Below are 143,790 nucleotides of genomic sequence, written 5' to 3' on the forward strand. Positions count from 1 at the left end.
CAGTGCCGTGTAATCATATTGTTCCTTGTTTAAAAAAAAAAAGAATGTAAGGGCATAAAGTCAGCCACGAACATCACAGGGCTGCATTCATATTTCTGGACATCAAGTGACCTTGGGTGTGTCCACCGTGGGGACAAATTTTCATGGGCTTCCTCTGAGAGACTTTTCCTCTGTATAGATGAGTGCTAGAAATTAAGATGTGTAGCTCTCGGGTGGTTTCAGGGGCAGATCTGAGAAGATGGGGAAAAAAAACGTCTAATTGTATCAGCTTTTTAAAAGTACATGACTAGAAAATTAAACAGCAGTATTTTTTAACATGTGTGACTATCTCATGCTTGTGCGGCTGGAACTTAAAGATCAAATTGAATAAGCCACCTCTTCCTCCCGAAGTCGGGGAAGGATCAGCTAGAGAGCCTTCATTACACAACTAGAATGTGTCATTAGAACCTCAGAGACACCGTCGATGATGAACATCCCAGGTCATAAATATGTGGCAACCGTCTCAGAGAACACGGGAAGACCACGATGACAGAGGCTGTGCAGGACGTGTCCAAAACCTTCTGCCTCGAAGCACGCCATACCTCACACGGTTCCTTCACGTGGGCGGCTTAGCTTCATTCATGGCCTACCACACACACCTTAGCTCCTAGAGCAAGACCTGGTATTGGCAGCCTTAGACAGGAAAGGAACACTGCTCCTTCCCACCTTTCAGAGTAAAGAGGGCCATGCCTTTGAGTTTGCCGACGAAAAAAAAAAAAAAAGATTTCCCCAACACAGGTTTCTTTCTTATTGCTAGTCGCTCAGCTGACAAATATAATTCGAAGGGCATGGTACCTGGGAGAGTCACATGTCAAGGACCATGAAAAGACCAGGCGTGACCTTCTCCATGTTGGGTGATATGTGTAGACAAATATAATCTATAACAACAGGGGCATAAAGCCGTTTTTAAATGCTAAGAAGTGAGTTGGGGAAGCTCAAAGCAGTCTTTCTGCACTAACAGTATTCCCAGGTCAGAGGCCTCTTTGCTTTTTTGAGGGTCCTATGCCAGGTCATTCTAAAACATGAAGGTGTCATGTGCTCTGTTCCACTCAGAGCTTGGCGGCACCGGGCATCAGATGCCCAAGAAGTGAGCGGAAAGAACCAGGCGAGGCTTGCTCCAGGAAAGTCATGATAGGGCTGGACCTGTCGGCCATGAGGCTCAGGGGCGTGTTGAGAGGTTTGCACGTCGGCCAGAACCCCTCACTTGATTGGGATTCTTCCATCTGGGCATGGGAGTGGGAGCCAGGCATGGTCCCTTGCTGCCTGTGTTGGGTCTGTCTTCTTCCAAAGGTCTTCTTGTTTTGTGTCTGTTTCATGGGTCAGCTCGAGCAGGTGGCTTTGCTTTGGAAATGTCCATGGATGGTTGATACCTTCAGAAAGAATATCTTTTAGTGTTGTTTAGGGTATATCGGGTGGGGCCAAGGAAAGCTTTGGTATGGTATCAAATGCACTTTTTCATTCTTTGAGTCCTACCAATAAATAACTTTGGGAGGTGCAGAGGGCAGGGCCCCAAGAGGAGGGAGGCCCAGGGAGGGGCTCCACCGTAGCCCAGCTCCATCAGGTTAAAAGTTCTCCAAACCCCAGGGCACGTCCCAACCAGGGTCCAGCTCTGTGGTCCTCACAGGAAGCCTTTTCTGGATCTCTCTCAGGGTTCAGAGAGTCATTATATTTCCCAAGTATGACAGAAGTTCTTCAATGATAGCTTAGAGTAAGAAGTGAAAAAAACTCAACAGCTCCCTACCCTAATTCTTCCCCATTTGGGGTCTTTTCTTATGGGAAGGAAGGGGGGAGGGGAGGAGGAGAGTAACTTTTTTTTTTTTTGTACTCTTGGTTTCTAGAAACAAAACAATTTAAAGACTCAGTAGTTCTCTGACCAGAGTGTTTTTCCTTAATTCAGACTAAAGTGGGAGAGCCCAAGAGGCTGTGTTGCAAGAGAAAAAGTATTTATAATCTTATAATTCAGTGGCATGACCTTGAGAAATATGTTCTTGTATTTAAAAATCTTTCTACTTCCCTGAATCTCTAGGCAGACCAGTGCCCAGGACAGCATGCGCTGTTGTGTTCCAACCAGTCCTGGCTTCTGGCCTCTTCTTTTTCAGGTGAGCTGACCCCTAAACATAGGATGAAGTTTTCAAACAAAGTGAGGCACGGCCCAGTAAAAGGGGCCTTCTGTGTTCTAAGTCCCACCCCTTTTTTATCGCTGGGCGGGGCTTCAGAAGACAGGGCCCTTTGTAGCGCTGAGACCTCTGTGGTCCACGTGCAGCCAATTCCGTGAAACCCGTGGCTCCCTCGGCGGCCCCCCGACTTCCATAGACAGCCACCCTGCCCCAGCTCTTTCATAAAAAGCATGTGAACCATAGAAAAGCGTGTTTTTGAGCAACGTGTTTGGTAAACATTGGAGAGGCTCCTCCGTGTGGTTATTTTGAGTCTATTTCTGTCATTTGAAGCAGCAAAACATCACATGATTCATCAGCTGATCTAACCACACATAAAACAGGCTGTAGAAGAAATCTGAAGACGAATGTACCAAAAGACCCTGTTGCCTGCCCTTTTAAAGGCTAAACGTCTAAAATTATCTGTGCTAATGTTTAAAGTGAGAGAAATTTTATTATGTAATCAAAATAACCCAAACCCCACTCAGAAGTCAGAAAAGGGGGCTGTGTGTGTGTGTGTGTGTGTGTGTGTGTGTGTGTGTGTGTGTGTGTAGCTTATTATCTGATCTCAAAAGGGAAAAACCGTGGAGAGGAGATGTTCTGAGCTGACTTTCTTCCCAAGCGGGGAGGTTGGAACGATCAGCAGCCTCTGCTAAGCCGAGCACCCAAGGTGGGCCTCCTTAGTCACTACATTGTTTTTTTAATCATTCTTTGCCAAGTCCAGGTGATTCCAAAAGATTTCTTTCCCTCTGTTTCACGTATAATCAGCCAGGGTACCTAAGTCTGTGTCAGATCATGCCAGAAACGTGGATAGATGGCAGTCTACCACACGCAGTTGGGGCATGTTTTTACACGATACCTCTTTCTAAGGTTATGAAACTTAAGTGCACTTCGCTAACAAGACTTACCACAGTCCGTGCGTGTACACAGAAACGCACAAGAGCTAGGAACCCTTTCTGTGTCCACAAGTAGAAGTGGTCTCCTTAGGGTGAAGAGAGCTGGAGACAGACCAGCCTGTCTGGCTTCGTGGAAATTCAGCGGCATATGGAGATTGGTTGGCCCCAGAAGATTTAGAGGCCGACATTCTCCAGCTATGCACCAGGGACGAGAAATGGTTGCCTTTGGTGTTGGGAAACATCATGGCCAGGTGGACTCTGGTTCCCTGAAGCGTGGGGCCGTGAACACAGGGGACCCACAGTTTGGATGAACCAGCTATCAAGGTGAAGTTCAGACCAGCTTGGTGGAACAAAGGGGGTATAAGGTATCCATCAGCACCAGTCCCCCAGCACCTGCAGCGTGGACCAGTCTCCACAAAGCAGGCAAGTTCCCCCGCAGTGCCGCATCCATGAGGCTCATGGAGGCAAATACACAGCTCCTTGGAGCCAGGCTGTAGTTGGTTTGCTTGGTGATGTATTGAGAGGACAAATAGCTAAAGCTGGGATGACCAAGGAGCTGGTCGTAGCACTTCGAAATCTTGACGGAGCCACCCATGAGATTCTGGGCGACACAGACAAGCCTGTGCTCAGTCATTTAAGGAGAGCTTAAATGGCTGTGGGTCTACAGCCGTGACCTTCAGATCTCTCGCTCCTTTCCCGCCGCACACTGTCACCTGCACGGTGAGAGGCTCAGGCCATTACTGCTAAGGCTCCTTCCGGGGCCAACATTCTGTGTACCATCTAGGATTTAGAACACACTACAGGATCCTGTGGTGGAAAGATAAAATTACCTCGTTCTTCATCTCAGATCTGAATGTTAGCGGTGTTCCAGAATGTTTTTTTCTAACAAAATAAAGTCTACTGGGAGTCACCCTACACGTGCCAATGATGTCCATTCACCAGCTCTTCAGTTTCACACCAAAACTGTGGGTTTCATGGAAGCCAGTCACGTTAAAACATTTGTGCAGCCTTGGAGGAGAATTGACTGCAGAGGTCAGTATAAATTCCGTACAGCACTTCAACAAGTGCTGCATACGTATTTAATAGATGTAACTTTTGGCATTGTTAAGACCATTTCTATATGCTTTCCTTTTTTGGCTTCTGGGGGGGTGGAGTTCACACTCATATATTCTCAAATAGTTTTCACACTCTAATTTTACTTTAAGTAAAGCTTAAAGTTGGCATACGATTGAGATTGCTCTTAGTTTCTTGATTTTCTAAACTCTAACCGTCAGTCTATTTATGCATCCCAAATTGCACGGTTTCCTAATTCTAACTACATTTCCCTTTTCTGTCAAACATACAGGAGGCATTAAAATCTTGCCTTTGCCTTAGTAGCTAAAACCTCTAACCACTGGGTTATTTCTCTAAACTCCCTTATTAAAATATGACCTATTGCTTCAAACTGTATTCTATATGAAAATGAATTTTTACTTCCCATCATTGCAGTAATATTGAAAGTACTTCTCTGAGGCTCAGCTTCTCCCCCCCACCCCCGCTTCTTGAATGGTGATACCCAACTTAGACAGGCGTCAGGAAAGTAAGAAGGCCAGAACCCAAAACCCCCTCCTGCCCACATCTAAGAGATTCTTGTTCTGATCGATCACTGTGTGAAAAGCACTACTCTTCTTTAAAAGTGTAATGTCTTAACCTCAAAGAGTGATGGCTCTCATTCTTTGAACCTCCCATGAGAGATTACAGAGAGAAAGGGTTTTTTGTTGTTTGTGTGTGTGTGTGTGTGTGTGTGTGTGTGGCTGCCTAGTGGCCTTTATTTTTTTTGTCTTTAAATTTTTTGTTATGTTAATCACCATACATTACATCATTAGTTTTTGATGTAGTGTTCCATGATTCATTGTTTGTGCATAACACCCAGTGCTCCACGCAGAACATGCCCTCTTTAATACCCATCACCAGGCTAACCCATCCCCCCACCCCCCTCCCCTCAGTTTGTTTTTCAGAGTCCATCGTCTCTCATGATTCGTCTACCCCTCCAACTTACTCCCCTTCAGTCTTCCCCTCCAGCTATCTTCTTTTTTTTTCTTAAAATATAATGTATTATTTGTTTCAGAGGTACACAACTGTGATTCAACAGTCTTGCACAATTCACAGCGCTCACCATAGCACATACCCTCCCCAATGTCTATCACCCAGCCACCCCATCCCTCCCACCCCCCAACCACTCCAGCAACCCTCAGTTTGTTTCCTGAGATTAAGAATTCCTCATATCAGTGAGGTCATATGATACATGTCTTTCTCTGATTGACTTATTTCACTCAGCATAACACCCTCCAGTTCCATCCACGTCGTTGCAAATGGCAAGATCTCATTCCTTTTGATGGCTGCACGATATTCCATTGTGTATATATACCACCTCTTCTTGATCCGTTCATCTGTCGATGGACATCTTGGCTCTTTCCACAGTTTGGCTATTGTGGACATTGCTGCTATAAACATCGGGGTGCACGTACCCCTTCGGATCCCTACATTTGTATCTTTGGGGTAAATACCCAGTAGTACAATTGCTGGATCGTATGGTAGCTCTATTTTCAACTGTTTGAGGAACCTCCATACTGTTTTCCAGAGCGGTTGCACCAGCTTGCATTCCCACCAACAGTGGAGGAGAGTTCCCCTTTCTCCGCATCCCCGCCAACATCTGTTGTTTCCTGACTTGTTCATTTTAGCCATTCTGACGGGTGTGAGGTGGTATCTCATCGAGGTTTTGATTTGGATTTCCCTGATGCCAAGCGATGTGGAGCACTTTTTCATGTGTCTGTTGGCCATTTGGATGTCTTCTTTGGAAAAATGTCTGGTCATGTCTTCTGCCCATTTCTTGATTGGATTATTTGTTCTTTGGGTGTTGAGTTTGATACGTTCTTTATAGATTTTGGATACTAGCTCTTTATCTGATATGTCATTTGCAAATATCTTCTCCCATTCTGTCGGTTGTCTTTGGGTTTTGTTGACTGTTTCTTTTGCTGTGCAAAAGCTTTTTATCTTGATGAGGTCCCAATAGTTCATTTTGCCCTTGCTTCCCTTGCCTTTGGCGATGTTTCTAGGAAGAAGCTGCTGCGGCTGAGGTTGAAGAGTCTGCTGCCTGTGTTCTCCTTTAGGATTTTGATGGACTCCTGTCTCACGTTTAGGTCTTTCAACCATTTGGAGTCTATTTTTGTGTGTGGTGTAAGGAGATGGTCCAGTTTCATTCTTCTGTATGTGGCTGTCCAATTTTCCCAACAGCATTCGTTGAAGAGACTGTCTTTTTTCCATTGGACATTCTTTCCTGCCTTGTCAAAGATGAGTTGACCATAGAGTTGAGGGTCCATTTCTGGGCTCTCGATTCTGTTCCGTTGCTCGATGTGTCTGTGTTTGTGCCAGTACCATAGTGTCTTGACGATGACAGCTTTGTAATAGAGCTGGAAGTCCGGAATTGTGATGCCGCCAGCCTTGCTTTTGTTTTTCAACATTCTTCTGGCTATTCGGGGTCTTTTCTGGTTCCATACAAATTTTAGGATTATTTGTTCCATTTCTTTGAAAAAAGTGGATGGTATTTTGATGGGGATTGCATTGAATGTGTAGATTGCTCTAGGTAGCATTGACATCTTCACAGTATTTGTTCTTCCAATCCATGAGCATGGAACGTTTTTCCATTTCTTTGTGTCTTCCTCAGTTTCTTTCATGAGTATTTTATAGTTTTCTGAGTACAGATCCTTTGCCTCTTTGGTTAGATTTATTCCTAGGTATCTTATGGTTTTGGGTGCAATTGTAAGTGGGATCGACTCCTTAATTTCTCTCTGTTCTGTCTTGTTGCTGGTGTATAGGAATGCCACTGATTTCTGTGCATTGATTTTATATCCTGCCACCTTACTGAATTCCTGTATAAGTTCTAGCAGTTTTGGGGGGGGAGTCTTTTGGGTTTTCCACATAAAGTATCATATCATCTGCAAAGAGTGAGAAATTGACTTCTCCTTTGCCGATTTGGATGCCTTTGAGTTCTTTTTTGTTGTCTGATTGCTGTGGCTAGGACTTCTAGTACTATGTTGAATAGCAGTGGTGAGAGTGGACATCCCTGCCGCATTCCTGACCTTAGGGGAAAAGCTCTCAGTTTTTCCCCATTGAGAATGGTATTCGCTGTAGGTTTTTCATAGATGGATTTTGTGATATTGAGGTATGTACCCTCTATCCCTACACTCTGAAGAGTTTTGATCAAGAAAGGATGCTGTACTTTGTCAAATGCTTTTTCTGCATCTATTGAGAGGATCATATGGTTCTTGTTCTTTCTTTTGTTCATGTATTGTATCACGTTGATTGATTTGCGGATATGGAACCAACCTTGCAGCCCAGGGATAAATCCCATTTGGTCGTGGTGAATCATCCTTTTAATGTACTGTTGGATCCTATTGGCTAGTATTTTGGTGGGAATTTTTGCATCCATGTTCATCAAGGATATTGATCTGTAATTCTCCTTTTTGATGGGGTCTTTGTCTGGTTTGGGGATCAAGGTAATGGTGGCCTCATAAAACGAGTTTGGAAGTTTTCCTTCCATTTCTATTTTTTGGAACAGTTTCAGGAGAATAGGTATTAATTCTTCTTTAAATGTTTGGTAGAATTCCCCTGGAAAGCCATCTGGCCCCGGGCTTTTGTTTGTTGGGAGATTTTTGATGACTGCTGAGAAAGGGTTTTATTACACACCTGTGATTAATAGGGTTGGAAGAATCCCGCTGCCCTGCCTGAAACTGCATCTCCTTTATTACGTCTTCGGGTTAAAGTCCCAGATGTCATGCCTCAACCACGCTTCCCTGCTACCGCCTCTAACACTGCCATGGTTTTGAGTCAAAGAGGTCATCACCTTTCTTGCCATCCATGGCCCGTGGGCTATGGCCTGTCTTCTTGCCTGGCTTGAACGTCAGTGCGTGGCGCTGTGCTGGCCCAAGCATCCTCCGTCTTCCCCATGGGGAGCAGTACTCCCACGAGAGGAAAATCTGCACCCTTCCCATGCTTTCTCCTGACATCCCAGATGAGTCACATTACCATCCACCCAGAAACCTACTCCATGACACTCCTATCCCATGCCAACAGGGTCTCACTAAGCCCCAGCAGCTCCTCCCTCCTGTCACTCTCTCACTTGTGTCCCTCCTCTGCAGCCTCTTTAGTCCCGCTGGCTTAGCTCAGGTGCTCCGGGTTCCCTAGGGCCAACTGGGACAGGAAGCTTCTCCAAGCTCATCTGTTCCCCTGGACTACGATGTAAACGACACCTCCTAGAGTTTTTGCAGTGCACAACCTGCACAACCATTCCCAACAGCCTGCCCACCTTTCCTCACTTTCACTCTATGTCACACATTGCAGAGAACTTTTAGTGTTCATACTTGTCTTCATTTATGATGGCTGAGAGCTTTTAATCCAGAGGCTGTTCAAATAAACCATGAGATGGTTCATGGTTCTCAAACACCTGCCTCTAATCTCTGCCTATCTGTAAATTATCCTGAACCACCCAAACCCACATGTTACACAATGGTAGCAATATTCCAAAAGGTTTACCCTTGTGATGGGTAGTTTGAATATATTCGTAGGTATGGTCTACTGGGTTTTTGGGGTAATATCATGGAGAAAACTATATCCTCTTCTGAACTATCCTTTTCAACTCTTTAAGGCTCCACTTGAGTGGTGGGGGGGGCAGGTTGGCTTTGCTTGTTTCTTTAATTTGCCCCATGAATCGCTTCTCGGCCTTTTGGCTAAGATCAAGTGTAATTTGCCCCATGAGCTCCAAGCTTCTCATCTGGACCACACAGGCCAATAAATAGTGTGCTAATTTCACAGCTCAATACCCGGGTCTTTGCACAAAAAGAAAAGGAAAAAACAAAACACAGGAGCTGTGAATCCTCAGTCTACCTCGGCTGCTGGCTGGCTTTGAGTCAGGCAAGTTCCTGGATGCCTGTGGGTCGGCCTTCTCTGCTCCAGAATGAGCCCTTGTCTGGTTCTGGGCCAGCGTGGCCGCAGGATTTGCAGGGCCCGACGGCGGGTGTTGCGGGCAGACGGAGGGGCACGTGTGTGCTGGGCCCCGGGTGGCGCGCAGCTGGCGCTGTGAAGGCGGCCGCAGCCAGCCCGTCGCCCCTGGCCCCCGGCCCCGGTGAGGACACGTGCTCGCACGTTCGTGCAGCAGACACCCGGGCGTGCTTTCTCCCCACGCCGGGCAAGGCCACGTCCCACCTCAGCCGCTCTGCCTTTGCCCCGGATGCGGCCCTGCTTGGCGATCAGCTCCCCCCCCATCGCACAGCTGTGGTGGTCAGAGCTGCTAGGAAAGAATGCAAAGGGCCCCCACGCCGCAGGCCTGCTGCCTCCTAAGTTGGGAATCCAGTTCTGCGTGCTGCCGGCTGACCTAATCTGGGCCCGTCTCTAGTTCCAAATACACACTGGTGATCCCCAGGGCAGTTTTTCCAGCCCGGACGTGTTCCTGCATTTCAGACCAGTCAGCTGCCAACCTCTCTGTGAGGGGTCCCACAGGGGCCTAGGCCCTTGCGTGCCTCCCTGCACACTTTCTCAACACCCTGCCCCTGCTTCCTCTGGACTTCCGTCTAGATGAGTCACATTAGCACCCACCCAGAGGCCTCCCCCATGCCCCACCCCTCCCTCAATCAAGTCACGAACCCTGGCAGTTCTCTCTCCTGGTAGCTCTCACTTCTGTCCCTCCTTGGCATCCTTAGTCCCTCTGGCTTAGCTCGGGTGCTCCTGGTCGCCCAGGGCAAGACGCTACAGGAGCCTTCAGGCTCATGTGTGCCCCTGGGCTGTGAAGTGAATGACACCTCCTGGAGTTCCTGCAGTACACAACCTGCCCAACCACTCCTAGCAGGCTGGCCACCTCCCCCCACTACCTCCTTGCTTTTCCAAGCTGGCCCTTCCTCTCACTCTAGGCGTTGGGTTGCTACAAGGAGGACCTCACACTTACCTGGGTGGGCACTAGGCTGAGCTTGGGCTACATGTCATAAACGGGCCCCAACCAGAAAGGAGGATGCTTACACCCAAAGAGAAACAGCATCACAAGATGGGGACTCCTGCAGGAGCCCAGCGTCCTGCTCCAGGTGTCTTCATGCCTGGCCCATTCCAAAACCTGTTCCCTCTCTCATCCTCACCCACCACGAGGGCATAAAAGAACAAAGAGCAGATACTCAAAAAGATAATTTGTAGAGATGGTTTCTTTGCAGTTATACTGAGCCCTTCTCCTGCTCAGGGATGTGTGCACATGTGTGAGTTGGGGAGGGCGGGGGTCCCTTGACACCTTAAGCATAGTGATAGGGCTCTTCAGGAAACACTGCGAGCTTGAAATGGGCCCCCAGTGGTGGGGACTCAGCGTTCTGGGGTCTGACTCCCCTCTCAAATCTGCCAGAAGAGAGAGCCAAGGGAGAGGGGGCATTGGGCTGGCCGGCACGTGCCAAGGTTGGCAAGGCAGAAGTTGCAAAGTCTTCCCCATGAGCCAGACGTGAGCTACACTGATAACAAGCTGACCTGGGGTCGTCTTGAGGTTCTGAGGGAGTGACCAGAGCTTAGAAGAAGGAAGCTGGAGGTATCCCTGGATTCCTAGGAGCTGCGAAGGAGGAGCTGTGGGTAGGAGAGAGGATTAGCCACATCAAGGGAAGTGCTCATTCAAGGCTGAGCTGGGGGCCAGAGGAGGGGCAGAGGGGTCTCCGGTGATCCTTGCAAGTACCCCACACCACAAGAGAACAAGAATGACGCCCTGGCCAGGCCCAGCAGTGAGGCTGGTTTCGGACAGCGACCATCAAGAGTAAGATCTTTGCTCCCCCTGCCCTCCCGCTTGCCTCCTTCCTCCTGCTCCAACTCTGGAGGGCCAGTTGGGGCGATCAGCGCCTACTCATAGCTTTGACTCTTAGACGAGATGGGGTATTCCAACTTCTGAACAGGAATCACACCTGGCAACGTAAAATGACTAAGTTCTTTAAGATTTATTTTAGAGAAAGAGAGAGAGCACAAGAGTGAGCTGGAGTCGGGGGCGGGGTGCAGAGGGAGGGGGAGAGAGAATCTTAAGCAGACTCTGCGCTGAGCACAGAGCCCGACACGGGGTTCGATCTCAGGACCCTGAGCTCACAACCGGAGCCGAAATCAAGAGTCAGATGCTTAACCGACTGCGACTGCGCCACCCAGGCGCTCCTGTAACCCTTCTTTATTATCCAAGGATGCTCAGGAGAGTCATGGATGCCCAGAGTTGAGTTTTCATCCAGGGGCAGGGCAAGTTCCCCTACTGATTATCTCTTGAACAGTGGAAGACAAAACTGCTTTGTGATTCCATCTTTGGAGTCCCGCCATCCAGCTCACCTGTCACAGATGGGTGTGAGCTGTGTGAAGGTTGGAGACAGCTGGAGAGGGTCTCGGAAGGACAGGGAGGGGAAGACTCGGCCAGCTCATCCTTGCATCTGGAGTTTGGCAGGCACTCTTTGGAGAAAAAGGCATTCCCACCCACCTCCCTGGAATATGCTAACCCCAGGATACCTGTGCAGCACTTCCTGAGGGGGTCTCCCCCCCCCCAACACCACCTCTTGTTGATGCAGGTCAAGGCCTCCACGAACTAAGATTACCTAAGCCAGCTGTCAACTGCAATCAAAAGGGCTCAACACGGATATGCGATCACCCGTCAGCCTTCCCTTCTCGATGTTTCCTACCCTAAATCTCTTTGTGAAATACTGAAACAAAAACCAAAGATACCCTCACAGATGACAGTCTAGATAGAAAGTACGGCAGATGGGCAAAGGATGTGAGCTCCCAGAAAATGACCCATGAATGGCTTCTACAAACGAAAGCAGGTTCAGCCTCACTCAGTACAGGAACGCAAACTGGATGTCCAACTACCAACTCAGCAAAGATCAAAAACTACAATAGAGCTCAGCGTTGGCAGGGGCCTAAGGAAACTGGCACCCCCAGTCCCCAGTGGAAATGTCCATCAAAGGCACCTCTTGAGCGGACACTTTGGCAAGATGTTTCAAGCCCACCCTCAACTAGGGAGATTAATGTCATTGGGTGAACATGAACAGGCAAAGTAGGAAAGAAATCCAAATGACCGATAAATAGGGAAAATGTCCACCATTACCAGAATCAAAAGCCAGTTAAAACTAGGTGTCTCTCCTTTTTTTTTTCTTGCTGAATCATCAAAGTTAAAAATGAAATCACACCTAGTATAGTATCACTCAGGGAACAAGGAAGCAGGCCCTCCAGTACCTCCTCATGAGCCTGAAAATTCTTGCAACTTTTTTGGAGGGTAGACTGGAAATAAGTTTCAAGAGCTTTACACATGTTGAATCTAGAAATGCCTAAAAAGATTCATGAATGAGAATGCTTATTATAGCACTACTTATGAAAACTGGAACTATTCAGGAGTGTTGACTGGATGCTTTTAAAAGATATTTTTAAAACCTTAACAGCATACCATGTTCCTCGTGACCTGGCACAATTAGGATGTGATCGTCAGGTACATAAACCAACAATTACCGAGGTGTTGGTTATCTTCAGTGCTCTGAGATTTTCGAAGAGTGCCATCTTCCCAGTGAATAGCACAGCATGTCACGACCTGACCTCATTTCATCTGCCCTAAACTATGCTCTAGTTCTTCTTGATCTGGGGAGATGGCACCAGAAGTATGTGGAAGGCACCATCCTAAGCTACAATAAATATTCTACATTGTAACAGTGCATGTAAAGTACCATCACCACGGTCACCACCCTGTGACAGCAGAGGGCTGGACTCCCCGGTGGAGGGAAGGGCAGAAAAATCCTCACTCACTCTGGGAAGCTGAGATGGTTGGGTCGCTCCGGGCTTTTCCACCCCAAAGGCCAAAATCTGTTCTGCCTCTTCTGGGCCAGAACTCTAGAATCAACCCTGCAGACCCAGAAAGTCAGAAGGTCATTACCAGGCCACCCACCCTGTGCCCAGGCAAGAGGCCGGGGTAGGAGAGGTGGGAAGGGCAGACAATTTAGAGGGCCCACAGAAAGAATGCCCAGAAGGTCTTGAGCAAGACAGAGAGAAGTGAAAATGGACTGTATAAATACCCATTAGAACGACACATGACACAGATGGTATTTTATCATTTGATGGGGGTAAAAATACTCCCCACGTCGTCCCTAGGACCCACAGCCTGCATCCCTGGGTCTTCTCTACACTTGCGGGGTGGTGGGAGGCCATGGAGAAATGCCAGAAACACGGCCCTTAGAATTGAGAACACTGTAACTCAGGCAGGTGGAGGGGAAAGTGTACTTATATCAGACATTTTGTTGATTAACCAACCAAGTGGTGTGGTAGACGAGGGACGTGGTTTGTTGTTGCTGTTGACCCCAGGAAGGTCTCCCGCTCCCCACTTCCAGCCTGGTGCTGCTTCCTGACGGGTGCTCACCCCCTAACCCAAGCGTTCTTCAGAAGCAAACAGACTCCCAGACTCGGTTCTTCGTCTCACGGGAAGGCAGGTGTCTGCTGACTCAAACTCCATTCTCTGGCCACAGGAATACCTTTGAAAGCCCGGTCTTGCCCATCTCGCGATCACCCCCTTCCTTCAGGGCAGTCAAGTTCACACGCAGTGCGTACGTCGTTCCCACGGTGCAACTTCCGGGTGCGCGTCCGTCGGTGAACACCCAGAACGTCCCAGGCCCCACGGGCCTCTCCTGGGCGAACGCCCGGCAAGGCTGGGCCAGGACTGTGGCTGCGGCCCGGCCCTGCAGGCCCACGGGATCTTCCTCGGAGGCTCTGTCAGTGCGTGCGCCTCACTCCACTGCTACCACGGGCGAGAGGACTGGCTGGTAGTGAATCCAGACCCACGTCCAGAACGAGGCACCTCGCTATTTTGCAGCACTTACTTATAGGTTTGACACCGTAAAGTCATGCGCATCACGGGCCTGTCCAGGGCGGGGGGGGGGGGGCCTAAAAAGTTACAGTATTAGACCCGATTTGCCCAAAGTCCTCAAAGGCAACACAGCAACACAGCCAGGCTTCCGATCTTTTATTTTCTACGTTTATTTTTGGTTATTTATGTGTACAATCCTCAGTGGCCAGGTTTGCTAAAGGGGATCAACAGTGAAGCCCTGAGTCGGCTCAGACTCCACCAGTGAAGACCTGAGTCAACAAGTCACAGGGGGAACCCCCCCAACCCCAAGCCAGGTACCCCGCCACAGATGTAGGTGGGAAGTACGGCCCCACACGGACTGGAGCCTCAGGAGCACGTTCCTCAGAAAACAGGTTTTTGACAAATGCTGACATTTTACAGTGTAAACAGAGGAGACTTTGCTAAGCAGGCCCAGATGAGTAGGGCCAGGCTCACCCAGCAAGCTGCCGGCCATGCGCCCAGCACAGCCCAGCCCCCGGGGAAGGAAGACTTATCCTCTCCAAATTCACCAAACAGAAAGTCAGAAGCTGCTAAAATGCAGGTAACAATACCAAAACATTCTCAGAAGAACAACGGAAATGAGGAGGGAGCTCATTAAATACATTCGGTTTGGCTTTGTGCCCACATGGAAACACTCCAAAGTGATGGGCGGTCCCGCAGACTGCGGGAGCTCCTGTAAAGGGCACCACATGTTAGCACCATTTCTGGGCATAGAGATCAAGGCGTTTCTTATTATAGAAAAGCTCTTAAAAATCTAAGTACAAAAAAATGATTTTGAAGTTCACAATTAAGCTCAACCACCCCTGGTTACTAGGAGAATGACCGCCAAGACCACAGATATTCCGAGCCCCGTATCCTTTCCTTCCTTGTATTAACCCTGTTCTGACGATTTCATTCCTGACGCAGACTTACACCCAAGAAATCAATCTGACTGAAACAAAACTCCAGCTGGGGTTCTCCTCCATGAATAGCCCTGGCTAGTCCTGAGCATTCAAAATATCTAAATACATAGGTGGCCATAGGCCTGGGAACAGAGGCATTATGTGATAAAATGGTTTGCTGATATGGTACTTCAGTGCAATGAACACATCTATAGTTCCGGACTGAACTAACCCATTCCACCGTTCCTAAGAAACTATTTCAATTTACCATGGAAACAAGACAAGTGGGACAACCGCCCTCAGGCCCTCCGCAGTGCTGCTGGACCCAGCAGGGACCGGGGTGCGGACCCGCTGATGTGCACCGGCCCCTCCCGGGCAGGGCCGCGGCCACCTTACCCTTACTGCTCCCACCCCTGCTTCACCGTGGCCACAGGCAGCTGGACCACTTTGTTTTGGGCTTTTCCAGGCCTCACGTTATTAACTGAATGGCAAAGGCCTTAATCGTCAGCTGCCTTTGTCTTTTCTCTGCACAACTCAGCACTGGCTCCCTGGTCTCTCTACCTCCCCAGAAGAGATCACCAGGGTTTTCCAGAAGAGTTAAGCACTAAACGTTGTACTTCCGTGAAACAGGGAACTTCATACATTTTAGGAAAAGTGATCTGCAGAATCCATACACAGAAGTCCTTCTACTCATTCAGATTTTCATCCACATATAACATAGGCCAGGAGGTCTGTCAGCCATTTGTTTTGTCTTTTTGTCTTATTCTGAAGTAGGCTTAACACCCGGCACAGAGCCCAACGTGGGCAACGACCTAAGCCAAGATCAAGAGTCAGGCGTTTAACCAACTGAGCCACCCAGGCGCCCCTGTTGTTTTAAGTGACATTTTGACTCTAAAATCAGTTCCCTCTTCAATTCACTTCTTACAGTTCCTTGGGCCACTTTTATAAGTTACTTGACACTGTGCCCTGCCTTTTGCTGAATGATATGGGGATTCTATGCCTTTCACACACTTTTCAGATGCACCTCACACACACTGAGGACCTCCTTTTCATTGTGTTTTAAGTAGTCACAGGTTTTTTTAAAAAAGTCATTTATTTCTATGGAGGCCTACAAACAGGATTCCCTGGAGGTGTAGACTTCTGAAAATATTTCTGGGCTTTCAAGGGGGAGTACCTACAAAGTACTGCTTAATAAAGAGAGAAAATGAAACAATCAAACGTTATTTTAACATCAGAAAGAGTAGACAGCCAGGAAAGTCTACTGGAGTCTGATGCACCTGCAGCAATAGCAAGAGGGCCAGAGAGAGAGAGCACGTAACAGCTGTTCTCCAGGAGACCTTCGGGAAGCGGCCCACAGACACAGAGGTGAGATGGCACCTTGGTGGGAGGGGCGGCAGGGCAGGAGGGAAAACACAGCCTCTTAAAAAAAAAAAAAAAAAAGCACATAAAAACCCACAAAAGATGTTTCTGCTGACAGAGGTGTTAAGACTCATGTGGCCTGAGATTTTTACATGCTAAGCCCTACAACTGGAAGGAACCAAATAATGAAAGGACCCCAAGGCAATGCCTGACAACTTGCATCAGACCTTACTTCACTCAATAGCGAACATAAAGTACCAGTGTCAATGGCTCCACAAGGAAAGCAGGGTCAATCCCGTCCGATGCGTCTAAAACATTTTCTGATACGCTGTATTCTAAGGAAGATTCAGATCAAACCCCACCTAGGTCTGGAGCACAAGTGCAAACCCACACCTCGGCCTCTCGTCCTCCCCTGTGGTCATGGCCATCCCACATGCAGGAAGGAGTGAAACCAGTGCGTGCTGTGTATGCAGGAGGAGCTAAGCAGGTGAGGGAGGAGCCGGAAGAGGTCCTGAAGAAGCAATGTTAATTCCAGGGAACTTGCTAGAGGGACAGTCTTCCAGGTTTCGGTGTGCCTTAAATAAGCTCAAAGGTGTAAGTCATGCCTGCTTAAGATGGAGATCATCTTTCTGCCAAGACCATAGGGTCCAAATCTCTGAACTCTTGCAATAAGCTCTGGGAATGAAAGTAAGCCCAATGTAGTTACCAGTGCTCTCTCTTTTCTTAGAACACTATCATTTTAGAGAACCCTCTAAGTAGATTATCCTGCACCCATTTTGGTCTCAATGCAATTTCTATCCCCTGCTGCGGCCACCTGACCAGCCCATGACCAGGAATGATTCATGGACTTAAGATTCTGGGCAACTAAAGTTGCATGTTACAATGAAGAAGTGGTATTTTTTAAAGTCGGCCGATCATTTATACTGTTTCTTGAAAGCTCTGCCCTTCTGATGCTCTGATCCCACTAAGTCTGCACGACAGGCAGAGAGCAGAGTCCATAAGGCCTTGGGTCAGAAAGCCACCTAAACACATGCTTTCAAACTTGCATCATTGTGGTGGTGAAGACCACAGTCTCCACACGCCCTAACAATACCACACACGGGAACAAGAAAAAAGTATGCAGGTAAACAATTAAGTTGCCCAAAAGTTCAGTTCAAGTTCACTAAGATTAGAACATTTTCAAAATGTAATGATGGTCATGAATATTATTAAGTTGAATAGTAGGTATGGACCAACAGTCAGACTCAGTGAAACCCCCTGAGGACAGAGACCCCCACTGCCTTGTGCCGAAACATTTTAAGCGTGCTCTAAAAAGTGTTCCAGAATGAACAGTAAGCATTTCCTACTGTACAACTACAAATGCTAAAATGAAACATCAAAGCCAATAAGAAGTCATTATTATTACTTTAATTTGGCTTCTAGGTACCTCCTTATTCGAGGCACCATTACATTTCACAGTGAAAACCACAAAGCCTCTCCAACACATTCACGCACATTCGGAGAACCCAATTCACTCTAAAGAATAAACACCTCCCAAACTGTGGTGAGTACTACTGATGAGGTAATGGGAAAATACTAATGTAACAGTCTGCATAGTTTTTGTTTGTCCTCTGAGTTTTCTTAAAAGAATTTTAAGTATAAAGCAAAACTTAACATTTTCAAAAAAGGTTTGCCACTCCCCAAAAACATGTGATAGCTTATTAACTATATTAAATTGAACCAAATAAAGACTTTATTATAAAATAAAGCTTGGTACCTCAGGGTGAGACTACCTTCAGAGAGGCTGAGCCCATGCAGGTGCTGCTGATCCAGCCCTGGAGTGATGTGTCTGGTCCCCGGGGGACAAGAGACACAGCCCATGCCCCTTGTGGATGACTCCGGCCCTAACTGTGTTCAACCAGACCTCTGGGCAGCACTCACTCACTGCCAGGAATACTCCCTCCTCCCTCAGGCTTCCCAAACCAAATCACAGGCCAATGCAGCTCGGCCCCACTTCCGTACTTGGTTTTAGTACTTGCTTCTGCTTCATCTTACTCATGAAAAATCTTAAGACACTTTGCTATGACTCATCCCCCGGCAAGAACACGAATTAGGCAGTGGAAGCACCCTCAAAAACAGCCCGTGGAAAGGGCACAGGCAGACCTAGGTCCAGCCCCCCTCCCCCCAGGCCCCCCACCCCTGGAACTCAGATGAGAGTGCATCAGGCCCTGGCTTCCTCCTCTAAAAGAGCAGGGGGATCTTGGCGCTGTTCTGACTATAAAATGGCACATCTATGAAACGGAGAATCAACAGCCCGACGCCAGAGCTCAACTACCAGCAGTGCTCACCCAGCTGACAGCGCAGCACCTGCATGAGGCACCTGACCAGGTGTGGCCATGACCTCAGGCACCTGTCACATTCTGAGTCAGGAGTTCCAGGCGCCGTCACGTCCCTCCGGGGGCTCCTTCTCCAGCCTTTAAGTAACTCCTTTTTGGACCCAGTTTTTAATCTTCTATGAGACAATCTGCTTCAAATAGCTTTAATTAATATGTAAATCCAAACCAACGTTCAACAAGACTAGCAGAGGATGTTAGGACTGTGCCTGTAACAGACTCCCTCCCAGAGGAAGGGCACCGCAGAGACCCATCACCGCCGAAACAGACACTTACTATCTTAGAAAAAATGGAGAGCCAGTTTACAATTAAAGAGTTTGATTTTGAGACATAAAGAACACATTCCTCTCCAAAATGAGTCTCCTCTGATACAAAAGACCTGTGTTATGGAGAAGATGTAGTTTGTACCTTCCAAAAGAAGTGCTCTGAAGGCCCCCCTGAAACATACTGCATCAAAGATGAGGGAAAACACTTGGTTAATTCCTATCAAAAGCTGTCTTCAGAACAGCCCAGTCCAGCTTGGCTCACAGGGCCCAGGAGTTCCCCCAGGTCCATCTAAGTAAGAGACCCAGAGACCCAAGGCCCGAGCCAAGGGGCTGCCCGCGGTCCTTGGCCGCGTGGCCAGGCTGTCCGGGCGCGTCCCTCAAAGACTCGTCTCCTCACACACTCTGACAGGGACGTTGTAGTGCCGGTCATCCTCGGCGATCAGTGTCACCACCGGCCAGTCCAGGGGCGGATCAGTGGGGTAGACCGTGATGAACTCTTCAGTGCTGTACTTGGAGAGCCGGTACACCTGAATGGTATGGCGCACAGCGTAAGCGAGAAGGAACATTTCAACCTGGGAAAGAGAGCAAAGAGGTGAGCGGAGGGAAGCCACCCTACCAGACGCAGCTCACCACCACCTGCTCCACACCCAGAGTCCCAGGCGACGCGCCGCAACCTTCCCTCCTCCGCGTGGGCCCAGGCCCCCAGACTTCCCTGCACGACTGTCACAAATAAGCAGATCATCGAAAGTGGGCTACATATCTGAGAAGGGACTTGTATCCAGAATATATAAAGAACTTTTATAACTCAACAATTTAAAAAAATGACCCGTTTAAAAATTGGGCAAAGGATCTGAATAGAACAGACATTAATCCAAAGAGGATATGCAAATGGGCAATGAGCACATGAGAAGTCATCAGAGCAACGCACACCAAAACCACAGTGAGGTTCCCCTTCACACCCACTAGAACAATTATAATCAGATGATAATGAGGCGTGACTACTTAACACATGCCAAGTTTTCTTTGGGGCGATAACAATGTTTTGGAACTTGATAAATGTACTAAGAACCACTGAGTCATATACTTTAAAATAGTTAATTTTATGTTACATGAACTTCAATTAAAGGAAAAAAGAAGTATATCCCAGGTATCTACCCAAGAGAAATGAAAATATGTGTCCACACAAAAAGCCTGCACATAAATGTTCAGAACAAGATTATTCATAAGAGCTAAAAGGCAGAAAGACCCCAAACGGCCATCAGCTGACGGATGAACGCGGTCTGTCCATACGCTGGAATATCGTCTGTGACGTGTGCTGCAATATGGATGAGTCTTGAGAACCTGATGCTGAGTGAAAGAAGTGAGTCACAAATGACCACATATTGTACGATTCCACTGCTACGAAATGTCCAGATCAGGCAAATCTACAGAAAGTAGACTGGTGGCTGCCTAGGGCCAGGAGAGGGAGAATTAGTACCAACTGGTCTGGGGTTTCTTTTAGGGGTGATAAAACAGTCTAAAGTTAGACTACAGTGATGGGTGCGCAACTCTGTAAACACACTAAAAACCACTGAGTTGCACACTTCAAAAGGATAAACTTTATGGTATGTAAATTATATCTCAATACAGCTGTTTTGTTTTAAAAGCAGGACTCGCCATTACAGTAGATTTCACGAAGACTCACAAGAACTAACTTCGGTCTAACATGCAGACCACACTGCCCCAGGCTCTGTACTGAAGAGACGTGCTGTGGTTCAGGAGACAGAAGGAGCCTACACTCTGAGTGCAGATACTTGTTTGAAGGAGTCCTCTTGAATCTGCCCTGACCTGGCAGTGACCATCAGCCTTTGTCCTTTGCTACACACCACAAAGGTTGCACTTTGGATGGATAGCCTTAAATGCTACTTTAGTAGCCAGCTAGTCCACTAACAAAGACTTAAGCTTTTTAAGATAACACAGTGAGCACCCACTAAAGATAGTGCAGGGTGTGGTGAGTCACGGGACAGCACTGCACTGGGTCTCTGTGCAGAACTCCAAACTTAGCCTATGTGTAAAAGATCCGAGAGCAGGCTGGTCTCTACTGGCTAAGGTGACTCCCATTCTATTTTTAAAGGACACTATCGAATATGGCTACAGCTGCCAAGATTAAATAATAAGACCCTTTGCTTCATTTATTGGTAGCCTGCCAGGCGCAAGGGTACCGATCACACCCAGCATCCTGCAGAAGCCAGCCCAGGCTGAAATAAACGTGGTGGTTACAAAACGGACTCACGATTCTCTTGCCCTCCCCACCTGAAAAGGTGGGTGGAACCTAACGCTCTCCCCTTGAGTGTGGGATGGATTCAGTGACTTGTTTTTAATAAACAGACTATGGTGTAAACAACAGTGTGTAACTTCCAAGATGAGATCATAAACACACTGTGGCTTCTTCCTTGCTCTCTTCTTGGATCACTTCACTGTCTGGGAGAAGCCAGCCATCGTGTCCCAAGGACACTCAAGCACTGCTATGGAAGGGCCCATGTGTCAAGAAACTAAACCCTCCTCCTAACTACCCATAAGGCCTCTGCCAACAGCCAGGTGTTGCGCCATGTTAGAAGCGGATCCTCCAGCCCAGTCGAGCCCTCAGATGACTGCAGCCCTGAACAACACAGGACTGCACCCTCCTGAGACCCCAGAGCCAAAACCACACAACTAAGCTGCTCCACAATTCCTGACCTACAAAAGCTGTGAAATAATGTTTAATGATTAAAGCTGCTATTTTGGACTAATACACATCCAAAGGCACAACTCACCTGCTCAAGGCCACCGGTGTGTCCCACCTGGTTTAGATGGTTCCTTAGCAGCTGTCCAGGATCATTCGATGTGTCCCGAGCAAACAGAAGCACAGAGAAAAATGGAACTTCCTTTCCCTTCTCTTTATCATCATATAGTTCAATGGCTCTGTTTAGCATTAGAAATTTTACAGCTTCATAGAGGCTATATTCCTCTTCCTCATTTGTGAACAGTTCATCACAAGCTATCTGCCTTGCTTCAGCAGTTCTTAGTTCCGCCAAGCCTGCCCACTATAACAAGAAAGTTACATAACAATTAAATGTTTGTTCTAAAAACCCCTGGTATGCTTCCATACTAGGAGCACAAAACTATTTTAAAAGTAGGCGACCATGGGTCATGTACCAATGCTCACAACATTCAAGTTTCTAGCTCAAACAATGGTACTCTTCAGACCACACCAATTCCTTATTCAGTTTTTCCCCCATTAATTTGAAACAAAAGAACAATGCACTAAGGAGAAGCACCGATGCCATGGAATGGAACTGCCAACTCCCCTAACTTCCTAGACGACGAGACTGGACCAATGAGAAATACTTACAGAGGAGCTAACAAGGTGCGTGTGTGAGGGCTGTGTGGGAAGCTGTGAGGGGTAACTAAAATTATACCTGCCTTTAAGGGGCTTACGGGAGCACCTACCACCCAGAAACACCAAGCCAACCTGCAAAAATGAAGATGGGCAAGGAAGATTGTGAGGTCTCTTGAATGTTAGCTTACTAAACTCATCCCTCTAACTTCCTAAAAATATACATGGAGTTTCAAATGAACACATCCACCAAGAAAATTTTTATTGACTCCTGCTTAAGAATAAAGCAGAGTACTAGGAATACAGCTAACACAGGCAAACGTTTTAAGTGAATGAGAAAACTCTATAAATATTATGTGCTTTTAAGTTAAAGTGAATGAGGACAAGAGATACCAACATGAACTAGTCCTTATGAGTAACCGGTAACTACTGTTCCTCTCAAAAAAAAGCCATTAAAATTCTAAATTCAATAAGTAAATTTTAATGGTAATGACTGTACCACAGGATTCTCTTCAATATGTGGTTGAAAGCTGGAGCATCTCCTAATTTTCCAGAAGTAGACCCAGCTGGCAGTCAAGAGCATGGCTCTAGAGTCACAGAGTCAGGATGGAATGAAGGCCTTGCTACCAAGCAGTTGGTGGCTTTTGCTGGGCATTAATAGACATCTGGGCCTTAATGCCCTCACCTTTAAAATGGGGATAACAACAGCAACAACATCTTGGTACTTATGAGAATTAAATAACACATGAAACATTTAGTGCACAGCCTGGCACACAGGAAGTACTAGTAATGCTGTCTTAGATTATTAATGAATAATTTTAATGTTACTGTAAATAGGAAACACTCAAAACATTCCCCAAAATGAGGATCTATTTACAGCACATACACCTAATACAGCAAAAATTACACTTTCACAAGACCTTAAAACGGATGAAAAAGAAATTGTCACCAGCGGCTGAACTGAAGAGCCTTCCTGTTCACCCACACAGCCAGAGCCCTGCTCTCAGTCCTCACCTAACCTAGATCCTGGGGTCCCCAGCCCCTGCAAACTCCGCGCTCTACTCCAAGAGGCAAAGAGAACAGAATCCCTATTTCCTTCTCCTATCACAATTTTTTAATCACTAGACTTTCCATGAAACACTTAACGTTTGTAAATAAAAACTAGGTTCCAGGAGGTTAAGGCCCTCAGTTCATTCACTGAACAATATATTTACCAAATGCCTATTATGTGTCAGGCTTGGTGCTTGACACTGGGTGAAAGGAATGAGCAGGACAGACTCTCATGGAGCTGAAAGTCTAACCGTGTGGCAGACCACACTGGAGGAAACAGATCAACACGTCGGGTAAGTGCTAAAGGACTCTTGAAAGCCGGCTGACGTCTCCTTACCAGTCCCCGGCCCCCGCCTCATCTACAAAGCCTGGAGCAATCAGCAGGCTCTCAACTCAGGGTTCCTGGTGTGAAGAGCTTCCAAGGCAAGCAACCTAGTGGTCCAGGTGGGCCAGTGTACAAGCAGGACCGCCAAAACCCATGGAATACTCCAGAAAGGGGGTATTTTAATAACCAAATCACTGGGAATCAGCTGACCAAGTTCACCCTATAATTCTGTTTCAGAGAAACCCTCAGGAAAGTTTTCAAAAGACAAGTTACTGGGGTGCCTGGGTGGTGCAGTCAGTTAAGCGTCTGACTCTTGGTTTCAGCTCTGAACGTGATCTCAGCGTCATGAGACTGAGCCCCACCCGACTCAGGCTCTATGCTCAGTGCAAGAGTCTGCTTGAGATTCTCTCTCCCTCTCCCTCTGCCCCTCCCACTCATGCTCTCTCTAAAATAAATAAATCTTAAAAAAAAAAGTAAAGACAAGTTACTGAATCTAAATAAATAAGGCTTTAGAAAAAATAAAGACAAGTTTCTAACAATCATTCAGAAATGAAAACAAGTCTATTAAAAAGGGACAGAATCTTAAAACATGAACATAACTGGAAAGAATTTAATAAATATGCATTCACATCATTGATAATACTCTAAGAAATAGAGACTAAATACAGACTATCCCTGAAACTTGTCAGTATGACTTATAACAAAGACCACATTTAAGAGTTCCTTTTAAGAAAGCTAAACATTTCACTAAACACGATAAATGGTGTCGATATTTCTCGATTTTACCAAAGACTTCACAGGAAGAGTTTATGTTCCTTTAAATTATGTTGTCTAAATACCAGCCAGGGGCATTTGGCAATCCACTACGTGAGGACTAAGAAGTGGTCTGCTGGAGCGATCAGGAGTGAGAGTTTTGCACTTATCAGAGCAAAAAAAAACTACAGATTCCAAACCTTCTTCCTTAGCAACGTGAGGGACTCCTTAATTTTATCAACCAGGTCCTCGCTCTTCCCCTCAAATTTCAGTCCAAGTTTCCACTGCTTGATCCAGTTGTATTTGCTTATGAGTTTTTCCGGTAACTGGATTATCAAAAAACAGAGAGATAATAAAGAGGTGTTAACATTCCAAGAAATCCATTACAGGATCCTGTAGAAACCACAAAGCCTACAAAACCTACCTTTGTTTCCAGAATTAATTCCCCGCACATTTGTCTGCTGGAAGGAAATGGTGGTTCTGACTTAGATAACAAAGACACAATCGACCTTGCTCAGCTCCGACCACAGCCAGAACATTCCACAGCACTTTGTGAGGGGACATTAAGGCAGTGTCCCCACCGGTGTCTTAACAAACCCACCCAGGTCGCTACTGGGATCACGGACAGCCTCCCTGCCACTCCCTAAAGCCCAACTTAGGAAGGTGCTTCGGGCAGGCAGGCAGGCAGGCGAGATGGTCCTGAATCAAGTAAAAACCTGACGCTTTCCTGATTAGGAAAAGAAAGCCTGACTTCCGACATCACCATATATCCTCAACAGCTTTAACAGTCACAAAAACGATGTGTATCTAGCTTAACTGCCTCATCAATACAGTGAGATAAAAAACTGAGTGGAGAAGAAGCCGCGGGGGTTAACAGCTGCAGGGGCAGCTCATTAAAGTGACAGCTGAGCTACTGCTTTGCCTGTCCTTTTTTTTTTTCCTGGAGCGTGTTTTATTTTGTTTTCCCCTAATCATCCACAGAATCTGGAGTCTGCAAGGCAAGCTAGGACACAACGTGACCGATGACAGCATGGGAACTCCGACACTCCCCACGTCCCGGGTGTGTCAGGAGAAAATTCAACACGAGGCCGGGCATGGGCATGTCCCTTCACTGCTGTAACACCCAGACAGGAAAAGAAAGTTCACCAAGTCAAACCATCATTAGAGAAGAATTCGTTCCTACCGCATCCTACGAGGAACGTGAGCTTATCTAACAGTCAAAAATACAGTTTTAAATGAGGCCACATGTGTTCAGTTCCCCGGGAGTCTAAGGCTCTAAACACCCTTTCTTTGTACAAAGGGTGATTCTAGCTCTACCTTCTCAATCTACAGCCATCATGGGAAACAAAGGTGGTTCCATTTCTGCAAAACACAACTGCCATGCAGGTGTGTAAATTCCTCTTCAGGTAACGTTACCACAGTGACGGTGATTTACACTCACTCACTAAGTCAGGGAGGGGCTGCATTCTCCCCATCTTATTACCACCACCCCAGCTCCGTGCCCACACCACCCAGCATTTCGCCCAGCATTTCAGCAACATGTGGGTGGTTCTGCTGCAAACCTTCAATTCAGGTTCTCGGAGATATCACCAGAACCTAAAATGCCCCCAAGTGGCAATAAGCTGAAATCACAGTTGGGCACAAGACGTGCACGGAGCGGGAAATACGGAATGTAAAGCTGGGAAATGGGGTAGAGAGAAGCCTGGAAGGCCATCAAAGCCTTACGTGACATTGTGCACACACCCCAGCAGCAGTCACAAACACAACTGAATCACCTGGAAGACCCCAAAGTTCTAACCACATACAGGGAAACCCTGAAATAAAAGTCCATCTCATTCCTTCCACGCACGGGGCAAACTGTTACTAGTGTAATGACCTAGCTCAGGGTTGTAGGCCTCTGGGAGATGTGGAAATCCTGGAGAGAGTCCAAAAAATGAGGTGTGAGAAAGAAACAATGAGTAAAGAATAATGCATTTGAAATAATTTATTCAAAAGAAAAAAGAAAATCTAACTTTAAATGCTTTCCAGAGTCACAGGGCATAGAAAACACATAAATAACCACTCTTTTCTATGACACACAAAGAGACTGGACTTTTGTCAGAGTAAGAGAGATTTAAGCAAGTAACAAGATTTAAACAAGAAACCATGGGGCGCCGGGTGGCTCAGTCATTAAGCGTCTGCCTTCGGCTCAGGTCATGATCCCAGGGTCCTGGGATCGAGCCCCGCATCTGGTTCCCTGCTCCACGGGAAGCCTGCTTCTCCCTCTCCCCCTCCCCCTGCTTGTGTTCCCTCTCTCGCTGGGTCTCTGTGTGTCAAATAAATAAATAAAATCTTTCAAAAATAAATAAGCAAACAAGAAACCATGATTGAAAATATTTCAAAATAAGGTAGGTAATTAACTTAGACGGAATTTCACTTGTGCCTCTACTAAACTTCTTGTTTTCTCCAGCAAGTTGTCTACAATTCTTGACATCATCACCATGATTAAAAGGACTGTGGGATAACAAAGATGTGTCCGCAAAAATAACTCATAAAAAAAGAGCTTTGGTAAACACTGTCACAGGTACCTCCTGTTCAGAGACATTCTAAAACTTAGTAAACTTGGAAACCAAAGGATCCCTGCCCTGAAGGACACTCCCTCCTTCTCAGGGACCAAGGTGCTGCCCCCAAGTTTAAGAAGAGTCAGACCAAGCCACCTCCAATGCTGGGGTCAGGGTCAGATGATCAACTGCAGTCAAATGTGGAGAGTGGGATCTGGACACAGGGAACCCAAGCAGGGCAGGACGAGAGGGGCAGCGAGGGCAAAGCTCAACCTCCCAGGCTGAAAATGAAGCCAGGCCAGAGGAAACGAGCGTGGGCAGAAAAAGGGTCTCTTTCACTAAGTTCAGATTAAGGGGAGGGTCTCTCCAGTCTAGCTCGCCTCTCTCCTTTTAATGTTCTGAAACCAATGACGTTCTGGGGGAGAGAGAAGGAAGATGGCAAAATGCCACAGAGAACATATTTCAATCTGCAAACAGAAGCAGATCAGCCAGCTGCAGGGTGCCTGTCATTGGTGACAAAACAGGGCTTCTCTGGGCTTGCCCAAATTCTCGATGAGACCAAGAGATGCTCAGCAGTGCCCAGCCTGCAGGCCACTGGCCAAGTCTGGTTCTGAATCCACAGACTCACCACAAACTTAGGTGTCCCGGGGGACCTCTCTGACCACCCCCACCCCCCCACCCCCCGCCAAAAGCGGAAGAGGCGGGTTAACATAGAGCCAGTGCCGTTCGGGAGGCCCTAATAGTGCAAAACTAGATTCCCTTCAACCTGCCTACTGAGAGCTGCTTTTCTGTGTCCCCGGAAGTGGTGAGCGCTCCCCACACTTCTAAAAGCCCCGTGGACACACAATAACCACAGGTGCTTGTGCCCTGAACCAACCAGGACAGAGGACTGTCACCGAACACAGGGTGGTGGTCAGAAGAGGCCCTGAGCATTTCCAAAAGATCAAGGATCAGGGTAAATGGAGACAGACCCACTGTCACTGGCTCTGCTCCAAGTGTTTTTCCAATGGCAAGCCCATGCCACCTTTAACACAAAAAATGTAGACCCAGCTCTAAGGGCACACAAGGTTTTGCTTAATCTGACAGGATACGTGTTATTCTGATGTATGAGAAGATGAGTAAGAAATGACTTTCATCCCCCAATTCCTGTAAGACTGTCTCGTTCAGCAGCAATAACGTACCCCTTGATTTGCTTGTCTTAAGTGAGTATGTTACTAAGTAAGTATTTTATAGTAAAGAGGTTCCTTACGCAGTCACACAAGGAGTACTGGAGATGCACAGACCCCGCTCCTGCGGCGAGGTGGTCCAGGTGCCCCACCACCATGGGGCGCACTGCTGGCTTCCGCGAGCCACACACCCCTCCACTTGCACGCCTGGTGCTGCCAGTCCTGCTGTGCCACCACTCACTCAATCAGAGAGGCCCCTGTCAGAGCGGGCTTTCTGAGGGAAGACCAGCGGAAGGGCCAGAATGAGAACAAGGGTGCAAGGGCCTCCACGGCCTGTGCCCTTTGAGGCCATGTGATCCCTCGTGTACCTCATCTCTGGCTTATCTGGCAACCAACCTTCTCTAAAAGTCATCTTGATTCCAGGCAAATACCCCGGCTCCTGCAACAGTTCCTGAACAAGATGAATCATCTCAATCACACTCCCCTCTGTACTGAGGATACAGGCACAAACCCTCAAGATGGGATCTAACCAGCCCAGCTCAAGATGGGACGGTCACTGCCTGTGGTTCACAAGTGTTCAAGACAAGGCTTCGTACTCACTGCCGGCAGCAAGTCATGTGGGCTCTGACTGAGCTTGCAATCGACGCATCCTGGTGACCTACAATTTGTAAGCTGCCAATCAATGCATCCTGATGACCTTTGTAAGCTGCCAACCAGTGCATCCTGATGACCTTTGTAAGCTGCCAACCAGTGCATCCTGATGACCTTTGTAAGCTGCCGTTAAGGCAGATCTCCCACAGCCAGCACTCTTGGGTTTTGTTAGTGTTTGTGTTTTTTGTGGTTTTTTTTGTTTTTTTTTTTAAGCACAGGGCTGCCAATTTTCTTCCAATTAATGTCTTATTATCAGTTCTGCCCATTCTTGCCCACCAGACTCTGCGATATTCTATCATCCAACCTATCATGTGACTTCATCTGATGTAGGTCATAGACACAAGTCACACTGACACAACATTCTAGGGGGTCACTACCACACTGCAGATTTAAAACAAAGAAGGCCAGGCACGGGACACATCCCCTGAGCCTCATCTCCCAGGAAGCCTCCCCAGGGGCACACGGGCCATCTACTACACCAGTCCTCTTGACACCATGCAGAAGGTGCTCATGTCTTGAACTGGAGCTAAAACCACAAAACGTGCATTCTAAAACCCCGACAGGTTCTCAGATGGCACAACGGACAGCCCATTTACTACAGACACCAACACTGAAGTCGAACTGCTCCTAAGTGCTTTTTACAGACTACAAACACCAGCTCTCTAATTCAGCAGAAGTGTTCAAATACATTTTACCACGTTTCTCTTCTGGGAAAAACAGCCATTATCCTTGGTCACTTTATTATGCAAAATCATCCCTGCCATACAAACTAGAATGAGGCCACATGCTGGCATCACACGGCAGACAGTCCCGGCACCCGGCACCCAGCACGGTACACGGTACCCGGCACGGCTCGGGGCCGGCACCTGGCACCCGGCACGGGCTGGAAAGGGAGCACTTTCTCACAGAAACGGTCGGAAACATGGCGGACTCAAACCTGCGGCAGCAGCGTACCAGCGTGAGCTCCGGGTCCTGCAGCCAGGGTGGCGGCGCCGCCGGCTGGCTCATCGCCTGGAACAGCGTGGCCCTCAGTGCGCAGTAATTGTCTCCGCGGACGCGCCTGATGGAGGTGAACTTCTGAGACACCTCCTCGTAGCCCTGGGTAAAAGCATCCAAGAGTTCAAAATGGTCATTACTGACTTCAGGCCATAGGATAAGTTTTACTCCTGTGGGAAAAAAACGTGCCCCTGATCCCCAGAAGAATGAACACCAGGCTGGCTGAGTCCCTCACACAAGCCACTCTAAGTTCTTCTCTGACTAGTCAAAAGAAATTACCAAATGTTAATACCGTACAAAACATCAGCATATGTAACCGATACAACACACAGGAACACATAAATGATATACACCAAATATTATGAAAACACTAGCCACCCCCGAGGTTAGGAGTTAGATGTCCCTTTCTAAGCAACTGTTGTAACACTCACTTATTGATAACCAACATCCTGAGGGGTTTAATCTCTGTGGAAAGTGACCCTAACTCTAATAAACAGGAAAGAACAGAGAGAGGTACTAAGTTTATACCTCTGAATTTTAAAAAATTAAAAAAAAAATCCCAAGTTTCCATGATATATTAAAAACAGTCTACATGCTAGGAGATGTCTGGATCATTCTATCAGACTCTTTACAAAGTGGATTTAAGTGTCCATTCGGTCTGGAAGAGAAACAAGGAAATGAAAATGTTCGGTGACATATGTGTTGTCACTCAAAAACAGCCATCCAAAGGGACCATTTTGAAGCATACTCCAAAAACAGCCACCAGAAAATGGTCCACGGGCACCAGGACAACCGGATTTCTCCAGCGGGATGATGCTCGAGCATCAGGATCGACTTCGCGGCCTCCTGCACTTCACCAGCCTCGTCCTGCGGGCCCTTCTGCTCATCTTGCTCATCCGTGACAGTCACTTGAAACTCTGCTTCCTACCCTGCCCCTACACAAAGGAAGGAGCATCGCCCTCGTCGTGGGGTGGGCGCCACGCAGACTCTGCCTAAGCAGTGGACCCTTGTCATCAGTTGTTTTCAAGGTTCAAGTCATAGCATGATGTTCTCAGTGGGCGTGAGTCACGTTTTCACTCAGCGCTCCAATCGCTGCGACATACTAAGGGCCCATCAAGCACCTTTGCCCTTCGGCAGACTCCCAGTTACCCTGGGAATATTCTCGATGGCTGACCCAAATGTAACTGCATCTTTCCAAACGCATAAGTTTCTCATACTATTTCAGAGGTGAATCAAACTTCTAAAATTAAATTTGGGTTTATACTCACTTACTTCCAAAAGAATATCCAAAACAAAAATAAACCATAAGATAAATAAGGACAAAAAAAAGAACTGAGATCCAAACTGTTAGCGGGCCCCTGAGATGCTCTAATTACTGCCACGGGTCCCAAAGTGACACTGGTCTAACTGATGTGCCTTTGATTATTTGGTCACTGAAAGAGTCTGACTACATGGTCAAATCTTTCCCTCAAACTAAAATCACAGAGAAAGGGTTTTAGCATGAGTTCCAAAATATGGAACATTTGGATAACTTCATAGATACTTTCGAGTTATGGACCCTGTGGTGCCAACTGTTAAGATCCTTTAAAGAGTCTGAGGGTCATAAAATAAAACCGCAAGTCAGGGAAAGCATTTCTGGGAAAGATGAGAAAACATATGTTAGGTATCCAGCCTCCTGGTTATCCAGTCTGATACAGGGCTCAAGTTTGGAAAACCTGTAAGTGGCCAAAATATACACATTCAGCAGATGGCCTCACAAATTTAAACGTTCATAGTCACAGGCACTTCATGATGGAGGTCTCTACCAAGAGACCTGGCTTCAGCAGAAGCCAGACTGAGTGTAGCGCCTGAAATGGACATCATGGACTACTGCAAAAAAGAATGGAGGGGGAATGCCTGAGACACAAAGAGACTACAGCTCAGGCTGGCAGGGAGCAAGGCTCACACCGGCTCTCAGAGCTTTAAGTAGCAGCTACATTCTGAGGAAGGTCAGCCCATTTCAGGGCATGTGAAAGAGGCACAATGTTTTCTATAAAAACGACCGCTGAGAAAAACAAAAACAAACAAACAAACAAAAAAACCACCTCTGAGGAAAAGAACAGATATATACAAATATTAAAAAATCTTAAGCCCTAAACAATACAGATCTAAACAACAAGATAGATAGTCCTATCAAATATGACAGGTCAGTATCTCTAATATAAAAGAAGTACGTTCAAATTCACAACATAAATAATCCCAACAGAAAAATGAGCAAAGGATAAACCCAGAGGTTATAAGAGGTGGTGGAAGTTTTAGGTCGAAACTGCCATTTTTGTAGCTCAGAAATGGTCAAAGAGTAGCAATTTCACATTGTTCAACGCACTAAGGAATGCTGGATTCAGGGTACATCGAGGGGAGAACCAATAGGGGACTGCGCTTGACCAGTGTGCAGTGAAAGGGGGCCCCACTATGACTGAGAGTGGCCCCAGTCACAGGAGGACCACGTCACAGGAATCCCCAACGTCCCACAGCCTTGGACACTCCCTAAGGGTCGTCAATCTACATGATAGGACCAGGAGGGGCAGCTCCAGGGACACCTTAAACGAAGGGATTAGTTTCAGATCCCTCTGCACAGGGAGTGCGGGACAGCCCAGGCCCCTCAGACAGGAGGGCAGGAGACCAGACCCAGGTAGGGACAGCAGTTGGGATGGCATCTGCTGGTCCTGTCCCTAAAGCTTTTACCACACAAGGCCAGAAGGACATTCCCAAATGACCCCAAGAGGACAACCAATGACTGGCCCAACTCTGAACAGCACAGCATTGTTTTAGATGTGTTTTTCAAAGAAACAAAGTTGCTGAACAACTAAAGCTGGCCCTATATTAATACTGTGACTCGAAACAAGTCCCTTACGTTTGGAGTCTGTTTCCTCTCTAGAATTAAGATACCAATATTTACATGATCTAAAGTAACTACGTCTAAAAATATAAAAGCACATATTACGTAAGTACTGATGACAGACTGTTTCAAAGACTTGCAACTTCGTGTATCTAGGCATCATACCTTTTTCATACATGTGGCTTTTTGTGTATTTCCCCTCCATTCTTTTTTGCAGTAGTCCATGATGTCCATTTCAGGCGCTACACTCAGTCTGGCTTCTGCTGAAGAATCAGAAAGGGGGGTGGGTGGGTAATGGAACAAAGCATAATCAAAATAACAGTACTGCTTTACTCAGGTTACATTTTCTCTAACTTCGTTCCAAAAAGATCCAGAATCCCACCACTACCTATCACCACCCCCTCACTCCTAGATAACCCGGAGGTCTTCCAATGGGTCTCCAGTGTCACCACACCTTCTTCTCCACATGAAAGCCAGAGTGATGCCTTTAAAACTTCAGTCAGACAACTGCCATCATTCCTGGGTTCTGAGAGCTCCAGAGCCTCCCACTGGAGTGGCATCGATGTCCCCACTTCCTACAACGGTCCCCTGTCCTGCCCCCCCCCCCACCCAATGTGTCTCTGGCCTCGGCTTCCACACCTCCCCACACTGACTCCATCAGCCCGACCAGCAGCCAGCCTGCCCTGGACCTCTCCCACACACTGTGGGGCTCCAGCACTCCCTGCAGGTCTCTGCTCAAATGTCACCCAACACCTATATATCATAACGTCACACATACATACCTTCACTCTACTCCCCTTACACGGTTTTGTTTTTCTTCTGGGCACTGATCAACACCTGACATATTTCTTTTTCTGCATTTCTCCCTAAACCCCCACTCACACCCACACCCACGAACACAGTAATGCAGGAGTTCCTTTGAGGGCAAGGGCTTATTTTGTGTCTCAGCTGTGTCCTCAGCACTTGGAACTTCACTGACACAAAGAGAATATTATTCTAATCAAACCAATCGTGCAGTAGCCTGAACTATGAAAAAATACATCTAGTGATTTTTAAGTAGTTTTTTATATCCACTATACAAAGAGATAACACCTACTATAACAAAAAATATATTTGTCCTTATTTATTTATACTCTGCCCTCAACCCAAAAGGCTATAAGGTATTGATAATAAGCCAGAAACTAATGGAGCTCTCAATGTTAGCTGAGCTACAGACCTCACTTAACTCTTGTAAGGCATTTAAAATACAACTTGCAATCAGACAAATTATATAATAAAAAAATGGGCTTTATATTTTCCTTGTTTAACACATAAGATTTGGGGGCTGATTTTGTGGTACACATGTACGCACGCACATGGGTATGTGTGTTTTAGGAAGAAAGTGAAGTAATTCTCAGGCATATCTTGACTTCCTTTCTAAGTTATTGAAGAAGTAAATGTTAGCAAAGAAATTAAGATATAAACACAGAAGTACCTTACAATGTATTTACTCCTGAGGAAAGATATAAATTAAAAACACATTCAGCTCAATTCAACACATATTTACTGAATGTCTACTATGTGCTAGGCACTGAGCTAGAAACTGGGGTTACCATGGCAGTGAAGACCCAGATTCTGTCCTGAACGGGTTTAAAGACTACTGAAGAAGAAAAGACTACGGGCATTGACAAGCCAGAGTGTGAGAGATGCAGGGATGAGTAAGGAGCACAAAGTCCTTCTTGTGGGTTACAGATAATTCTGTGGCATAAGTTAGGACTGGCTTACAAGTGAAACACACCCTGGAAGCATAATATCCAGGGTCCACAAATACCAATGCTGCACAGCCAATCCTAAATACAGACCCATCAGTGTTTAAATTCAAGAAACCTGGAGTGTCCACTCAGCGGAAGGAAGAGTCCCTTGTATCTGTCTTCTCACCCACCTCCACACAAAGTACAAGTACGAGGAACAGCAAACATCCAGAAGCGATGACACTGATTAGGCCATGTTTTCCCCACCAGGCAGCCCTTTGAACAGAGAGCACATTTCCAGCTCAAGAAGGACCTCACGAGGACAAAGTGCAGCCTCCCTGCTCTCCTGGCCTGCAGTCCTCATTCCTGCCCACACCAAGGTAAGCCCCGGCCCGTGGGCAAGGCGGGCAGGTCCACCGCCTCAAAACTGAGAGGAGGTGGCAGGGGACCTCACCGCGTCAGGAGGCCAAGTCCCGAGCCACAAGCCTGTGCTGAATGAGCGGCCTGCGGGAGGCAGTGAGGGTGGGAAGGTGGAGTACCCACATGGCTGCCGGCGCCAGAAGGACACTTGGGGTCCCATCCTGCCGCTGTTCCTTGGGAGGGGGGCTCCAACAGCTCCTGCACGCCCTCCTTTAGGACAGAGGTGGAGGCACAGAACAGGCAGTCCCTGACCTCAAGCAGCTTCGAGTTTAAGACAGTTTGTTTAAATGCAAACTACACAGACTGTTACTGTTTCCAAGAAAGAACACTACTAATGTCAAAAAAAAAGAAAAAAAAAAAAAAACCCAAAACAAACCCAAAGGAGAAGCTGAAAACCAGAGGGGTAATCAGGAGCTCAAATAACTGGTTTTTAACCACCATATGGCAACAAAGACAAGGATTCAGCACCTGGAAAGACAGTAACTTAAAACTGAACTTGAGAAAGCTGGGCCTCTGGGTCAGAGGGTGGGCCGGGGAGGAGAAGAATCGCACTTCTTCTGTAATGGGCCAGAGAGTAAGTAACATAGGCTCTGAGGGCCATAAGGTTTCCATCACAACTAGTCAACTTTACCATGTGTGAAAGCCACCACAGACAACAGGTAAATAAGAAGTTCCAATAAAACTTTATTTATAAAACCAGGTAGCACACCCAATTTGGCCAGGGAGCCATAGTTTCGCTGACCCTGGGACCCCCTTGTTAGCGAAGAGTGTTTTTTTACTAACAGAGAGCATAAGAAAACTTTCTGCCTTGGCCTGGGCTCTGGCTTGGGAAAGAGAAAGTCTCCCTGAGAATTCATAACCACAGGCCGGCTCTCATAAAGGGACAGGACGGGAACTGAGACCAGCCACCAGATCCTGGAAACCCAAATTTAGAAATTAACATAATGTGGCCCAGAGTAGGTGACACGGCGGCAAGAATAAGGCTGAACTCTCTCCCACTCAAGCCAGACTACACAAGCCCTACACAGATACGCAAAAGCTGAGCTTACAATGCAAACTTTGAAGAAATAAGAAATAAGCAAAAACAGCAACGGGCATAATTAGACCTGCCAAGATATTCAGAGAATGAAATTATGAGACCCAGAAGAGTATGTTTTAAATACTTAAAGAAATAAAAGGCGTGGGGGCGCCTGGGTGGCTCAGTCGTTAAGCGTCTGCCTTCGGCTCAGGTCATGATCCCAGGGTCCTGGGATCAAGCCCCGCATCAGGCTCCCTGCTCGGCGGGAAGCCTGCTTCTCCCTCTCCCGCTCCCACTGCTTGTGTTCCCTCTCTCACTGTGTCTCTCTCTGTTAAATAAATAAGTAAAATCTTAAAAAAAAAAGAGAGAGAAATAAAAGGCGTAAGAAACATGAGCAAAAGGCAATAAACTATCAAAAAGAGACCAGGCAAATATGGGAGAAAACAGCACTTCTCTTTCTTTCTTTTTTAAGATTTTATTTTTAAGTAATCTCTACACCCAATGTGGGGCTTGAACTTACAACCCCGAGATCAAGAGTCACAGGCTCCACTGACTGGGCCAGCCAGAGGCCCCCAGAACTTTTCCAAAAAAGAAAAAAAAAAAAGAAAACAGACCTGAAGAAACTGTCCTGAATGGAACAGAGGCTATAAGATAAAAATATCTATGAAAGGGCATGTCATGAAGAGCCTCAGATGACTGAAGGAGGTGAGCAAACATCTACTTAGAGTTCTGGAAGGAGTAAGTAGAGGGAATAAGATAATGGCTGAGAATTCTCCCAAACTAATGAAAACTAGGCATCGAGGGATGCAAAAAGACCTCAAGCAGTAGGTTTTTAAAAGTCCACACTTAAGAGAGAGCAGAAAGTAACTGCAGAATACTGAAGACAGAGAGAAGACAGAAAAACCTGACATACTATCTACCAAGGATGAGTCTGACCGCAGTACTGTCAACTACCCATCTTCAATAAGATTAAACTGCTCATGTGGAGTTCTTAAAAAAGAAAGATAAGATTAAATTTGCAAGCAAACAGAGCTGCCCACAGTCAGACCCTTACAGAGGCACTTCCAAAGGATCTTACTTCAGCAAGGACAAGAACCCAGAAGGACTGAGATGCAACCTCAGACAGGAGCCGGAAATGACACAGCTCTCTGAGAAGCTAAAACACCTGCGGAGAGAGGGCTTCCCCGGCGGACAGGGTGAACCACAGCAGAGCGCCTGCAGAGTGACAGAGAAAGCAAGAGTCCCTGCAAAGGCAGCGGGGACACACAACGACGGAGGCAGCACTTTCTCCTCAGGCCTACGACTGATAAGGACTCCAGTCCAAAGCGAACGGTGTGCAACGGCGGCAGCAGAAACCGAGCATCCTCTGCAGTTCATGGAGGACCGGGACGGGTGGCCCCAGGAACTCGCCTGACGGGACAACTACAGAGAAGCTGGTCTGCTGTGACCACCACAGTAAAGAGTTCCGCCAATTCCTTGTGAGGATGACTCAAGAAAAGACCTGAAAATGATCAAAAACCCCACTTTGTATCATTTGTTCCTAACTACACACACGACAGTATTTTTGTTAACCATAAACCAAACGCAAGCTAGTGCTCAGAACTAACCAGCAGCAGGCCAGGAGAGAGAATGCCACTTGCAAGTCACTTATGGCACATTCCCCAAGTGCAGCATCCCCTCAGCTGCAGCCCAAGCTAGCCGGGGAAGTGGGGGGGGTTCTTCTCCACAGACAGCCCAGTCGGGCCTGCCCGCAGCACAGGCAGCCAGGGGTCCTGCCTCCCCCTAGCAGCAACGGGCCCCTGGGTACAGGGGTCTGAGGGGTGGGGGCAAAAGAGCAGGCCTGACTGAGCAGAAACATGGACAAAAGGTCATGACATGATGAGAGAATTCGTGCTGATCCCATGATCATTTTTTCTACAAGTCAACCAAATTCACATGGCCATGTGTGTGCAAAGACACAGGGAGGGAGCCAGCTTCCCAAGAAGTCCTTCCATTTGAAGTGAAAAGTGCATTTCAACTCCAAACACTCCCTCTAAGAATACGAAGGAAATCACGGACTGAGAGAGGGTGGTGTCAAGAGAGTGAACAAATCCTCACAGGTGCAAAAATGATGTGAATGTAAAGAACACAAGGAGAATATTTGCATTACAATTTTAAAACCTCAAGAAACAGTATTCCCCAAACATACCTCAGCAAAATGAATAATTAGATGCAGCTAAGACCATATGCATAAGAATGTTACCTAGGAAGCACATCTCAGCATTTTATGAAAATGGATATATCAACTTACTGCATTTTCTACTGTAAATAGTAAGAACTCTATGAATAAAACAATTCCAAACATACCTGATAACCCTCTTTCATGTGTAAGTAATTCTTTCTCCTTTTCTATTTCATCCGCGTCACGATACATGTCCTCCTCACTGAAATCACACCAAATCAGACATTTCAAAAATTTGTTGAACTGACATTTTCCCTGTTACAACATGCACTTGCTTAAAAAATTTATCAGACACGAAACATTTAACTTTTTCATATTACATTGATGATGATCTGATATAAATATGGATCTTAAATCTCGGATGCTCATGCTTTTACCATTCCACTTCAGAGCTTCTTAATTTAAGTGAGACACTTTAACATCACTCCACCGGCTACACGGCTCTGAGGCCTCCTTAACTGGAACATCTATTAATGTGGGCTCAACCACACTGGTAAGCATCCTAGCATGTGTCTTATCAATGAAGCCCTGTCACAATCCTATCTAGTTCCAAGAATGGAGACAGTACTAATAAAACTATTTACACAGGAATGAAGGCCAAGTGCTTTATGTCACAAGCAAATTTTACAATCACCGCTTTAAAAACAAGGATAGGAGAACATCAATTATTGTAAGTCCCCAAAGCTCAAAAACCTCCCAAGGCTCCTCCTGCTCCCTGACCCCCTACTCTGAAGCAGCCAGCCACATTCTGTTGAGCACATCCCTCCCGTCCCACATACTTGAAGTGCTGCCACTCTGACTGACTTCGTTCTTAAGTCTCTAGTCTCATCTAGTGAGTGAACAAGAACCTATGTACCAGAAAGGAAAAAAAGCCCACTGGGTGCTAGACAAGGACTATCGCCTTTACCCCTCGAGATAAGCCACAACCTGACAATGAGGAGAAACAGAAATACCAACCCTATCTTTACTAAAACCACAAGACATGTGAAAGCCCAAACAGTCCAAAAGGGGACAAAGAAACAGTAAATGACCGAGGACAACAGAGCCTCCATGCCAGTGAAGGAACATCTGCTGGATGGTAAGACAGTAAACCCCCAGAGGGGCTCAGGGACTGACAGGGGCCAAGTACTTCTCAGGGTAGAGGAGACCCCCAGAGCTGATAGCGAGGCAACTGGCCGACGTCCACATAAAGTGTAACCAGAGCCCCAATTCCCTATGCTTCCTCCCCATGACAGCACAGCCCAATCTCCACACAAGACAGAGGCTCCAGGCACAAGGAAACACAGGAAGGCGTTAATAAGGTCAGTAACAAATAAGGAATTAAGCGAATGACCTGAGATACTCCCATCCCCAACTCCCGCGACAGCCCAGCTCCTGGTACACGGCCCAGCGTAGCAGGGGGAAAGAGGAAGAGGTGAGCAGATGAAGGGATACTGTGAGAAGCAGACTGAAGTGGGAAATCTAACATACTCACCTTCCCCCACCTCACTGAAACCCTTTAATTCCCAAATAAGCAGGGAAGTCTCTTATGTGGTGGACCCAACCCACCACACTAGCCTGTATTCCATGATTCCTCTACACACACCCCCGCTTCAGTCCAAACACTTGACCAACACTTAGCCTATGCTTTTACACCTGTGACTGGCTCAATCCATTCCCTCTGCTGGAATGGCTCACTGCCTAAGACATCAGGACACACGTGGTATGGGTGACCCGGCTATAGAGTGCCATGGCTAGAGCAGGGACCCAGAAGTGACAAGGTCAGGTTTTAACCACTCCTCCCTCCAGCCCTCATTAGCCCGGCGTGTGTGACCATGGAATTGAAGTAACTATACCTCTCCGTGCCTAAATTTAACCACTTAAATGTAACCACTGTAAAAAGGAGTGAGAGAATTCACCTCATAAGACTGTTGTGAAAATGGACACACGTAAAATATCAGCTCTCCAAAAAGTTTGCTATTCTTATTCTCATACTACACGACTGGTGCACAGTACTAACAAACAATTCACCCAATGTCATTTCTTATTCCTTTTTTTCCTCTCTAAATAAAGGTAATGGTGTGCGTGCCTATTTTTTGAAATACCGTAGGGCTGAGGGGACATATTAGGAAAAGGTATTTTCCATGTTCCCTGACCCCCATGAGATTCCAAGTAAAAAGTATGGTGTCACCCAGGAAGCCCATGGCCAGGGGTAAAAGCAAACCGGAACCAGATTCACAGGGACTATATAACAAATGCCTAAAATCAAAAGTGACTAAATGTGTTAGTTCTTTTAATAATTTCATCATATCTTTTGGCATCCTTCCCAGCTTTATCAAATCGGAGAGAAACTCTGAGCCTACAAAACAAGCACTGAAGTGAACTACTTTCTTGACATCATCAGACACATGTCTTCAGGCAAGCCACTTCCCTAATCTGGGCCATAGTTTTTCTCATCTTCAAAGTGAGAAGAGAGGACAAGATCTGTACGATCCGGACGGTTCCTCTCCAGGTCTTAAGTCCTACCAGACTATGAATCTACGTGTTGTTAAAGATTGTACTTCAAGTGAACTCTGTGGCTCTGCTACAGGCACATTTGCCTCCCCCCTTTGCCCTCTTCCTTTGAATCTGCAAAATACCCCAAATGCAATTGCAACACCAGTGCCCAGAGGAAGTTCTCCAAACAAGCATCTCTTGGTACAGCCACACATAAAAATTCCCATAAAGGCCAGGAGGAATGGAACGAAAAGAAATCAACGTGAGAACTAAATGTGGAGGGAAGACAGAGTAGAAAGGAGGATTATTGGAAATAAGCACTGATTCAAGAGATACAAAAGCAGCAAAGCAGAAATGGGTAAATGGGAGGCCAGCATGCAAATTACTTTAACCACAACCAGATTTCATTCAGATCCTGGTACACAAATGTTTGCTAACTTCCCTGGCCACCAAGGACAAGTATCCAAGGACATTTGCTAGCTTCACTAGGCCACTAAGGAAACTGTAATATGGCCTTTAAAGGCCACCTTAAAAATGATACTAAAGCTCTAATTCCTTGGAGAGAGAATAAATTTTAAGTTCAAGCAATATATTCAATGACTATGGTCAGGAAAGAAGATACTTAACAGCCAAAATAAAACAGTCATCCAACATAAGGACAACCAACCAGAGAGAGAGAGAGAGAGAGAGGGAGAGAGATTTGTGAAAACAAGAAAAATAAAAATTTTATTTAAGAAAATAGCTCACTCAATAATCTTTTGCTTTAACCTTTTTAAGTATCAAAATATTAAGGCTGAAAATGACAAAATAAAAGATTTCTATATTACACATATATATTTATTTATATCTTATATTTATATATTCTTTGTTGTATATTTATTATATTTAAACTAGACGTTTGAATTTTTGTTATGAGAAGGGAAGACAGTGAAATAATGAAAAGAAAAAGGACATTGCATTGTAAGATGAAATCGTCGATGCTGACCAGTTTCAGAAATTTAGTAATCTTTTGTGTTTATATGTCAAGTTGGGGTGGGGATGGGGAGTGCTTACCATTTTGCACTAAAAAGGCCACTGAAACCCAAAGACTCAAATGATCACTATGGCAAAAGGTTTCCTTCTAGAAAACATACAGATAGCTAGAAAGGTAAGACAAAGTCCTAAAAGTGACTCGATTTCTTGGGGACAATGGCATGTGAGTCATGCACAATTACACAACTGAGTTAAATTTTAAAACCAGGGCGCCTGGGTGGCTCAGTTGGTTAAGCGACTGCCTTCAGCTCAGGTCATGAACCTGGGGTCCCAGGATCGAGTCCCACATCGGGCTCCCTGCTCGGCGGGGAGTCCGCTTCTCCCTCTGACCCTCTTCCCTCTCGTGCTCTCTCTCATTCTCTCTCTCTCAAATAAATAAATAAAATCTTTAAAAAAAAAAATTTTAAAACCAAAATCCTAATAAGTTCTACTGAGAAAATTCTTAGTTTAGCACGTAGTAATTTTAAAGTGTGTATTTTCAAGCTCTGGTTTTCTCTTAAGCTAGAGATGAAATATTTTATTAATATAAAGACAATATACATGACTGAAGAAATTACATGATTTTGCAGACCAAATTATAACCTCTCTTGCTCTGTTCAAAGACCTGCATAACAATAAATGTTTCAAAATTTAATTAAAAAATGCTTACTACAGAGACAAAATTATACTATTGCCAAGAACAAAAGCTATCAACTAGAAACACAGAGCTCAGCGAAGCAAGACATTTCTGTAGAGCCAATTTTTCCATTTCTGATACATGTAATATGAAAAAAGTCAATTCTAACATATATGCAAAACTAACAAGACAGCATTGTAATCACTCACCATTATGAACATTTGCATTAAGTCCCCCTTAGTTGTCTAAAAAAGCTAAGTATGGCTTTGTTCAGCTTTCTGAACTTGAACACTGTAGTTCATGCTTAACGTGGCCTACCCTAGAAGACCCACGGCCCAGGCAGTGTTGGTAAGACAGTGTCAACCACTGTGACACCAACGTACCTTCCCACAAAGGCACAGGAAAAGCAAAGACCACTCAACCCAGCCTTTCTCTACCACTTAGCGGTTGTAGAGATGGGTGAACAACACATCAAATGCAGGAAAGTACCGGCACCCAAGCCAAAATTCCATCTCCCTTCTGCAAGTGGACTTTCCATGACTGGCTCATGCTACTCCACGTGACTTCCAGAGGTAGCTGGGGACAACCCAGACATCCTCAACAATGAGGTCTGAAACAGTCTTTACTTGCAGGTGGGAGAAGGGGCAGGAGGGAGTGGCTGGTACCCCATCCAACATATCCCATGGGAGCTAAGGAGTGAGGCGAGTGGGCAAACACTTTCGCACAACAGCACATTGAGCAACACCCAAGAACAATGGTTTAGAAACTCGTTGTTCACAGCCCTTTTGGGAAAATCCATAGCTTTCATCAGAACCTCAGCCCAGAAAAACAAACACACATTAAATTTCACCTTCAATTTCACAGGGGTTCACGGACATTTGCTCCCCACCGCACACAGTCAGCATATGGACCCTAGATTCAAACCATGTCCCCTCATCAGGCAGACAAAGACCGGCCTTGAAGTAGACTTGCTTCTCAATTCCCTAAGCACGTCTAGCCTGGCCACTGACCATGTCTCAGGACCATCTTGGTCCTCAAGGACGGTAGCTTACTTAGCTAAAGACAAGAACTGGACACAGCCTCAGTTTCAAATGCAGGGGTGGGGTGAGCAGGGGATAGGGCACAGCAGATGTGCTCACAGAAACAGTGAGGAAGCTCCAAGAAAAGTCAACCAAATCTGGTGTGACCTAAGACTTCTTCAAATCAGACCGTAAGTCATCTTGTGAGCCATCCTTAGGGCTTGTCCAGGGGATGCCAGCCAATGGCAGCTCTCAAGTGAGCTAGAGGAGGGAAGGGGAGAGGTCATTATAAATCATGTTCCTCTGCCTGATTCTGCTGAAAAAGCCAGAAAAAGATGGAGGTAGGTTTCCACCAAGGCATCAGGGAACTTGGCCCTGAAACCTACTCCCTGTCTCCCTGGTCAAGAAGCACCTCTGGAATCTGCAACTCAGTTTCCTATGTGTAAATGACAAACCAAGGCTGGGTTTTTTTCTTAGATTCCTTTCAGACTGTCTGTAAATCTACTGACAGCAGTAAGAAGGGGTGTGCCTCAAAATCTTTTCATCAGGAAAGAGTGCTCCTTCCCACCATGGGCCTATTTCCCCAGGTTCTGACTCTGGAAACCACATCCAGCAGAAAAACTTGCCAAGTAACTATGAATACTTTTAGGAACGTGGTTCTGGCTTCAAAGTTTCTGCATCTCAAAGGGGCATGAGAATGCTCCACTCAAGGCTAAAGTGCAACTTCTGAGGGGGAGGGTCTCTACCCGGGGAGTCACAGCTCTGACCACCAGGGCAAGAGGAAGTCAGCAGCAGTTAGAAACCAGCATGGACTGTGGAGGGGCAGAAGCAGAAGACCACCCCCACACCCCACCCCCTCACTCCCCGCCACTGCCCATCCTACTTTACCCTCTGCAGAGTCTGAGGTCATTCTCTAACCCAGAGAGCAAACCTGCAGCCAGAGACCAACCACATCAGCTCACACATGGGCCTGCACAGTGGTTTCAGTTAAAAAATAAAATGCTACTCTTTAAAAATCAGGATATTTCATTAAAAATTCAGGATATTTGGACTCTTTAAATACAGAAAATCCAGCAAGCAGAGGGTAGAACTTAGTGGACTCTGACCCCAACAGTGATGGACACAGCTCTCCAGAAACCCATGGTCCACACCTGGTCAGCTGCACTCACTGAGGTTACCTGCACAGTCAGGAGTTTGAGACTGCCTACTCCAAAATCTTTCCCAGTAGCCATTAACACATTAAGTGTGGACAATACCATCCCAGAGGACTTAGGTGCTCAATAAATGAGAATGTCAACGCCCATAGTAAAGAACCATGCACATCACCGTTGTAATACACTACCTGCATAGCAGGCCTGCCAAGGACCCCTTTTCAGAAAACGCCAACAACATCACATTTGAACACACCTTACAATTCCACTTGCCAGCCAACTAAGCTATCTGTCAAAATGGTTATGAGTGCTTTCATCAATTTTGGAATTCAAAAGCATTTATATGTGCCTAGGACCTGAAACTGTAGAAAAAGTTTCAGCCTTCAAGTTTATATTCTGCTTCCATCTCACTCCCAGGGCCTTGCTAAAGCTACAAACGCCTGCCTTTATGCTGCCTTCTTTACAATTCACTAAATAATTGACCTAACCAGCGCTGCCTTTCGTATTTAAAAATAAAGGGGGAGGGGACAGCTAGTTAAGCCGTTAATGGGCAAAAGAGAATTCGATCAGACTCCGTCCAAAGTCTGTTCAACAGGTGGGGCGCTCATCAAGCGGCGACTTGCCTTCCAAGAACAAACTTGTCGCATGGTTCAGTTTTCCTCTGGCTGTGATAGAAGCAACCTTACTTCCTTCCCCAACCATGTCGGAGGAAAGATTCACTGGGAGTTAGTTATAACAGTACGCTTTTCCGGTTTGTTTCCCAAGTTCCTGGAGCTTTGTTTTAACTTTAGAGCTATTCAGATGTAAAACCGGGGGGCACTGGGTGACCAGAATTGTGAGACCCCGGGCCCTGCGAAAAAATATTTGTACGGACACTGGATACGAGTGTCTTCGAATTCCTCTCCGTCGCCGACGACCTTACCCAGAACCGAAGATGCGAAGGGCTCTCCGCCGGCTACTCCCCAGCCCAGCCCAGCCCACGCCCAGCCTTCCCGAGGGGAACAAGCCCGGCGACCCCGCCCGTCCCCGCTGCGCCCCGCGACTCACTGCTCGGCTGGGCACCGCACCGCGATCCGCGGCTGCCCGCCGGCCGCCGCCTTCCCGCCCTCCCGCGCCGCGGCTCTCGCGGGGCCCGGAGACGCGGCCCCCGCCTCCCGCGCCGGCTTCTCGGCACGGCTTGCGCCCGGCCACGCTCCGGGCTGGGGCATGGTGCCCCGACTCATGGGGCCGCCGGCGGCGGCGGCGACACACCGGTTCGGCCGCCTCCGAGCGACCCAGGGCCCCTCCCGTCGGGGCGCCCGGCCGTGGCCGCCGCCGCTCCACAGCTCGCGGGCTTCCGAGGCTGCGCGGGACGCTTCCGCACGCGTCACCGCCGGCCGCCCCGCGGCCTCTGACCCGCGATGAGGGGGTGTGGCCCGCTAGGACGGGGTGGGCGGGGAGCCCTTGGACGCGGCGCCTGCGCAAGCTGCTGCGCCGGCTGAACCGTGGGCGATTAGGACGGCGTGCAGGGCGCGGACACTGCGCATGCTCCACACAGCTGGTACTTCCGGGAGTTCCCCGCGCGTCTGTCTGGCTTTTCCTGGATGTTGCGGCCCGCCGGGGACGGGAGAGGAACGGAAGACACTGGACGAGCGGAGGAACGCATCCTCGGTGAGGAGGAGGAAGGCCAGCCCAGGGTGTGAAGAGCGCCAACGCTTTTGAGCACATTGCTGTGTCAGCCTGGGCTTCAGAGCCGGGCGGGGTTTCGTCAACCATAAAACGAAGGATGTGGGCAGACTGAGTGATGTGCGGCTTGCCTGGCCTTCCCCGAGTGACAGCTCCGTCACGACCCGCCCCCGAGCCCGGAGAGCTTTGGTCTTGGGTGTGGGGTCAGCTTGTCGCTCCAGGGCTGGGAGTTAGGTCCCTCCCCACTGTGAGGGCGGAAGGGTGAACTGGTTCTGTGCAGTTGAGCAAGCTCAGCACAAACAGTGTGGGCTGTATTCTTTAAAGTGAAATTTGGTGTAAGGGGAAAAGGAGCAAAGGGGAAAATGTTAAGAAACCTCAAAGATCAGGAGAGAGCGAAATGTTTCATCTCTGGAGAGAGAATAGAGGAGAAGCCTCTAAAGATGAGGAGCAGTCAGGGGTGCAAGGGGTATTACCAAAGCAGAGTGCAGGACCACGGTATGGAGGAAGGGAACCCATGGGCAGTTCAGAAACCTGCAAGTATTCGGGGACAAAACAGGTAGGTAGCAGGAGATTTTACTGAAAGATGAAACTGGAAGAAGGATGCAGCAGACCAGATGGAGAAAAGCTTCCTTACGCTAGGGAGGGAGCTTGTGCTTGATCCTCGCTAAAAGTTGGAAGGTGGCGACTATTTTATTTTATTTTTTTTTAACATTTTATTTATTTGACAGAGAGAGGTAGGGAGAGCAGGAACACAAGCAGGGGGGAGTGGGAGAGGGAGAAGCAGGCTTCCCGCGGAGCAGGGAGCCCGATGTGGGGCTCGATGTGGGGCTCCATCCCAAGAACCTGGGATCATGACCTGAGCAGAAGGCAGACGCTTAACGACTGAGCCACGCAGGCGCCCGGTGGCGACTATTTTAAAAGATCACTTTGTTAGAGAAAAGATTGGGGAAACTAGATAGTAGTGGGCATCAAAGGGGGAAACTGGATGGAAAGAATATTTCTTCCTCCAAGAATATTGGAGGAAAGTGGTCAAAAGGCACAAACTTCCAGTTATAAGATAAAGAAGTACTAGGGATGTAATGTACAACGTGATGACTATGTCTAACGCTGCTGTATGATACATAGGAGAGCTGTTAAGAGTAGATCCTAGGAATTCTAATAACAAGATTTTTTTTCTTGTATCTATATGAGATGATGGTTACTAATAAACCAATTACGGTAATATCACAATATATGTAAATCAAACCATCGTGCTATACACCTTAAATTCATAACAGTGATGTGTATCCATTATTTCTCCAAAAAACTGGGAAAATGGGGGTAAATGTTTGTATTTTGAAGCAAAGAACTATAGGGTGGGTTTTTTCCTTTTTTGAAAAATAAATACACATGCTAAAAATACTCAGCATGCAAAAGAATATAGGAGTTATATTTCCAGTGGCTATTAAGGATGTGGGATTATAGTGAGGTGAATAATGTCTCCCAAAATTCATATCCATTTGGAATCTCAGTGTGACCTATTTGGAAATAGGGTCTTTGTAGATGAGGTTAAGATGAGGTCATAATGGGTGTCCTTATAAGAGGAGAGGATGCAGAAATATATAGTCACAGGAAATAAGGACATATGAAGATGGAGGCAGAGATTGGAGTGTTGTAACAATATGCAGAGAAATGCTGGGGGCCACTAGTAGCTAGGAAAAGACAAGGAAAGATGATCCCAAAGAGCCTTCAGAAGAAGCGTGGCCCTGCTAATAATTTGATTTCAGGCAGCTGTCCTCCAGGACCGTAAGAGACTAAATTTCTGGTTTTTTAATCCCTCAGTTTGTGGTACTTTGCTGTAGCAGCCCTAGGAAACTAACAGACTTACAAAATTCTATCAGGCTGAATTTACTGATAAGGGCCCACCAAGCAGATATTCTAGATACAACATGTTATCTCCAAGGGTTAGAAAAAGCTTAACAGTTTGTTTGAATGGTTGCTGAGTATGTCTTTTTCTATTATGCATGTAAATCTGGGAAAACCATCATAAGATGGGTTTAGGGACCCACTGGGCCCACTATGAGAAGCACCTAAGCAAAACCCTATTGATCAGTTGACTTCCGTCCTCCCCAAAGTACCTATACTAAATGAAGTGCCAGAACTGCCTAGGATATTATTGAGGAAGGTATCCAAAGGCTTGGGGGCAAGGGGGTTGACATGTTAGTGTGGATTTATCATGTAAGACCTGTTCACCCACCCCAGGAGGGTCCAAAGGACATTACCCTTCATGACTGTGAGAAGTAAATCTATGAGTGAAGCCCCAGCATCTTTGAAGAGATATGCAATTGCTTTTCTCTGTATTCAGATAAATCTTGGAAATTACCACCATCAAACTGGGATTCCTAAATGCAGTGGGGATAATGGGATCCTAGTGGAAACTACCACCATCAAACTGGGACTCCTAAATGCAGTGGGGATAATGGGATCCTAGGTTGGCAGGGACCAAGAGGTGGCATTAATTGTCAAAAACTGGATGGGGGTCGTTACTGTAATGGACAGCTGAACTGAAGCAGTAATCAGAATTGTCTGACTTGCAGAGACCTGTGACACTGGCAGTTGATCATAGTGTCCCTAGGGAAAAAAAGAAATGGACAATCTCCTAAATTCATACTTGGTATTAGCAGAAGGGTTCTAGGTCTAGCAAAAAGAAGTCCTAACTTGCACCACCAGAACAGAGCATCACAGCCCCTCTATCATTTTCCATACTTGAGCCGGTTTATGCACTCAGAACTCTTTGAATGAAGGAGAGGCCAAGTCCTCTTGGGGCAGTACCTTGCTCCCTTGCTAAAAATGTATATTATTAATTTGTTCCCAGTCTTCCCCAAAGGGCCCTATGGCCATCTACCAGGGTGGTTGTCCACTGCAGGGAAGGAAATAATCAGACTTTGGGAGATTAGTAGACAATGGCTCTAACTTGACACTGATTCGTGGAAACCCACAACATCATTGTGTCTACGAGCCAGAGTAGGGGCTTGTGGAGGTTAAGTGATTAAAGGAGTTCTAGCCCAGGTTCTTCTCACTTTAGGCCCAGTGGGTCTCTGAACACATCCTGTGGTCACTTCTCCAGTTCTAGAATGTGTAATTAAAATAGACATGCCCAGGAACCATTAGAATCCCCACGTTGATCCCCTGAGCTGCAGAGTGAAGGTTGTTATGGTAGAAAAGGCCAAATGGAAGCCGCTAGAATGGTTTCTGCCTATAAAAATGTAAACCAAAAGCAATACCACCTTCTTGGAGGGGTTGCAAAGATTAGCACTACCATCAAGAACTTGACGGTGGGAGGGGCTGTGGTGGCCGCTTCGGCCCTTCCAACTTGCCTGTTTGGCGTGTGCAGAAGACAGATGGATCTTGGAGAATGACAGTGGATTTTCATAAACTGAATTATGTGGTGATTCTCGTTGCACTGCTATTCCAAATGTGGTTCCATTGCTTGGGCAAATCGACACGTTTCCTAATACTTGGTATGTAGCTACTGATCTGGCAAATGCTCTTTCCCTCTATACTTGTTGAAAAAGCCTACCAGAAGGAATTAACTTTCAACTGACAAGGCCAGTGATTCACCTTCACTGTCCCACCACAGGATATATCAGCTCTTCAGCCCTGTGCCATGATTCAATCTGCAAAGACCTCCTTTCCCTTCCATAGAAAATCACACTAGTCCATTATATTGAAAATGATATGTTGATTGGCACTGGTAGGCAGGAAGTAGCGATTACTGTACCCATATTGGTAAGATATTTGCACATCGGAGGATGGAAAATAAATCCTCCAAAATTCAAGGGCCTTCCTGAAATTACTAGGGGTCTGGTGGTATGGGGTATATCAAGATATCACTTCTAAGGTGAAGAAGTTGTTACTAAAGGAAGTAACTACTAAAGGAAGAGGCACAACACCTAGTGAGAAAAGAGAAGTCTCTGCCACAGGTCCAGGCAATTGTGCAAGTTGCTCTGACATTTGGGTCATAGGATCCAGTAGATCCAGTGGAGCTTGACGTGGCAGTGGCAGATAGAACCGCTATTTAGAATCTTTGGCAAGCATTTATAAGTGAATCACAAGGCAAATCTTAGGATTTGGGACTAAAGCCCCGCGATCCTCTGTTTTGAGAAACAGCTTTCAGCCTGATACTGGACTTTACTAGAGAGTGAGTGCTTCTCCATGAGTCACAAGTTACCATGTGACCTGAGCTCATCAATAAATCATGTCAATGGATTGTAACCTTGATAGATGTGATCTGATGAAAATGGCTCTGCACTTCTGTGATCTTCCAAAAACCTGTAACCCCAGTCCAATCATGAGAAAAACACTGGACCAAGTTACAATTTCCATTAGAGGGGCATCCTACAAAATAGTTGACTAGTATTATTCACAACTGTCAAGGTCATCAAAAACAAGAAGCGGCATGCCTGGTTGGCTCAGTTAAGTGTCTGCCTTCAGCTCAGGTCATGATCCCAGGATCCTGGGATCGAGTCCCGCATCAGCTCCTTGCTTAGCAGAGAGCCTGCTTCTCCCTCTCCCTGCTGCTCCCTTTGCTGTGCTCTGTTTCTCTCTCTCTGAAAAATAAGTAAAATCTTAAAAAAGAAGAGTCTGAGATGCTATCACAGTCAAGAGGAGCCTAAGGAGATGGACTGACAACTAAATGTAATGTGGTGTCCTGGATAGGATCCCGGAACAAAAGAAAAAAAAACAAAACAAACCTTCCTTAAGAGAAGTCGAGTAGGGCGCCTGGGTGGCTCAGATGGTTAAGCGTCTGCCTTCAGCTCAGGTCATGATCCCAGGGTCCTGGGATCGGGTCCCGCATCGGGCTCCCTGCTCAGAGGGGATCCTGCTTCTCCCTCTGCCTCTCTCTCTCTCTCTCTCTCTCTCTCTCTCTCTCTCTCATGAATAAATAAAATCTTTAAAAAAAAAGAGAGAGAAGTCGAGTAAACTATCACCTTGGTTAATAATAATGTATTGGGGCACCTGGGTGGCTCAGTCAGTTAAGCGTCCAGCTCTTGGTTTCTGCTCAGGTCATGATCTCAGGGTCATGGGATTGAGCCCCAGCTCAGGCTCCACACTCAGCACAGAGTCTGCTTGAGATTCTCTCCCTCTTGTGCTCCCTCTCTCTCTCAAATAAATAAGCTATTCTTTAAAAAAAAAAAAATGTATCAATGTTGGTTCATTAACTGTAATAAATGTACCATACCAATGTAAGATGTTATCAGGAGGGGAAAATTGGGTGCAGAGTATATAGAAACTCTGTACTATCATCTCCATTCTTCTGTAAATATAAACTATTCCAAAAAATAAAGTCTATTATATAGAAAAAATGAAATCGCCACATCACAAACTGTTAAACCAAGACTTTCCAAAATAATGAAGAATATCTAGTCACATTGTTCTTATTTTGCACTTCAATAGAAAAATTTTAATGTCAATGTTTCATCTTTAACCTTTTTAAACTTCCTATTGTGTATATGTTTTATAGTGTACATAATAAACACAGACGTACACATACATTTTTTAATATATGCACATTGGAGATGTAAATTTTTACTGACATGACATAATATATACAATACACAATAATAATTACAAATTATTAGAGAGCAACTGTGTTAAACTAAATCATTCAAAAATTAGAGTTTCTTAGAGGAAATAGAAGTAAACCTATGAACTGTGATATAATTACAACTAGCCTATTCTTATGTCAAGATGAATAAATAACAAAAATCTATAAGCCTATGTAAAAGCCTATATAGTGACATCACCAGAACAATCCCAATTAGTTTCCGGCTTCCCCTTTGGTTCATTCCTAATTTGATAACTAAAAGTTATGTGATGAAATTATAATTTGTAAGTCCTTCGACTTGGTAACATTTTGAATCACCTTGGATTGATGTAACTACCTTTTCAGTTGCCTTGCCTAAAATAGTTAATTCATGAAAGGCTCCGAGTTCCTTTTCTTGGAAAATGCCAGCCCTTATTTGTAATAACTTCATGAGGAACGGGGCCAAAGCATTTAGGGTGTTTCTTAGTTTGCTTAATTCTCTGTTAGGAACTTAGTACAAGTTAGATGCATATCCCCCCATTCAGTAGCACAAACTCACATTTTACAATGAGGTCAAAACACCTCCCATTTTTGCTCTATGGAATTTCCCAATGTCACAACAATAAAAAAATAGATTTCAAGTATATTTGTACATCAATTTCAAAAGTATTCACAGGAAAGGTACTTTTTAGTTTATTCTTGTTTCATAAGTTATATACCTCTCAAGCTTGAAAGGAAATATTGTTAGTTTCACTTAGAAATTAACTATTCTAGGAATAACCAGCTTTTATTTGAAAGACTTTTTTCCAGCATACCCCTTGATTGTGAAATGCTCATTACTTTAAACAGGATTGAGGTGTGCGTGTTGGGGGGTGGGGTGCCTACCGTGTCTTGGCAGTTCTGAAACTCGAAGAACTTTAAATAGAAAAAAAATAAGGGAAATAGTTCATTAGAAAAAATATCTTGCATATGCAAACAATGACTCATGGAACACTACATCAAAAACTAATGATGTATGGTGACTTTAACATAACATAATAAAATAAAATTTAAAAAAAGAAAAAATACCTTGCAGCAGTATTAATTTACCTGGAAAGCCCCAAAACTGTCCCCAAGAGTTTTTCTTGGGAGAAGTATGGGTCATAGTGAAATTTATTTTATCATGAAAATAAAACTTACATAAGGAAATGACAGACAGAATGATGTTATACAAAGACTTGGGATTCTGGAAAATGTTAAACTAGTCATTGGCCTCCAGCTAAACAGAATTTCATCCTAAAGAAGTCATCCAGGCAGATGATAATCTTAATTTATTTAGAGAGTTTCTGAAATGGAATTCCATATTCTTACATACCTTAATATCTGCTATGGACTGAAATGTATCCCCCATAAATTCATATGTTGAAGCCCTAACCCCCAAAGTAACTATATTTGGTGTTCCAAACTAAACGTTTGTGCTCCACCCTCCTCCCCCATTCACATGTTGAAACCCTACTTCACAAAAGGATGGTATTAGGAGGCAGGCCTTTGGGAGGTAATTAAGATGAATTAAATGAGGTCAGGAAGCTGGAGCCCTCCTGCTAGTGCCTTTCTAGGAGTCATGAGAAAGTTTGCTTCCCCTCTCTGCTCTCTGCCAGGTGAGGATACAAGGAAAAGTCAGCAGTATGCAAACGAGAAGACAGCTCTCCCCAGAACCTGACCATACTGGCAGCCTGATCCTCGACCTCCAGCCGCCAGAACTGTGAGATATAATTTCTGCTGTTTAAGCTGCCCAGTCTATGGGATTTTCTCCTGGCAGCCTATGCAGCCTAAGCCTTAGCCTTAAGCAAACTAGACAGTATCGCAAACTACTTCCTTATACTTGCCTTTTAGGATAAGCATATGGGTTCCTTTGGAAAGGAAGCCCATCCTTCATACTGCACACTGGAACTTTAAAAAAGCCAAAGGGGCAAACTGTAGAGGTTTCCCAAGAAAATTAAGGCAAGGAAGAGATTCTTTGTCACTTCTGTGCCATAACGTAGGATAGCTTCCCCTCCTCAAGTCGTCTGATGTTAGGTTGATGATTCACATATAACCCCATCTTATCTCCATCACATTAAGAGAGGAAAACATCAACCCAACATTACCCAAAACTCTCTACTTGTGATAAGGTAGCTTGTCAACCTTACCCTCAAAACCATACCAGCAAATCCTAACAAAGCAGCAAGGGCTTTCTGGATCTCCTGGCTAATATTTTGTCTTGTCAATTTTTCTTTTCACTTGGTCCAGGATTTTAGAAGGATGGTTGACTAGGCCTTCTTCAGAAGATATGAATGTATAATTCCATTATCATTGCATCATGCCCCAAAACTTTGGCCGCTAGAATCTACCTTAAAATAGTGGTCTTCACACTGAGGTACCTCTATTTCCTGGGATATACCAGGGCCCCTTCGTACAGTTATACTGCAAAAGCCTGGGGGCAAAAATACCTTTCAAAGCTATCTGAGGGCACAGAGAGGCTTGTTCTCCTTTCCAGCCACTTCTTGTTCAGCATATTCTTACTTTACAAAAACAGAAGACCTCTCTTATCCATCCCAAATCTTAGTACGGTGTGTGCCTCAAAGGCTGGGCTATCCAGTATAGTAGCCACTAGTCCCATGTGGGTATTCAGTACCTGAAATGTAGCTGGTCAGCATCAAGGTTTGCTGTCTGTATCAAATACTATAGGATTTTAAGGACGTACAGCCAAAAAACAAGAAGAATGTAAAATATCTCATTTTCAATTTTTTATATTACTGTTGAAATGATAGTATTTTGGAAATACAGTTGACCCTTGAACAGCACAGAGGTTAGAGGCACCAACCCCCCCCCCCGGCCCGGCCATGCCGTCAAAAATCCAAGTATACCTTTTGATTCCCTAAAAACTTAACTACTAATAACATACTATTGATCAGAAGCCTCAGTGATAACATAATCAATTAACACATATTTTGTATGTTATGTGTATTGTATTCTATTTTCTTATAATAAAGTAAGCCGGAGAAAAGAAAATACTAAGAACATCATAAGGAAGAGAAAATACATGCACAGTACTGTACTATATTGATCGAAAAAATGCCTCATTTAAGTGTAACTATGCAGTTCAAACCCATGTTATTCAAGGGCCAAATGAATTGCATTATATACATTATTAATTTCACCTGTTTCTTTTTAATTTTTTAATATGTTACTAGGAAATTTTAGATTACATATGAGGCTCACATTATGTTTCTAATGGATGGTGCTATTCTAGAGCATCAAAACAAAGGTACAATTTAAATAATGCTTCTGGACAAGGCTCCCATAGAAGGCACCAAAAACTTGCACTCAGGCTTGGTGTCTTTCCTTCCCTTCTCCAAAGAGTGGGTATTTTGGTATTTCACTGGAATGTTTTGGCCAATATGTTAATTCAGAGTGTAGAGTGGGGTTATTAGGGTGATGACAACTTCGCTCAAAGAAAGCATTGCTCCTAAGGGAGAGTCTCGAGAGACCAAAGCAGAGAGTGTGAGTAAGAAATGTTGGCAGCATCTTATGTCACCCAGGTGACAAACTCATGGCAAGGACGCTGTCTTAGAATGAATGTTTATAAGAGAGTTGGTGCTTCCTAGAAACCAGAAGGGCACGGGCTCTTGTGACTGGATAATGAATCCTTCTGTAATCTAGGTGGTTTCTAGTGGTTTGTTTTGAACAGATTTGAAGAAGAACCTAAAGCTGTTAGCTGATGGTTTAAAATACTTAATGAGGGGCACCTGGCTGGCTGGTCAGTAAAGCATGTGACTCTTGATCTCTGGGTTGTGAGGTTGAGCCCCATGTTTGGTATGGAAACTACTTAAAAATAAAATCTTTGGGGTGTCTGGGTGGCTCAGTCAGTTAAGCATCTACCTTAGGCTCAGGTCATGATCCCGGGGTCCTGGGATCTAGCACAGCATCAGGCTCCCTGCTCAGCAGGAAGTCTGCTTCTCCTCTGCCCAACCCCCCCACCACGCTCATGCTCTCTCTCTATCTCAAATAAACAAATAAAATCTTTAAAAAAATTTAAAAAAATCTTTAAAAATAAATAAAATATTCCATGTTCATGGGTTGGAAGAACAAATATTGTTAAAATGTCTATGCTACCCAGAGCAATCTACACATTCAAAGCAATCCCTATCAAAATACCATCAACTTTTTTCACAGAGCTGGAACAAATAATCCTAAAATTTGTATGGAACCGGAAAAGACCCCAAATAGCCAAAGGAATGTTGAAAAAGAAAACCAAAGCTGGTGACATCACAATTCTGGACTTTAAGCTATATTACAAAGCTGTAATCATCAAGACAGTATGGTACTGGCACAAAAACAGACACATAGATCAATGCAACAGAATAAAGAACCCAGAAATGGACCTTCAACTCTCTAGTCAACTCATCTTCGACAAAGCAGGAAAGAATATCCAATGGAAAAAAGACAGTCTCTTCAACAAATGGCGTTGGGAAAATTGGACAGCCATATGCAGAAGAATGAAACTGGACCATTTTCTTACACCATACACAAAAATAAACTCAAAATGGATGGAAGACCTAAATGGGAGAAAGGAATCCATCAAAATCCTAGAGGAGAACACAGGCAGCAACCTCTTCGAGTTTGGCCGCAGCAACTTCTCGCTAGACACGTCTCCAAAGGCAAGGGAAACAAAAGCAAAAATGAACTATTGGGTCCTCATCAAGATAAAAAGCTTTTGCACAGCAAAGGAAATAGTCAACAAAACCAAAGACAACCTACTGAATGGGAGAAGGTATTTGCAAATGTCTTATCAGATAAAGGGCGAGTGTCCAAAACCTATAAAGAACTTATCAAACTGAACATCCAAAAAACAAATAATCCAATCGAGAAATGGGCAGAAGACATGAACAGACATTTCTCCAAAGAAGACATACAAACGGCCAGTAGACACATGAAAAAATGCTCAACATCACTCAGCATCAGTGAAATACAAATCAAAACCACCATGAGATACCACCTCACACCAGTCAGAATAGCTAAGATTAACAAGTCAGGAAATGACAGATGTTGGCGAGGATGCAGAGGAAGAGGAACCCTCTTACACCGCTGGTGGGGATGCAAGCTGGTATGGCCACTCTGGAAAACAGTATGGAGGTTCCTCAAGAAGTTAAAAATAGAGCTACACTACAACCCAGCAATTGCACTACTGGGTATTTACCCCAAAGATACAAATGTAGTGATCCAAAGGGACACCTGCACCCCAGTGTTCACAGCGGCAATGTCCACAATAGCCAAACTGCGGAAAGAGCCCAGATGTCCATCAACAGATGAATGGATAAAGAAGATGTGGTACACACACACACACACACACACACACACACACACACACACACACACACACACAGAGGAATATTATGCAGCCATCAAAAAGAATGAAATTTTACCACTTGCAATGACATGGATGGAACTAGAGGGTATTATGCTAAGCAAAATAAGTCAATCAGAGAAAAACAATTATATTATTTCACTCATATATGTAATTTAAGAAACAAAACAGAGGATCATAAGGGAAGGGAGGGAAAATAAAATAAGATGAAATCAGAGAGAGAGAGACAAACCATAAGAGACTCTTAACTGTATGAAACAAACAGGGTTGCTGGAGGGGAGGAGGGGAGGGGGAATGGGGTAACTGGGTGATGGGCATTAAGGAGGTCACGTGATGTAATCAGCACTGGGTGTTATATACAATTGATGAATCACTGAACTCTACCTCTGAAACTTATGATACACCATATGTTGATTGATTGAATTTAGATTAAAAAATAAATATAAATAAATAAAGTACTTAATGAGAGATTGCTATGATACTTTTGGCATGCAATTCAGAAGCTGAAAGAATTGAATGATTTTGTTATGACAGAAGTCTATTTTCATCTATTTATGAAAACAGTGTTTCTCAGTGCTTATATCTGTAAAATCTGAAAATAGGAATAGAATTGAGATTAAATCCTACCTCCTCCTAGCAATAAATAACATTCACCAATAGATTTTGAAAGGGATAGATCAATAAAATTTTACTAAGTATGTGTAATAATTATCAAACTTTAGAACATATCTTAATCAAATTTTTACTATTAATAATTGTAAGTATAGATACAACTTTCAAATAATTTTAAATAATAAAAGGCTTTCAAACATAAAAATATGCTGCATTAAATAAAGTTCTGGGAAAGGAAAATGGAGTGGAAATGAGATTCCAGTGGGAAAAAGGAATGATGTAAAAGCAGTCTTTTTTTATGAATGATAGTGAATTTCTAATAAATATATTATTTAGATTCCACTGGAAATTTAAGTTGTGTGATGATCTTATTTTAAAACGTCAGTAATCATTTATAATACAGTGAAAATCATGTCCTCTAAAACTAAATTTCTAATGGAAAATTTTAGATATCAACTTTCAAATGTGGAAATGGTTTCACAGTTTTTCAAAACTCTTTTACAGGGGTAGGTGGACAAAAAATATTCATATGACTGCCTTAGATGGCAGCTAGTCAAAACTCCTTCATTTAATAAATGCGGCAGCTGAGCACCAGAAGTTCTGCTCTTGAACCAGAATCCAAGGCCACCTTCAGAGTTTTGTTGTTGTTGTTTTGGGTTTTGTTTTGTTTTGTTTTGTTTTTGAAGATTTTATTTATTCATGGACTCAGGGTCCTGGGATCGAGTCCCACATCGGGCTCCCTGCTCAGCGGGAAGCCTGCTTCTCCCTCTCCCACTGCCCCTGCTTGTGTTCCCTCTCTCACTCTCTGTCAAATAAATAAAAAAATCTTAAAAAAAAGATTTTATTTATTTATTTGAGAGAGAGAGGGAGTGAGAGAGAGAGAGCACGAGATGGGGGAGGGTCAGAGGGAGAAGCAGACTGCTCGCTAAGCAGGGAGCCCGATGCGGGACTCAGTCCAGGGAGTCCGGGATCATAACCTGAGCCAAAGGCAGTTGCTTAACCAACTGAGCCACCCAGGCGCGCCCCAAGACTACCTTCAGTCACTGGCTCCGTCTCCCACTCAGAGAAAGCCCACAGGGTTCTGTGAGAAAGTCACGTTTCTTGGTAATGAGGGGCCTCTAAGCCAGAGATCCTCTCTCTGAAATGTATTTGTCTCAGAAACCTATCTGTGGTCGCCTGTCAATGCCATTCCCAGCCGTTGTCAGGATTCGCTCTAAAGCACTCATTTAGGAGTATGAGGTAGTCCTACATCTATCACCGGAACTTGGATCATGTTTTATGTAACTACTGAGCTCCATTCAAGGGAAGTAGATTCAATAGTCTTAGTTAGCTTGCGCTGGGCGGCCGTAAAAACACCTGGGGGGCACAGTTGGTTGAATTGCGCTGGGGCGTGGAGCCTTGCTTAAGATTCTCTCTCACCCTCGGCCCCTCTGCCTGCCTCACATACTCACGCTCTCTCTTTCTCTCTAAAAACAAAACAAAACAAAACAAAAAACACAACCATAGACTGAAAAGGCTTAAACAACAGAAATTTATTTTCTCTCAGTCTAGGAGCTGAAAGTCTCAGATCAGCGTGCCAGCCTGGTTAAGTGCTGGGGAGAGCTCTCTTCTGGGCCTGTAGATAACTCCTTCCTCATTGTGCGTGCTCATGGGGCCTGGGTGATGGGGCTGGAAGGTGGTTTGCTCTGGCGTCTCTCCCTCTTCTTATAAGGACACTAAGTGTATTGTATCAGGGCCCTAGTCTTACGACCTCATTTATAATCTTAATTACTTTCATAAAAGCCCTCTCTCCAAATATAGTTACATTATAGGGGTTAGGGCTTTAACATATGAATTTTAGTTGGACACAAGCATTCAGTTCATAACGCTCATAAATCTTTATATGTCTTGTTCCTAACCCATTGGATGGTACCAGTGATCACTAACAAATTTTTGTTGAATGAATTTAGTATTAATTGCTTATATCAATATCATAGTGGCATGTACATAGCAAAGAGAAAACTAGCTATAGGACCCTGAGCAAGTCATTTACCTCACTGAACCTCAGTTTCATTAGATATAAAATCTAGATAGTCATTCTTATAGGTCTCTTACAGGATTAGAAGGGAGGCATGTGGAGGGCCTGGAATAATGCTGGTGAAATAACAGCTCTGTCTAATACTTTTGCTTGGCACTTTACAGTTTGTGAAGCACCTTTGCATACACCATTCCCCCAAGTCAAGACCTGAATGTCTCAGACACCTCTGGCACCAAGCCTAGTGATCTTTTCACTATACCAGGTGATCCAAGACCTTGTGAAAAGTGTTAATTTACAATAACCTTGGATCTCACAAGGTCATAATTTCTGTTCTGTGGAATGAAGTAGTTCACTGAACTGGTCTAGTCCTCAGGGTAATCAAGAATCCAGGTTAAGAAATCTATCTGGTAGGGAGAAAGAAATATTAGGTGTTTTAACAGCTATTTTCTTGCAAATTTAATCCGTTACTTGCAGTTTCCTAAATAAATTATTTTTAAGAATATTTGTAGCCTCGGGGGATCTGGCTAGTTCAGTCAGTAGAGCATGATGTGACTTCTGATCTCAGGGTAGTGAGTTCAAGCCCCACATAGGGTGTAGGACTACTTAAAAATGGGTATGTATTTATAGCCAAAGCTTTGTGGGTAAGTCCATTCATGGACACTAGGTGGCATTATAAGAACCTCTCCTGGACCAGTTCCTGCCCACTCAGTAGCTGGCCACCACCATTTATTTACAGGCTGAACACTTGTAGCAAAGAGTTGGGTGAAGAAAACATAGAGAGATGTTCTTCCTTTTCTAGGTAGAGTCTATACGTTTTCTTTCGAAGGGGTTGAACTCCTACTGTAACTAGTACGTAGAGAAACCAGGTTCTCGCAGAAAACTACAGCTAGCTTGGATCAAGTCAGGACACAATCTGAGTCCCAGTGCTGACACTTAACGGCTGGTTTTCCGGGAGAAGGTCTGTTTCCTGCCCTGTGTGCCTCCCACGGGATTCCTAGGAGGACCATAGGAAGTCATGTATGAGAATTGCCACGTGCTACAATTAAAAACCAAGGTTCTTTCCGGGGAGGCTCCTGCCTTGCATCAGCTCTGGGTCTCTGCTCCCCTGCAGATTCTTTATCAACTCCAAGATCACTCTCAAACATTTATAAAGGACTTTGACACCAGATATCATCATTTCAACATTCCCTCAAACAAAGGACTGAAACTCACAGCTCAGAGTGGCCTCCCCACCAACTGTGTTCAACTTCTCCTTAGCTAGCTTGTCCAATGGCTACACCCTAGACCTTGTCATCATCTGGAATAAACCCCCTTAAACTTGTCGACCTCACACTCCCCTGTCAGAAGTCACCTCTCCTTACCCCCGCCCCCTCGCTCATCAATCTCAGTGAGACCTCCAGCTCCTTCATTCCTCCTTCTCTCCCTGTTTATCAGTTCCCCCTTCTCTACCCACAGAGCCCCTTTCTTTTCTTGCCTCTGTGTTAACAATGAGCAGCTACTCACTCATCAACTCCTACAACCGCCCCCCCCACTCCCCACCCCTCCAGTGCCGCCATCCCTGAGGCCGCCCACCTGTACCAGCGTGGCCCTTCCAGGCAATGCACAGCACCTAGCGGGGAGAGCACGAAGAACTGAATTACTACTGATGAAGAGCTGTGTAATCCTGAGCACATTATTAATCCCTCTGAGCACCAGACTTGGGTATATTAAAGGGATGAGAACATCTATTCATAGATTTAAGAGAGGTAACAGGTGAAATGAGATTTTTTTTTGAAATATATTTTCATGCTTTTATCTTTAGCATCTTTTACATCTGTGATCTTTCCCTGTATCCAGAGGTACCTACCCAGAGGGCACATGGATGAACGGGTGGTATTTTACTTCTAAAACAGGTAATTGAGGGGCGCTTCAGTGGCTCAGTCAGTAAAGCGTCTGCCTTCAGCTCAGGTCATGATCCCTGGGTCCTGGGATTGAGCCCCGTGTCAGGCTCTCTGCTCAGTGGGGAGTCTGCTTCTCCCTCTCCCTCTACCCCTCCCCGTGCCCCCACTCGTGCTCTCTCTCTCTCAAATAAATAAATAAAATCTTTTTGAAAGTTAAAAAGTAAAATAGACAATTGAGATGCAAACCTGAAGGCCCAAGGAAAGTCGGACTTGGAGATTATGCCAAAATATAGCTTGAGAAGACAATAGGAAAGAGCCGTGTGTACCCGCCCCTTATTCACCCACCATCTGTGAGGAGGAGCCTGAGCAGGGCAAGCCCTCAGAGGAAATGGGCGAGGACAGGAGAGAAGCTGGGTTTGTTGCTTTTCAAGAGCCCGACGCTCACCCAAGCAGAAAACCACAAGAGCTAGGTGGAGCTGGGGACCTGGAAGGGAAATCCATAGCATATATTAAGTCCTTTAGTCCTCAACTCAGCTCCACAAAACCATTATTACCCACATGAAAACACCACCACGAGACTATTACTGGCCCCATTTCACAGAACAGGAAAGTAAGTGACAGAGTCAGGATTCTAACCCAGGTCAGCTAACCTCAAAGGCCATACCCTCAACCATTCTACTACACAGCCTTTCAATAAACATCAGTTCCCTACACTCACCCAACCCCTAGTCTGTTAAATGTCAGAGCTAAGAAGCCGTGGGAGAATATTACCATGGGTTTCATGCTATTACCGTTTAAGGTCTAAACTCAACTGGGCCTCAGTTCTGCTCCATCACCTGTTGCCTGTTCTTGGCCCACGTCCTTCCCCATGTCCTGCAGTGGCCCTTAAGCCCTCCCCATTCCCTGCTCTCACCATGTTTAGCAATGAACTTGCCCGTGACTCAGAGAACACCAGTGCCATTAAAGGCAGACTCTCAGGGCACCTGGGTGGTGCAGTCAGCTAAGCATCCCACTCTTGATTTCAGCTCAGGTCTGATCTCAGGGTTTTGAGATCGAGACCAGGGTTGGGCCCCATATTCAGTGGAATCGGCTTGGATTCTCTCTCACTCTGCCCCCTCCTCTCTAAAATAAATAAAATAAATCTAAAAAAAAAGAGGCAGGCTCTCTAAGTTCTCTCCTTCACTAACTTATCATCAAGAGCATCTTCTCACCCTCCTCTGCAGCCAGGTTCTGAGGAAGATGTGTCTGTCTGTCCTCCTGTCACACACCGTTCCCTCCCTTGTCCTTTCAGCTCCTCCAGGATTTCCACCGAGGGTCTCTTTCCAACGTCTCCAACCTCCCCGCTCTGCCAGGTTCTTTCTCTCAGCCTGTGAACAAAGTAGGGTCTTCCCTTCATGTCTGCCCATCCATAATTCATCTAGACATCGGGAACTTCCAGATCTAGTCCTGGAACTCCTTCTAAGTAGTGATGAAATTTCACTAATTTGTGGAAAAAAATGAGAAAAATAAGGATAAAAAGGAGTTTCTCAGTAAGCTAAGGTAATTAATTAGGCAATTTTCTTTTGTTCTGACATTTTGGCCTTTTTTTTTTTTTTTTTTTTTTTTTTTTTCTTTTTGTATGCTGCCTTTCAAAAGTGTAAAGACCGCATGCACAAGAAAAAGAAAAATCCCCTTTACTGTGTTGAGACATTGAGCTTTACAGGGTTCTTTGTTCTTGCACATTACCTAGCCCAGTTCTCAAACGGTTTGTCTTTGAACATCTCTACATTCGTTACACTCTTTAAAACTATTAAGAACAGTGTTTGAGGTGTACAATATAATGATTCAACACTTGTATAACTTACTCACTGCTCATCAAGATGAGCGTTCTCTTAATCTCCTTTATCTGTTTCACCCATCCCCCACCGACCTCCCCTCTGGCAACCACCAATTTGTTCTCCGTGTTCTTGATGCTGTGGCATCTGAGTGCAGGCCCAGGCTAGTTTAGCTCTAGAGATAACAAGCTACTCAAGTGTGAGCTCACCTTTCACATGCAAACTAGCCAGTCCAAAGTCCATACCTTGCCCCCCACCTTTATCAGGCTTTCATCGGGTTCTTACACTTGGACCAATATGCCCCTGTCCTCATCACCCAGGGCCAGACACAGGACCACACAGGACAGCCCCTAACACCCTAGAGCCTACTGAATTCAACTAACCAATCTTAAACCTGCTTACCTTGACTCACCTGTTCCTTTATGTGATAAAGGAACACAGTGAAGGCTCCCTCCTCAGCTCTCCCCTCCCTCCTGCCCCCTGACTGACTCTGGTGTTTCCCCTGTGGGCTTGTCTGGCAAGGCATGCCTCCGACTCGAGAACAAACTATTCCTTCAATAAGTCATCTCCTGATTTGTTGGCCTCACCCTACCCGAATGATAATAAAACCCACATTTTAAAATAGGACCTCAATGAGCTTTTGTTTATGTAGGTTCTCTATATTGATATTTGTTGTTTTAGATATTAAAATTGATAGATTTTTTTTAAAGATTTTGATTTATTTATTTGAAAGAGAGAGAGACAGCGAGAGAAGGAACACAAGCAGGGGGGTATGAGAAGCAGGCTTCCCGCCGAGCAGGGAGCCCGACACGGAGCTCGATCCCAGGACCCCAGGATCGTGACCTGAGCCAAAAGCAGGCACCCAATGACCCAGCCACCCCCAAATGGATAGATTTTTAAAATATGTACTAATTCTTTTGAAAAATAAACCCATTATACATTGGCATAACATCTAATGAAGAATAACTATATTTTGGGGATGCCTGGGTGGCTCAGTTAGTTAAGCATCTGCCTTCGGCTCAGGTCATGATCCCAGAGTCCCGGGATAGAGCTCCACATCAGGCTCCCTGCTCGGTGGGGAGCCTGCTTCTCCCTCTCCCTCTGTTGCTCTCCCTGCTTGTGCTCTCTCTCCCTCTCTCTCTCTGACAAATAAATAAATAAAATCTTTAAAAAAAAAGAATAACTATATTTTCAAAAAAAAAAGTGGTGAGAAGAGTAGCATTGTTTCAGTGTTTGCAAATCTCATTAATGTCTGGCTTAATAGAATGGAACTGGATTTTGAGGTCGGCTTCTGTGTTCAAACAGCTACAATACCATACTCTGGAAAACTCCACAAGACACTAATGAGAGATTGAGAACAAAAGAGACAAATGACATTTTGGGATTTAAAAACTGATCTTGAAATTGATATTGACCTCATAGACCCACTGAAAGGGTCCCAGGCCACATTTTGGAAATGCTCATCTAAACAATCTTCATTAACACGGACAAGTGTTTGAGCTCCTGAAATTTGCACACTAAAAGGGAATTTATTAATTAAAAGTTTAAAATTATCCTCTACATTTTTTATGGTCATAGTCTTTTTTATTTTTTATATGGTTTTTTAAAAGATTTATTTATTTTAGAGAGAGAGAGAGGGAGAGCTCATGCAAGGGCACGTCAGGGGAGAGGCAGAGGGAGAGAATCTTCAAGCGGACTCCCTGCTGAGCATGGAGCCTGACATAGGATCCTGCTCAATCTCACAACCCTGAGATCACAACCTGAGCCAAAGACCAAGAACTGGGCATTTAACCGACTGAGCCACCCAGCACCCCTTTTATGATCATAGTCTTTTTTTCTTTTAAAGATTTATTTATTTATTTTAGAGAGAGAGAGAGAGAGAGAGAGTGCAGGGGGGAGGGGCAGAGGGAGAGGAAGAGTCTTAAGCAGACTCCATCCTGAGTGTGGAGCCTGTTGAGAAGCTCCATCTCATGACCCTGAGATCCCAGCCTGAGCCAAAACCAAGGGTCAGGTGCTTAACCAACTGAGCCACCCAGGCGTCCCTATGGTCATTGTCTTAATGCAGGTCTTCAAGAAAGCAGAACATTATACTTGATTTAGGAGTTGTATTAGTCTGCTGGGCTGCCATAGCAATATACCACAGACTAGGTAGCTCAAATAGTAGAAATTTGTTTTCTCACAGTGAGCCTGGAAGTCCAATATCAAGGTGCTGTCAGGGCTGGTTTCTGGTGAGAGCTCTCTTCCTAGCTGGCAGATGGTGTCTCCTCACTATGCCCTCACATGACCTTTCATCTGCACACATGGAGAGAGAGAGAGAGTGCTCTCTGATGTCTCTTCCTTATGAGAGGCTACCAGTCCTATTAATTAGGGCCCCACCCTTATAACTTCATTTAACCTTAATTACCTCCATAAAGGCCCCATCTCCAAATTCAGTCACATTGGGGGGTAAGGCTTCAACCTATAAATTTTGGGGAAAACACAATTCAGTCCATAACAGAAGATGAAGACCCAAAAGAATGAATGTGAGAAAGGAAAAAAATGAGCCAAGGAAGGAGGTGATGCGAAGTGATATAATGTGTTACCATGCTGGCTTCCTCTCCATAAAACACTTTTTTTAAAAAGTCAGTCAATGCTTGCTTGGCACATTGGAGGCCTCCAGAAGGGCTGCAAGAAAGAACTGCATCTCAGAGGATTCCATGGGAGGAAGACACTGCCCGCCTGACTCCCCCAAGCCCCACCTCCTATTTCCTCTTCATCAAGATTCGCCCCACAGAAAGCTGACTCACCCACAGCACTGGGTCACATCATCCAGCCCCTCAGTGGCCACCTGGGAGGCTAGAGTCCATTCTGCACAGCATAGCATTTCATCCAAGCCCAGAAGTTGGGGGGTGGGGAGCGATAAAGCATGTTAGACATCAAGCCTTGGCCTTCAACTCAGATTTCAGCCACCCTGCCACATGCAGCAAAAGTGCTGGAAGGGGCACAGCCTAGGAGGTGAGTGGTGCCTTTAGAGGGAAGAAGGCAGCTGAGGAAGTCAGAGGGTATCTGATAGAGCAATTATTTGACATTTGGGGAAAGTTCAGAACTACTTCTGCTCTAAGCACGGACATGGCCATTCTAAAGTGGCAACATTTCCTGAAAGGAGCATAACCCATAGAGGTCATTGGGAAAGTGTATTTTGATGGTCTTATAAACAATGATCCCATCGTAAATGAAATGTAATGACAACATCTAATAAATGAATACTATAATCCATCTAATTTGTACAACGACAGATGAGTCTTAACTTAGAATAGTCTTAGCCTATAACAAATGTTTGATATTCACCATATCCAACCCCTAATGAGATTTAATACACTGTATGATTCAGATTTGCTTAAAAGCTAGTGGAGTGAATTATACTATAGTTTATTCTTCTAATGAAATGAGCTATCAAATCACTGTGAGAAGTCTGAGAGCTCAAGATACATTCATAATGGCAGTCAAATCGAGTTATCTTATCACATCCAGGTAATTGTTAACTGAAAGTCACATTGGGAAATACCTTGAGAAGGGAACAGGCATGGGTTACACTTACTACAAAACCATCATGCCCTTGTTATTCTAAAGAACAAAAATATGTGAGCTCTGGTTGACCCTGGATAACAAGAAATGTCATGGCGGCCAGCTGAAGAGTCTTGACTATTGAACTGTGGAACATCTCTATTTCCACTGAATCTTTTTTGAGTTTTCAAATTACTTATTCCTGTGGTATTCATTGTTCATTTCAAGGTTTATCAAATGATTCATCAGGGACGTGTGTGTGCGTGTGCACGGGTGTGTGTGTTTTATATTTAGGGAGTAGTTATTTCAAGGGGCTAATGGAAAAGAAGACATGGTCAGCAGACAATATTAAAACTCTCCAAAGGACTGAAAACATATATACATTGTGAACTCTGAAATAAACTAGAGCTAATCACAGAGTAGACAGGGATAGCCAGGCAGCTGTGTATTTGGCACGGCCACAGAACAGCATTCCCAATGGCCTTAGCAGCTGTAAGGTGGGATCTTCAAATCCCGTGTAGCGAGGCAGATGATGAAGATAACAGTTCTGGTGACCAGAAGTCACACAGAACTCCGAGACCCACATGAAGTATATCATGTCTCCTTATTTAGAAATTTGTTATTTTACTGATACCTAAGCACCCATGACTTCCAAATGTCAATTTCCAGTCCCATCTTCTCTACCAAGTTCCAGACCATGTATTCCCTGTGACACCTCGAAATCCTCATGCTTCACACTGAATCCATTGCAAACCTTCCTTTCCTTCTACATTTCCTATCTTAGTTGATATTGAAATCCACATATTAAGTTAGCCATTTCATTCATCCTACATCACATCTTTCACGGTAGGCACTGGGGATACAACAGTTAATCCAGTGATATCCCTTTCCCTAGGAATTTTATATTCCAGTAGTGAAATGAACAATAGCTAATACTTGCATGCATGCGCGCACGCGTGCGTGTGTATGTGTGTGTTTGTGTGTGTGTGTGTGTTAGTGGCAAGTTCTATGGGGGGAAAAGCAGAGTAAAAGGTCGTGAGTTATAGGATATGCCGTTTTACATAGGTTATCAAAAAAGGCCTCATTATACTAAGTCCCTCTCTTCTTTCCCTCCTATCTCCAGTTAATCCTCTCACTGGTCTCCCTGTCTCTGCATCTCTCCTCCATCTCATCCCATTTGCCATGCTTCAATCGGAGTCATTCCTTTTTTTCTTTTTTTAAGATTTTATATTTCAGTAATCTCTACACCCAGTGTGGGGCTTGAACCCACAACTCCAAGATCAAGAGTCGCATGCTCTAAAGACTGAGCCAGCCAGGTGTCCCCCAAATCATTCTTTTAAAATTCAAATGATTGTTCCCCATTGTTTGTTATTGATGTGACGTTCTAAGTTCTTCACAACTTGGTTCACCCTACTTTTTAAACTATAACTTCTACCACGCTCCAGTTCCCTGTGAGAATTAATTTCTCCATTTCCATTGGTTCCAAATGTAGATAGGTATAAAATAGCTTTATCAGTATTTGTTTTCCATTAGTCTCTCCATTATAATGTGATCTCCTTGGATAAAGACTGGCCCGGTTCCTGGCACACAGTAAGTAAGAAGTAAATATTTGCTTGGTTCATTTGAACTTAAAAAAATATTTTTCTTGAAATTTAATTTCGTCCTTGTTCCTTTAATGGAAGTTAGCTCTGGTAGCATTTCGGGGTGTCTGATTGTTACTTGGTTAGCCAATGCTCTCTGTTGCTCTTGGAGACATCCCAGCAGAATGACATTCTCTAGACCACCAGGTGATAGGAAATTTGTTCCCCAGGTCTCATAATAATTTCTAGTGAATCCTTCCCAAAATTTGGTTTTGCAAACTTCATCAGCTCTGTGCCTGCTCTGAAATTTTTGACAAATGAGAGGGTGGAGGTTGACAGAGCCCAGGCCTCTAGAATGCTCTCATCTCTCTGATGCTACGTAAATCAGGGTAATGACCCAAGTGGTGACTTGGTTGAGGCAACTCTTAAGTCAGGGCTTTTGTTGTTGACTGTGAATTCCCCATAACCCAGTAGGGAACAGTGTTTAAAAAACCAACCAACCAAAAAACAAAAAACAAAAAACAAAAAAACCCAATGCAAAACAAAAGAAAAACTCTTGCTTTACTGTAATTCTGGTAGTAGCACTAGAGAAAAGTTCAAAGCCGATTTTAGTTAATCATTCATGCAGCAGCCTCAAAAGATGTAAAATTAAAGCAGTAGTTCACTGTCTTCTAGAAATCACGGTAACATCAAAAATAGAACTCCGGGGGCACCTGGCTGGCTTGGAAGGTGAAGCCTACAACTCTTGATCTGGGGGTGTAAGTTCAAGCCCCATATTGGGTGTAGAGATTACTTAAGAAAAAATATCTTAAAACAAAAACAGAATTCAGGTTTTCTGACTTCCACTATGTATTTATTTCAAAAAGCAAACCTACACAAGATTTATTTGGGTAAAATATAAATGACCCTAACTGTTATGACTTTGGGATACTAGGGTGAAAGCTATATAAATTAAATGGGAATTTCAGATATTTGTACCTGAAACTACTATATCAGTCTCCTTTCTGTCCAACAAAATAAGCATTTTAAAATAAGTATTAATAAATATAATTTACCCTATGAACAAATTAAGCTTTAAATGTTTGAATGATTTTTCAATTATGTTGATAGCAATTACTGATTTTAGCAGGAGGAAGAAGATTCTCTTAACTTAAGCACATAGTGGAGAACTGCCAATAGAGGGGAGATATATTTTTGGCTCAGGGCTATGAGGGTTAGAAGATATTTTTTCAACTCAATGTTGGTGTTGGATAAATGCTGCATTTAGAACCTTTCAAGGGCATAAATCTGACCTCAGTTAACTTACTAGATCATTTTTCTTATTCTGCTTTCCACTAAAGGGGAAAAAATTCTTGCAGAAGGTAATATTTTCCAATTAAAAAATAGTTTAATCTCTCTGATTGTGTAAAAGAAATGTATTTTCTTGCCAAAGAACAGAATTTGGAAATAGAGCTTAATATTTGTTAGGATAGAAAACAGTTTTATGTTTCCATTTACTTCTCTTTTGTCTTGGCAAGATTTTCAAGCAGAGTTTGTATTATTAAGAGGAGAGTAGGCTCAGCATAATGAGAAAAGTACAGCATTTGAGGCATGCCTCTTCTCCTGCAGGGAACAGATGTCATATATTCTGCATCATCCACTTTGACAAACAAGTCTTTTATCAGAGAACCACTAAAAATATTCTTTCATGTGATATTTCCCAACAAGTGTACTGTAAATGAGTTCCCTGCTTCATAATGTGCTATTAAGAGCACAGATATTGGAATTCTTACTACATTCTATTAACAAACCCTTGTAGAGTTGCTGAGGGAAGGTTTGGGAAGAAACAGAGAAGGATCACTGTGTTGAAAATCGTCCTTTACAACATCAAGAAAGTGACAGGACAACCCGTAGAGTGAGAGAAAATATTTGTAAATGGCATATTTGATAAGGGACTCAGATCCAGAATATGTAAAGAACTCTTGCACTTCCACAGTAAAAAAATCACCCAAGTTTTTAAAAATGGGCAAAAGTTTTGAATAGATATTTCTCCAAAGAGGATAACAAATGACTAATAAATTCATAAAGAGATGTTTAACATCATTAGCCATTAGGGAAATGTGAGCACAAGTAAAAAAAACCACAGTGAGACACAATTTCACAATTGTGAAATTTCACATCCTACTAGGATGACTAAAATCAAGAAGACAGACAATAACAAATGTTGGCAAGGAATGTGGAGAAAATTGAATATCCATACATGGCTGGTGGGAAATATAAAATAGCGCATCTACTTTGGAAAAGCATTTTGGCAGTTCCTCAAGATATTGAAAAGATCATATAACCCAGCAATTCCACTCCTAGGTACATATCCAAGAGAATTGAAACCATGTTCACACAAAAAAACTTGTACACAGAGGTTCGTAGCAGTATTGTTAAAAAGTAGAAACAATAAATGTAGTATATCCATACAATGGATTATTTCCTGTCAATAAAAAGTAACAAAGTACTGATACATATTAAAACATGGATAATCCTTGAAAACATGATGTTACAGTAAGAAGCCAGTCACAAAAGGTCACACATTGTGTGATTCCATTTTTATGAAAACTCCAGAATAGGCAAATCTATAGAGACAGGAAGTAGAATTTCCTTTTGTGGTAATAAAATTTTCTGACATTAGATAGTGATGATAATTTTACATCTTTGTGAATGTACTAGAATATGCTGAATTTACACTTTAAAATGTAAATTTAATGTGTAAATAACAAGGTTGTAATCTAAAAAATAGTCTTTAAAATGTTCAAAATGGGAAAATATTTCACAAATATAATTTTTATTAATAGTATTGTCATTGGTGGGGCACCTGGGTGGCTCAGTCAGTTAAGCGTCTGCCTTTGGCTCAGGTCATGATCCCAGGGTCCTGGGATCCAGCCCTCTATCAGGCTCCCTGCTCAGGAGGGAGTCTGCCTCTCCCTCTCCATCTACCTCTCCCCCCAGCTCATGCTCTCTCTCTCCCGTTCGCTCTCGCTTTCTCAAATAAGTAAAATCTTTAAAAAAATAGTATTGTCATTGGTAATAGGAACCCAGAAAAAAATATGTACAAAAAATTGGTGAAGGCCGTTCTTTGACCTACTTGCTTTATGGCAGGTTCAGCACCAGGGACAGTTCCCCTGCATAGGCTATGCTTTCAAAGGTACCCTTCAAAAGGCTACCCAGGTCCTAGAGAAGTTTTCTAAAAGTGACATCTCTGTTGTGCTTTTCTTCTTTTTAACGCTGTCATATATTATGGCAGACATGATTGCCTTTATGTATACATTTTGTGAGAATTCAAGCAGGAAATGAAATAACTGCTACACTACATTATTAGTCCAGTTAGCAAAATATATCGATTGATTGTTACGTGCTGGTGCTCAGTCAGCATGAGCTCCTAGACAAGTCGCTTGCCTCTGTTAACTTCATTTCCTTATCCAAAACTTGTCAACAATTACACATGTGATAAACTAAGCGAATATTTGTGAAATAATTCAATATAGCTTGTAATCATGAAAGGTACTTTTATTACTGAATTCTTTAACAAGTCATTCCATTGCATTATCAAACAATTTATTTTATTCGGGGAGCACATAGTCTCCCATGACATTAGAAGCCCAGACACCTGCCTTGGACATGCTCAGGTTATTCTGTCAACAGCCTTCATGGCAAGGACTGTCTTCTTAAGCATGCTTCATATGGGCACAAATTTCTAAGACATAATCTTGGATTTGGCCTGGGAATGGGCCCATTTCTAAGGATGAGGTATAAATGAAAAGGTATGCATCTAATCTTCCACTTTTCTAAACTTAATCCAAAGATTAATTTCAGCACATAACTGCAGATGCATGTCCACTACACATATTTCTCTATGATCCATCCTGTCATATCAGAATTTATCTGTAGGGTGAATGTTAATTTGGACCCCATATAACACTATTATAAAGGAATTTTATCAGATTTAACACTTCAAAATAAGAAATTATATAGAAAAGCTCCACAAATGTTTGAACAGCAAAATTGTGTCTGATCACATAACTTCATGTTTTCATCTGCATTACTACGTTGGAGTAGGTGGATAAAATGCTCTACAAAAAATCTAACAAAACGTATATGGTTCTGTTTCACTGTTTTCCATTCTTACTCAAATGGTTCCATTTTAGTTGCCATTTACCAATCTTACTCATATTTAAATATCAAAATAACTAGCACAGGATGCTTAACTCTGCCAAATTCCATAAAGTCAGATGCAGCTTCCTTAAGAAGAAAAAAATAAGTATTGATTTTTAAAGGGAACAGAGTGGAAGGCAGCCATTTGATCTCTCAATGTCCACTCTTTCCTTTGGTCTGGCTTAAGTAAAAATGTTGTGTAAGAGGTCAGAGTACATTTCCGTAGGAGCCCACAACACAACAGTTGTAAATAACACTTCTCTTCCTGGAGGAAAGAAAGGGCATCAATCTGAGTAGGCACAAACAGGAGCCCCTAACACTCTGAGAAGTTGGGAGATGGATCTTGAGTCCAAATATTTCAAAAAGCAAAAGCTTCCCATTTCTGTTCCATGATGATTCTTTAATCCTTACCTGTTCCTTCAGTTGATTATTGCTTTCTTCAACTATAAGCCCATCTGAAAGATAGCTGTTCTTCTCTTGTGGTGCATAGCATCTCAACAGCCTGCTGTTTTCCTTAACAATTCCCCAACTTGCCTGTCTGTCCTTTGCTGTTTTTTCTGTATTCTTCCCATCTGTTCTCTGTTCATTCCCCCCCCACTTCCTGCTATTGGTTTATTAGCTATACTTCTACATTTTAGTTTTTAGTGGTTGTGCTAATGTTTATAACATATCTCCTTAGCTTACCAAGTCTACTTTAAATAATATTTGAATGCTATGTAATAACTTTATAACAGTATACTTCCATTTTCCCCTTCCATCCTTTATGCTATTGTTGTCATACATTTCGCTTATTTTTGCTTTACATAGTTGAATTTTTTTAACGAAAATAAAATACTTTCATATTTACCCACATATTTACCACTTCTTGTGTGCTTCATTCTCTTGTGTAGATCAAAGTTTTCATCTGGTTTTTTCTTCCGCCTAAAGAATTTCCTTTAACATTATTTCAGTGATATTCAATTACAAAGTCTCTCAGCTTTTATTGTAAAAAGTCTTTATTTCACCTTAAGTTGAACATTTTATTTTATTTCATTTCATTTTAAAGTTTTATTCATTTAAATAATCTCTACACCCCATGTGGGGCTTGAACTCATGACCCCAAGATCAAGAGTTGCCTGCTCTTCTGACTGAGCCAGCTAGGTACCCCTTAAGTTAAACATCTTAAAGGAAATTTTTGCTGGATAGAGAACCCTATGTTGACAGATTTTATTTTTTCTTCTCTTTTTTTTTTAAGATTTTATTTATTTGACAGAGAGAGACACAGTGAGAGAGGGAACACAAGCAGGGGGAGTGCGAGAGGGAGAAGCAGGTTCCCTGCTGAGCAGGGAGCCCAATGCAGGGCTCGATCCCAGGACCCTGGGCTCATGACCTGAGCTGAAGGCAGACACTTAACGACTGAGCCACCCAGGCAACCCCAGATTTTACTTTTTCACTCTGCAATTTAAAGATGCCATACCATTGTCTTCTGACTTGCATCATTTCTGAAAAGAAATCTGCTTTCACTCTTATCTTTGGTCCTCTGTACATCATGTGCCTTGTTTCTCTGACTGATTTTAAGATTTTCTCTTTATCACTGTTTTTCAGCAATTTAATTGTAATGTGCCTTGCTGTGATTTTCTGTGTATGTTTATGCTCCTTGGGATTAATTAAAGTTTGTAGATCTATAGGTTCATAGTTTTTATTAAATTTGGAATTTTTCAGTCATTATTTCTTCAGATATTTTTCTGTCTCCCTCACCTCCCCTCCCACTAAATCACAGTTTTCTGGGATTCCAATTATACATACAATAAACCACTTGATATTATCCCCAGGTCACTGAAGTCTTGTTCATTTTTTTCCATGTTTTTTTCTATGTTTCAGATTGAACTGTTTGTATTGCTACATCTACAAGTTCGCTGGTCTTTTCTTTCCCTATGTCTCAGCTGCAGTTAATCCCATCCAGTGTATTTTTTTTTCATTTCACCAATTTAATTTTTGTCTTTAGAAATTTCATTTGGTTCTTTTTGTATCTTCATTCTCTTTCCATTCTATTCATATTAAAGATTCTTAAATATATTGAGTCTACAGTTGGTTAAGCATCTGTCTTCGGCTCAGGGTCCTGGGATGGAGCCCCACGTCAGGCTCTCTGCTCAGCGGGGAGCCTGCTTCTCCCTCTCCCCTCTGCCTGCCACTCCCCCTGCTTGTGCTCTCTCTCTGTCAAATAAATAAAATATTTTTTAAAAATATGCTGAGTTTATTTATAATAGATAATTCAAAGTTTTGTGTACTAATTCCACCATCTCTGTCATCGATGGATCTTTTTTTTATTGACTATTGCCTCTTTTTTTTCTCCTGGTTATGGGTCACGTTTTCCTGATTCCTGGCATGTCTAGGAATTTTTTACTGGATGCTGAATATTGGATGTTAGGTTATTGAGTATCTGAACTTTGCTGTCTTTCTTTAAAGAGCGTTAGCTTTGTTCTGGAAGCAGTGAAGCTACTGGAAGATCAGATGGGTTTGATCTTTTCATGGCTTTTAGAAAAACTCTTTAAGAGTAGGTCTGCAGTAGCCTCTGTTCTGAGCTAGTTTAGCTCTATTACTAAGATGTGACCCTCTGGGTTTCTTAAATAGTCAATTTGGAAGGTGATTCTCTTGAAAGCATAATGTTGGAAGATCCCTGGCTTAACCTTGGGAAGAGATTCAAAAAATTCTCTTTCCACTATGCCTAAAGTTTGAGACCAAAGAGTTTTTGGGAGGAAACACAGAATGTGAGGTTGGCTGCAGGTGCACTGAAGGACCAAACATATGACTGGATGCTGTGAAACAGGACGCTCTTGTAAAGAAAAGTGGCTGTCAGATAGTCAATCATTAATCACAAGGTTAGTAATTCAGTGTGACAATTGATTCTCTCTGTATTTAAGGATTTAATAGCTTTCTGGCCTGTCACATAGATGATGCTGAACTTCCTGGTCTCTGTTGGTCTACAATGGTACTGAAGATTCTGTTAATCTAACTGTGCATCTCCTTAGGACCATCAATCTACAAATAGGAACTTGGAGGCGGTATTACAATTTTGAAGAGGTTGTCCCTCATCATGTGTCTTTGCTTACATTCCTAAACTTTATAAACCTCTTTAAATGGTTTTATGCAGAGAGATTCTTTTCCAGTTAATATTTGAAAAAGTCTATTTTGTTTCATCCATTTGAACATGCCTTTGGTCAGAACATTTTATCACTGCCTCTCATTCAACATAAAAACTGACATTGAAAGTCTCATTATCTGGAGGTGGTTTAGGAGTACAGTAAGGAAGATGGTTTGGAACCATTTTTAAACTATTTCACCATATTTAGTTACTTATTTTTTTCCTGAGCTGGAGTAAGGAACGCTGGGTAAACAATAAGTAACTATGGGTACAGCACCAGTAATATCCATTTTATATGGTACTTGCTTCTTCCCACATGGATATTCAACTTGATGACTGAGGTCATTGGAATAAAGCTTTAAGTCTGACTGCTTTTATTATTGTGATTTTCATAGCATTGATCAGTATATTTACACATTTCATTAGGTCTTGGTGATCATTAACTTGTAAGAAATATTTCCTCTTCTCTGTATTTATTTAGTTTTTATTATTGGAGTATAGTTGACATACAATGTTATATTAGTTTCAGGTGTACAACATAGTGACTCAACAATTCTACACATTGTTCACCATAGGAAGTGTAGTTACCATCAGTCACCATACAACATTATTACAATATTATTGACTATATAAAAATATGGAACATTTCCTGAATTTGCATGTCATCCTCATGCAGGGGCCACTCTAATCGTCTCTGTATTGTCCCAATTTTAGTATATGTGCTTGCAGAAACACACGCTTTTTTTAAGCCAAAACTGCCCTTGGCTTAGTTTAGCTGTATCGTTAACCTTTGAAATGCAGATAAGTTTAATGTCTCCAATACATATTGGTCCAGAAATGAATTTAGTGGATTACCCATTTACAATACCAAACTATCTTTCCTGATAGTCACCATGAGGTCCTCCAAAGATTTCCCACTGTTTTCATTTACATAATGGCTAGAAAACCACAAACACAATCTGACCAATGAGAACCATCACCAGATTATGCTTCTGAGGGTCTGGGTACTCTGTTCCCTGGCCCCAGGCTGTGTCTTAACAAACATAATATCCTATAGAAGTCATAATAGGCATAGGGAAAACAATATTTCATTACAGTAAATATAAAACTAACTTTTGATAAAGCTCTTGGGATTCTGTGCATGTGGTTCCAGACAATCAGAGATGACCTTCGGGCTGACACTTAAGAGTGGGGGCGCCAACTTCTACCACCATGGAAATTTACTACCCGAGGCACAAAGAGAACAACAAATTAAGGAAGTCATCATGGAACCTGGAGGAAGGAGACAATGCCAAATCCAACCTTTGCAACCTGAAGTTGAAGTGCTGAGGCAGAATGCTTTACAGAGCTAACCCACTGCAGACTAAAAGGGTTGCTGAAAATGCACCCAGGGAAGGTTTAGAGGACCTGTCATCCTCTTGGCGTCAAAACACTGCAGGAAAGCTCACAGAACTTCCGGTCTGCATTTTTTAAAAGATTTATTTATTTATTTGAGAGAGAGAGAGAGAGAGAGAGAGAGAGTGGTGGGAGTGGGGGAGGGGCAGAGGAAGAGGGAGAGAATCTCAAGCCTACTCCCGGCTGAGCAGAGCCCCACTCAGGGATTGTTCTGAGGATCCGCGAGCTCAAGACCTGAGCCAAAATCAAGAGTCAGAGGCCCAACCGACTGAGCCGCCCAGGCGCCCCTGGTCTGCATTTTTAAAATACCACATGTGTATCTTATCAGCTATTTAAAGATCAACAGCAACAAACCTGCACACGAAGGTAATTACTCTGGGCACCTGCAACTTTTTTTTTCTTTTTATCTTCCACCTGACCACCGAGAAAACTATTTCAGGAGGGCAACTTTGTGTGATGGTTACCCTGCGACATGGGTGCCACCCGGCATTTGTCTTCGCTTATCTCCAATGAACTCCTTAACATTTTTATCAGTGAGGATGCTCACTGATAAGATTTCTAACCTTAATTATATGGTGCTCTGAACTAGATTCTTCTTCCATCGCGGAAGGTCACTCAGGTGTGCACCTGAGCTGTGAAAATCTCCACATACGATAGATACGGTTCAAGGCACACCGTGCTCACGCCCGCTTCCCAGAAATTTTGAATTGGTGCGGCAGACACTCTGGCCTCTCGCGCTGGCCACAGATGATTGGATGGAGTGGGGCGTGTGTTCAAGGGCCATGTGTGGGCTGAGCCAATCAGATTCTACTTGGGAATTTGAACTGATGAGCTACGATGCAGTTTCCTTTGGGGGTGGGAGCAGCCTTGTGTGCCAGGAGGAAGAAGACTGGGAGACAGAGGTGGAGAGAGACTGAGTGGGGCAGGGAGAAAAAGAGAAAACGTGTGCAGTGAGGCAGTGAAATCGTGAGCGATGAGACCATCTCTTTTATGAACCATGAGAGACACAGCTGCAAACCTTAGTTCTTGGCTGTCCAAGGCCCAGGCAGCTTCCTGGAACTGGCTGTCCTTCCTGCCCTGTTGCTCTGTGGGATTCTCCCTACCAAACTCACTTACATGGGCTTCTGTCGTCACAACCCACACTGCTGGAACAGAACCCAGACTATGTCAGGAACACCTATATCTTGCATTCCTGACAAGGCTTCGACTCAGGCAATATTTCGCACTAATCATACAACAGCAACTCAAGCTCCTAACCATTTCTCACTCACAATAAAGCCAACACAGGACTGGAATTCATGGATTTGTCCAAAGTTCTTCCTTACTGCAGAAATTTAGTTTGCGCCCCTCTTCAATTCCCCGTATATGAGTCCTGCAAAGGCCAAGGAGAGCAGTGGTCTTTTGGAGCTGGGAAGACCGTCAGGAACCAAGGTATAATGGGTGTATCTGGTTAACACAGTCTGGTGGAAAACCCTGTTACAGAACTGCGCCCTCCCTGTCTCCCTTGCCACTGAAAGGTATTGTCCTCTTGTCTTGGTAGTAAGCTTCTAGGACCTCATTTTTCCTGACTTCAGTTGGGCACCTTGGGTGTGTCCTTCTGCTTCTGACTTTGGTAAATATCTGAGATGTGCTCAAGTTGTTCCCGCCATGGGTTGGCAAGTTCAGGCTGCCCATATTCTTGCTTCCCTTCAGCCACACCAGCCTGGCCCTACATCGTGGTCTCCAACCTGGGACCTGCCCCGGAGACTCGGCAGAGTCCAGACTGAGGTCAGGCCTCGTCCACCAGCATGGAACATGGCCCGTGTGTTCCCCGGACATCTTAAGGTTCTGTTCCTTTTTAGAAGTCCATGACATAATATATAAAAAAAAATATATATATATATATATATATATATATACTTTTCTTTTTTTAATATATAATAAAAAAAAAAAAGAAGTCCATGACCCACTTCATAACATTCTTTCAGGAGCCATAATTTATTTAAAAACCTGTTTCTGGGTGAAGTCAGTGTCCTTGGTTAATTTTAACCTCACTAGAGATACAATGTTAGCAAAACTTGGCTTGACATCTAATGTCTACTGTGGCCATTCCATAGGTCACACTGACGTGATGGGTATGCCAGCGTATCATAACTTCAGGAAGTTTCTCTCCCCAGGATGTCTGAAAACTAGCTCTCTTTCAGTCCTGAATCAATAAAAAGAAATTTCAGGGGGAAATACTCACACTATGAGAGTCTGTGCTTCTTTAAGTAGTAACAACTGCACTTAGCTCTCATCAGCTTGGGATTTGGAATTCATTTGATATTTGTATGCGTACTGTTCTCCTCACAATGATACAAGACCCACATCCCTTCCCACAGGAGCTTGAAATCCAGTAAAGAAATAAAGTGTGATGATGAAGATTTTTGTTAGCACAAGGAACCGAAATCAAAATGAGGTTCTTGCTACTTTCTGCCAAGAGACTGTACAAACCTAGGAAAGCCTGGAGGGGAGATCCCAGCCCCATTCGCCTCCTCAGTGAGGTGCCCCAAGCAAGGCACACATGGCACCAACTCCATACAGCATCTTGGTTGGACCAGTAACAGCAAAAAATCCCACAAAATGACAACAAAAATGCACTGCCCAGAGTCGGGGCAAAATCCCGAACTCCCAGATAAATGGCATCAGAATCTATTGATTCCTGCCTGAAACTCCTGGGTTAGTGCTATTAAAGTGTGCTCTCCAGACCAGCATCACTGTGAACCCTTCGTTGCCAGTCTGCAGTAACACATACAGACATTGACAGGAAGTACTGAGAAACTTTTATAGCAACCCGATCTCAGTGTAACATTTTTACTATATTTTTACAAAAGTGCCAGTCTGCAAAGCATTGGAAAATTTAAAAACTTGTCCCCTACCATGAATAATTTTAAAAGCACTGCTCTGCCACAATTTTCAAAGGGAAAAAGCCACTTTCCTTCCTGCTCTAAAAAGAGAATTGTGCAGTGTTTCCCTTTCTTGTACAGTACATACAGTATCTTTACATTTGCCTGCACTTGTAAAGACCTACAGGAGGGACGGCCAAAAATACAACTACTAAATATAACTGGTCTCACAAGCAGATTCAAGTGTTCCATTATTACCTTGTGAAATATAAACCAAGTGGAAACAATTTCTCATTTACCTACCTCTGACTAATGCATTAAATGTAGATCACATATCCACCAGGGCTGAGTTTTTCCTTTAATCTATCTAGCAAGTTAAATGATAGCCAAAGGTTGCTTCTGATTAAGAGAGATACATTTACCTCTCCTATTTAGCTACAATGATACGAATATTTTTTGACAAACATCATTTTCCCCATTCATCAGCTCATCTCTGCTCCTTTTTTAAGGGAGTCATAAATGTATCTACTTGGAATCACACACTGCAAGTTCCAGGACATTCAAGCAACCTTTCAGGTCTTTGCTCCAGCTGTCGGTCAGTTTTCACCAGCTGCTTCTCTTCACCTGGCCCTGAGGTCCTTTCCATGAAGCTCAGTCCAGCAAAGAAGCCAGCACCCAGAGGAAATTCTTGCATGTACTGACCGGTGCGTGAAGCAGTTCCCAAGCTGTTTTCCAGGTTTTGTCCTTGGGGATGGCAATGATAACAAGAAATGGGGCCAGGACTGTCTCAGGCTTTTGTGTTTGTCCTGATAAATTTGTTGATCGATGGTAAGGTGCAATGGGGTAAAGCTATACGGTGTCCACATAGCATTTTCGCATTGCCGATTTGACCCTCGTTCCACCTTTTTAAACTTTGAGGGTGAACAAAACTGTAAAATGCTACGTTCCCACCTTGTTTTAACCACCAACCTCTATTTGGTTCCATCTAAATCTTCCATGTGAGGCTTTATAAGTTAGGAGCAAAAAAAAAAAATTATTTACAAATAAGCGATTTCTATGGGAAAAATATTTCTGTACTTAGGAATGCTTCTTGGGAACATATTCCTGGTTTAAATAAGCTCCTTGTGCAGATGGGTTTTACAGCCCATCTCAACTAAGCTGGAAATACTTAAAGCAAGCATTTTTTTTTTTTAATTTTAGGAACTCCTCTTGAGTAAGCTTTCCAAGATCATCACAAATAAGTGATGGAAGCAAAATGACTTAAAGAACAACCTACGCCCCGATGACATTGACTGTGAGGACCAATAGATCAATCAGATACGGAAAGTTGGGTTTTGTTTATTTATTTATTTATTTATTTATTTATTTATTTATTTATTTATTTTGTAAGGTACTCTCTATGCCCAACGTGGGGCTTTGAATTCACGACCCTGAGATAGAGAGTCGCATGCTCTACAGACTGAGCCAGCCAGGCACCCCTGCACCCCCAAACACACAAAGCTGATCTTTAAACAGAGTACAGTATTTCTCTGTTTAAGAGACACCAGCCAGGATGAAATTTTAAATGCCATGTGTGGTTCACCCACCAGAGCTGGCTTTGCAACACTTGTTCCAACAGAGCTCTCGATTCTGCACATGGTCTGTGACCTTCAAGTGCAGACAGACAGCACACACCTCCGGCTGTTCCGCAGAGCGCTTTGGTCCAGGGGCTGTCGGGTAAGGGAGCAAGTGGTTTTCCATTACTTACAACCCACGTTGATATTAAACATAAACACAATCCAGATAAGCTTTCATTTTCTCAGCCTACAGGATAGGACAGAATTAAAACCAAAGAGAATTAAGGGAAGACCCAATGATTTTGAACAAATAACATAAGTGATTGTGCAGTTTGGACCCACCTAATTTTGTGTCTGACTATAAAAGAATCCTTGTGAAGAAAATAGGATTTGAAGGAAACTGAATGTCTGTGGAGAAAAGTGTATCTAAATACAGTCAATACTAAGGTAATGAAACAATAGTCAACTTAATGATAAGTAACCCAGTAGACGGTTTGAGTTTTAGATCTACGAAAATATAGATTGTTATTTTTATGTTTTCCATAGTAACTAGTCTTAAGCAGTGTGAATGAAGCACATTCTTGGGAAAACAATCACACCATCTGAGGAACTTGCTGACACTAATTCTGAATTAGTCGTTTCTGTATTTGTATTTGTAATAGGTTTTCACATATCAGTTTAGTTGTCAACACAAAAATTTACCTTCTTTAAAGTGGAATTCCCAACATTTCCAGAGTACTCAGAAGTCAGATTTTTTTCCTCCCCAAGATCAGCTTAGACAGAACTAAAATGGTCTTTTTCTTTGATCTCACTAGAATATGAGAAAGCACCTGATATAGAACAGTAATTATTTTCCTACAAAATTCATTTGCAGGCAAATCCTTGGAAAATTAATGTGAATGCCCTGCCCTGACTCGGGCTGCTCTTCTCTCCCGGAGGCTGGGCAGATCCTATGCTGGCTTGGTCTGGGGTCTCCCACACACTAGGGAAGGCCCTGCGGCTGCCCCTGTGGGTGGAAATGACGTGGTTCAAGACTGTGAAAGCCCACATCCAAGAAATGCAAGTCACCAGGGTGGCCCTGAATTAATACAGTTTCTTGGGGACCTTTTAAATGATAGTGTTCCGAGGACGAAACCAGAAGCCACCTGTAATTATTTCTTTACTTTGGAGATGAAGTAGAACAGAATCCGCCTGATCCATCTGGTCACCTAAACCTCCCTCACACTGGACTTCTGCGTGTAAGCCTGGAGAAAACACTGACATGACAAGGCCATGATACAAAGAATGTGAGAAGGAAAAGAAGTCCAAGTACCAGGCAGGGGAATTAAACTTGCCTCCTATCAAAAAAGTCCGTCTTGAAGATAAAAAACGTTCTGAGGATGGATGGTGGTGAATAGTAACACAACAGTGTAAATGTCTTTAATATCACTGAACTGTACATTTAAAGAGGATTAAAATAGTAAATTTTATGTTATGTACATTTTGCCACAATAAGAAAGTCTTGTACTGGTATTCATCCAACCCCTCGGTATGGCCACATAATGGTCAAAATTTAAGAGAGAAATGTATTCTAAAATCAGAAAGGGACAGGGGTGCCTAGGTGGCTCAGTTGGTTAAGCCTCCAACTCTTGATCTCAGCTGGGTCTTCAACTGAGGATTGTGGGGTTTGAGCCCTGCACTGGACTTAAATTTTTAAACAATCAGAAAGGACAAGGACATATGTTTGCATTTTTGCTATAATTTTCTCATCATTTAAAACATACAAGGTTAGAAAGTCATTAAATGCTGGTATCACACAGGAAATTCACCTCCAAGTTACTGTTGGCCTTTAAAAGTCGTGCTAAACTTATATACACTTCCTTCCAATTAGTTTGTTATTCATTACACAACTGAATTAAAAACAAAACAAGACCAAAAACACCCAGTGCCTCCTCCCTTAAAATTTTGTTTGGATGCCTTCCCAGAACATAGCAACTATTTAAAGGTCTTAATTTTTTACTTTTCCTTGTATCAAACTGTCCTTTTTTTCACAATCTGTTCTCACCCCACCCTGCCCTGCACCCCCAAACACAAGGTTATGGATAAACATAATTGATTAATATGTCACAGAGCTATAGGCTGCCCATGCCTGGGAAAAGCTCTTCCTCTCAATCCTGGGCTGATGTGGAAATCACTACATTGGGTAAGGAGATGCAAGGTGAGTGGTAATTTACAAATGCCAGGTAGGTGCCTGGACAGCCCAACTGGAAGCCTAAGTCTAGAGCAGACAGTCTACGAGTATCACCGTAGCCTGCTGCAGTCTGTCATCACGTCTGCTTGTGAACACAAAGGGTGGAGTTCATTTTTTCTTGGTCCCAGTAATAGATCATGGGGATAACTTTCGACAGGGTCAATGAAATGACAGGAGTTATACAAAATCATAGATGCTTCCAAGCAGGAATGCACTATAAAGATCAAGGAAGAACTCCTATTTCAAAAAAAGAAAAGAGCTCCTATTTCATGGGGCTATCAAGGTAACACAAAGCCCCTTGGTCTGAGCTGATTGCTTTCCAACTCTTCAACCAGAAAACGAAATGACAGCAGGTAGAGTACAACGTACCATTGGACGTACTGATTATCCTCAGTACCAAAGAATCGGGATGTTATTTTTATATACCACAGCATTTAATGTCCCTTATTTTACTTATAGTGGAAACAGTATGAAAATGGGAGAAAACGTTAGCATAAAAAATGTTAAGTAAGTCACTCTTAGAACAGATTTGTCCCTTTGAAGTAGTATACCATTGGCCAGGGTTTTAAAAGTTACTTTGTACTTACTGAAATTCAAAACAGACCAGCAAAGTACCTTCAAAATAAAGATTAACTAAATAAACTAGAAAAGTATTTCCAAAGTAAAGATGACCAAAAATTAGTTACCTTGAGTACATTAGTTGTCAGTTGTTGTTCTAACACATCACCAGAAACCTAGTGACTTAAACCACACAAATGCATTACCTTACAGTTCCGTAGGCTAGAGATCTGGCACGGGTTGCCCTGGGCTAAGATCTGGAGGCTCTAGGGAAGACTCTGTTCTCTTGGCTTTTCAGCTTTCAGAGGCCACCCCCATTCCTTCGGTCATGGTTCCTTCCTCCATTTTCAAAGCCAGAAATGTTGTGTCTCTCTCCGTTCTGTATTTTACATTTCCCTTTGGCCCTGACATTCTTCCAATTCCCTCGTCCCCTTTTAGGGACCCTGGGGATTATACTGGGCCCACCTGGAAAACCCAGAATAACCTATTTCCAGGTCAGATTAGTACCTTAATTCCACCTGCAACCTTATTCTTCTTTGCCACTTAACCCAACATATTCACAGGTCCTGGAGATTATGACATAGACATGGTAGGGGTTAGGGTGGCATGATTCTAGCTACCACACATTAAATACACATGTAAATAAATACACCACAGTTTAATGTTTTGTAATAGTTCAATAATTGTCATACGGTTGCCTTCATCTACAGAATTAATCTTTTTTATGCATATAAAACAAATCGGACCAGTCAGATGCAACAGTAATAAAAAAAATGTAAAGCAATATAAAACAAACTGTACAACATTACAAGGTAGTGATTATTTGTGTGTATGTGTCCATATGTGTATATATAAAACTATACAATGTATACACATGTGTATATGTGTGTAAACACACACATACAATTTTACAGTTAATCAAGTCGTTCTAGAAAAATCAATATACCAGAAAGATTCCAGGGAAGGTAATGCTTCTAAAATAAGGCCACGCTTATGAAGATCCAAAATCAAAGACAAGGTTCCTAACGAGAACATCGAGGTTAGAGACAAAGTCTTTCCCGGTTAGTCCTTTCCCCCTTTTTCTCTCGATTTTTTCCTGGTGTTCTACTGCCCAAATTCACTGTCCCTGTGCCCTGAAAGGCCTGCTGCCTGTGAAATGACCAGAGCCCACATGAACGAGGTCAAACCACCAACCCACAAATATATTTATTAGTGAGGCTGGTCTGGAGGAAATTGCTGGAAAACAAAGGATATCTGTGCACCCCTGCGTCCAGGGCACCTGCCCCTCCATTGAAGAAGGTCCTGATCCTTTCAATGGCTGCGATGCTAGCTTTGGTTGTCCAGCCAGACTTTCCTTGAAAGTAGGACCACTGCCATTGGCGAGAGCTGGTACCCAGTCCACACCGGACTCAAAAGATGGGAACGTGGTAGTGGCGGTCATTCTCCGTCAGCAGGGAGATCTCTGGCCACTCCCTGGGTGGCAAGTCTGGGTAGCAGACCTCGAAGTCTCTGGAGTTAAACTTGAACAGTCTGAACACTTTCATCTTTATTTCAAGGGAGTACCCAAGAATAAACATATCGATCTGGAGAAGAGATGAAAAAGAGGTCACAAACCAAACCATGAGAGACGATGGACTCTGAAAAACAAACTGAGGGTTCTAGAGGGGAGGGGGGTGAGGGGATGGGTTAGCCTGGTGATGGGTATTAAAGAGGGCACGTTCTGCGTGGGGCACTGGGCGTTCTGCACAAACAATGAATCATGGAACACTCCAACAAAAACTAATGATGTAATGTATGGTGATTAACATAACAATAAACAATTAAAAAAAAAAAAGAGGTCACAAACACACATTTCCAGCTCCCTGTCCCCCACCAGAGGAGGGAGCATGTTCTCCTGCAGCTTATGGAGTAATGTGCTTATTTACAGACCCACGCACGAACCACTGAGGGGCCACAGACACGAACAAATGCCCACGACGTGGAAGGCAGGGGAAGGCAGAGGAAACTCTTTGTAGACTAGCATGAAAAATTTACAGGGAAAAGCTGTTTGGGGAAAAAAAAAAAAAACCAACTAATAAAAAATAAAGGAATGCTCAGAATAAAAAAAATCACAGTTTTCCAACTAGTTTTATATCCATTTTTTATAAAAATGCCAGGTAATTTTGTGCACTGCCTAAGAGAGCAAAGCCCAACAAAACCTCTTTACTATGGGGATAAAAAAGTATTCTCTGGATTTAAAAAATTTTTTTAAAGATTTTATTCATTTATTTATTTGATAGAGAGAGCATGCATGAGCAGGGAGAGAAGCGCAGAGAGAGAAGCACAGGGAGAGAGGGAGAAGCAGACTCCGTGCAGAGTATGGAGCCTGATGCGGGGCTTGATTTCACAACCCTGAGATCATGACCTGAGCCAGGATCAAGAGTTAGCCGCTTAACTGCATGAGCTACTCAGGCGCCCCTGGATTTTAAAATTTTTCAGTAATTTTTTTTAAGTTAAAGTTCATTTATTGTTTTTAGTCATCTCTACACCGAATCTCTCACGACCCTGAGATCAAGAGTTGCATGCTCTTCCAACTGAGCCTGCCAGGCACCCCTAAAATTTTTCAATAATGTCTATTTATCTTTAGTAAGTAACCAAGTACTTTCCCAAACTTCATCTCATTTTCCAACAGGACTTCCTCCTGGTTCAACTCTGTTGTGGGAGAACCTGCCACCATCTGAGAGGCAGAGTTAAAGATTAGAAAGGCTTCTCACACTGGGGCCCCCTGGTCACGGCGCTGGGCAGACGCACAGCAAACAGCACGGAGCAGTGAGGTTTCTCGCTCTTTTTTTTCCTTCTTTTTAAGGGTTTAAGATAAAACTCTCTTTGCAGTGGGTTTTATCACCGCTGAAAGTAAACTCCAAACACCTGTGTGTTCAAGGACTGCCAATATCATCCTGAATCAAACACAGGATTCTTCTACCCCCATTACCTGCTCTAGTCCACATGTGTCGCCCACAGAATTCAGGTGATTCATCATGAAGCTTAAAGGGTCAGATGATGTTTCCCGGGAAAACAGGAGTTGAAAAAGACTGGGAATGACCTTGTTAGTCTTCATTTGTTCATAAACTTCAGTGACTTGATATAGCATGATAAACTTTAAAGCTTCATACAGTTTATATTCCAGAAGAACATCAGAAAAAAGGATGTTGCACATACTTCCTCTCTTGTAATAATCTTTAATTCCACTAAATTCAGTCCACTAAAAATACAGATGTAAAAGGGAAATTTACAGGGGAAAGGTGAATTCCTATACCATGGCATAATTTTTCAAAGTACTTATAAAAATAAACCAAAGATTAATAGAGGGGAACTTTAAACTTTTCATTTTATAGCTTTTGACCCTGATTTTTTTTAACCACAAGTATGTATTACTTTTACAATCACAAACTAGTTAAAATGAAACACTTTTCAAATAAGCACCACCAACTAGGTAAAATGCCACGCAAGTTAGTTTCCTAAGACATCTTAAGGTAGTTGGGTCACACAGAAGATAATCCAGAGACAAACAGTACTAACTAGCATTCCTTCATACTCACTTACCAAGCACAGATTAAAGCACTCACTGAATCCTCACGACGACTAGTGACATATCAGTTTTACATGAGACTATGGCACAGAAATGTTATGGTATTTACCATGGAGGATTCATTTCAACAATCCAAAATCTGCATCTATTAAAAGGCAGGAAAAACTCCCAGTTCAAATTATAGCATCTGTGCTGTGCCCAGGTTATTAATAGGGCACATCCCAGAAGTGCACTTCTGAGTGCGCTGTCTGCACCTTGCACCCCCATCTTTTGAGGGGAAACAGGTACGTGATTGTTAAGGTTTCCCAGAGAGCCCACAAAGGTCTCCTTAACCCATATTGGGCCTAATTGTCATGTACAACATTGCTCGTTCATTACTTGGAAGGTGAACAAAGAATAGGAAAGCCAATCGTCAGTTCCTAGAAGAGACGTTCCTGGCCACATGTCCTCCTTATGTGGCATCAAGTGACATGCCTGACAGAGGAGAGTTGCTATATCTGGGGGGCGCACTTTCATTCCTAGTCTCTTCTTCTCCCAAACACTCACCTGTGTTTTCAATAATTCCACACATTTACGTAATTTTCCAAACACATTGGAACCTGTATACTTCTCAGGACCAAAACTGTATTGCTGGATCCAATTACAACCTTGTGAAAAGAGTAGCTTTTCAGGAAGCTTGAAAAGGAAGTAGATGCCAACCATGATTAGTACCTCAACACTTAGGACACACAATTTAGAGTACGTCATCACGGTGCATGATCTTATCTCACTTAGCAATCTCTGTTTAAAAACACGATAACAACAGTTAAATAAAAGCATATAGTTCCTTTTAGATTTGTGGATTAAGTGATTTGGATCGGACTTTTAATTTATTATTTTACAACTGACAAAAACCTACATGAAGATTATGTCTATGGAAACAATCTTTCTGCATAAAACACTTCCCAAACTGCCTGGGTATATCCCTTTAGAAATGATTTTTACCCAAACAATGCTAGAATACCATAGTACGTCAGGGAGCACGCAGGCTTTAGAATGAGGCACCCTGGGGTCCAACCCTCACTCTGTCACTTGCCAGCTGAGAGGCTGCACATTATTTACCCTCTCAGCCTCATCTTCCACCGTAAATCAAGGACAATACTATCCATTCTACAGGACCCTTGTTGAGATTTAATAAGATTACGGAATACTTAAGCCTCTGATCTAGTGAAGGGATCTAATCCATTTTCCCGCCCCGCTGAGCTTGGGGAGCCCAGAGGCTCGGTTGTATTCTCTGTCCTCAGCAAGTAGCAGCAGGCCTAGCACAACCCACACACTTGACAAGTACTTGCTAGATAAAATGAAACTTTATATTTACTTGCTCCTCCATCCTTAAACGTACATCCTAGATTAAATATCCTACATTCAAAATAAAAATTCAGGTTGTTCATCAAGAATGTTCTGCCTTAAAAAAAAGAAGAAGAAAAAGAAAAAAAAGAATGTACTACCTTACACTCTTAAAATGAAAAAAAAAAAACAAAACAAGGCACAGACCGGGAGAAAATATTTGCAAATCACATATCTGATAAAGCACTTGTACTCGGAATGTATAAAGAACTCTTAAAATTCAGTCAATAATAAAATAAAACAAAAAAAATAATTTAAAAATAAATAAATAGGGGTGCCTGGGTGGCTCAGTCATTACGCGTCTGCCTTCGGCCCAGGTCATGATCCCAGGGTCCCGGGATCGAGCCCCGCACCAGGCTCCCTGCTCAGCGGGAAATCTGCTTCTCCCCCTCACTCTCCCCCTGCTTGTGTTCTCTGTCTTGCTGTATCTCTCTCTGTCAAAAAAATAAAATCTTTAATAAATAAATAAATAAATAAATAAATAAAAATGGGCAAAAGACTTGAACAGACACTTCTCTAAGAAGATAACATGGATGGCAAATAAACACATGGAAAGACACTCATCCTTCCACACTAGGGGAATGCCAACTAAAAGCATAGTGATACCAGGGCACATCTATCAGAATGGCTACAAATAACCCCAAATCAATCCTGGTTAGAATGTGGAACAACTGGAACTCTTACTCATTACTGGTAGAAATGCAAAATGGTGGAGCCACACTGGAAAACAGATGACCGGTTCTAACCTACACCTACCACATGACCCAACAATCTCATTCCCAGGCATTTGCCCAAAAGGACAAAATCCTGTATGGAAATATTTATAACAGCTTTATTCATACTTGTCAAAAACTGGAAATAATCCAGATGTCCTTCAGGTGACGAACGGATAAACAAACTGCGTCATACTCATGTCAAGGAAGACCACTCAACAATAAAAAGGAATGCACTACCAATTCACAGAACATGGATGAATGGCAATGCATTTTGCTAAATGAAAAAAGTCAGATTCAAAAGGCTACACGCTGGATAGTTCCACGTATTGGACATTCTGGAAAAGGCAAAATGATAGGGACGTAAGACCTATCAATGGTGACCTGGGGCTAGGTGTGAGAGAGGGTTGACTATAAAGGAATTGGGGGGAGTCTCTGGAGCGCTCTATGTGTTTGTCAAAACTCCAGTAAGTGTAGAGTAAAAAAGTGAATTTTAGTAGACCACCTTGCCTTTGAAGGACAGATGCTCTTCTTGAGAAAAGATGGTGACATTAAAAACAGACAAGACTGAGTAGGACGGCCTCTCTGAGATGGACGGGGTACGTAGGGCCTTTGAAGGCTCCTTCCATCTCAGGACACACAGAGCCGCCCACGGAAGACCCGGCCGTCTGCACGGCAATGCTTGTCAACACGTTGTTCCCCCACGTCTCCAGTGTGTGGACGTACCTTAACAATGTCTTTCTCTTTCATCCAGGATGGAAAGGAGAGGCCCTGGCTGAATATCTGGAACAGCACTGACCTCAGAGCGTCATAGTTATCTCTTTTTACTAGTCGGACACATTTAATGTGATGCCGCCAAAATAGCTCTTCGTAAGCCTGTCCGCACAAAAAGAAGAATTTGGTTTTCAACTCCTCCGGATGAGAGAATAAGCAAAATGAATTCACTGCACTGCCAGTGAGGCGTGACTCCCAAATAAAGTGGACAACAGAAACGAAAACAATTCTAAATTATGAATGTGACCACAGGCCATTTTAAAGTGACTTCTGTGTGTACTGAGTCCAAGTCCTGCTCTTTCAGTTGATAAATTCCTGGAAGCTCAGGGCCAGGGAATGTCATTTAGGGAAGATGATAGCTACAACTGACCACAGTGGAAAAAAAAAAATACTATATACATTTAAGACCATGCTAAAAAGTACTTGAAACAAAACTTTCTCGCTGCTGACAAGGCTGGATAGCACTGCTGGGAATATTTACCAAGACTGGTCCAATGGGCAATTCTAAAAATCCTCGAAATCTTTTACATCCAGGTGCCTAATCCCTCCACGGACAGAAGTCTCCCCTGCATGTGGAGATGGGCCAGAGGCCTAGCAGGAGGAGCTGAAAAGAGTGCCACCCTCAAATTTCCTGCAATTACAGCCTCATTTACGTCTTTGACCAGGTCCTCAAAGGCCCTCGCTCTATCTAGGTGACAGCCCGAAGCCAGGGTGTGGCAGCTGCTTGGCTTTATCATGAGAACCACAGTTGTTCCTCACGGCACATCTGGGGTTAGCGGATCTCTGGGCTTCGTAAAGCAGAGTGCAATGTTTGCTTCCTGATTTTCACACACGCGTTCTGCACCATCCGTGACCTGTGTCAGCAGACGCACCTTCCTCATCAGCTTGGCACGTGGCGTCTCTCCTTTCCACTCTCTCGCACAGTAACTGAGCAGATCAACCTCCGCCTCCACGCTGAGGTTCCCTGAACCAAATCAAATAGAAAAGGTACTTAATTTTCCCTTTCCTCACCCTTCTCGAACCCTCTCTGCACCTTAGAAATAACATATGAAAATATTTACTTTTGAATTTTCTCTGCAGATATCCAATCCACCTAAAAGATAAAGGGAAAAATGATATCAAAAATCTACTTTGAACAGCAAGGGTCTCTTGGTGAAACTGGAAGCTGATCTGACCACCTACCATTTCAGCCAGTGCCCGAAATCGCAGTGCATCCTCCTGAAGTAGCAGAGGGCGGCCACCAGACATGAAGCTGCCAACATCACTGACCCCTTTGCTATTCTCCACACGGTCCCTAAAGTTTGGCTGGTGACTAGCATCCAGGAGTGAACTTGGTCACTTCCTACAAGAAATTAATAATAATAAAAAAAAGGCACATCACAATTACACAAGTCTGCTTTGTTTAAGGGGGAAAATATATTGGCTAATTTTACCTGCAAAGTGTCTCTCATTGATGACATAAAGCTTTTATTTTTTATATATTTATTTTTTAAAAGATTTTATTTATGTATTTGTCAGAGAGAGAGAGAGTGAGGAGAGCACAAGCAGAGGGGAGAAGCAGGCTCTCCGCTGAGCGAGGAGCCCGATGCAGGACTCGATCCCAGGACCCTGGGATCACGACCAGGGCTGAAGGCAGACGCTTAACCAGCTGAGCCACCCAGGGGTCCCCGATTACATAAACAGTTTTTAAAGCATTCAAAAATACAATCTGAAAGTTAAAGAAACCCCCGGTTCCCCTATAATCGATGTTCTACGTAAGAATATCTTTGTTCCACAGAATTTACCGGGAATAACCATCAAGAGTATCAGTTCCAGAATCCCTGGGACCCGTTCAAAACTTGCCTCTATCTACTACCCTGGCTGTGTGACCGTGGGAAACCTGACTTCTCTCCTCTGAATTGTCTTGACTGTAATATTGGGGAAAACGCGGACCTCACTGGGGCAAGACGGAATGGGATGATTTCCGAACCAGCACGGGGCGCCCGTGCACTGTGTTGTGTATCTGTGGAAGCCAAGAATGGTTCCAGGAATTCTGCTCAACACCAGGGGGCCTCCAGCAATGCCACCGCCAGGCACTTCTGCCCACTTGGATACTCTTAGATCTTTATGAGCCATAACACATGGCATCACCTTCACACACACAATGAGGGACCCAAACAGCAGGCTTGACATCACTTCCAGGAAGTGGACCCCTCAGAAGAGCAGTGAGGTGGGGACAGGCGTGCTGCGTATGGTATACGTTCCCATACCTGATGTGACCAGGGAGAATGAACGGGCCAGAAAGCTCCAACTGTATACCTACAGTATTTTACTATGGGCAGCAGATTCCCAATTGTATTATGCTTGAGCATGTAAAACGCTGAAGTACAAATGAGGAAGAGAACTTTTGAATAGTGGCCAAACCTCCCGGGGTTCATTGTGAAATCATTCCCTCCCTGGCACAAGGTTTAGTAAAATTCCAGTGATTAACTGGAGTAAAAGCCTCAGCAATTCAGGATCTGCAATTGTAGCATTTTTTTTTTTTTTGAGTCGGCTCCACACCCAACGTGGGGCTTGAACTCACAACCCCAAGATCGAGTCACGTGCTCCACCACCTAAGCCAGCCAGGCACCCCAATTTTAGCATTTTTGACCATATGGATATTTGACATACATTTAAACTCTCATAAGGAAAGAATTTACCAGCAAATAAATTTACCAAAAAAGAAAAGAAGAAATAAAGTTACCAGTAAATAAGAATAGACATACTTACAATGACTTAAAAGGGCATTTTCAAAAACAGGTACTCATCTGTTCATTAGCTGTTCATTACATATTTACTCCTGCCTAGCTATTTAGTAAAACTTTTTGGGAGTTGTTTAAAAATGTAAACCTATACTGCCTTTACATCTATAAATAAGATTTTTATTAATTCAGAGTGATTTCCCAACTGTGACAATTCTGACCTATGCAAATACTTTTAGTAAATCCTTAAACTCAGCAAGAACTAGAATTTTGTCTAGGTGATACATAATTTCTTTTCATGTATTTATAAACATTTTCTAGAAAAATGGAATATTACACATGATTTTACAGTTTGTTGTTTCTCTTCATACAAAGTAGACATCTTTTCATACCACTACATATAGATCTACATTCTTCTTTTTTTTTTTTTAAAGATTTTATTTATTCATGAGAGACAGAGGAGGAGAGAGAGAGAAGCAGAGAGAGAAGCAGGCTCCCAAGGAGCAGGGAGCCCAATGCGGGACTCGATCCCAGGACCCCGGGATCATGACCTGAGCCGAAGGCAGACGCTTAACCATCTGAGCCACCCAGGCGCCCTACATTCTTCTTTTTAAAGAATGCATATTATTTCAGTATAAAGACAGACCATCACATATGTACGTAGTCACTGCCTTACTAATAAACCATTGGGATTGTTTTCCATTTCTCACTCTTAAAAACATTGCTGAGACAGACATTATCCTCCAACGGTCCTTGTGGGCTCAAGGGTAGCTTTTAGGATAATTTCAAGAACAGGAAACTCTGGATCAAAGGGTGTGTACATTTTTAGTTTTGACAGATATTGCCAAAGTGCCTTCCAGAACAAACCATCAATTAACCCCCCCATCACATGTCCCAAGGGCCTGCATTTTCCCTCAATCCTGGCCCTGGGTCCTGGTTGTGATTTCTCTCTGTAGTCTGCATTTCTGTAGGAACACATTCACATTTCTTCTTCCGGGAAGAGACTTGTAGAGCGTCTGCCCATTTCCCACTGGCTGGTGCTCATTTTTGTGTGGACTTGGAGGGCTTGAAGTCACTGAGGTGGGGTCTGGCTGCTGCTCCTCCATGGGGCACCCTGCCCTCATTTGTCCCAGACTCTAACCAACCCCTGGCATCCTTTGAGTTCCTGGCAGGCCCCTTGGGGCACTTGATTTGAGACCCCCTAAACCAGTGCCTTCTCCTGAGCATGAGCCTCTCTGGCAGCTGCCTGGGGCCTCCACGGGATCCCCTACAGATTATGGCTCACCTGACCCCTCCCCCCCACATATACAACACACTTCCCTGGCCCTACTGCTTTTACCCTGAAATTAAACCCCGCCTCCCACCCAAGAAAGGGAGATAGGATCAACTTATCAGAAAACAAACACACACATGAGGGCTCAGTATGCCTCTCGCGTGCAAACCTAGAAAACAAGCTTACACTCCTGGCCTCCCTCTACCTAACTGGCACAGTTTTTGGTCAAGTGACTTAACCCAACAAGGGCCCGGGGGCATAATCATGGGGGCTGCAGTGGGCGCCAGGGAGCAACCTGGGGGCGGGACCCCAGAAGTCCCACAGGAGCAGCTGCAGCTCATAGACAACTCTGAGGGGTTCATACAAGATACGATGACATTCCGAGGAGTGGGGTTTCTTCATCTAAGGAGAGGAAGTGCAGTGCTTTAGTAGGAAGCGTATGGCTTCATTGGTCGCTAAAACACCTACAGTTTGAGTTTTGCTATATGCCAGAGCCATGCTACGTGCTCCATAGGAATTCATTCCCTCATGCACCTGAAGACGTTCCTCCACCCGGGGCCCCAACCCAGCCCTGCTCATGCCCTGGTGACTTCACCTCCCTAAGCTTCTGTTTCTCAGCCTGGGGATGGCAACAGTGCCTGGCACCCACGGAGTGCTGACCGCACGCCAGTTCCCACGGAGTAACGTGGGGGATGGAGCAGGTTCTGCCTCGGGAGCCATTGTGAGGGGGAATGGAAATGTAGGAGAAGCGCTGAGCATGCCATCTGGCAAACCCCGAGTCTCCAAGTCCATGTTCATTATTATTTGTATTGCTATTAGTCCAACCACCCTTCTTTTGCAGATGAGGAAGCCGCACGGGAGAGAAAGATTGAAACATAAGCCGTAAAGCTGAGATTCAAAGCCAGGGCAATGTGGAGCCTGAGCGGCAGGCCCGATCCCTTGGCGCTCCTGCCTGTGAAGTATGCCCCTGAGTCAATCTTCAAATCCAATTTGCTACGGCAAGTGGAATTAAGACCCCTAATAAAGAGACTTAAAATCCATCTCCCCGCCCCCCCCCCACGTGTCAATAACTGGATTACAACTCAAAAACACAGCCATAGACGAGAACACCACAAATGAGGTGCCTCGCGGAAAACTCTCATCAGCCCGACTTGGATGATCTCATGAGTCAAATCTCATCTCCCCAAATACAGCAGAGAGGGGATAAAATTTCCCATGTCAGGACCTTCACTGGGGTCCCCCGTCCGCCAGCCCACCGGGAGGATTCAGCAGTGACCCGCCCAGCCTCCCCTCCGCTGTCGCTGGGGCGATGCTGACCCTGGCAACCAGCGGGAAAAGATACATAAAGTGGGTCGAGGACAAAGGAGAGGCAACATGGGAGTGGGGGGGGGCGGGTCTGGCAATGAAGCCTCTTCTGCCAGAATTATGGAGTTGGTTCTCACCCATGTTCGTCAAGAGAGAAAAAACAAAATTTCATTTTAGTACTTTAGGAATGGACCACTTGGGTGGTGGCTGAAATGAGGCCACCATGCACATCTGTCCTATTGGAAAGTGGATTAACTAGGTCTCACTGCTCCCCACCCCCCAGTCTGCAGCGCGAAGACATGCGAGAGACCCCAACCCACACAGTCGGAAGAACTAGCACTTAAGTGGCTCAGATGCCCTGGAGGAATGGCACCAGAGCCTCCCGAAGTCAACAAGGCGGCTATCTGAAAGTCAAATCTCATCTGCCACCACTCAAACTATATATGGCAGATAGAGACCAGGACTAGAAGTGAAAAAAAAAAAAAAAGAGAGAGAGAGAGAGAGAGAGAGAGAGAGAGAGAAAGCCACTTTTTTGCGGTAAAATTCTACTTAGAATTTTTTCCATTCTCTAAAATGTACCAAAGCTGAAATAATTCAAACAGGAAACCAAAAGGGAAAAAAAACCAAAACCCTGAAAACAAAACCAAAAGACACTGCAGGGCCAGAAGCAGGTTGATTATGCAGATGGCAGTCCCACCGGGGAGCCCTGGGCTCCTTCTCGTGGAAACTCCTCAGTGTCTCCTTCGCCCCCAAAACTTCCAGGGGTGTCCCGGGCCCAGAGAGCCCATCCCTTCCTGCCTCTACTTCTCTCCCAACCCCTTCTTCCCACACACATCTGTCTACACAGCCAGCTGCGTCTGACTGATGATTTTCTCCTGAAGCAGATTAGGGGATCCCCAGTGGGCCATGGAGGGGGGACATTAGGCCTGAGCCACAAGCTGTAAAAGGCAATTTAATTCAGATGCCTGAGAGCAGAGGGAGTGTAGAAATATACGCATTAAAATCATCTTGTTAAAATTTAAGGTAAAAGATACTAAATTGAATTTAATGCCTACAACGGCTCTTCCATCTGCGTGCATCCCGTGTTACGGTTACTCAGCAGGACCCGGGAGACAGAGTGCCGGAGAGAGACTTACGGATGGACCAGAACGCAGAGGGACCCGTGGGAAAGGTCCCAGGACAGCCGCACACTCTGTGTTGAGGGCAGTGAAGGGCTAGGGGCAGCTGTGACCAAGCGAGGGACACAGCCATTTCAGAGGTGTTGGTAAGCTTCTCACACTTTTCTGAGCTGAGTCCTGGAACACTGCCCCCTTCGAAAAAGTGAATGTGGCTTTCAGGGTTATTCTCAGCAAGGGCGGGAAATGCTGCAGAGAGGTGCGATCAGAAGCCAAACGGTACAGGAGACACAGGCGGGTCTGGGAAGGCCTTCCTTCCCCCGCCACCAGACCCTCCTCAGTTGTCCTTCCTCCCCCCACGCTAGGCTGGGCGCTGGGCTGGCAGGATGGGAAGTGGAAAGACATCTGCTCTGTCCTCAAGGAGCTGGCGGACGGGTGGCGGGATGCCCTCCTGTCAGGGAAGGCTACTAGTCGGCTTGTCCAGGCCCACAGTGCTGCAGCCTGCACTCCGCGGGCTCAGCACACCCTGGTGTGTGTGTGGGGGGGGGCGGGGGTCTCTCTGCAGGGACACAGAATGACGCAAGGCCCGGAGCACCTGGGTGGCTCAGTCACTGAAGGGGATTGCCCTTCTACACGACACCTTTTAAGTCTTTCACGGAATCACAGAATGCTTTGGGTGAAGGGGCTGGAGCTCCTACTTGTTCTCCAAGGTCCAATGCACACCAGCCCCCAGCGAATCCCTCCCCTTGGCGCTCCCTCTGCGCTCCATCCAAGCTGCAGGTCAGTGGGGTGTCTCCATGACCGCGTCCCCTGCCGGCTGGAAGACACCTCTGAGGTGAAAGCTGAATCTTAAGTCACTGTGGACCTGGACACGGGATGGGCTGTCGCCTGCACCCTTCATCTCTGGGATGAAGAACCTGAAGCCCAGGGAATGCAAGTAGAAGTCCGAACTTGAACCAACACGTTCTGACTCAAGGTCAGTGCCCTTTGAATTAACCTCCAAGCTGCCTTCCTGGAGCAGTTCTCTTCCAAGAATTCAAAACAATCAACAAGCAGACATAAAAGGCAGCCATCATTTGCACTGTGCCTGCTTTTCCCCTAGATTAAACATTCCTGTGGTCTCAACCAGTCCTCATAGGACACAGTCTCGGGGTGGGTGGCGGGGGGTCTCTTCATTGTCAGGGTCACCCTCCTCTGAATCCACTCCACACTTACAGTGAGGCCAGGGGACAGAACCCAATGTCCTGAGTATGACCCACCCAGGAGACGATGCAAACCCTTGACCACTCCTTCATTCTTGGTCAGGCCTCAGCAAGCTTTCTGTATAGGGTCAGAGAGAAAGTATGTTAGGCTTCCCAGCCATCTGGTCTCTGTCCCAAGTTCTCAAATTGGCCCTGACAAAAAGCAACCATGAGACAGTATTCAGCGGGGCTGTGTTCCAAGAAAAGTTATTTACAGACAATGAAGACCTAATTTCATATAGGTTTCACATGTGAGGAAATGGTATTCTTTGGATTTTCTTCCCCCCAACCATTAAAAAAAATGTCAAAACCATTCTTAGGTGGCCGGCCATCTAAACACTGAGTGGCGCCAGATTCAGCCCAGGGACTGTGCTTTGCCAAACCCTGTTCTAGATGATTCACTCAAAGGATGCATACGGCCTGAGCCTGTGTTAGTTAGTATTGTATAGCTGCGAAAGAAAAAGCCGTCAGCTCGCATTAAGCCTGCCATCAACTTAAAGCCCTTGAGACCTGTTGCTGGAGTATGTCTCCCCAACCTCTGAAGGGAGAGACACAGACTGGCGCTTTCATCCCAGCCTTCTCAGATTTCCAGCTGGAAGGGCTTTCCTGGAGACTTGGCCCAGGCCTCGGCCCCAGCCCTCTCTCACTTGACTCCTTCCCGAGGGAAAGCGGCTGGTCTGATGGCAGGTTTGGAAGAACCCGCTCAGCTCAGCCTCTCCTCCCTTGCCGGCAGAGAGGTGCCCTTGGGCCTAACCTTTTAGAGGTGAGCTCAGTTCGGGCATTGCTCAGCAAGCCCATCTGGTCACATAACTAGGACGGGTGGGTTTTTTCACTGAGCTGACATTTAAAGTCTCTGACTCTGGGGGCACCGGAGTGGTACAGTCAGACGCTCGACTCTTGATTTCAGCTCAGGTGGTGATCTTGGGGTTGTGAGATCAAGCCCCACATGGGGCTCTGTGCTGGGCGTGATGCCTGCTTAAGATTCTCTCTCCCTCTCCCTCTGCCCCTCCTGCTCATGCGAGCGCTCTCTCTCTCTCTCTCTCTCTCTCTCAAATAAATAAATCTTTTAAAAAATTAAAAAAATAAAAATAAAATTCTCTGACTCCTGTGGCTACCTTTCAGGTTCAGAACCTGGGAAGGGAAGCAAGGGGGTCATCACGCGTGCAGGCTCTGTGCTTGAAACCCTGGAGCTGACACGTGTCCCCACTAAACTTCGTGTTCTTGGACCTGGTTCACTGCCTGCCAGGACTTTGGGGGCACGCTCTCAACTCTTAGACCTTTAAAGATTAAGCCTGTCTTCCACCTCCCAATACAAATCATTTATGAAATGTGACCGAGAGAGAACTAAAGGTACACTCAGATGAACCACTCTTCGTTTCTGCCCTGCGGTGATTTTTCCATTAGTCAGACCCATTTGGGCTCTGTCCCTAATGGTTACTAATCCTTCTAATTGGCTTCCCTTCCCCAAACCATTTCCCACTCTGATTTACTGGTTAAGGTATTTTTTCTTTGTTTGGGTTTTTTTTTTTGTTTTTGTTGCTTTTTTACGTTCAATGGGCGTGTCATCTCCTATTCAAAAATCTTTCTGGCTTTTCTTATTATTTTTGGTTTTCTTTTTCTTTTTCTTTTTCTTTTAAGATTTCATTTATTTATTCGACAGAGAGAGCACAGGCAGGGGGAGCGGCAGGCAGAGGGAGAAGCAGGCTCCCTAATGAGTAAGGAGCCCGACGCGGGGCTCCATCCCAGGACCCTGGGGTCATGACCTGGGCGGAAGGCAGATGCTTCACCAACTGAGCCACCCAGGTGCCCCTGGTTTTCTTACCTGTAGGAAAGACTCGAATCCTAGCAGCCAGTGAAGTGGGCTGGAAAAGCCTCTAAACAAGGTGTGAGAGAGGTAATGGTGCCTCACCTTCCTATTGCCCCATCCTAGCCAGAAACCACGGAGAGCCGGTTCTTCTGGAACCGGGAACCAGCCGCATCATATAACCCACAACTCCTAGGAACCAACTGAGAAGTCGAGGGGGGCCCACCCCTGATGGCGGCACAAAGCGGAGCCTCCCTGGGCTCCCGGCGTCTTCCACCTCTCTCCTCTCAACGGACCCATGCACCTATGTGGTCCTTTAGCTCTGCTCTCCGGGAAAAGAAACCAGTGGCTTCCAAGACACTCATCAAACACCGCGGACACTGTACTTGAGGTCTCTGGACCAGCAGCATCACTACCGCCCGGGCACTTAGGAATACAGATCCGCGGGCCCCACGGAAGCAGTGTCTGTGTTCTGTAAGATCCCCAGCCACCCACTCGCACGCTCACGCCTGCGGGGCACTGGGATGGAGCCGATCTCCCTTGCCCTGGGTCCACCTGTGCGTTTTCTGATTGACTGGTTAAGTTCCCAGGTGATTCCGATGTACTGGCAGCGCCGAGACAGGCCACCGTGGAGTACGGGCTTCCTCCGCCCCGGGCCCTTTTGTTATCTCAAATAATATACCATCACATGCCAAGTAATTTCCGAAATTCCTCTCAGGAGAAATCATGCCAGCTAAAGTCTCACTGGCCACGCCCCCAACCACAGTGAGTGTTGCCTGTGTTTTGTGCCTCTTTCCCTTAGGCCAGTAGGAGGGGTGATGTTTACCAGCCAGTGGTGTCCGGCGGCTCAGGGCTATGCCTGTCTAAGAAGGGACTTGGCTGAAGTTCGTATTAAAGGAATCCAAGTATTCCTGTGGCCTCCAGCAAGGGTGACCAAGCAATCCTGGCCTGCCTGGGACTCTCCCAGTTTTAGCACTAAAAGTTCCGTGTCCCGGGACAATCTCGTGCCAGACAGGCCGACGACGACGGTCACCCTCCCTCCAGAGCCCCATGCGGGCTGACCCTAATTCTTCCCTCTTCTCTCCCCGCTGCCTCTTGCTCAAGAGGACTGGCTGTCAGTTCCTCCCTGAGCACCCACGCCGGCCTCCCGCCTGAGCTCTTTCTTCTGCCTGTAACACCCTCCACTCTACTCAGTCTCCAGCTGTCAGCTCCAAGGTCACTTCCTGGGGCAAAGCCTCTGACCCGTTCCCACCACCTCCCCACCCCCAGGCTTGCTCAAGTCCCCGTTACTCGCTGGGCACACGGTGTCCCTTCCCTTCACAGCACTTAGCACAGTTTACACAACCGTGTTTGTGTTTGATTAGGGTCTGTGTCCCCACGTAGGTAAACATCTTAAGGACTGGGATTGTGTCTGTTTGCGCTCGGCTTCCTTGGTGCCTAGGCACAGAGTAGACGGTTAATAAATATTTGTTGAATAAGTAAAATGAATCCACGTAATCAGGATCCAGGCCTTGTGTCTCCGTAACAGACACTGCCGGCTTCCCTCAGTATCCATTCTCTCTTCTTCCACAGAACTAGAGTCCTGACTTTACCGGGATGCATGGCTACCCAAACAAAGGCTACGTTCCATCCTCCCTAGGTGCTGGGTGGAGCTGCACGAGTGAATTCTGACTAAGCAGCATTATGTGCAATTTTCAGAGTGGGGTGTCTTCCCTGTCCTTCTTCCTCCCTCCTCGCTAGAATGTGAGTGCAGTAACTGATGTCTGGCAGCCATCTTGGACCACGAAGGAGCTAGTCATGGGAGCCACGCATGGTGGACATGAAGTAAGGAGCTGGACCCCTGTCACCATGAAGCCCATCCCAGCCCTGGAGAGCCACCTTTGAGCTGGAACATGAGAGAAATAAACTTGATTCACTTATTTGGGGTTGTTCTGTTATTCTGCCATACGGAATCCTAACTAAGAGCCTCTACCTTGGTGGTCACCCTTCTCACTTGGAACCTATGTCAGAAACAGTGAACCACCAGTGTTTTCTCTTCCCTCAGCGACACTCATGTACACACAAAGCAGGAAATGAGAACGTGAAGTGGTCACCTAGTGAGATGGCTTCAAGGTAGAGGAATGAGCCAGCACCAGGGACTCGGGAACCCACAGTCTGGTCCTAGACAGCTGAGCGACTCTGGACCTCAGCTTCCTCCCCTAGGAACAGACATAAGGAGGCCAGGCCCTCAGCTGCCAGGTCCCTTCCTCCACTAAAGGCCTCTTTACGGTAACTGGTTTCTGTGTTGTGTCGAAGGAATTGTCACACTGAGGCACAAGGCACAGGATTTTAAGTAGTTGTGAAACAACTGAAGTTCAACTACACTTAAAACATTACCCACAACTTGCACCACAGGAAAGATGCCCTGAACACATGCAGCAGTTACATGAGGCCGTGACAAGTGCCAGCAACCACTCCCGCCGTTAGAAGTCCACGCTCACTTCTACCGATCTCTCACAGCAGGGCTTCCGTGGAGGGCGACCAGCTTCCAAAAACAGCAAGAATTTTTTTTTTTTTTAAAAAGGGATGGTGGAGGAGCCTAGGAGGGAGGGAGAAGGAGAACTGTACCTTCAGAGGTTACAGGCTCCACATTCTGAACGAATCAACCGATGAGGCATACATGGGAGAACACACTGGAATATTTAGAAACCAAAACAGAGGGAGACACCGTGGATAACACTGATCTCATAAACCCTCTCTCAGGTCGAGTGACTTTTCTCTCTACTTCAGACTGCCGGGGAAGGAAACGATATACCCAAGTCTTATACTGCTGCAGGTGCAGAGCCGAGGGACCCCGAAGTATTATGCTAATACTGCCACGGGCTACAGTTGCTTTTTAAGGTAAGTGGCCAACTGCATCCTTAGCTACAAACTGAACTCCAAGCTCACTTTTAAAATGCCAAGTGAGATGCCACAGAGCTGATCTCTCTGCTGGCATCAGTACCGTCCGGCCCTCTATATCTACAGAGATGGCGGCCGATGACACGTGGCCCATGCCCACACGGGCTTGTCACCTCTTCCGTGTCCCTTTCCTGTCAGCTGTCCTGCTTCCTCTGGGGCATTTCGACCTGCCCCAGTGGCCCGGAACACACGACTTGGAAGACACAGAGCACTCCCTTTTCCTGTCACTCTAGAGACCTCATGGGAAAGGTGAGGTCTTCCTGTCACGGGTCCACAGATGTGGCCATGGTGTACCAGGCGTTATGCGAAGACCTAGGGGACAGGTCTCTCTTTACCAGGCAAGAAGGAATTTAGTTCACTTCTCCTAAATTTGGGGGACTACAGACTCCAGGGCTGAGAGGAGAGACACAAGGTGTTCAAAGACCACTGCCTGATGAGCTCCCACCACCAGCTCCCTTGCCCACCTCCGCTGCGTTTGTACCCCCTGCAGCTGTCCCAGGCCTGGAGCGAGCAGGGCGTTCAAGTCTGCTGTACCCGGAACAAGAGAGGGCAGTGTGCTTCTCTCCTTTTGACAGTTAACCCTTGATGTGGAATCAGATTCCACCTCTCTCTGGATGGGGGGGGGAGGGGGGGTCTCTTGAGGAACCAACTTCCAATTACATTACTTTTCCCTCTGCCAGAAGTCTAACCCTAATATCCATAAAAGCCACTACAGGGCAAGCAGAGAGAGAGCTAATACAGTATTTTAAATTACCATATATCTACCATCCAACAATCCCACATAGACTCAAAGTCATTGATACCTGGTTAAATCAACAACAAAAGGCTAACTGCTAAATTCTTAATTCAGAGATTCACAGAGCATAGCATTTTATGTGCTACGGTTTCTAAGATTTTTTTTTAAAGATTTTATTTATTTATCCGACAGAGAGAAAAGAGAGAGAGACAGAGAGAGAGAGAGCACAAGCAGGGGGAGCAGCAGAGGGAGAGGGAGAAGCGGGCTCTCTGCTGAGCAGGGAGCCTGAAGCAGGACTCGATCCCAGCACGCTGGGATCATGACCTGAGCCAAAGGCAGACGCTTAACCAACTGACCCACCCAGGTGCCCTGGTTTCTAAGATTTTTGTTTGTTACTTGAGAATCCTAGCAACGGTGCTACCAGACAACAGTCCTTAGTCTCCTAGAAATGAACATAAGCATTTTATCATCCTCTTATTTTAAACATGATGCCGCCTGTCTCTTCTGGGTCCAATGAAATGAGAAAGTAGTAAAATGGGGTGTAACCAGAACAAAACATTACTGGCAAAAAAGCGCATTAACAAAACCTTTTCTCTGTTGATTTATTGTGAAATAACACTTATCTGTTCTTCCATTAAGTTAACTGCAAATCAATAAACATGTAAGAACCTCGATTCTGAGAGCATACTGTTTTAAGTAACTGCACATTTACCAGAGATTTCAAGTGGACAGAAGAAAAAGGTCAAATCCACGGGCCCAATAACTCACTCACTCCTCTCAAGATGACGCAGGGGCTTTCATAGCTAAGAAAAAGCGACCAAGTATGTGGGAAGTTTTAGCTCGATCATGAAGACTTCCTCATAATCTCACTTCTGTCCCCCAGACCTGTGAGTTATGTGGAGCAACAGCAGGGTATTAAAATGATAACCCAACTTTAATTGGGAAGAGCTGAAATGTGGGGAGGGAACCCGGAGACTAGAGTGCTCTCGGGTATAATCCTGAACTGAGTTTCAGGAGACAGAAGAGGTTGACGGTGAAGAATCGGTTTTGGATGGAGCCACGCTGCCAGGCTTGAATCCTGGCCACCACTTACTAGCTGGAAACCTGGAGCAAATTCCGTCAGAGTGGTGGCTGTGAAGATTACCTAAGACTATCCATGGGCTGTGTCTCCGCCGAATGCCCACTGTTTTCCGTGGCAAGGACAACTGTAGTGCTAGAGACACAGGAGACAGCACCCACCCACGCCAGGAAGCCAGGTGAAAGGTCATTTTCAAGTGCATAACTGTGCCAATCAAGGATTTCTACTCAGCTAAAGCACCTGCTACTAAACTCCCATTGTGTTTGGCATCAAATCCGTCTCACAGAAATGTGAAAGTATCAAAGTGGGGCTGGCAAAAAATACCAACTACAGACCATTTGGTTTTAAACATTCTGTTGTGCGTGTTTTTAATTGCAGTGTTGGGGTTTTGCTTATTTGTTTTTGTTCCTAAGCCCTCAAACTATCTTTTAAAGATGGAAAATATTTCTCTTCAAGATTACAACTAGCACACAAAGAACCCCAGCTACTCACTCCTCTCCTCCTTGGCACCCACTGACCACTGCCAGCACCCCCTCCACCCATTGTTCAGGTCCTGGAGAGCAGAGTCTTTGACGGCACTGGTTCTGGAATAAGATCACAATTGGAGCACCCCTTAGCCGTCCGTGTTGAGGAGGGAATGTATGAGCCCCACAATCCTCACCATTCTTCTTGCCATGGACCAGCTCTCTGGTCCTTCGCCATTCTGATTTGCCCACTCTCCCTTTAAACACAGAAGTGCTCACCAGGTAAACTCACCTGTTTACCCAGTGTGGTACCTAGGACTGCCCAAGGGAACGGGGCAAAGACTGCATTCGGTGGATCAGAAACATCTGCTTTGTACATAAAGTCATCCTTGAACGGCTTTGGAATAATATATTCCATGGTTTTGAGGAACACATCTTTTAATTAGTAGAAAAGTCTACGTGGGAAGTGGGAAACCTTGTACAAGTTGTATGTGACTTGGTAGCAATAAGAGATAAAAATGACAATGACCTCATGGTGTAAGGAAATGATGAATGTCCACAATAGCCAAACTGTGGAAGGAGCCGAGATGTCCTTCAACAGACGAATGGATAAAGAAGATATGGTCCATAATACAATGGAATATGACTCAGCCACCAGAAAGGATGAATACCCACCATTTGCTTCGACATGGATGGGACTGGAGGGGACCGTGATAAGTGAAACAAGCAGGGAAAGGCAATCATATGGTTTCACTCATGTGTGGAACATGAGCAATAGCACAGAGGACCACAGGGGACCGGAGGGAGAACTGAAGGGGGAACTCAGAGAGGGAGGCAAACCACGAGTGACCATGGAGTCTGGGCAACAAACTGAGGGTTTCAGCGGGGACGGGGCTGGGGTAGGCAGGTGATGGGTACTAAGGACAGCACGTGTTGTGAGGAGCACTGGGTGTTATATGAAACTAATGAATTACTGAACACTACATCAAAAACTAATGATGTACTGCGCGCCTGGGTGGCTCAGTTGGTTAAGGGACTGCCTTCGGCTCAGGTCATGATCCTGGAGTCTCAGGATCGAGTCGCACACCGGGCTCCCTGCTCAGCAGGGAGTCCGCTTCTCCCTCTGACCCTCCCCCCCTCATGCTCTCTCTCTTTCTCTCTCTCAAGTAAATAAATAAAATCTTTTAAAAAAAAAGAATGATGTACTATATGGTGGCTAACTGAACTAACTAAATAAATAAATTTTTTCAAAAAAAGGAAATTATGAAGATAATGATAATAATGACTGCTTACTGTGGGCCAGGCATACTTCTAAGCCCTTTCCATGGAATAAAGCCAACAGCAAAATTCCAAAAATATTGGCCATTACCATGATTTCTAAACTTTCTGTTTAGCATTAGACTCTTTTCCCCAAACAAAATCTTACTCAGAACAGCATATAAAACAAGAAAGGAAAGAGAAGTGGGTGGGGGCGGGGAGGGGGGAGGCAAAAGCAGAGCTGCTCTATGTGTAGCTGGAGGGAGGGGACCTGGCTGCTGGGTCCCCCATTCCAAACTAGGCATTCCTGCCACCCCCGGCTATTTCCTAGGGACCACCCTGGGGTCCTGCAGCTCCTGAGGACACGGCTGCAAACTTGCAGTCTTTTTGGTGAAGAATCACAGCAGAGTCTGAACTAATCATAACAGTTAATGACCCGGAGGCTGGCCAGAGGCAAGACGAGCCAGGAAGCACATGCCCTCCTCAAGCGCCAGACGGCCAAAGGTATGCTGAGGATTTTGAGTTTCTCCGCCAGTGGGCGGGTCTCCCCTGCTTCCTCTCTCCTCCCCAGTCTTGGGGACTCGGAGCATTGCACCAAATCATCTTGGGCGCCACTTCCCTAATATTCCAATTCTGACAGTGTCTTTCCCATCATACTGTGTACAGATGTTTAGTTCATGATTCTCAATATCCAAACACTTACAAAGAGTAAAAATGGCTACCAGAAAATTCTTTCCATCCCTACCCGCTCTGTGGGCTTCCTCCGGCTGCTGTCCATTTGGTTTTTATTGTCAAGTGTGACTTGTTAGCACTTGCTATTACCTCAGAAGTGAACCTTGGTCTCTCTCTTACCAAAAGAGGGGCAGGCAAAAATAACTTGCCCCCATCCTACCTTTGGCAACTGCTTTAAAACTCCCCCCGCCCAACACCACCTGTAAAGAAGGGAAACTATGCTCCTTAGTCCTCAGAGGTTATGGGTTATGTTTTGGAGGAAAAAAAAAAAGTTTTCCATAACCTGACCCTTGAATCACATTTTTCCACTGATGCACACCATCTGCAGTCCCCATAGGCTGGAGCTGAGGAAAGAATTCTCTGGGCTCACAGTGCTGGCACACCTTGAACTTGATGCATTGGAAGGAAAAAATTCCTGGCCATTAGGTTAAGCCCAGAGTAGGTATCTTTCTGCCTCCCAAACCAGCTTTCTCCTGCTCAGGCCTACCTCCATTCCCAGCTTTGCTTTCCCTCCCAAAATAAGGCAAAGAGGCGGGGGGGGGGGAATCACACCATAAAAGGTTCAAATGAATACACCCACAGGAACTATTTGGCGAATTCTATAGTAATTCAAGGTGCAGAAAGGTTGAAAAAATGAGTTCACTTTCCAAACTTGAGATTGGGAGGTAAGTCAATCATAGAATTCTAGACTGGGGGCGGGGGGTGTCTTATGGATCAGCTACCCCAACGTCCTCATCCATGAGAAGTCCAGAGTGACTGTGGCTCCTAGACACACAGTGCTGGGCAGAATGAGGTCGAGAACTCATGTCCTGACTCCCAGAACGGCACTGTTTCCACCACACCCAACAGCTCAGGTGTGAATCAAAAGTTCCTGCTGGGACCAAGAACCCCAATTAATAAGCAGTCCTGGCACCTGCCAACTTCCCATAAACGCTGCAGTACCTCGAGCCCCAGCTCTGTGTTGGTGAACAGGCATGCTCCCCCAAAATCACCAGTAGGCTCACACCCCGGCGGTGGCCACCAGACAAACACGCAACGGGAATGTGCTCAAAACCGAGAAGTTGCTACATCCACCTTCCTCGGAGCTGAGACTGCCAGTTGACGGCGGGGAAGGAAAACAGCCTTCACCTCTACCCCAGCTACCGACGCGGAGAGCGAGACGCCCGGACACGGGGGCGGGGGGACGCCCCCACCTCAGCGCCCATACTCGAGCGTGCGACCCGTGCCATTCTGTGCCGCAGCTCCTATCCTTGGTGACATTCTTGTTCAAAAGCCAGTTTTCTCTGTTGTTCAGCAAGTCTTGACTGCTGCGAAGGTGTGGGCCACATCCTCCACCAGCAAAGTGCGAAACCCGTCAACTTCCCCCCCGCCCCTCAACTCCCCCGACAACAATCGGGTTCTCAGAGGGGACACCGCCTCTCCTCGGCGGCAGGGCCCGGCCCCCCAGCGGCTGCCTGTCCCCCCACCCCGTTCCAGCCCGCAAGACGGGCTCCCTCGTCCCAGGAACCTGCCCTCCCCGCCTCGGCAGGTCGCTCGCAGCCACGACCCAAACAGCTCTGCCTCCCGAGGGCATAGTTCCTATTCAGCTGCGATGCGACCCTCGTCCTCGACCGCAGCTCAAACCCTGCCGGGGGTGTTTGGGGGTGCAGCCCGTTCCCCCCCCCTTGCCCTGGGGCGCCCCCGGACCTTCCAACCCTCAGCGCGCGGGCGTCGCACCCCAAACCCGCGGACTGCGCCGACGGCCAGCGGAGGAGAGCGCGCCCCAGGCTGCCCGCCGGCCCCCGCCCGCTCCGCCCTGCCCCGCCCCGTCCCCCGGCCCGGGGCCCACCTGCGGCGGGAGCGCGAGGACCCTCCCGCTCCCGCGCCCCCGGGGGGCTTCTCCGCGCTGCCATGCCGGCCGCGCGCTGCGGACGGGCGCGGAGCCTCCCCCGTCGGTTAGTCACACGCCGCGGCCGCCCCCCCGCCCCCCGGCGCTGGGGATCGCTTCCCCGCGGCTGGCAAGTTCGCGAGGCGCGGGGTGGGGACGGCGGTCAGCGCTCCCTTCCCGGGAGCCCGGGGGCCGACTGACGCGCTGGGCCGCCAATGAGAGGCCGCGACGGAGGTGGGCGGGGCCTGGGGCAGAGATGGGCGGGGCCTCCACGCAGCGACGGGGTCCGCCGCGGCTCCGCGTGCAGTGCTGGGCGTGGGAAGCCGCTCCTCCGGAGACGTGTTGGGAATTCCACCTGGACGGATCCCGCGATCTCCCTAGCACTTTACTTCGAAAGTCCATTGAGTGGGAAGCAAAGAAACCTGGTGGGTGGGATGATGAGGGAGAGGGACCCGTGCCTTTTTCCTCTCCACGGCGAGGGTACGGAAGGATTCCTATCCCTGGCCCGGACATTATCCACCAGCCGCTGGTCGGTCACGGCCATGGGAGGGCGAGGCTGGATCCAGATGTAGCTCCCGGCCCAGGGCCTCTTCCACTAGTTTGGGCAAATTTTTTGATCTTTATTTTCCCCTAGGTCAGCAGAACTGGGTTATGCTTACTCAGAAGTAACTCACAGTTTACTTTTTAGGAGCCGGAATCTGTGCTTTATTGACAAAATTAATCCTCTGATAAAATTGTTTATCAGACGGAAAAAATAAACAGACCAACAATAAAAAGGCCCTCACAACAAGGTTCTTTGGCCCCTGATTTTCTGTTCAGTGGGACCCTTTCTCAGAAAAAAAAAGGGGGGGGAGAAAACGAAAGGCCTGGTGAACACTTCCTTTTTCTCCAATATACACAGTTCCAGAGAGAAACAGACTTGCATGTGGCAAGTTTGGACCTCTTTTGAAACAAATCCCGTAACTAAAGAAAGATGTGGAAAACACTGGAATTTTAGGTGGCTCCAGTATAGTTAGGGCAATGTCAAGGGATGGAATCAGCTGCTTTTTTTCTGAATCTCAGAGCAAAGGATCGTAGGTCTTTGGCAACTCCAGTAAAATTCCAACAGCAACAGCAATTAATTTACTGCTGGGCGTTTACTGACAGCTGACATCAGGCCAGGCACTCTGAGAATTCTTTTATGTTTTACTTTACATAATATTTCATTTAATCCTCACACGTGCCCATGATGTAGGCACTGCTACTATCTCCAGTGTACAGATAAGGAAACTGAGGCTCAGTAAATGCTAGTGCAGAGGTTGAAACAAGATCTGATCTCTCCACCACCCCACCACTCTGCAACCCATGATTCACAAAAGATAATAAAAATGTTCCCAAACTCTGCTGCATGTTTAGAAAAAAAATCCCTTTGATCCAAATCATATGTGAACATAGAGGGTAGTTTTCTGCAGCCATAAGCCATGACTTGCGTGTATTGAGCCATGTTACTCATACAAAGTAAATGGCTTAAAATTGCTGTGCCTAATTAAACCTAAACAAGGTTATGAGCAGTGATGAGTAAAATTGTCTATTCTGTAACCTGAAAAGACCAGGACTCATTTCTTGTGGTATGATAAAATAAAATGTACTGAAGTCCTTTAACCACAAAACAAATTAGCCAGTAAGTAGCCTTGCCTCCCTCCGACAAGATAGTATTTATGAACACAGCTGTTTGGACTCAGCCTGAAATCCTTTCAAATACTTCATGGTCAGGGTTTTGTGGTTTGCTGTAATGTTCATTGTTACTCCAAAAACTGAGTGGGAGGCCTCTTAAAATGGTACTGTACTTATAGTCCTAGACCTTGGAGCCAGACTGCCTGGCTTGGCGACATACTAGCCCCACAATCTTGTACAATTATTTAAACTTTCCATACCTCAGTTTCCTTATCTGTAAAATGGAGCTCCTATGAGTACCTTTCCCATGGGATTGTTGTGGGGATGAAGTGATTACATATGTCTAAAACCCTTAGAGTAATGCTTGGCACATCATAAACACTATATAAATATTAGTCAAATAAAGGATGTGACTACGTATCGAGATTCGGACTTTTCTGGTCTACCCATGTGCGATTTACTGCAAGTCCTAACACAACAAACCAAAAATACCCCATAATTATAATCATAACTCCCCATTCTTTCCCTTTCCTGATCCTCAGCTCCTGACAAACATCATTCTACTTTCTGTCTTTGACTACTTTCTGAATTTGACTACACTTGCTACCTCCTATAAGTAGAATCGTACGGTGTTTGTCTTTTTGTGACTGGCTTATTTCACTTAGCATAATACTGTCTTTACAATTCATCCATGTTGTAGCCCATGTCAGAATTTCCTTCTTTTCAAGGCTGAATTATATTCCATTCCACAGATATATTTAGATCTCACATTTTGTTTTTCCATTCATTGCAATGGACACTTGGGTTGCCCCCAAGTTACGGCTATTGTAAATAATGCTCCTAGGAACATAGGTGTACAAATAACTATTTCTGAGTTTCTACTTTCAATTCTTTTGGGTATAAACCTAGAAGTAGAATTGCTGGATCATATGGTAATTCTGTGTTTAACTTTTTGAAGAACAGCCACACTTTTCCACAGCAGAAAACACTCTTGCCAACAGCGCATAGGATTCCAGTTTCTCCACATCCTTGCCAACACATCATTTTCTATTCTTCTAATAATAGCCATCCTAATGGGTGTGAGGTGATTAGGGATGTGGAGTATCTTTTTATGTGCTTATTAGGCATTTGTATATCTTCTTTGGAGAAATGTCATTTAAGTTCTCTGGCTATTCATTGTCATTGCAAACATTACGCCATCATTGTTGATATCCATAAAAATTAAAACCTGAGAAACCCTTATCTCTTTCTACTTCCCTTCTGCATTGTATCTGAGCATCTGTTGCTTCTTATTTATATGAAGTCACTGAATTACTACAAATTTTTATTCCAAAATCAAGTAGGGTTAGTTTGGTTTTTTTTTTTTTTTAAGATTTTATTTATTTATTTGTCAGAGGGAGAGAGAGAGAGAGAGCACAAGCTGGGGGAGTGACAGGCAGAGGGAGAAGCAGGCTCCCCCGCTGAGCAGGGATCCTGATGCCGGACTGGATCCCAGGATCCTGAGATCATGACCTGAGCCAAAGGCAGGCGCTTACCTGACTGAGTCACCCAGGTGTCCCATGGGTCAGTATTTTTAACAGAGGAAATGTGAAGAGGTTTCTAGGTGGTCGTGATGGTGATGATGATGATAATGTTAGCAGAGCTTAACTGAGCACTTATGAAGTGCTCTGTTCAGTGCTTTTTATGTATTAATTAATTCAACCCTTCATTTGAGATATATACTATTATTATTCCCAATGTACAGAAAAAGGCACTGAGTCACAGAGGGTTTAAAGTATCTAGCACTAGGTCATTCAGTTAGTAAATGGCAGCCTGGCATTTGAACCCAGCCTCCAGGGCCATATGGAAAGTATCCCCTAAAAAAAAAAAAAAAAAAAAAAAAAATCACTTTCCCTGAGCTCAGTGATTCCCTGAGAGCCATATCTGATCTTTTTCCTGAATGAGCTGAGCCTAGAACAATGGTTTATCCTGCAACCTGCTACCCTGGGCCCCGGTGAGATGCCCCATGTCCCCCATCACAGCACGAGAGTGAGTAAGTGTGAGGACAGACAGTAGTGTGAGCCAAGGCCCAAGCTGTCACTGCACAACCCGTGCTAAGAAACCCAGAGGGCCAGGGCTGGGATAGGGAAGCCGAGGTGTGACGTTTAACCAGGCGGAGAAGCCAGCAGAGTCCTTGAGGGAGGGGCCAACATGGCGGGAGCAGAAGCAGTCTCAAGAGCCCAGAAGCTGTCCAGGAGTCCTGTGACTCCCTGCCGCTGGGGCGCTTAAGCAGTCCAAGCTGGGGCCTCCTGCTGTTAGTTCGCAAACTGACCCCCTACACAGAAGCCAGGGAGGGACCGAAGGAAGAGGGAGCCACTCCAGCTTGGTAGGTGGCACTTTCAATAGGCAAGGGAACTCACTTATGAGGCTTGTCTTGGGTAGCTGCAAGACGATTAGATCTCCACACCCCCCGGCCAAATCTTAAAAATGTATAAAGAGGGCTTAATTGGGTTCAGTCACGCATATGATCCAGATGGTATCAACAACACCTTCCTCTCTCCAGGCTATGTCCTTGGAACAGCTCCCACTGTGGGACTGGTGGGCAGAAGACACATTCCAAGGACCGGGTGTGGGGTGGGTGAGGAGCCTCCGACTGCCCAGGGCGACCAGCAGTTACATTCTCTTGATGACCTCCTCTAACAAAATGGTACAATTCAACATGTGTCCCTTGGTCTGGGATTTTGTCCACTGTGAAAATAATAGCAATCAACTCAATTACAACACGATCCTATCAGTCATTGACACCTTAGTGTCGGTAAACCCGGGATCTTTTGAAGAGCAGATGTTGAGAAGGAGAGTGCCAAGAGAGCCTAAGAGCTGGCTAATGGGATAAAGGAGGTCAGCTGAGAGCTGTAAAGGGAACTGAAAGATGAGGGGTGGTGTGCGTGGAAAAGAACTTCATGATTTTGTCTAGGTCCAGAACTTAGCATTTCCTTATTTTATTATTTTTAGCAAATTCGATGGCTTCACTCTTCCCCAAATCTCTGACACCTGTCCTGCTGCAGTTTGTATAGAGCTGTGTTTGCTTACCACCTCTGGCCCTTTACCTAGGTGTTTGCACTACCTGGGTGGGCTTTCTCTCTCCCTTCACTGGGCTGACTGGAGTGGTCTTTCCCAACCCTGCTCCAGCCTGCTCTCAGTTGGGAAGCAATTCCAGACCACCCACAAGGAGTTAGCAACCCGGCTCCACCCTCCTGTGCATTCCTGCTCTTCCCACAGCACCCAGTGTGCTGCAAGCTACTTGTCTGAGTCCTCACCTCTCTCCACACTTGACTGTGAGCGCGCAAGGATGTAGATCCGTGTCCTCTGGGTCTTCTGCTCAGTGTCTGGTGAACACTGAATGAGTGCTTGCAGAATGCAGCATATGGGAATCCTGCCTTTCTTCAAGGGCTCCCCAGCCTCTTGCTGCTTCATCACCAGGCTCACTGAGTCTGCAGCCACATTCCTTCTCTTCCTCTACAAACAGGCTCTGAGCACTCAGATGTCTTTGTCAATGAATGTGCCTTCCGACCATGGCACTTCCTCCTTTGTGCCTGCTAACTTTTTTAAGATTGCAGGGACAACAGGAGCCTTGCCACATGAAAATACAAATGAAAAAACAAAGTCTCTGTATAATTTGAAGATTAAGTAAAAATACATGGAGAGTCACAATCTCTAAAACTTTTGCATATTTTACTGGGCCTGCAGCTCTCATTAACCAACAAAGCATTTTTTTTGTATATATTTAAAGAGGAACAAACAAACTATAGCCTTTGTGGCATTGTCTACCCCAACCTATCCCCATTTTTAGAAGCAAATCAAAGAGTAGGGGGAAAAAATGAGAACGCTCTTTTTCTCGGACTCATTTATTTTTCAAGATACCTGGGCAGACCGACTCCATTAGCTGCTTTTCTAGCCTCATTTTGCTTCAGGGGTGACATCTAAGAGAGAACAGTTAGTGGAAGAGAGTGAATCTTAGAACCATCTAGATCTGGCTCCCCACCATTGATTACTTGAATGATAATGAGTAATCACTTATCCTTTCTGCGTCTCAATTTTCTTTACCGTAAAAGGAATAGAATGTACTGGACGATTTCTCAGACCCCAACTAATCCTATAATTATGATTCTGAGATGAGCATTTCTTCAAACAGGCTGGTTTAAAAATGTGTGGTGCAGGGGCACCTGGGTGGCTCAGTCCTTAAGCGTCTGCCTTCGGCTCAGGTCATGATCCCAGGGTCCTGGGATCGAGCCCCACATCGGGCTCCCTGCTCAGCAGGAAGCCTGCCTCTCCCTCTCCCACTCCTCCTGCTTGTGTTCCCTCTTCCTCTGTGTCTCTCTCTGTCAAATAAGTAAAAATAAAATCTTTAAAAAAAAAGTTTAAAAAAATGTATGGTGCATCTAAATAATTATGTGTTGGGCAGCAAATAAAACTCATGGTGTCAAAAATATTGGATGACACTAGAAAGACTCTTATTTGTTTTGGGGGGCAGGGGCGGAGAAATGCTCTTTCCTCCTGGAGGGAGTTTCTGTTATGTGGATTAGAATTACAATGGGAACTTCTGCAGCCTTTATGACATTATGAGGAAAGTTCTCCTGATACTGAGATGTATATGGAGGAAGTGGAAACAAGAGGTGGAGAAAGAGCACTATTACATTAAGCCCTGGATTTAGCCATACCCAAAGCAGTAATACTCCTGTGAGCCAAGAAACTCCTCCTCCTCCCCCCGCCCAACGTTTTTAGCTTAAGCCTATTTAAGGTAAATGTCCCATCAGTTGCAAGTGAAATAACACGAAGATAGTGTATGCACCCTAGTTTTGCAGAAAAAAAAATACTTATTCACAGAAAAGTATTGGAAGAATAAACCCCAAAATATTAATAGTTGTTATCATGGGTAATAAGATTAAACACTATTCTTATTTTCTTCCACATACTTTTCAGTATCTTCTAAATTTTCCAAAATTATATATTACTGGTATAATTGTTAAACCTTATTTTAACACATGATCCCTTAAGAAACTGAGACTTTTCTGTGTTATAGCGAATCTTGCTCCTCGCTTTGACCCTTTTATCTGGGGTTGAGTTTTGATACACCATTGATATTTCTTGTGGAATAGGTCACTGCTCACGCCCTGAATTCTGTAATGGGGTGGGCAAACTTTCTGTAAAGGCCAGATATAAACATTTGAGGTTTGTGAGCTACAGACTCTTCATGGCAACCGCTCGACTCTGCCATTATGTCATGGAAGCAGCCCTAGATAACTCGTAAATGAATGAGCATGGCTGTGTTCCAATAAAACTTTATTTAGGAACACTGAAATGCACATTTTATATGATGTTCACAGGTCACACGATATTATGCTTTTTATTACTTTTCAATCTCTTTTTTTTCTTGAGAGAGAGAGAACAAGCGTAAGCACGCCTGAGCGGGGAGAGGGAGAGGGAGTGAGAATCACAAGTAGACTCCCCGCTGAGCAGGGAGCCCCACACGGGGCTCGACCACGGGACACTGAGATCATGACCTGAGCTGAAGTCAAGAGTCGGAGGCTTAACCAGCTGAGCCACCCAGGTGCCCAGTTTTCAACCATTTATAAATGTAAAAACCACTCTCAACTCAAGACCTTACAAGGACATGTGCCAGGCCACATCTGGTCTGTGGGACGTAGCTTGCTGACTCCCTGCTCAGTAATATTGGGATTTCTGTCATCACACGAGCTTTTGCTGCAATTTGAATTTCTGTGACCTTCCGGATTGAGTTTCCATTAGGAATGATAATCCCGCAATGTCTGACATGATTTCTTAGCAAGCCTCATGGGTTTGGGAGTTGATAATGATGTCTGTGTATCGGCAGACATTGGTGTTCTTCTCTTTTGCTGAGATGCTTCGTGGCGTCTGCCTGCTTCCTCATCATATGTTAGAGGCGGCATTCCCAGTCCTCTGCTCAAGGAAGCAGCCAGGTGGGGGTTTTGTGGTTGTCAAGCCCGATTTTGGAATCTGAGCTTGAAGCTGACAGAACTTTATAGGATTTTTTTGCCCTCACATTGGCTTTCTACCCCATAAAAGCCCCCAAGTGGGAGAAGTTTATGTCAAAGATATTAAGTAACAACCAGCCAACGGCCATTTAAATGTTGAAAAGAATATTCCACTTGGGAACCTTTGTGAAGTTTCGTTTTAAGAAGAAAAGTATAGGGGTTTACGTTGATTGCGATCTTGGTGTGTCAGTTAAGAATGTTTCCAGCTATGACTAACAACAAACTTAAATTACGGTAGGTAAAATGAATAAGAGCGTCAAGTCACAGGAAGTCCAGAAGCAGGCACTGTTGTGTGGTCCTTCCGACGTGAAAGCTGTTGAAGCTCTGAGCATTGTTCAGATTCAGGGAAGGAGGAAAGGGAAGAGGCAGCACCAGCTATATGTATCCTTCCCAGAAGCCCCCAGCAGACAACTGGGGCTTGTGACATTGTTTAGAATGGTGTCAAGCAACCACCCTGAGTGCAGGGGAAGCTGGGAAAGTACGATTTAGCTTTTTCAGCCGCTATGCTATGGAGGTGGGGGCTGAGGGGAAGGATGGCAATAGAGAAGGGAGTTAAGAAGAGCATAACATATGTGTTATGTTGGCATATGTTAATATATGTTAAGATGGCGGAACACGTATATGGTGCTGAAAATAATTCCCAATGGCAGGCAAAGCTATTTTACCCTACACTGGTGGAACAGGCCACTCAAGGAAGCATGGACTTCAAGTGTCCCCTGCAATCTGGTATCCCCCGCTCCTAGCACATTGCAATCACTCAGTGGATATTTGCAGAATGAATGAACGAACAAGCCAGTTACAAGAGCTCTTGGAAACTCACTGTTGGTATAATTTATCCTCTCTTGGACCACACACCAACAGAGAATCCTTTGGTTCACTCATGCCCTGCGATCTTCAGCCATGGTTTCAAGCTGCACCATCTGATGGAAGGCCCTTGCCTGTGGCTCCACCAGCTGTCTCTGCCCATAATTTAAACGCGGATGAAATTCTACCTGTTCATGAACAAAAGTGAGAGGAGGTGCCCTGCTTCTACCATCTTGCCCAGTTCAGAATGGAGCTTATGCCTGGCTACCAGAGCCAGAAATCATGAGACGGATTGAGATAAAGAGGGTAAGATAAGGGCAGGGGTGGCACCACAAATCTTTGTTCAGTCCTTCTTCCTGTGCCGCAGACACTATGCTGGGGATTTGACATATGATTATTCATGCTTTATTGATGAGTAAGAGAAAGCTCACACAATTAAGTGGAAGCTTTTGAGAAACATCGTGGGTTAAATAAAACAAGACTTAAAGGAAAAGAAAAAAATTAAATTACCAAAACCCAAAAACTCACAGACAGTGGTTAACAGTGGCAGATTGCCTGAGCGCATCAACACTTCCACTCTAAAGTGACCAGAGGAATTAAAAAGAAGGACACAGAAAATCAAAACAGAAATACCAGTAGGCAAAAAATTGCATCACATTTTTGGATGAGAGAAGGTAGATGAAGTAGTGATAACTGGACAGAGAAAGGTTCCCCCTAAGTGCCCGTTATAGAGAAAACCAACAAGAAGAATAGCTAATAATAATCTTGATAATATGTATCGATTGATTATTATTTTTCTGCCACTTCTTGGTGCTTTATGTGCATCATCTCATTTAATCCTCACCAAACCCTCACAAAGTAGGTGAGATTTTTATCCCTCTTTTACAGATGAGGAATCTCATCACAGAGATAACAAGATGCTTTGAAATTGGATCAATCAGAGAAGAAGAAAGAATTCTTGGAAATTAAAAATGTGATAATCCAAAGAAAATATTCAACAATGCCTGGCGCATAGTAAAAATTTAATAAATGTTTAATTATTGTTTTGGGCCATTTGCTTTCTGGTTTCCGTTATTGTTTTGTGATCTACACCTAGGTCCAAGCCAGAGCACCCTTTATAATATATGCTCTTATTGGACAGAGGGTAGGATTTCAGAACCTTGGATTACACCACAAACTCTAATCTAGATCTCTCCTTTGAAGGGAATGGACGCTGAAGTGGAGAGAGGCAAATCAATTTTCCTTAGGTCATATACTCAGTAGGGACAGCCAAGAATGGAGCTCTATTCCTCTGGCTCCCAAGTTAATGGCCCTCTCTCTGCTTTTTTTGGCTCAGCACTATAGTGGATACTGGGGTGGGTAGGCTGAGCTCCTTTTTTCAGGAATGTCCACCTCTCCCCTGCTCCATGTTGTCTTAAACAAGACACCCATCACAAAGGCAATTAGAGCACCCGCATCTCTTCTGGTCGAGAAGGGGCCAATGACCCACACAAAGCCAATGGAAGCCTTCCTTGGGTTTGGAATATGGACATTAGAATAAAGGAGCCAGGGGGTGGAAATCTTTTTCCTTCACTTGTCTTATGTTCTCTAGCTGGAGTCCTGTAAATTAGACAGGCAAAAGGCAGATTAACATGAGAAAAAAACGAACCCATTTATTCACATACACATTGCAAGCACACATGGGAGCACCCAGTGATAAGTAACCCAGGTGGAATTTGGGCTTATATACCATCTGAGGCTAAACAAAGGGAAAGGGGTTTGGGGCTTCTGGCCAAAGGAGGCAAGTTATGGAAAGGTGACCAGGAAAAGTATGGCAAAAAAGAGTGGTTTGGTAAGGTTTGTTAGGCAGATTTAAGTTGGTGCCTTCTTCACTGTTAGAGTTAAGATCCACTTCCTCCAGGTACAGGAGAGGGATACATCCTGACAAATAGAAATTTCCCTTATAAATGTAAATTTCCTTTACAAAAGGATAACTTGTGCCCTGTTTTTAGAGCTTCTCCTACATCTGCTGACTCTCAAAGGTCTTTAGCTCAAAATAATCCATATGCCAAAGAGGCATATTTTGGGGTGGCATATTCTGGTACCTTCATTTTAGGTTAGGATCTGTGGCAAGGGTGGCCTTATATAGCCATCCTTCTGTAGGAAGCCTGACGCCAGGCCAACCGGGGCGATGGAAAGAGAGACCGAGAGCCTTGATAACATCAAGGGAAGTCCCCAGATTACAGCTATGCTGCTGGTCTAGAGATCGATCCGTTTAGTGGGGACAGGAAGCCAGAGGATTCCGGAAGGGAGGGCTTCAGGGAGAAAAAAAAGGGATTGGTTATATATGAGCGCATTTGAGCAACTGGAAAATAATATGGTAGGCACCTGGCAGAGCTGACGGCACACTTGGCAACAAATGACATATGGCACGTAGTCAAGCAAACAAAGTAAGGCAGTGAACGCCAGGAAGAACAAACAGGTGTACAGGAAGGGAAGCATCCCTCACCGTCACACTTCTTGGCTCCGCAATGAACAATACTGACATAGTCATAGTAAGGTTGAAAAAAATTGTGACATACCATACTGGTGGGATGGGAGGAGATAAAAATGTGGGAAAGAGTAACAGAAATTTTCATCTGTGGTAACAGGAAGTCAAAAGATAGTGTCTAAAATGATAAACAGCAGAAGAGGCATCTTGCTTAGAAATGTGAAAAGAAATACCACAAGCACTAGGATAAGTGTTGCAATTTTAGAACAAGAAGCTTGGGAGTTCTGTTGTTACAGGCTTTTAAAAACGATGTGGTCTTTAAAACCATACGTGCTCACTGTTAATATATATGGTACGTGGTATAGTATAATATGTACATAGCGAATACACATATTGTGTTAAAATGAAAATCATAGACCCAAAGTGGAGTCACTTGTGTTGGGCCATGTCATGAAGCTGGGGCTTAATACCTAATTACAGTTTCAACCTTCCCCAGAAATGTAGTTTTCACTGGTCAGTCAGGAATTCTCTGGTCAGCACCTTAATAAGCCAACCTGTCACCTGGGCCCTCTCCATGCCCCAAAGGAAGATGAGGTCATCCATGTAATAAGACCCTCTGGTCCCCAAAGGAAGGTGACCTCACCCAAAATAATCCTTTTTTCTCTTTACAACGTACGTGTCCTCCCTTTCCCTTTCCGTAGCCCTTTGGAGCTACTTGCTAGATAAGATGCTGCCTGATTCAGGAAATGGAAATAAAGTCCTTACATCTTCAAATTTACTCAGTTAACTTTGTTTTTTTAACAGAAAAAAATGTATATTTATATATACCATATGTACTACTATTTTATATATGTAGGAAATATATATAGATGTATTTTTATTAGAAATACAAGTTTCAGGGGCTCCTGGCTGGCTCAGTTGGTAGAGCATGCAACTCTTGATCTCAGGGTCATGAGTTCAAGCTCCAAGTTGGGTGCGGAGCCTAGTTAAAAAAAATTTTTAAATAAATAAAAATAAGTCAATAAGTAAATAAACATATATTTAATATAAGCCTACATAAAAATATGTGTGTGTATATTTGTGTGTATACATATATACGTACATTTGAAAAGTTATGTATTTTGTAAAAATATAACATAGTCAGTAGTCTCTGAGAAACCAGTACTGTGGGTTGTATCATGACCTTCAAAATAAATTATCTTATTGTCTTTAAAATGAGTCAGCACATAAACTCAAGAAACAAAATACATATGCCTCCTTCAAACATTAGTCTCCATGAATATAGAGAAAGTTAACGCTATAGAAGGAAGAAAAGGCAAGAAAAAAGAGTTTTTATTAAAAGCAACCTCTTTGCAACAGTACAGTGCAAGGGGAGGTCTTTATCCTGATAGTGGGGCTAAAGGGGAGGCAGCCCATGAGCGGGCAGGACCCAGGCTCTGGCCCCAAGCCCTTTAGCACATCATGTTCAAGGGCAGGGCTGAGATCTCAGCACATAACATTTTAAACATCTTAAAAATAATAGCTACGAATATGTGTGCATGAATTTGTGCCAGGGAAAAACAAAGAGTTTCCATTTTTCAGGAACTGGATATTCTCAGGCCTTCTTCTCTTACTGTGTGCGGTCTTGGGACTGACTCCCGAACCCTTTCTCTTTGATCTCCGTCCTCCACAGTCCTGCCAACGATGCATGGCGTGTCTGTGATGTTATCAGTTCCGCCTGAAGGCCAAGAAAATATTCCTGAGTTGTGTGGACCACCAGAAAGGATCGCTGCTTGCCTTTCTGCCCAGGCTGAACTTCAGAACCATGAAGGGGATAATCTGGGAACCCTCTGGTCTAGATCACCATCTCTAACTACACCCGGGAGACCATGTGAGGACAAAAGATCTAGACGAGAAAGGTGGACCCACACCAGGCAGTGTTGCCTGTCCTCTAGAGTATCAGTCAGGGCCTTGTGGTTGGGGGGGGGGGGCGGAATTCCAATCAGAACTAGCATGTGTTAAAAATGGAACTTATTCCCTCCATTAAGTGGGAGGCCCAAGGGATAGCTCTGGATCCAAGCATAACTGTTTCCCAACATTCAGACAGTGTCATGTCATTATTCTCTGTCTCTGTCTGTCTGTCTCTCCACATCCAGCCTCATGTGATCTTTAGCACACACAGTCAAAAAAGAAGAGTCTCTCTTTCCCAGAAGCCACAGAAATCCTAGAGAACGGGTTGTGGTCCCACAGGAGACACCACACACACGCAGGGACACACACACTCTCCTGAGACAGTCACTGCATGCATCACTGCCTGGGGCCATCCTAGATCATGAGCCCAGGGGAGAGATGGTGGGGGCTCTGGATTTATCAGCCCCACCAGGTGGGAGAGCAACAGTTCCCAATGTGGACAGGCCCATCTGTTACCAGAGAAGGAGCAAGGAATCATGGACAGGCAAAACCTACAAAAATACCTGTTCCTAAAAACAACATATGTATATATATATATATATATATATATATATATATATATATATATATATATATAACTTAAGCTTAACTATGACTTAAGCATAATTAGATATTTAATAGAGTGTTATGCTTGTATTAAGTAATGATCACTGCTTACCAGGGCATCTGTGAAATCCATTGCCAGGAACAAGCCTCTACCTTGAGCTCCTCAAATTTTCCCCTTTTGTCATTCTAATCGTGCAGGCTTCACTAATGTCCTGTTCATTCTCATGAAAGTACATTCCTGGCCATCCACTGAGCTCTCTGTTCCTAATACCGTGGCCCGAGATTTCTCAGTCCCTCAGCCTGCGGTTGCTTAAAGCACATAGTTTGGCTTCATTAACTGCATTTCCTTAGCTCTTGCTCTGTCTATTCTCGTGAGCTTTCACGGAGGAACCAGAAAATGCTGGGATATAGGAAAAGCCGGCTTTTCTTCAAAGATTTTATTTTTATTTATTCATTTATTTTGGGTAGTGAGGTCATTGGTTTTCTTCTAAGGCAAGTCGATCCTGTGATTTCCCCTTTCTGTTCTTGGACCCGTTATGGCAGATTTCCAGTGGTGGCCGCATAGCGCCGCCCCTCCCCCGCCAGGGCCATTCCTCAATGCCACCCTTCCATGATGAGGCGGTGTCTTAGCCTTCTTCTTGAATCTGAGTGGCTGTGACTTTGTTGACAACCCACCACCCAGTGCTGTGGGAGTGATGCAGTGTGACTTCCTAGGTTGTCATGAAAGGTGATGCATGCGGCTTGCCCCTCGTTCTCTGGAATATTCGCACCTGGATGGCCGAGCCACCCTGTTAGCGGTCCGAGCAGCTGTGCAGTCACGCAGGGAGGAATCCTGTTACACGCAGAGCCCCCTGTGAGCCCTCTGGTCCGCAGGCCTCCGTCCGTGCTGCTCCCCAGCCCGTGCCACATTCCAGAATGAATGTGCCTTGAGATGCCATCAGCTCCCAGCTGCCAAGCCACCTCCACCTGTGAGCCTTCTCGACTGAGGCCTCATACGTCATCATCGTGGAGCAGAGAAAGGTCCCTGCTGTGCCTTTTCCAAATTCCTGGCTCACGAAATCCACGAACATAATAAAATGGTGGAGTTTTCAAATCACCAAGTTTGGGGTCGTATGTTAGGCAGCAGTGGTAACTGGACCACCGGGCAAACCCTCTAAGGGCAGACCAAGAACCAATAGCACCACAAAACTGTCCCGTGGCTCTGCCACATCCACAAGGAATCCTTGTGGAGAGTTACCAGAGACACGACTTGTGAATGCCTGGGACGCCAGGGCGCGGGGCTCTGGAAGTCATCTCATTTTACACGCCAAGTAGCCGGGGCTGCGACCTTGGAAGCTAAGTCAAACGACAACTTTTCTTTAGGGCTACATGGTGTAGCCTAGCGGTCTAAATAAGATGTCATTCCAGGTCGGCTGGAATAGTGTAGAGGCAGCTGTGCATTTCACCAATGCCTTCATCAAAAGGACAACTAGAAAGTTCGTGAACGATCTCTGTCCATGCTTCTGTTCTAGTATGTTCAAGAGCCACGTTAGGTAATGCTTTATGCCTTGGGCAACCTGGGCCAGAGTCACGAGTTGGCTCTTTGTGCAGGCCGTTTGAATTCATGGGGCCCGAGATGAGAAATACAACGCATACACTACAGGCTGACTGTCTCAGAAATACATTTATCAGTGCAGAAAACAGGCTGATCAGGGAGGCCTTGAGGCCGGGGCACCGTGTCAGCTTCATCAGTAGGTCCCGAGACTCCGGGGCTCAGTCTCTGAGTGTGAACCCTGTTCTCTGGCACCTGGGGCAAATCCCTCAGCCTCCCTGAGTCCCAAGGTCTCATCTGCAGCAGCAGGATCACGATAGTACCCGTCTTGCTGGCGTGTTAGCAGGATGGAGCGAGGTGGTACAGGAAAAGGATTGAAAGGCGGCCTGGCACATGGCAAGCATTCAGCAATGTGGCTATAATCACAGGATGTGACAACTGTATGGTCGATAGAACCATGTTCTCATTCAAACTGCAGGGATGTCATGGCGAAGAGAGGGAGGCTTTGGATCCAGAGCACCTGGGTTCAAAGCCTGACTCTACCACGTAGTAGCTAGGAGACCTTGGTTAGGTCACTTACCCTCTTTTATTGCCTCAGTTTCTAACTCTGCAAAATGGGGATAAGAGCAGTAGCTCCTCACAGCGTTGGTGGGGGCTAACCCGTGCCAGACGAGTGATCATCACCCAGTGAATGTTAGCTGTTTGTACTATGACCAGTCCTGCTTTATATTTTGAAGATTTTCCTTACTGTTCATAGCTCAGATATTGCTGTTAGATCTGAAGGGCTTATGTTTAAGACCATAGATGAGGGGAGGAGGGTGTGGCTTTGGCTTCCATCCTCTACAGGTTTGAGGGTGCGAGGCTCCAGAAATACTTTATGTCCTCCCAGACACTGTGTCTAAAATCTGTATGCACCCGTTCCGGATTCCACAAGCAGCTAGTTTGCTTTCATCTGCTCTGTAGCCTGTAGAAGCTATAGCTTTGGCCCCAACCAGCTCCCATGAGCTTGCCATCAGAGCAGCTTGGGCGAACACAAGAGGTGGGTGGGTGGGTGGGGGGGGCAGGAAAGAGCCCTAATTACCCCCCAATAAGAACAGGGTACAGATAAAGAGCCTGGGGCTGGGTTTATAGCCTGGTAGGAGTGCCCACTGCTGGAGTCTCACCCGGCAGGGCCCACAGGAAACCAGAGAGGAACTGAGTTCACCACACCAGGCACCCCATTGGCTCTAACTGGGTTGCTCTGCAGCAAAGTCTTAGAAAACACTTCAGCAGCCAAAGAGAAGAAAAGCATGGACCATAAACCACGTCTGGTCCTGTTGTTGCTGGCTATCCTTACAGTGAAGCATGGAGATTTTTCTTTCCTTTCCGTTCTGGAAAAAAAAAAAAAAAAAAAAAAAAAAAGAACAGGCAGCCAGCCGTGAGTTGAATTCTCTCTTTGGGGTTAATTCGCTCTCCTTGGAGGTAAACACTAAGTTCATCTGAAGTTCTCATTTCCACCAGGGCTGTTTCTTCAAGAGGCTTCTTTTTCCCTTCTCTCTTTCAAGATGGTGGCCTCAGAGAAGCTACAGGCACTAAGGGGTTTCCGCACCACTTGCTCCGTGTTCTCCTGTGTCCCCTCTGCGGGGTGGTTGCTAGCTCAATGCCTTCATGTCCACACCTGCCTGGTGTTTGGGGTGGTGTTGTGCACATTGTCCACAGTCCTGGTCCCTGCCTCTTGCCCCGCATTCTGCAGCTTCCTGTCCTGCTTGCTTGCCGGCCCAGAGCTCCCCCGGTCAGCCCCTGCACCCTCCCCCGTGACTAGCACAAGTGCCCACGTTGACGTAGGGTTCGGGGCCCTACTGGAGACTCTATGTCCAGACAGACACTTCCCTCCACCCTCCCAGCTGCGCCCTTCCTGTGCCATGTTGAATATGGCAGGAAGTGGGGCAGTGGCCTCGCTGGGGCTGGCTTTCCCTCATCCGGTCTGCAGGAGCAGGGACCCGCATGCACCCCTCAGCCGGGCGAGGCACCGCGCTCAGCCGTTGCTGATTGGGCTGGCTGGATACGGGCTGTGGCCTGAGGCCCCCTGAGGCTTCCCCTCTGAGAGGCATTCAGTCCTTTCCACAGGCTGCACCTGGGGAGGCTGGGCACCTGCTCAAGCTTTCTGCTCAGGGATTTCCTGCTCCGCTTTTCTCCCCTGCCTTGGTGTTTCTCCTTGTCCTCCTGCCCACGGGATTCTGATCCCAAGAAGCTGCGAAGTCTCTTCCACACACACCCCACCCCCCCACCCCCTCCACCCCCGCCTTCTCCTCCCCCAGTCTGTTGACACTTCCCCATTTTGGCCTCAAGGGATGTTCTTTTTCCTCCAGGAGGAAAGACTGCCAGAAAGAGGGGGAGAAGGAGAAACAACCCAGGGAACTGAGAAGAAAATTCTTCACTAGGCATTTCATGAATAGCTTCCTCCTTAGGTCACAATGATGGAAACTTTCCTGGTTTCCCAGTTGCTGAGGGAGATGTCAGTAAGCAAGGAGCGACTGGAGCCCTGAGCTGCTTGTGTCTTTCTCGGAAGCTGGGTGGGCAGCTCAGGTGGGAGATCAAGCCATCAGCCATTCTGACCTCCCCCAGATAACTATGGGGCTACCTCTGGCTCCCCACTCCCCACACCTGGGAGACTCAGCCACAGGGACCCCTCTGTAACCTGAGTCCCAGAAGGAGGTGTGGAATTCCAACCATACCATGGTGTGCTTAAATAAGGAGAGGGAAGTCATTTAATCCAGATCTTTCCCTTTCAGCCAATGATCAAAAGTAGCTTTTGTGTGAAGCTTCAAAAATCGTAGATAGTAAAGAATCATCACTCTGTCCGCATCCTGCTCTGCACCGTGGCCCTCCCCCCGCCCTGCCCCGCCCCGCCCCTTGCAAGCTTCTGGTTTATTCCTGTTGTCAGGACAAGCTGTCTCTCTGGAATTTCTAGGACATTCCCCATTCCCAGTCTTCTGGCAAGTGACCCACCAGAAGAAAATTGGTAAGTAATTATGTAATGTCTGTTAAATTTCCTCTTTGAGGGTCTGCCTTTTGGTAAGCAGTTATAAGACAAGGAGGGGCTCCCTGGTATTGTTCAGAGCTTTTCAAGTGTCCCTACCTAAGTAGAAAAGCTGAATGGGATTGAGTTGGTTGGCATTGTCCAAAGTGGCACTGCTATCCTGCCATAAAATGTCCACGGGAGGGGGCAGAATATACAATTCCTAGCTATGAGAAAGCATCCCTAGGTTGTTCATCTCTAGTTTAAACATGACCGTGATTCATTTCTGATGGGCAAAATGCATTTGTCATTTTATATAATATTGTAGCCTATAAAATAGTTGGCATGTGGCAATGAATGTTGACATCCTTGGCCATGCCCTGTGCCCCCACCAACTGAGAGGGTGCTTCTAGGTGTTACCTAGGCTATGACACAGAACCACCCAATTCCCATTCAGCTGTTAAAGGGGGAGGAGGCCCTGTGAACCTACAGAGTCTGGAGCATAGAGAAGAAAGTACAGGATGGACCATACTTTTTCTGGGCATCCTGGTTGCCATCAACCTCCAGTTTGATTTATAATGGAATCCCACTGAATAATTTGTGCAAGTTAATGTTTATATATGCGGGAAATATTCAGGACTCTTGCAGCTGTGAATGGACAGAGATATAACTCTGACTGCCATAAACAGAAAAGGGAATTCGTGGCTCATGTTACTAACGTGACTAACATGTCGGGGGGGGCGGCTTCCAGCTTAAATATGGCTGGATCTGGTCTTTCCACCATACCAACATCATCCTTTCTCTTTCTCTGTAAATCTCTCTTTCTCTTTCTCTCTCTGTTTCTCATCTGCACATGTCTCTCTACTTGGCCTCAGGTTTCAAACAGTTGGGAGTTCTCCATGTGAGTGCTCTAGACTTATTCTTCCTGGCTAGCAACTGCATAGAAAGACACACTTGCCTTTGCCCAGGAAGATGCAGGCCTGGCTGACTTGACACATTCGGTGGTACAAGGATGGAGTATTCTTGCTGGCTTAGAATCGGTCACCTGCCCACCACTGTCATCCAGGTGGAGGAGAAGGCGGGGCCAGGTCTATGGAGTGGGTTTGCCATGGGAATGGGAATGAAGAATTCTGTTGCCAGAATAGGTAGACAAAGCGAGAGATGCCCACTGCAAATGTCTATAGAAAAATGTATCTGTTTCTAATTTTAGGTTCTGGGTTCAGATGTTCTCAACCAATCCTTCTTGTGTGTGTGTGTGTGTGTGTGTGTGTGTGTGTGTGTGTGTGTGTGTTCTTCATAAAGAACCCATTAAAAATGATTATAAAGAAACACTGGACTCTGTCTGAACAGCAGAGTCAGGGTTTTAGAAGGATGTTAGGGGATATTATGCTGGACGTTCCAGCAGAGAAGCCCAGATAAATAAACATCAGATACCAAAGTGAATGCAATGGTATTGAGGGCAGATTTTCTAAGGAAATCTCTGAGAACTAGCTCAGGATTCTTGGATCCCGGGGGATGATAGAAAACATGTATATTGGTCTCTGCCCCTGCTTCCTGGCACAGAGCTCCTAGATCCCTTGTAATTTCCTAAGTGATAAGAGCATCAGGAACATCTTTTGTTCTAATGTTTGGTCTTTGTACCTGGTTCTTGACACAGGGTACCAAATCCTTTGGAATTTTTTGGGTGGCAGGAGTGTCTTTTGTTCTCATGACACGACTCTGGGCTCTTGGACATCTCCTGGATGGGGGCTGGTCACCAGAAAGACCATGATTAGAAGCTTGGAATTTTCAGCTCTCCGCTCCATTCTCTAGAGACAAGAGAGGGGCTGGAGATGGTGTTAGTACTGGTCATTCCTATGCGAGGAAGCCTCCATAAAAATCCCAGTAGCTTGGGGTTCAGGGAGCTTCCAGGTCGGTGAACACATCCACACCGGGAGGGTGATGCACCCCAACTCCACAGGGACAGAAGCTGCTTGTGCTCAGGACCCTCCCAGACCTCACCCTCCATATTTCCTCATCTGGCTGTTCATGTCATATCCTCTCATAAACTGGTAAGCATACGTGTTTCCTTGAGTTCTGTGAGCTGTTCTAGCAAATAATCGAATCCAAGGGGAGGAGGTCATGGGAACTTCTGATTTGTCGCTAAGATGGACAGAAGTTGTAGATAATTGGAGACCCACTATTGTGATTGGCATCAGAAGTGGGGGCAGTCTTGTAGGACTGAGCCTTCAACCTGTGGGATATGATGCTGTGTCCAGATAGACAGCGTCAGCCTGTAGGACACCCAGCTGGTGTCGCAGAATTGCTTGGTGTAGAGAAAACCCATACGTCTGGTGTCAGAAGTGCTCTCAGTGTGGTGGTCATGGGAGAGTAAAAAAGAAACATATCCACACTTAAATCCACGCTCAGGGGATAAACATGGTGGGGGTGTTGGAAACTGAGGGGGCACTTTGTGAGGATTTCCTTGGAGCCTGATCCCCACCCATGAGAGTTCCAATCTAATGGTTCTGACAGAGGAGGGGGAGGGGAGGGGGCTGCATGGGGTGTGGCTTACACCCTAGAGTTTATCAGGACAAAGTTTACACGAATGTTTCTGTCTGGGCCAGATGCGAGCCATACAGGAGAAAGAACCAGTCTGGAACAACTTTTTTTTTTTTTAAAGATCTTATTTATTTATTTGACAGAGAGAGACACAGAGAGAGAGAGGGAACACGAGCAGGGGGAGCAGGCAGAGGGAGAAGCAGGCTTCCCGCGGAGCAGGGAGCCCGATGCGGGGCTCGATCCCAGGACCCTGGGACCATGACCTGGGCCGAAGGCAGACGCTTAACGACTGAGCCACCCAGGCGCCCCCAAATCTGGAACAATTTCTGAAAAATAAACTTTTTAAATAAAATATCCCATTCATTCCCAAAAATGCATGACTCTTCAGTATACAACTTGCTAAATTGTTACAATAATAATAATGAGGGGGTACCTGGGTGGCTCAGTCAGTTAAGCTGCTGGCTCTTGATTTCGTTCGGCTCAGGTCATGATCTCAAGGTTCTGGGATCAAGACCCGAGTCGGGCTCCGCACTCAGCAGGGAGTTTGCTTGAAAGGATTCTTTCTCTCCCTCCCTCTGCCCCTCCCCCAGCCCACGTTTTCTCTCTCTCTCTCTCTCTCTCTCTCTCTCTTTCTCAAATAAATAATAAATACATCTTTTTTAAAAAAGGCTACCCAAAGTCTTAAAAAATAATAATGAGCCTACCCATGAAACCACCCCCGAATCCAGAACAGAACATCACCATACTCAAGAAGTGTCCCTCATCCTCTTCCCAAATCCCTACCACCATTCCCCAAAAGTACTTCTATCCCATCTTCTGACAACAGATTAGTTTGACTCATTTTAAATCTTTCATAAATTCATACAGTGGACTCTTCTTTGTATTTGGCTTCTTTCCCTTGTGTAACGTTTTTTTTTTTTTTTAAGTCATTTCTGTGCCCAATGTGGGGCTCAGACTCATGACCCTGAGATCAAGAGTCACACGCTCTATCGATTGAGCCAGCCAGGCGCCCTTGCATAATGTTTTTGAGATTGTCATGCCATTGCATATATCAGTGGTTTGTTCTTTTTTATTGCTGAATAGTATTCTACTGTAGAAATAAACCACAATTTGTTTATCCATTTTACTGTTGAATGGCACATGGATTGTTTCTAGCTTTTGGTAATTATATATATGGTTTCTGTAGATATCCTTTTTTTTAGAATTTCCTTATTTTTAAGAAATTTTTAAAAATTTTAATTCCAGTATAATTAACAGAGTGTTCTGTTAGTTTCAGGTGTATGATCGGGTGACCCTCTGTGGATATTCTTTTATATGTATGCACTTCTATTGGGTAAATTCCTAGAAATGACATTGTTGAGCCACAGGGTATGAATTTAGACAATTTTAGTAAATACTGATAGTTCTCCAAAATTGTTGTGTAGGATATAATAAAGAGAAGAAATCAGTAACATTGAGAACAGAAAAAAAAAAAAATCATTAGCTAGAAGTCAATGAAACCAGCACCTAGATCTTTGTTTCCAAATACGATTCTTTAATAAAAGGCACCAGGATGCCTTGGAGGAATGGCTGATTCTAGGGCTGGGCTGGGGAAGCTACAGATGAGCCCGAAGTGCCAGAAAGTAAGGAAGGACTAAAAAAAAAAAAAAAAAAAAAGATGGGGTGCTTGGCCGGCTCAGTTGGAGGAGCATGTGACTCTTGATCTTGGGGTCATGAGTTTGAGCCCCATGTTGGGTGTAGAGATTACTAAACAAAATAAACTTTAAAAAAAGGAGGTTTGTCAAAGGGATACGGGAGACACCCAGAAAGAGCTCCCAGTGACCACAGTCGGAGAACTTGAGCAACAAATTGAGGCACGTTCGACAGGCCATGCAGTACGTAGTCACTGTGGTCATAAGTACTAACATGTCAAAGCACATGGAAACAGCTCACACAGAGCGAAAAAACCAAAATATCAAGCTGCAAATCTCTCTCTATAAAAAATGCATATGATCAATAGTGAAAGGTCTTAAATATCCAAAATGTCAAGAGTGGTTATGCTGGTGATGGAGTTCTTTCCTAGTTTCCATAATATTCTATCACTTTGACATAATTTTTATAAAGATTAAATTCCTAATGCAGCTAATCACTGTCTAACGTTTATGAAGCAGAAGATTTTCCTGTCTGAGATTGACTTTAACACATGTTTATCTATAATCTCTCCATGCTGCAGGCTCTGAAGTTTATTTTGTGAGTTCAAGACACATCAAGGAACTCCAGGAGTATTTGGTATTGCTCCTGAAAAAAGACTACGTTCTTTGTAACCATGCAGATGGGCACTACTCACCCCGGAGGGTGTATGTATCATGAATAATCTTGGGAAGTGAGGAAAATGTGAGAAGAATGCGGTGAGCAGCTGAACGGAAGCAGGGTCCTGAAGCACAGGGAGAGGGGACAGGAGTTGTGACTTGTCGCCCGTAGGAGACAAGCATGGTCAAGTGTTGCCAGGAACAGTAAGGGAGGTTCCTTCCATGTTGCCCAGTGAGAAGCATAACCCTGAGGGTTTCCCTTTTATGTCAAACGCCAAGAAACAAAGACCACATAAAATATCTCATTGACATTAGTAGGCGAGGGGAAATCAAGTTCAGTGCATCATGTTAATGAGAAATCACCATGAACATCACACAACCCATGAACTTTGGGGTTTGGCTAGAAGAGTCTGGCTTTTCAACCACCAGGGCACCACAGGAAATGCAAACAAATATTTAAAAAGTCCAGTGGGATGAGGGAGGTCCCTAGCCTGCAAACTTACCAACGCAGGACGTCTGACATCCGCGTACATTTTACCAGAGAATTCATGCGGTGAACAGCAGTGGGGTCCCAGGCTGCCCACGGAAGTCGACCTAACCCCCCACGAGCTAAGCCCTGGCCAGGATGTTCTCGTTCCAGAAGAGAGCAAAAGCCTGGATAGTTATCTTCGTTCCTCCCTCTAGAATTCACACGGTTGCTAACAGTGCATTGAATTAATGGAGAATGAGGGAGTAGGTGATGTCTTTCTTGCCTTTCCATCTCTGAAGAGAACTTGCGGGCCCTGCATGGACCTAGTAACTGAAGACTGATTCTTTGCAATGAAGGAGGTGTGTGTGTGTGTGTGTGTGTGTGTGTGTGCCTTGCTGTGCATATGTGTGAGAACGTGTATGAGTGTGTATGTGGGAGAGTGAGTGTGTGTGAGAGTATATGTGTGTGTGAGTGGCTTGCTGTGCATACGTGTATGGATGTGAGTGTGGGGGGGGGCTTGTGCGTACGTGTGAGAGTATGGATGTGAGTGGGGGGGCCTGTGTGTACGTGTGTGCACATACGTGAAATACATACAGTTGTATATATGCCCGGCTGTGCCCAATGCCACCTTCTTCACCTTTTCATCACACAACTCAGCTGGTCCACTCCTAAAAGAGAAGTGATGAGAGAATCTATTCCAGTTACTGGGGGGAGGCCCCCCACTCCAGGGGGTTATGTAGAAACCCCTTGAACTGACGCTAAGAATTATGGGGCTGAGCCTCCCGCCCTTCCACAAATACTAGCAATAGCGGCAGCACCAGTGATGTCTGACCGTGTTCTAGAGCGTCACACGTGATGATGCGCTTCACTCATACAGCAGAGGGGAAGGGTCCTCATGGCCCCAAGGAAGGGGCTGCCTCCACAGGCCAGACTTGGATCCCCCCCTTCTGTGGCCCAAGTTCAACCCGTGCTGTGGCTGGATGTGCAAAGATGTGTGTGTGTGGGGGGGTGAAATGACAAAACGAAAGCAATTCAGTAACAAGGTTGATCTGTATTCAGGCAAAGCAATCCATGGATGGACTGTGTGCCGCCCAAGCAGGGGAGCACTATTCCCAGAGGACCTGGGGCAAGAGCAAGGGTGTAGAGCATGAGAAGAGGAAACAGAGTGCGAAGCACGACTGGCTAGGAGGTCCGCCACTTCCTCATACGGCCGGCAGGTCCTCGTTTCCAGGCGGAGGGGAGCTAGCGGCTGCTGGAGCACCGGTGTGTGTTAGGGTCCTTGGCAGGTGCCTCCGTGAGTGCCGGCTGACTCAGGTTTGGATTTGTGATGGGGCGGGGGCTGGACCACGGGGGGCAGCCTCCGCCTTGTGGGCCCCCACACACCCATTAGCTTTCTTAGGGGTCAACCACATTCTCTCTCCCTTGGGAACTTCACTGGGAGGAATGTTCGGTGGTGGGAGTCAGAGGTGGGAACAGAAACTTCTAAAGCCAGCCTGGAGGGTCTGGGCGGAACTGCCCTTATGTGCGCAGCCAAGAGTGTGCAGGCATCACGGACTAGAGAAAAGAGGATCCATCCGAGAGAGGACGGCTGTGGCACTCCAGGCCCCTGTAGGAGGCGGTCCTGCCTGGTGAGACCCTGGCAGAAGCTGGGTCCCCGCAATCCAGGCTCCTGACAGAGGAGACAGATGCCACCGTGGGCCACTGGTCTTCCCGGAAAGCCTGGTGACCGTGGTGTGGAGGCACAGACCCTTTCTTGCTCGCGCCTCTGTGATGTTGGGCTTAGGCCTGGCCGCGGTGCTTACGGGTGTCCTGAGTCTGGCCAGGAGGAGCCAGGCCTCTTTCTGTCCTGTGATGCGCCCTGGAGTAGGGGTGAAGGCCGCAGGCTGTGCTGCTGCTGGAGGCCCAGGGAGAAGGTCCCAGGCTCTGGCTCTGAGTTCCAAGTGGCTCCCAACTGCTTGGCGTGGTCTGCGAGACCGCGGTTCACAATCAGAAGTACATATCGGGTCTTCCTCCTGTGGCTGGCTCAGCGCTTCTAAAAGCCTTGGGACTTTCAGAGAGGAGAGCCGTAAGGGCATCTTCTGTCAGGTTATGAGGCGACTGTTGGAAAGCCCCGAGGGCAGCTAAGGAGGGGAACTGGTTGCCCAGAGACAGCGTTCCTCGTGATTCCTGTTGGAACTTCCGGTCCCTTCCCTCCTTCCCTCTGGTGGTGGGGAGGGACTGGAGGTTGACTTGGTCACCCAGGTCACCCAGGGCCCAGGACTTAATCACCGAGCCTCCATGGCATGAAATCTCCATAGAAATCCTGACGGACGATTAAGACAGCAATGGGTCGGTGAACCACATGGGAATCCTGGGACTGTGGTGATGGAAGCTCTGAGCCCCCCCCCCCCCCCCCCCCCGACCTTGCCCCGTGCATCTCGTCCACCTGGCTGTTCCTGAGTTCTATCCTTTTACAACAATTCGGTGATCTAGTAAGTAAGAAGTTTCTTTGCGTTTTGTGAGCCCCTCCAGCAAATTAATGGGACTCGAGGGGGCTGCGCAAACCCCCAGCCTATCGCCGGTCCCTCAGAAGCACAGGGGACACCCCGGCTTGACGACCGGAGTCTGAAGCCAGGGGCGGGGGGCTGGTGAGGATCATGGCGGGGGGGGCAGTCCTGTGGGACCGAGCCCTCAACCTGTGGGATCCGACATCATTTCCAGGTCGATAGTGGAGTTGAACTGTAGGGGCGTCCAGCTGGGGTCCACGAATCACTTGGTGGTGCGGCTGCTGAGGGGTCCCAGTGCAGGTGGTTCAGATTCCCCGACAGGTGCACCCACGCTTAGAACCCCTGTTCCTTGCAGCCCAGAGTGTGCGGCTTGCACAACGCTACGTGGGTGCCTTTGCTCAGACGGGGAGGGACCAGACAGCTGGTCGTGCCAAACAGCCAGCCGGCATGCAGCGTGGCGCTAGGCACGAGCTTCCTCTGTGTCTTGGTGGCAGTCTCACGCCGGCCCCGTGAAGGCCACCTGGAGCACAGCGGTGGACGTCTTTGCCTTTGCCTTTGTTTCAGGTTTAAGGTGGTGTGAGGAGGAAGAATGAAATCTGAACTAAAATAAGGCACAATGAGAGGCCATGGAACTGTTCCAGGGATCTTAATTAAAAACAGGAAGCATTTTCAAGGATTTTTCAAGAAGCCTGCTCCAAATAAAAGCCTGGTTTTTAAAAATACCACCTTTGTTGGAAGAGCTTCCATTGGGGACTAGCGGGCCTGTGCTTGGAAATGACACCCCTGCTTTTGGCTCCTCCCCAGCAGGCACCCCAGCCCTGCTGACTCACTGAGGCCCCCTGCCCCTGCTGTTCGGGGCGCAGCCCCATTATCCCGGGTTTAGGCAATAGTAGGGGGGACTAGTCCTCCTGGTTTGTCCCGGACTGAAGGGTCTCCCAGGGTCTAAAACTGGGAAGCTCCCAGACAACTGGGACAAATTGGTCCCCCTCATTTGAAACTGAGACAGAATGCCTCTCCTCCATTTGGGCTTGTCCATCCCAACCTCTGGATCCGCCCCACGACTTCCTCTAGAACACGGACGCCTCTTTGGACAGAATGCTCTCTCCTTGGCCGTCTCCGCTCTAACCAACTTCGGGTGAACTTCCTCGGCTGTGTTACGCCCTGCTGCTCGGGAGGACCCCTGGCCAAACAAGAACATAAAGTTCAAATTCTAATTTTACCTTCTTTACAATAATTTTTTTAAATTACAACTCAAGTGGAGGGATGGGATATTCAAGCATTAAATGTTTTAATTTATTAGGCACTGTGCCTTTATCATCGGGCATTTAACTGCAATTTGATCACTAAGTCAACAGAGAAGGTATACAGAAAGAGAGGGGCTGGGACGGCCTTCGCTGCGTCTCGGAAGGTGAATGCACCTTGTTTATTGCTCCCAAGGCCCTGCTGTCTTGTGTATTCTGGAACGTGTCTCTTGAGAGTCTTGTCCCTGACCGGAGGCCTCGATTTCCTTCCAAGCTCTTGCTGTAATTTATGGATTAAAAGTTTTTCCTCTTGCAGGACATTGTTTGGTGTGCTGTGTGCAAGTGCTCAGCTTGGTTTATCGTGCAAAGACTAACAAAGCCTGGCATGTTTACCTCCCTTGAAGAAACGTGGCTGCCTCCACAAACTCAGACTTTGCTCTCTTCCTGAGTCCGGCTTCAGAAAGCCCCAGCTATTTATCTCAGGGTAAACGTATGCCAGGGGTGCTTTGTGTCCTTCCCCCCCCCACCCCCAGACTTTCCACCCTTATCTTTGTCATTTTAAAGACTCTGTATTGAGGAGTGAGAAATGAGATTTCGTTTCTGCCTGTGTGTTGTTGATGATAATGCTCTGACTCTGGAGAACTTAAGCAACGGAGCCATCTAAATGCCTTCCACCCAAACTGGGCCCTTCTCAGACTTTAATGAGCAGATTCAGCCCCGGGGGATCTTGCTAAAATGCAGATTTTAGGTCTGGATGGGGGCTGACATTCTTTTTTTTCAGGCTGAACTATTATTTTATTTAATTCCTTATTCATTATAGATACGCAGGGACAGAGGAGAAAGGCTGGCCATGAATGAAGTAATGAGAAGACTTGAGATCAGTCTTCTTTTTGTGTATAGGTCACTCTGGTCACTTCTAAGTCTATAGGTTTACATGCTTTTGTGCGGCAATACACTGCACGTCTTGGGCACAATGCAATTCTCAATTCTTTTTCACCACATGGATTTTTACATTGACCACGAAACGTTACACGTGCGTTGCATAGGTTAAAAGCAACATGGAGCCCATCACTTGGTTGAAAGAAGGAAAGAGGGGCTGTGCTGGTAATCCAGGCAGGAACGGACCTGCTGCATTTCTAACCGGCAGCCTGGTGATGCCGATTCTGCTGACCCAGGGGCCAGATCTTGAGCAGGGATGGAGTCTGGACGCCAGATACCCAGGACTGAAGCGCCAGGATGCAGGTAACCAACACATGCTTCGTAAGATGCCAGTAGAATGAAATGCCCGTGACCGTTCTTCAGACCACAGATTCTACACCTTGTGAACTTCCATGATAGGATGAGTTATATGTGGTTATGAGGACTGAATAAAAATAACGTTTGAATTCCTTCCCCGCACTGCAAGACACTGTGTGTGTGTGTGTGTGTGTGAATTATTTTAATAATTTATTTTTTTCTGAATCTGCACAGAGAGATGACCTTATTGATTTAATAAATAGTATTTCCTTGTATGAATGTACCTTAATTTATTCAACAGATCCTTTTGTTTGCTTTAGCTTTGTCTTAAGAGGTTTTCAGAATGCCTTGAATATTAGTATTATTAATGCCCCCAAAAAGTGACAGTGAGACCATTCGTGTGTGTCTGGCAGCCTATGGAACATCCGAGTGTTGGACTGGTCACACAAATCAGTGCTAATCTAGTCAGTTGGCCTAAACCATACATTTCCCAAGAGGAAGTTAACAAAAGGGGAATTTAGAAAAAATGTTCTTAAAGGAGCAGTGGTATCACTTTCTGAATAACCAACTTAGAGCTTCAGCCATCTGTCTTCTTCACTCACCTACCACACTGGCTTCTTTTCTTCACAAGGCCGTTTAAGTACCTCTAGATTCACCATTCTGGTGATGCTCTGACCTGGGTGTCCAGCCCAGGCCTTCCTCTTAAGTACCAGCCATTTAACTCCAGGCTCTTCTCCCAAGCACTCATGGTCTCTGAATTCTGGCACAACCTGGAAACACCAGAGACAACTTGGGCTGCCCATGGGTGGCCTGTCCTGGTGTCAGTTCCACAGGGTCCTGGTTGCTGGAGTTTTAGAATCGGTCTTGTTATTTGGTCATAGAAGGGCTCCCGCTTTATTGTTCTTCTTCAGGATTATTTTGGCTTTTCATGGCCGTTTGCATTTCTATATGAATTTTAGAATCAGCTTGCCAATTTCCACATAACCATGGGGACAAAACCCATTTGTGGAAGACAAAGCCAGGGCGGGAAGGTTATGACTCAGCGAATGGACACGGACAATGGTTAAGTCACCCCGTCCCCTCAGCTTGTCTTAGAAATTATTCTAGAGAAACATTCTTAGATTTGCCTGCTATCCACACTAGGAAGCACTTTAGGATGCGAGGTGCCGGTGGGTATTCAATGGTGTGGGATCCGAAATTCTTGCGTAGGGCTAGGACTTTTTAATTTTTTTAAAGTAATCTCTCCACCCGACGTGGGGCTCAAACTCACAATCCCGAGATCAAGAGTCGCACGCTCTACCGACTGAGCCAGCCAGGTGCCCCTGGAGCCCCTGGAGGACTTTAATACCACTTTGCTCAACATCCAGCCCAGAACCTGTTAAGTTTAATCACGGGGTTAGAGAGGATGGTAATTTTGGCTGGGTGAGGTGAGACCAGGCTAAGTGAAGAAGAGGGGCAGCCAAACTTTCACAGATGGAATCTCGTTCCAGGTCTCTAATTTAGAGACTGCAGCTATTTGGTTGAACCCTTTTTCTTGTAATTACTTTGCTTATCTCCCAGCTACTCAAAGGAAAGGGAATGACCGCTAAGCTTCCTAGCAAAAGACCAAACGCCATCTAAAGCCAACACATGGACAGATTATTTCTCCTTCATGTCATTTAAAAAGTGAAGGGCAGTGTTTCATAGTAAAATGGCGTAGGGGACCCACGGCAAGAGATGGTCTTTTCCACTTAGCGTTATAGATCTTATATATATATATATTTTTTTTTAAGTTAATAAACCTATGCTCTCATTTTCCTGGCATCTGTGAAATGACATATAGCTCTATGCAAAATCTTCTTTCGAGCGTGGCAGAATTGTAAGCAAAGATTTAAGAATTGCAGGTTAACTGTGGAGGCAAGCCGTCTTGTGAACCCAAACACACAACGTGGTGCCCACACAGTCAACGTGGCACTCGCGGTGGAAGCCACCCTAACGTTTGGCAAATAGTTTAAGGAGGTTTACTCACGGGGTTTGTGTTGGGATAAGGACGGCCTGGAATTTTCCACCTCAGCAGAACAGAGCAGGTCCAACCTTCTTAGCTGGATTGTAGCCCCAAAGGGATCAGGGGTTATGAATAAAATTTCCTACACAAGTAACGGCCTATAGACAGAGGTGAGGTTTCCCGGGCAGCCTGCAGCCACAGAAACAATGAAGTACCTGGTATTCCCTTGCCAACTAGCCAGAGGAAGACGATACCCTTGCCAACCGGAAGTTTGAACTCAGCCCAAGGAAGCTGGCTTCTCTTTCCATTGAGACATTTGTCCCGGTTGCCACTCTGGGGTTGGGCTTGGCTCCAGCCACCGGGGTGTGGGGCCTGGGGCTGAGGCTGGTTGGTGTGTGCTGGGCCGCCGGGCGGAGGGGGCCCTGAGGATGGCCCCCCCCCGCACCCCCACTACTGACCCCATCCTGGCCTCACACCGGCCTAGCAAGGAGGAGGTAAGAGGCAGGCAGGAAGTGGGGCAAGAGCGGGGTTGGGCAGGGGCTCTGCATGCAGTGAGCCCCCAGGGGAAAGGGGAGGCCTTCTGGCTACTGAATCGGAAGGAAGGGTATTCTTGGGGCCGTGACGTTCAGATGTTCATCAGTCCAGGGGAGACTATCGCATGGTGGTCTGGGGAGGTAGGGACTGGTCACGCCAAAGCCGGAGTCCTGAGCCTGCTGTGCGGCTAGCTGGTTGGCTGGGAGAAGGTCAAGGGTTGTGTTTTGTGTTTTGTTTTTGGTTTTTTTGTGACTTTTAATTTGAAATAATTATAAATTCACAGAAAGTTGCAAAGATAGTACAGAGAAGTCCCGTATACCCTTCAGCAAGTTTGGTCCCCTTTTAAGTACGTACAGTGTGACAGCAAGCCCAGCAAACTGACATTGGTACAGTGCATGTGTTCAGTTCCATGCTTTGAATTTGGCTTTTTCCATCCAGCATAATTGCCCTGAGATCCGTCCGGACTGCGGAGTGTATCGAGAGTTTGTTACTCTCGATAAGGAAGTCGAATGCCACGGTGCGGACCTGCTGGCGGTGGTAGATGCGTCCAGTCTGGGGTTATTACACATACAGGTGCTGTGAACAACTGTGTTCACGTCCAGCTGTGGAGGTAAGTTTACGTTTCTCTGGAGTAAATGCCCAGGAGTATGATTGCTGACTTTAATGGTAAGTGTATGTTCAATTTCTTGAAATGCCAAATTGTTTTCCAGCATAACTGTACCATTTTATGTTCAAACAGCAACATATGAGTGATCCAGTTTCTTCTCCGCCTCCCCTGTATTTGGTGTTGAGGCTACTTTTAACTTCGGCTACTGTAATGGGGGGTAGTGACATCTTACCAGGGTCTCAATTCTCAGTTTGCTTTTCCCCAACGGCCAGTGTGATTTGACACATCCTTCATGTGTTATTTTTCAACCATGTACCTTCTTTGGCTTTGGATTGCAGTCCTTTGCCCACCATTTCTGGGAGCCAATGCCCTCATGCTTGCATTAAAAAAAACAAAAACCAAATCCCCCCCAAAAAACAAAAACAAACAAAACCCCCAAATCCCCCCAAAAGCCAGAAAGGAAATCCTTATTTTTTAAAAGCAGTCTTAGGTTCACAGCAGAATGGAGCATAAAGTACAGAGATTTCTCTACCCCTGCCCCTAGGCTTGCACAGCCTTGTCACTATTAATATTCCCCCCAGAGTGGAGTAGTTGTTACCATTAATGAACCCACACTGACACATCATGATTATCCAAGGTCCAGAGTTTACATTAGGGCTCACATTTGGTGTTGTACATTCTGTGGGTTTGGGTAAATGTACGCTGACGTGTACCCACCATTAAAGAATCATACAAGGTACAGGTGACCCTTGAACAAGTGTGGGGGTTGGGGTGCTAAGCCCCCATGCAGTTGAAAACCCATGTATAACTTTTGATTCCTCCAAAACTTAACTACTGATAGCCTGTTAACCAGAAGCCTTACCAGTAACATAGTCGTTAACACCTATTTTGTACGTTATATGCATTATATACTGTATTCTTACAATAAAGCTAAAGAAAATGTTAAGAAAATCATAAGAGAAAATATATTTGCAGTCCAGTCCTGCATTTATTGAAAAAAACAAACAAACAAAAACTCTGCATAGAAGTGGACCCACGCAGTTAGTTCAAACCTGTGTTATTTGAGGGTCAACTATTTTCACTGCCCTATAAATCCTGTGCTCTGCCTATTCATCCCTCTCTCTTCTTTAACTTCTGGCGAATCACTGATCTTTTTACTGGCTCCAAAAGTTTTGCCTTTTCCAGAATGTCATAGGGTTAGAATCATACAGTATGTGATAAGCCTTTTCATATCAACATCTTTCACTTAGTAAAATGCACTTAACTTCCCTCCATGTCTTTTCCCGGCTTGACAGTTCATTTCTTTTTAACACTGAATAATATTCCGTTGACTGGATGGGCCACAGTTCATGTCTCCCCTCACCCACTGGTGAGGACATCTTAGCTGCTTCTAAGTTTTGGCAATTATGAATAAAGCTGCTATAAAAATCTGTGCGTGGGGTTTTTGTGTGGACATGTTTTCAACTCCTTTGGGTAAATACTAAGGAACATGATTGCTGGATTTGATAGTGAGAATAGGGTTAGTTTTGTAAGAAACTGCTAACCTGCCTTCCCAAGTGGCTGTAGTTTTGCATTCCCACCAACAATGACTGGGAGTCCCCCGCTGTTCCACATCCTCGCCAGGATTTGGCGGTGCGTAGATTTGGGTCGTTCTAAGAGGTGTGTCATCCATGTATGTTGTCTGCTCTTTCCTCTTTCCCTGGTGACCCTCAGATGCATGCAGTCCTGGCAACTCACCCTGCCCCGGAGGCTGAAACCTATGCCGTCTGGCTTCTGGTGGGAATCAGCCCCGGGAGAGCACCAACAGGAGGCAGAGGGAGGAAGGATGATGAAATGCAGCCCCCTGGCTCCCCGCCTTGCTGTGGCATTGCCTCAGGCCGGCTGCTTCGGTCCCCGAGAGGCCTCCGCCCCTGTGGAGGGTACCCTGTCCACGGAGGGACTGGTCCTGACCCTCCCTGCCCGCACCCTTCAATAACCCTTTGTTAAAACATCAGTTTCTCCAGGTGCCCGGGTGGCTCAGTCAGTTTCTCCAACAGGACTGTCAGTCTCTTGTCTTTCCGTCTGACCTAGGTCAGAACTTCTACAGTCTACCTCCATGCAACTGAACTCTTGTTTGCTTGTGGAGACTCTCATGTACATGGATCATGGCCAAGGCCATGCCCCCCATGAAGAGTGTTTGGGGCCTTTCTCCCCACACCACGGACCCCCTCCCTTAAGCTTCTCAGTCACCACTGTTCCGACACTTCATGAAGCCCCCTCTGCTCACTGTGCCTCTGTAGGGTCCTTCGGGGTTCACCCAGGACAGCTCCCATAGGGTCCCCTTTGATTGTCGCAAGGTGTCCCGAGCTATGCTGTCCAGAATAGGAACTGTTTACATCTAAAATACCTAATACTAAACAAAAGCAAAATTCACTTCCTTACTTGCATTAGCCACATTTCAAGTGCTCAAGAGCCACGTGTGCCTAGGGGCTACTATACTGCACGGCATGGATATAGAACATTTTCCATCTCTGCAGAAAGCTCTTTTGGACGACCCTGATCTAGATAAAACTTGGTTGGGGTGTGTAGAGCCTACCAGATTGTTGGAAAGAAACAAACACCTGACCATGTGCGCAGGCTTCCTGCCCGGATTCAGTGAGCAGTTCAGAGTGTACAACACTGTAATTCATCAGGCTGGCAAACAAACAGTGCCCACGCTTCAGAAGCAAAATGCAGAACCCTTTGTGTGGGCTTTGCTGAGATGAATGAAGGAAAAAAAAATCTTCCGAGAACTCACAAAGCTTGAGCCTGGGACTTCTAAAGGCTGTTCCTTGGTTTTTCATCCCTCCAGTCTGTCAGGTACAAGCCCCCAGCGGAAGCAGAGACTGTCCTGGAAGGGTTTGCAGGACACGCCTTGATGTTATGAGAGGGGATGACTTGCTGCGCACGGACCGAGCGCTTGGAAACGGTGATGAAGACAGACGAGCTCCCTGCCCTCACAGAGCTTACCATCTGGGGTGAGACACAGAAACAAAACACATCAGTTCATGCAGGGACGTGCAATGTGGGAAAGAACAGGGCCTGAGAGATCAGAATAGGCCATCCCTCAGGTGTCACGAAGGCTTATCTCCAAGGATACCTAACCCGAGTTAGAGAATGAGGAAGCAGTCACGTCAAGACAGGGTGTCAGCAAGAGAGTGCAGAGTGCCC

General features: G+C 45.4%; 3 protein-coding genes, 2 long non-coding RNA genes and 1 other non-coding gene across 13 annotated transcripts in view; 3 read left to right on the top strand and 3 right to left on the bottom strand.

Moving 5' to 3' along the window:
• Nucleotides 1–315, top strand: part of ANKH (ANKH inorganic pyrophosphate transport regulator) — a 130,069-nt gene extending 129,754 nt beyond the window's left edge. The window contains exon 12 of the mRNA XM_025867456.2: nucleotides 1–315. This exon is cut by the window's left edge and continues 1,745 nt beyond it. The gene's annotated coding sequence lies outside the window, so the exon portion shown is untranslated.
• A 17,304-nt stretch (nucleotides 316–17,619) lies between these two features.
• OTULIN (OTU deubiquitinase with linear linkage specificity) lies at nucleotides 17,620–45,618 on the bottom strand. Its single transcript, XM_025867458.2, has 7 exons — nucleotides 45,316–45,618; nucleotides 38,101–38,177; nucleotides 32,752–32,846; nucleotides 29,667–29,810; nucleotides 24,556–24,681; nucleotides 21,665–21,934; nucleotides 17,620–19,444 (listed from the first exon to the last, which is right to left on the bottom strand). Exons 1-7 carry the CDS (start codon nucleotides 45,489–45,491, stop codon nucleotides 19,250–19,252), a joined length of 1,083 nt encoding a protein of 360 aa, XP_025723243.1. The 5' UTR covers nucleotides 45,492–45,618; the 3' UTR covers nucleotides 17,620–19,249.
• Nucleotides 45,619–45,769: 151 nt separating this feature from the next.
• On the top strand, nucleotides 45,770–81,159 carry LOC141372413 (uncharacterized). Of its 3 annotated transcripts, none has more exons than XR_012377643.1 (3): nucleotides 45,770–45,918; nucleotides 53,137–53,240; nucleotides 81,094–81,159. It is a non-coding gene; the product is annotated as an uncharacterized lncRNA (long non-coding RNA). The 3 variants fall into 3 exon arrangements; XR_012377641.1 differs by lacking the exon at nucleotides 81,094–81,159 and adding an exon at nucleotides 80,403–80,541; XR_012377642.1 differs by lacking the exon at nucleotides 45,770–45,918 and adding an exon at nucleotides 45,935–47,718.
• Nucleotides 76,266–76,369, bottom strand: LOC112820464 (U6 spliceosomal RNA). The gene has a single exon (XR_003207138.1). It is a non-coding gene; the product is annotated as a U6 spliceosomal RNA (small nuclear RNA).
• Nucleotides 81,160–84,876: 3,717 nt separating the features above from the next.
• Nucleotides 84,877–114,334, bottom strand: OTULINL (OTU deubiquitinase with linear linkage specificity like). Of its 3 annotated transcripts, none has more exons than XM_073891078.1 (8): nucleotides 114,163–114,334; nucleotides 91,861–92,020; nucleotides 91,740–91,771; nucleotides 91,551–91,642; nucleotides 90,631–90,780; nucleotides 88,352–88,480; nucleotides 87,209–87,478; nucleotides 84,877–85,820 (listed from the first exon to the last, which is right to left on the bottom strand). In XM_073891078.1, exons 1-8 carry the CDS (start codon nucleotides 114,317–114,319, stop codon nucleotides 85,647–85,649), a joined length of 1,164 nt encoding a protein of 387 aa, XP_073747179.1. In that variant the 5' UTR covers nucleotides 114,320–114,334; the 3' UTR covers nucleotides 84,877–85,646. The 3 variants fall into 3 exon arrangements, with proteins under 3 accessions (XP_073747179.1, XP_025723244.1, XP_025723245.1); XM_025867459.2 differs by lacking the exon at nucleotides 114,163–114,334 and adding an exon at nucleotides 109,175–109,357; XM_025867460.2 differs by lacking the exon at nucleotides 114,163–114,334 and adding an exon at nucleotides 107,630–107,696.
• A 12,239-nt stretch (nucleotides 114,335–126,573) lies between these two features.
• LOC112820335 (uncharacterized) lies at nucleotides 126,574–137,111 on the top strand. Of its 4 annotated transcripts, none has more exons than XR_012377638.1 (5): nucleotides 126,574–127,218; nucleotides 131,969–132,872; nucleotides 133,573–133,827; nucleotides 134,811–134,984; nucleotides 135,564–137,111. It is a non-coding gene; the product is annotated as an uncharacterized lncRNA (long non-coding RNA). The 4 variants fall into 4 exon arrangements; XR_012377639.1 differs by having other exon boundaries at nucleotides 131,969–132,143; XR_003207118.2 differs by having other exon boundaries at nucleotides 131,969–132,092.
• The last annotated feature ends 6,679 nt before the right edge of the window (nucleotides 137,112–143,790 follow it).

The sequence above is a fragment of the Callorhinus ursinus genome, unplaced genomic scaffold (genome assembly GCF_003265705.2).
Source record: "Callorhinus ursinus isolate GAN/ISIS: 27379988/994484 unplaced genomic scaffold, GSC_fseal_2.0 scaffold3, whole genome shotgun sequence".
In the NCBI taxonomy this organism is placed as follows: Eukaryota; Metazoa; Chordata; class Mammalia; order Carnivora; family Otariidae; genus Callorhinus; species Callorhinus ursinus.

What these genes read in the sequence shown, in the direction of transcription:
- OTULIN (XM_025867458.2), bottom strand. Translation starts at nt 45,491, where the DNA reads ATGAGTCGGGGCACCATGCCCCAGCCCGGAGCGTGGCCGGGCGCAAGC. An exon ending in AAGCCACATGTATGAAAAAG is followed by an intron (nt 29,811 to 32,751) that starts GTATGATGCCTA and finishes GCTTTTACCCAG; the next exon opens with GGCTACGAGGAGGTGTCTCA. An exon ending in AGGACCCGGAGCTCACGCTG is followed by an intron (nt 24,682 to 29,666) that starts GTACGCTGCTGC and finishes TTGATAATCCAG; the next exon opens with TTACCGGAAAAACTCATAAG.
- OTULINL (XM_073891078.1), bottom strand. Translation starts at nt 114,319, where the DNA reads ATGAAGCAGCAAGAGGCTGGGGAGCCCTTGAAGAAAGGCAGGATTCCC. An exon ending in AAGAGAAAGACATTGTTAAG is followed by an intron (nt 88,481 to 90,630) that starts GTACGTCCACAC and finishes TTCCTTTTCAAG; the next exon opens with CTTCCTGAAAAGCTACTCTT. An exon ending in TGGAATTATTGAAAACACAG is followed by an intron (nt 87,479 to 88,351) that starts GTGAGTGTTTGG and finishes CTGTATTTTTAG; the next exon opens with TGGACTGAATTTAGTGGAAT.